Here is a 144,179-nt window from a genome sequence, read left to right as displayed (position 1 = left end):
ATGTGTCCAGAGGAAGGGCGACTAAAACGATCAAGGGTCTGGAGAACAAGCCCTTTGAGAAGCAGCTTAAAGAGGTTGGCATATTTAACCTGCAGAAGAAAATGCTGAGAGGAGACATGATAGCCATATATAAATATGTGAGGGGAATTCATAGGGAGAAGGGAGCAGGCTTGCTTTCTGCTGCCCTGGAGACTAGGAGGCAGAACAATGGCTTCAAACTACAGGAAAGGAGATTCCACCTTAACTTGAGAAAGAACTTCCTGACTGTGAGATATGTACAGCAGTGGAACTCTCTGCCTTGGAGTGTGGTGGAGGCTCCTTCTTTGGAAACTTTTAAGCAGAGGTTGGATGGCCATCTGTCAGGGGTGCTCTGAATGTAATTTTCCTGCTTCTTGGCAGGGGGTTGGGCTGGATGGCACATGAAAACTCTTCCAACTCCATGATTCTATAAGCTTCCCTGGTTTCTATGAGGCACAGATTTAGGAAAAAGACTTAATATCCCAGAATAAAACCAGTTAAATGTGGGAGTCAGAGGGGAATGAAATAGTTGAACATTATGTAGTTGTGAATCAAAGAGCATGTCTAGAGGGAAAAGATAAGTGGGAGTAATGACATAAAATTAAGAAAAGGAAAATTTAAGTTAAACATCATGTAAAGCTTCCTGACAGATCTATACCAATGTGGAACCACCCCTCTGGGGAAGGTGCAGGACTTCATCACATAATGTTTAAAATGAAACTGGACAAAGCATTTCGGAGGAAAAAAAGAGAAAGAGGGGAATTCTAGAGCACTAGTATTTGGGGAGACAGAGAGTCTGAGAACAGTTCTTTTAAAAATAAATTATAACTCCCAGAATCCCCCTAATACATCACAGCTTTACTATCTTCAGCCAGAGAGCATCTGGACTAAGCCTTGCAACTAACTTTTCATGGGTGGTGGTTCCCATACCAGTGTAATCATGAGTGCAGGTTTTCATCTCAATATTAAAGGATATTTCCAAGGTGCTGGACCTATCTTGGAAGATAAGTTTAAGGACTTTCAAATGATCCCTTAAAGCAGTGTTTCTCTACCTGTGGGTCCCCAGAAGTTTTGGCCTTCAGCTCCCAGAAATCCTAACATCTGGTAAACTAGCTGGGGTTTCTGGGAGTTGTAGGCCAAAACACCTGGAGACCCACGGGTTGAGAACCACTGCCTTAAAGTAAAGACTAAAACCTGGATTTGACTGACTATCACCATTTCCACAGGCTGTTAGTGATAGGCAGGACCAGCTGAAGACTTTTGGTGAAGGAGATGATGGCATCCACCTCCATTCCAGACCATTCAATCTCACTTTTGCACTGGCAAGAGGGTAGAGTCCATACACCTCAAGGCATTGGGACTGGCAGAATAAGCCATAGCTCTCCTAAGAAACATAAAACCTCTGGAGAAATACCTCTCCCTCCACTCTCTCCTCACTGGTGTGTTTTTCCTCCTTCATAACTTTTGCTATCGTGACCCTACTGTGATGTTGCTTGGGCACACATGTCCTGATTTTCACCTGTGAAATGCTGGGGAATGTGCATTATGCTATATGACTCTATATTTGCACAAGCATAATGATGAAAACCTTTGTTTCTGCTCTATCACAGGCAGCTAAGAGAAAGCCAAATACAGCAGCCATTCCTAATGTGATGTATCATGTCAACAGTACAAGGATAAGGAATACAGTACAGTACAACGTTATGCTATGAGCAGCAGAACTTTTTGTCAGCGTGCTTTTTGGGGGTCAAGAAGGGAACTACATAAATAATTCAAGACGCCTGTAGGATAACCTGTTTTTCAATTGATCTGTCGAAGAGATTGGCCTGATGGCCATACTGCATAAGGACAGGTAGGACAACCAGCTACTTAATATAACAGGCAATGAATATCCTCAGCCAGAATGAATACACAATTAGGACATTCTGACTAATTTGATATTTCAGGATAGGAAGGTAATGGAAAATTTGCATCTTCTGAAAGAAGTATCAGTATAATTGCCTGGCTAGACATAAAATACATATGAGGCACAGCTCAAGGCTATTTTAAAAGTACAGCAACAATTGTGTGCGTGTGCTTTAACATTTAGGGGATTGTTAAGGCTGCCGACTTTCTAACTGTTCCTCTAGTTTTAGCAGTAGCTTTTTCCATGGTCCTTAGTGTGACATGAAGACCTATACATGCTGATTTGTATAGAGCAAGGCACTCTTAAAATGGAGGAGTGAGTAGCATGGGCCTGACAGCAAGATATTCATTTTATTTATTTATTTGGTAGTTTTGTATACCGGTCTTCTCACCTCCATTCGAGGGACTCGGGCCAGTTTCCAACATCAATATTACAGACCGTCATTAAAACATCATATTTCTAAATCACACTAAAACATTAAAACATTGAAACAATTAAAATAGCAAAAATACAATCATATGATTACAGTGGTCAGTCGTCATCAAAGTCATTATTCATCGTCATCCATCCATATCACAGGATCATGGCTCATTCGTTGAATGCCAATCCCCAAAGCCAGGTTTTCACCTGTTTCCTGAACGTTAAGATCAAAGGGGCAGTTCTGATCTCCGGTGGGAGTTCCAGAGTCGAGGGGCCACCACCGAGAAGGCCCTGTCTCTCGTCCCCACCAGCCGCGCCTGTGAGGCCGGTGGGATTGAGAGCAGGGCCCCTCCAGACAATCTTAGTAATCTTGATGGCTCATAGGGGAGGATATGTTCGAACAGGATGTGCATGGCATCAATGCTTCAATGCCAGTTTTCCTCCCATGTGTAATAAAGTTCTTAGTGAAACAAAGGGTTGATTCCCCGATTCCTGAGATATTTGTGTGAATAGGACCAGCAGCAAAACTAAGACGTTATTTGTACAATCTTTGTATAGTATTTTCACATCTAAATGTTAACCTAGTTTCTTTAAAATTCCCATGATTCACACACAAAACAACATGTCAAATGTGATCTTAAATGCCTCTTGTTCAAATCTATATGGAGCCCCCGGTGGCACAGTGGGTTAAACCGCTGAGCTGCTGAACTTGCTGACTGAAAGGTTGGCGGTTTGAATCCGGAGAGCAGGGTGAGTTACCACTGTCAGCCCCAGCTTCTGCCAACTTAATAGTTTGAAAACATGCAAATGTAAGTAGATCAATAGGTACCCCTCTGACAGGAAGGCAATGCCGTCATGCCGGCCACATGACCTTGGAGGCGCTGGCTCTTCAGCTTAGAAATGGAGATGAGGACCACGCTCTAGAGTCAGACACAACTAGACTTAATGCCAAGGGGAAACCTTCATCTTTTTTAAAAGATAGGTTGTTTGACACACATATTGGTATAGGGTAGAACAGCTAGAAATACACCTTGGCTGCCCTTGGGACCCTCTCACTTGAGGCAGTTGCCTCATGGTGCCTAACGGTAGGGTTGGCTCTGCCTCTTCAATTGAATTAGCATTGTAGATTGGACTGCTAATTAACACTAGAAAGAAATCAGGATTTACAATGTGTTTGTGTTTGTACAGGGAAGGGGGAATCTACTGTGCCTTCTACTTGAGGATGCCATTCTTTTCTGATTTATAATTTTATTCCAAAATGTGCTTTGAGCAGTTTTTTAATGAATACAATGAAAACAATTATGCTGAAGCTTTTCCAATTACAATCCTTCTGATCATTTTGACAGAATTTCTAATAATTTTATACGGTGCCCCTTGTGAATAGAAATCATTTTTATAACCTATTTACAAGCGTTTCCTATCCGTCCTCTTCTCTCTTTTCTAAACCCAAAATTCAGGGGAATTCCGGCACATTTTGCAATTAGTTAAGGATTATATTTCCTTATTTTTTTTATTAATTTTATGTAAAGTGGGATTTATCAGTGGAGCATTCATTGACACTGACTTCAATTTATTCTGATGAAACTGACTGACATCTGTGTGTGCTGTTCATCAGTCATAATTTAAACCATTCTTAATTGCATTAAATGTAAATTAAGACATTCAATTTCAGCCATTATTTTTCATAAAACACTGTGAACTGAATTTTAGTGGGTCATGAGATCTTACGTTCAAGATAAATAGGGTAAATTCAAAACTTACCATTGATGTTCATATTTCACCCTTTGTCGGCTGTATTTCTTTCGTAGCTTATTAGATTGGAACAATTAATTTTAGCTGTGATGGGAACATTGCTGGGTAAGAATGATGTCGCTGATTTTCTTGTGAAAACAAATGGATTTCTCATTCTTAGATTATGTTTATTCCTGAAAAGCATTGCACATTTTAATTATATTTCATTAAAAAAGCATGTATTATTCCAAAAATATGAATAGTCAAGAATATGGCTTGGAAGAAAGAATGCTTTAAAGAGGCTTTTCATGATAAAAAAAACCCTAATCTGTTGATATTATTACTATTACTATTATTATTATTATTATTATTATTATTATTATTTGATGCACAATAAGATTAGTACACAGCAAACAAGATCATTATGCTGGCTTTTGTATTTGATCACACATCAGACACTTCCCAAATGTCTAGGACTGTGTGATATATTTTATTTACCTTATTTATTTACCTTATTTATATCCTGCCTTTCTCTACCCCGAGGGGGATTCAAGATGGCTTACAATTGTACATCCAAGGTGCCTTAAAACATAAATTGGCAAATAATACGTGCAGATCCGAGTAGGGTGGCCTTTTGCAGCTGATAGATGGTAATTTTATCAGCACCAAATGTTATGTACAGGCCAAGGTCTTTAGGCACTGTACTCAGTATGCCGATCACATTTACTGGTTTGTGCCAGAGTTATTGTTATTATTATTATTATTATTATTATTATTATTATTTGAAACACAACAAGATGAGTCCACCGCATATACTCTGCTGGCTGTTGTATTGGATCACACGTCGAACACTGCCCATGTGTCCGACGTGTGATGTATCTGTGATGTATCTGTGATGTATCTGCGAATAATGAGTGCGGATCCCAGTAAGGTGGCCTTCTGCAGCTGGCAGATGGTAATTTTGTCAGCGCCGATTGTGTTTAAGTGCAGGCCAAGGTCTTTAGGCACTGCACCCGGTGTGCTGATCACCACTGGGACCACCTTGACTGTGAGGTCAGGAGTATTATTATTATTATTATTATTATTATTATTATCTGTTTATTCCCTTGGACTAAGCTGGGCTGTATAATTAGCCCTCTATATTTGCTGGAGCTAGGGGTACAGGACCCCTGTGAAGATGAAAAATCACAAATTTAACAATGGATCTAGGGATCTCTGTGTCCTGCAACATGATACTATAGCAGGCATGGGCAAACTTCAGTCTTCTAGGTGTCTTGGACTTCAACTCCCACAATTCCTAACAGCCTCAGGGCCTTTCATTTCCCCTCTCAGCTTCTCAGCTGCTTAAGCCAAGAGGTCTCTGGACATATTCCAGTTGCCAGTATCCTTAAATTTTGGTCTCTAGAACTGGCCACATTATTCCACGTGAAGTCTGAATGAAGCAGAGTAGAGTGGCACTGATACTTCCTTTGATTTGACCACTAAAGTTGTTCTTTTTGGGGTAAGTCTTGCCCTGTTTTGTGTCCTAGCTTTCGCTGGTGGCTCTCATCCCTTTTGTGGGAGCCTCCCAAAATTGGGAGGGTAGATATTTCTTTCTCGGTTTGGGCCCCCGAAAATCAGACCATTATTGGGGGGGGGGGGGCTCCCCACCCACTGGCTCTCCTTGTGAGCACATGCTTCTATTCTTCTTACCTGGCACCTGCTGTTTCTACTGTAGAGTAAGAGGGGCTGGGCTGCAGGCACTGGCAGGTGTATGCACTTTCTGAGCCTGCCTGCAGGCCATGCCATACATGCATTCTCCTTGGAAAGAGTGTGTGTGTGTGTGGCATGGCGTGCAGGCAGCCCTGGAAAGCACACACACACCTGCCAGTGCCTATAGCCCAACGCCTATTACTTTAGAGCAGGGGTCCTCAAACTATGGCCCGTGGGCCGAATACGGCCCTCCAAGGTCATTTACCCAGCCCTCGCTCAGGGTCAATGTAAGTCTGAAATGACTTGAAAACACACAACAACAACAACAATAACAACAATTCTATCTCATCAGCCAAAAGCAAGCCCTCACTTCTCATTGAAATACTAATAAGTTTATATTTGTTAAAATTGTTTCTTCATTTTAATTATTGTATTGTTTTAAGTGTTTTTTGAACTACAAATAAGATATGTGCAGTGTGCATAGGAATTCATTCATGTTTTTTTCAAATTATAATCTGGCCCTCCAACAGTTTGAGGGATTGTGGCCTGGCCCTCTGTTTAAAAGGTTTGAGGACCCCTGCTCTAGAGTAAGAGGCACTCAGCTGCAGGTGCACTCCGGGCCTGCCTGCACACCCCACCACATACGCACTCTCTTTCCAAGGCAAGGAGGCAGGTTTGGCTGCAGATGAAAGCAGGTTTTCATGTCGAGCAGATTTTCCTATAGGGAGAAGAACATGGTAGAAATGGTAGGAATGAATTCCACGAACATGCCTATTGAACACTGCACTTTTGCTGATGCCTATGACAAGTGCTGGTCTTGACCTATAAAATCCTATACGGTTCTGGCCCAGCGTACCTTTCCAAACGTATCTCCTTCTATGTCCCACCTCGGAGTTTAAGATCTTCTGGGGAGGACCTGCTCTCGGCCCCACCTCTGTCACAAACGCGCTTGGTGGGGACAAGGGACAGGGCCTTCTTGGTGGTGGCCCCCCGCCTGTGGAATTCACTCCCCAGTGAAATTAGATTATCAATTAGAATTTGCATTAAATTCTTGGATCTAAAGTAACTCAGATACACATCTGCATGCTAATTTTCTGTCTGGCTTATAGGTTACAAATGCACAACAGTGCTATACCAGACCTTGGAAATGCTTCTATTAGAGAATTCCTTTGGCAGGTTGCCAGCCTCTCTCAAGGGTTCTGGATATTGTAATCCAAAAGAAGTAACAAGTCCTGGTAAAATGGAAAGCAGCTTTTATGCTGAAATTATGGCTCCATCTACACTGCCATATAGTACAGTTAGAAAGTGAATTATATGGTCAGTGTAGACTCATATAATGCCGTTCAATGCAGTTAAGTTACATTATATGAGTCTACAGTGACAATATAATTCACTTTCAAACTGTGGCAGTGTAGATAGGGCCTCTATTGGGCCCCAAAGTGCTGAAAACAGTGCATCTTGGCTCCTCTCCTTCCTATAGTAAATTTTTTATCTGACTATTATATACGACATTTACATTCCCATGTCAGTTGAACTGATGGAGAATGAAGTGTTGCAATAAGTCTGGAGATGGGTAGTGATGCAATCATCCTCCCCGTTTCTTGCTATTAATATATGTCTCTTACTCATTTTTAAAGATAGCCTAAATGAGAGTACTGAATATAAATGGCTTTTGTAAGTCATTCAGCTCAGTGAAGCATGTCATTGTTTGCATCTAGAGTTCCACAAAAGCCCCGGCTAGATGATAGGCACACTATATATTTTTCTCATAGATTAAAAATAAAATAAAATAAAAGTCCGCAAACAATATTCAGTGTATTTAATGAAAATTAGAAGAGAATATTGTCTACAGTGAATTTCCAAAGACAGAACTAGTTGCAAACGTTTTCATGGTATGACCTTACTAGATCATCTTTTGAATGGGATGTGATGCCTATATATGCCAGCAACATATAAATTATTTCTCTGCCTATGCATTAGCAAACGTTTGATTATGATTTATTTTGGGGTTCTCTGAAAGATGAAGGGAGTTCTTTCTAATATTAGCATTACTAATGATTTTAATGAGGCATTAAAATGTTGCAGGATTCTAGGAACATTTTTCTTTTAAAATATTATTTCATTAATAGTTTGCATTAACATTCATTCAGAACCAATGAAGAAACCTGAAAGAATGATCAACAAAGTGTCAGTGCCTTTAATATAGAAGTGGGAGCAGAACTGGTGGTATTGTTACTACTTACTGATATTGGTTGGTATTATTACTACTAATACTACTAGTATCATAGAATTCTATGATTATATGCTGTGTATCAAAATACATTTACAAAAGAAATAGTCAGAAATTCACAAATTCTTATTTTGATAAAAAAATTACCTTCAGAAATGTGTTTGTTATTTGGGGGAAAATATTCAGAAAGCAAACCATGACTTTTGCCACACACAGAGTATTACCTTGTTGTAGCCTCCCATCTTTTCACAGATCCCCAGCCTCTCCCTGGCACTTATTTGGGTTGTTTCCTATTTTAAATAGGAAGTACTATTTTCCTACACCATTGTAGAAGAGCCCTCTGTGGTGCAATGGGTTAAACCCTTTTGCCAGCAGGACTGTTGACAGAAAGGTCATCAGTTTGAAGCCAGGGAGCAGGGTGATCACCCATCTGTCAGCTCCAGCTTTTCATTCAGGGACATGCTTCCCACGTGATGGTAAAACATATGGGCAGCCTCTGGGCAATGTCCTTGCAGATGGCCAATTTTCTCACACTAGAAGCAACTTAGTTTCTCAAGTTGCTCTTGAAAAGAAGAAAAAAACACCATTGTATATAATGGTCCTTATAGCATCCAAGAATTTTGGTATCCACAGGGTTCCTGGAACCAAACCCCTATGGATTATACTTTAACAAAGTTTACAGGTCAGTGGTAGTTAACTGGCTTCCATGTCAATCGCACAGTTCTAGTCCAGCTCTAGGGTCAAGTCCTAATCAATTATACAAATATCTATATAGCTATCCAAATATAGCTATATTCGATTCCGGGGAGCGGCGTGAGCTTCCGCTGTCAGCCCTAGCTTCTGCCAACCTAGCAGTTCAAAAACATGCAAATGTGAGTAGATCAATAGGTACCGCTCCAGCGGGAAGGTAACAGCGCTCCATGCAGTCATGCCGGCCACATGACCTTGGAGGTGTCTACGGACAACGCTGGCTCTTCGGCTTAGAAATGGAGATGAGCACCACACCCCAGAGTCAGACATGACTGGACTTAATGTCAGGGGGCTACCTTTACCTTTTATCCAAATATTTTCACATATAGGTTCAGCTTCTTGCATCATTCTTTTGGAATTCAGACTATAACCTGGAGTATTTTCACCAGCTCATTGACATATAAAATCCATGAACTGCCACTGCCTGCTATAATGGGACCATGAAATCTGTTGCCCAAGGCAAGCCATTTAATGACAGGGCTGATTTTGAGAAGGAATAGTGCAGTGCTGACCTCATGTGTACACAACCACCACAATGTATGGGGGAAATCCAGGTTCATGAGGAATAAGCTCTGCTATATTACCCTCTCACAGAAGTCCATATAATTTTGTAGGGCCTGCCAATCTATATTGTGGAGAGTCAGCCTAATGCATTGCTTTGAGCACCGTACAAAGGCACTGGAGACCAGGGCTGAAATCCTCACTTGGCCATGGAAGCTTACTATGGGAACTTAAGCAAGTCCTACTCTCTAAGTCTCAGAGGGAGCCAAAGGCAACCCTCCCTCTGAAGAAATTTTGCAAAGACTCTGTGACAGACTCCCTTTAGGCTTGCCTGAAGTTTGAAACAACTTGAAGGCATATAACATTGCTGCTGCTGCTATGTTCTATAAAGCTATTTAAGTAGGAGCAAGTAACTCAGTTCTTGTTTGAAGTTTCCAAATGCAGCTGGGAATAGTGTGTGTAAGAAAGGAATTCAGCAGCAACTGAGGGAAGGTAATCTCCTAAGGCCCTTATTTGTGTGGTCATGTGTCTGACATGCCAACCACACTATGTGTGAGGAGAGTGGCCCTTTTGGCCAATGCCTGGCCAGGGAACCACCAGCCAGTCAAGGTGTTTTATACCTGGTCAAAGCTGATCTAACAGCATGCTTCAGGAGCAGACCAGGACCTTTTGCTATATGAGGCAAATCAGGCAATCGCACCCTTCAGACATAACAACACAACACTTTATTTATATTCTGCTCTATCTCTCTGAGGTGACTCACAGTGAATTACAACATACACAGATAGGCAAATATGCAATGTCTTTAATACAGTGGAATAATAATGACACACAAATACACAGAACAAAAGTAAAGGCTTTCCCTTTCATCTTTGGCTTCTGGAGGCAGTGCTCAACTCTGACCATGGTCTTGTTCCATTTCCAAGCCAAGGAGCCTGTTGTCCGTAGACAACTCCTGGTTGTGTTGCCGGCATGGCTACATGGGCGCCTTTATTAACTTCCCGCTGAAGTGATACATATTGATCTACTCACATTTGCATGTTTTTGAACTGCTAGGTTAGGAAGAGCTAGGGCTAACAGCAGGAGCTCACCATGACCCACGGCTTTGAACTTTAGATCAGCATATTCAACAGTTCAACGGCTTAACCCATTGCACCACCGCGGCCCACCACAGTCATCATACCCAATTTCAGTCACATATTTTGATATAAAGCAGGAAATCCTACCAACTGCCTCTCTCTAGTCTTGACCATAAAATATAAATGAAAAATTAATATAATGAACAACTGGATTCTCTTTTATGTTATCCAAAATCTGCATGAGGTAGCAGCTACTTTACTCTGTCTTGTGGTTAGACTGGCCCTGACATGCTTCCTCCATATAGTCGTTAATACCTGCTGAGAAGGTTTTGGGACTTTCCTTCCATTAATAGCTTTTTAGTAATGGTGTCCAAATACTGTTTGGCTACTTCTAATTAAGAAAGCATAGATTGTTTCATTTTTTAAAAAAAGAAGTTTTAAATTATTACTCTGTTTGAAATAGTTTTCTCATCTGTAGCCTTTCCTGAGATCTTTGACATAGAACAAGAAAGAAATGCTCAGATCAGTCAAACAAACAAAAAATAAGGTAGAAATTGATAAAGCAAACGGATAAACATTCTGCCATAAACAAAGGTGGAATGTTGGCTTGGCATTGACCTATGGGTAACCACTCAGCCATGAGACCCACTTGGAGGCCTTGGAGAAGTCGCAACTACTCAACCTCAGGGGAAGGCAATATCAAACCTCTTCTGAACAAATTTTGTCAAGAAAACCCTGTGAAGGGTTGCCTTAGGGTTGCTATTGGTCAGAAATGACTTGAAGGCACGGAACAACAACAACTCAGCAATATTACCAGTTTGTTAATGATGGCTGGCTACAGCTGACTTAGTAAGAGATTATTTAGTGGGGCAACATTTAGAGTGAAGAAGAAGTTTCTCAAGTTTAAAAAAGTCATTTTCCTCATGGCTACTGGTCACTGTATTTCAAAGCACATGTGACTATATCATAAGAGTACCTACATTTGTAGTCATGCTTTGAAAATAGCTCTCTTTCTCAAGCTTCTTTGCCCTACATCAGGAGTGTCAAACTCATTTTCATACACACACACACACACACATCTATACCCCTTTGTATCCATGGATTCTTCATTGATTCAATGGCCCTTTGAAGGCAACCATAGGGCAGATGTGGCTCTCAATGAAAATAAGTTTGACACTCCATCCATACACACACACACACACACACACACACACACACACACACACACACAGTGGTTGGTGCTCTTTAGTTTTAACCCAGTTTAGTTCCCCAAATCTTATTGAATGACAACTACAATCACTTTTGATAATCTGCCATGCGGACTGGGGATTAGGGGAATTGCAGCCCAACAGCACTTGTAATTCTGGGGTTGGGGACAGGTTAAAGAGCGCTTTAAAGTCAGACATCGTGTCCACATGTTCATACTCCACTATTCTCACTATACAGAACAAACTGCAGGATTCCAGATGTCACTGTATCATAACTCCCATCACCTCTAGTCATGATGTCGAATAATGAAGAATATAGGAGTTGTAGCCCAGCATTTGGAAGGTCACATAAAATGACACGGCAAGTCAAATTTGCCCCATGGGCCTAAAGCTTTCTCAAGTCCTGGGGAAAAAAACCCTGAAAATATTTATTTATTTATTTATGATATTTCTATCCCACCTTTCTCGAACCAGAAGGCAGCTTACAACCTGGCAGCAATTTGATGCCTAACAAAATACAATTAACAGAATTAAAAGTACATTTAACAAAACCTTTAAAACATATGGAACCAATGCCTTCATTGTTTGTCTCATTATCCAAAATGGTCGTCTGAGCTGTTCCAATGTTCACTTTCGTCTAATGCCTTTTTTGACTGTTGCATTAGATTCCAAAGGCTTGTTCAAATAGGATGTTTTCACTTTTTTTCTGGAAGGTCAAGAGTGAGGGGGCTGGTCTAATATCCCTGGGTAGGGCGTTCCACAACCGAGAGGCCACCACTGAGATAAGCCTACAACACTTTGTTGTCTCCCCTTCACAGCCAAAAAGTTGCCTGAGCCAACATGGTTTACAGCTGTTAACTTTTTGGATTACAATTGCCAATCCAATCTTCAACTACCAAGTCTCTCAGAATAAATCCTTTGGCCCAGTGCTACTCAAAGGTCTGGCCCATGGTGCCAATCCACAAGCCATTATCCATCATCTTCTGGTGCATTTTTAGGAAAGAAACAACTGGTATAAATGGGTTGCTGTGAGTTTTCTGGGCTGTATAGCCATGTTCTGGAAGCATTCTCTCCTGATGTTTTGCCGACATCTATGGCAGGCATCCTCAGAGGTTGTGAGGTCTGTTGGAAATGAGACAAGTGGCGCTTCTCTATCTGTGGAAAGTCCAGGGTGAGGGAAAGAACTCTTGTCTGCTTGAGGCAAGTGTGAGTGGTATAAATATGGTAGTGGTCCTCAGTACCCCAGAGAGAAACACTGCAGAATCCCCTATCCAGAGTATTCTAGGAGCTGTAATCCAAAAATGACTCTTTCATGTTCTGGTTTTATTGAGACCAGTGGCCAAGTGTCCAGTTATATCCTTGTTGACCTCTGGAAAAAGATGGTATGTGTTTAAATCTCTGTGGAATTTTGTTTAAACCAAATAAAATGATTTGTGGCTTCACAGTGAATATGAAGACATCTTAATATTTCATATCTATTCCTGCAGTCAGTTCCTATCAGTTTATAAAAACATAAAGCATATTCAGATGTTTAAATAACACATACATTTAAAACAACATTACAGCTTATTCCAAAAATAATTTTTTTTTTGTTACAGTCTTCACCCTCTTTCTAAATTTATATTCCATCTTGTGCAAAAAAAAATTGCTGCATTTTGGGGAAAATATCAATTGATATCTATTGTAATTCAGCCCCGCTTAATATGTTTTGGCCATAATTTTATATAAAATGCCAAAACTAACATAAGCTAATAAATATGCTAGCCTTCCTTATTTAGGCTTGTGATGGCATGCAAAATAATCGGATGATTTCTTACAAGGCAAAATTTCTGGTTGGGTTCATTTACCTCCATTCTCCCCAACCCCCTGAGCTGAATATATCATTAAGGAACAAAATTTATTAGCAACTTTAGATGCATCACTGGACACATAAGCACAAACCCTTCCCCAATGAGATCCCCTTCATTTGAACTGTGTTTCACACAGCATCAGGAACATATACCGTTATCCCTCTCCTATTAAATGAAGATATATTATCAGTATTTGTCTTAAGCATTCTGTTTTAACACTCTGCATATATATTCATTAGCACCTGGAATCAGAGGAGGTCGGCACTTTTTACCATTCCCAGTTATTTATTTCCCAGCACCGACATGGGTACAAGAGCTCTGCGTTCCTTCCCCATATGCAATTTCGGTGTCTGTCATTCACATGTAGAAAACTCAGCTCTCTATTTAACACATTGCTGGTGAAAGATAGACATTTACAGGGCCCCTCTGCCCTTGAGCTGTTCCATTAGTGCATGGAAAGCACCTTGCAGCCTGTGACAAGCGCAGCTGATCGGCACTAAATCAAAAATCAGTGCCAGCCAGGGATCTAAGCCACCATGAAGGTCACAGCCATCAACTGCATGCCATCTCAATCCAAACAAAACACATTGGATACAGGGGGATTTTCACCACTCACAATAGGAGGCAAACATGTCATGTTAGAATAATCCCCTATAACGGTGAAAGGGGAAAAACTGACCTCTTTTTAAAACACAAAAGAAGCGGTTTGGAGTATCTAATCAAACTTGGGAGAAGGGTAGTGGTAATTTTTGGGTAATTTTTATACGGCACCTAAAGCTCTGGCTCTCAGTCACAGTAATCCACACATAGGACTAAAGGATTTAGTCTAATGTTATTGCTATTTTTTCCCTAAAATACTATTGAGACATGTTCAAATATGATACAAAAGGTAGCACGCATGTATTCATTTCTTAATGAAGGAATCAGGCCTGTAGCCAGGATTTTGTTTCGGCGGGGGGGGGGGGGGGGGAGTTTGTTTCGGGGGGGGGGGGGCTGAGTCTGAGTGAAAGAGGGTCTACCCTAGCAAACCTTTTGTATCGTTACCCCAATAACCCCATGCATATGGGATATATTGAGTATAGTGATCAGATCATGATATAAATAAACATAGCAGTTTAAATAATGCACCAGTAAGGCCTTCTCGCGGACCACCATCAGAATTTGGGGGGGGGGGGGCTGAAGCCCCCAAGGCCCCCTCACCCTGGCTACATGCCTGGAAGGAATGAAGTTCAGTGCCTGTTTGTTCACCTACATTATTATCTTGATTATTATATTATTTATTTATATTATTTATTTCATTAATTTTTTAACCTGGTGAATTGCTTTAACTTATATGTATTTTTAACCTATTGTATTATATATGTTGTTTTAATATGTTTTTATTGTTTAGCATTGAATTTTTGCTGTTAGCCGTTCTGAATCCCTCCACGGAGGTAGAGGAGAATGGGATATAAAAGTACTAAATAAATAAATAAATTATATGCTGCTTTTCTCCCAGAGCAGAACCTAAGGCAGCTTCTGAAAATCATAAATGTAACACACAATGTAAAAACAATAATACAATGCATCTAAAATTCAATTAAAAATGGCAAAAGTTGAAAGATGTATAATGCAAGCAATTTCTGCTTATACATTAAAATCTTGGAGCCCCTGGTGGCACAATGGGTTAAAGCCTTGTGCTGGCAGGACTGAAGACTGACCAGTCGGAGGTTCGAATCTGGGGAGAGCACGGATGAGCTCCCACTGTCAGCTCCAGCTCCCCATGCGGAGAGCATGGATGAGCTCCCTCTGTCAGCTCCAGCTCCCCATTGCATGAGAGGAGCCTCACACAAAGATGGTAAAACATCAAATCATCCGGGTGTCCCCTGGGCAACGTCCTTGCAGATGGCCAATTCTCTCACACCAGGAGCGACTCGCAGTTTCTCAAGTCGCTCCTGACACAATAAATAAATAAAAAAAAATTAAAAGCTTGCTTGAATAAAAAAATGTTTTCACCTGCCAGACAATTGTTATATGTAGATGAATAGGTGGATAGAGTATGACATACAGTCTATCTCTCCAGCCATTTAGGCAAGAGGATTTAGGTGTAAACTCATTTTCTAACTTTTGGTTTGTACTAGAACACAATGGAGGTATGTCTGCATTTATGGATTATAAGACATCTTTTCTAGAGATAAGGGATTGAACTACATGTCCCATTGGCTTCCATCAGCTCCCTGTTTCTACTTGCACTTCATCTCCAAATGTGTAGGCCTGGATTGCTCGGCAATGTGTAAAAACTATACACAAACAGTTCTGGGTAAAATACATGTATTTTTACCTGAATCAGGCATAAGGACTGGCATTAACATACAGGAGGGTTAAAAGGCACCACCAGATGGAAGGATCTACTACAGGTATATACAAACTTGACCCCTCCAGGTGTTTTGGACTCCAACTCCCACCATTCCTAACAGCCTCAGGCCCCTTCCTTTCCCCCCTCAGTTGCTTAAGCGGCTGAGGGGGGAAAGGAAAGGGCCTGAGGCTGTTAGGAATAGTGGAAGTTGGAGTCCAAAACACCTAGAGGGCCCAAATTTGCCTATGCCTGGTGTAGATTCACATAATGCAGTTCAACCACATTATATGAGTCTACACTAACCATATCATTCACTTTTAAACTGTATTACGTTTGCCAATGCCTGATCTAGTATATTGAATAAGGTGTTGAAAATTATGCATTGTTTTGGCTCTGAACTAGGCAGCAAAATGTCATAAGGCAACCCTGAAATCAAAGACCAGCCTACTTCTTTGTGTGTATCCTATAAAAGGTGGTGGGGGGAAAGGAAAATGTTTGGGGCCCAACATTCTTGAGTGATAATTTCTTTTCCTATGCCATCTGTGACAAGGAGTAGTCCCTCAACAAGAACCAAAGTGCAAATGTTTGACTGGCAAGAAGGCATACAGACAGCCTAGATAATTGGCAAAGAACTCTCTTATCCTTTGAGATCTACCAAAGAACCCCCTGAGTATGCTTTAGAAATACTGTCAAGCGCATTAGTTTGTGTTGAGGCTGTTGAAATAAATACTAGTCCCTGAGCTGGATTCATATCTATACAGAAGCTCCGAGCCAATAATATCTCCCATGTACTTCTGGTGCAATTCTTGTTAGAATGGATATGATTCAGAATTAGCATTGACAATTTCTGTCTTTGGATTTGTTCACTCTCACGCAAAGATGTGACCAAATTCCATCGATGGGCAACCTGAAATTTTTCACGTATTGCTGGACTGCTGCTCCCATGACTCCTCACCATTGGCTATGCTGCCTATGGCCAACAATATATGGCATGACCTGTATCTTCAGGAGGGTTTTGTCCAGTAAAGCTAGGAATACTTTAGTCTTTCCAAAGTTTTATACAAAGTGATCTGATCCCCAACTCCTGGACAAGCACACCTATTAGGTAATGAATATCCTTTCAATAATATTTTGTGATGCAGTTTTCAGATTTTAAAAAAAGGTATTAAGGAATATAATATCATTATAAATGTGTATTTTGAGGAGAAAGACGCATTTAAATTAGGGCTTAGGGATAAATGTGTTTGGTCTGCATTTTCAAGCAACCCAATTTAATTTGCAGTTCCTAAACTAATATACATATAGGAACAAAGTTATCTCTTGGGCATTTCTCCAAATAATGTAATGCAGTTTTTGGCGCAGGCATTACATACAAAGTTTCATATCTTCCTCCATTTCTACTGAAGGTATAATCAAAAGGAATAGGTAAGATGGAGGATAAGTGGATGCCTCTCTCATAACAGTATATAGAACTGCAATTATTATTATTATATTTATTTATATGCTGTTTTTTCTCTCTTAAATAATAAAAGAATACCTTGAGAAGCCAGACTTGGCCATGATAGTCCACAATCTTGTTACATCTTGAATAGACTACTGCAATGTGCTCTACATGGGGCTGCCTTTGATGACTGTTCGGAAGCAGTCCAGCAGGCGGCAACCAGATTGCTAACTGGAGCAGCATGCAGTAAGTATACAATCAACCTGGTACGTCAGCTCCACTGGCTGCCAGTCTGCTACCAGCTTTTGCCTATCAAGCCCTAAACCAGGGGTCCTCAAAATAAGGCCCAGGGGCCAGATACAGCCCTCCAAGGTCATTTACCCAGCCCTCGCTCAGGGTCAACCTAAGTCTGAAACGACTTGAAAGACCACAACAACAACAATCCTACCTCATCAGCCAAAAGCAGGCCCGCACTTCCCATTGAAATACTAATCAGTTTATATTTGTTAAAATTGTTCTTCATTTTAATTAATGTATTGTTTTGAAAGTGTTTTTGCACTACAAATAAGATGTGTGCAGTGTGTATAGAAATTCATTCATATTTTCTTTTCAAATTATAATCCGGCCCTCCAACAGTTTGAAGGACTGTGACCTGGCCCTCTGTTTGAGGACTCCTGCCCTAAACGGTTCTGGTCCAACTTATCTGTCTGAAAGTATCTCCCTTTATGAGCCAGTTAGAGCCTTAAGATCAGCTGGGGAGACCCTTCTCTTAGTCCCACCCCTGCTGCAAGGGCATATTGTGGGGACAAGGGACAGGGCCTTCTCAGTGGTGGCCCCTCAGCTATGGAACTCCCTTGCCAGCGATGTTGGATTGCCCCCCCTCCTAGTTTTCAGGGGAAAAAGTCAAGACCTAGGTATGAAACCAGGCATTTAGGGAGTAGTGCAATACAGAATCAACATAATGTAGCAGCACGACCATTAGGAAGAACTTCCTGACTGTGAAAGTTGTTCAGCAGTGGAACTCTCTGCCTCGGAGTGTGGTGAAGGCTTCTTTTTGGAGGCTTTTAAACAGAGGCTGGATGGCCATCTGTTGGAGGTGCTTTGAATGTGACTTTCCTGCTTCTTGGCAGGGGGTTGGACCGGATGGCCAACGAGGTCTCTTCCAACTATATGATTCTATGATTTTATCTTGTGTACTTAATATTCTGAAAAGATGTACCAAAATTCAGTGGGTGCGATTACAGTTCCTCTCCTCCATTTGTACTACATATACTTGCAGAAAGGGCCCTTCAAAGAAGTGACCTTCTGATTTGGGTTCTTTGACTGTTCAAAGAAATATAGAGACAAGAGGATTAAAAAAAAGTTACTTACATTAGCCTTCCTGCAAAGTGGTACCTAAATTTTGTACTTGACAGATGCAACTGTCTTTTGGGCTGCATAGGTCAACAGCACCCCAAAGGGGACTTAGGGTGGATCACAGAACACATACATGGCAAACATTCAATGCTGTTAAATAGACAGTACAGACAGCAGGTAAAGGTATATGTCAGCATTTTCCCCAACTTCGGTGTCCTGGAGGTTGTGCTCTATTCCGGCCACAGTGAAGTGCTGTCGCTCCATCCTCTTTTAATTACCATCCATCAATATACATGTAATACGATTTTTGTTCTTGGGTTATAAATGTAATTTCCTAATTGGTTGATCAAAAAAACCATGGAAAAAGTTTGTTAAACTGCAATAACTTTGTTTTTGTGAGACATTCTGTAACATATTTTGTTATAGTTTTTCAATGAATATCTCTTCGAGTCTCAACCAATTCAACATAGTTTATGGCAGCCACAAAAATGAAGTTTCTGGAGTATAACAACTACTTTCCAAATAAGTATCACACAATTAAATAGGAAATAACACTTTCAAGCAGGAACAGAATTTGTTTTTCAAATTTTGTTACATTATATAATCTGGTCCGCCATGGTCAGCCCTGATCGGGACTAGTGCTACCAAATTTTAGCCCCAAGCCCTTCATAATTTCATTACCTCTCTTCCTCTAATTTGAGATGGTGGGGTTAGAATGCACAACCCTATAAAAATAGAACCACACACATATAATCTTGTTTGCTAAATGTTCTGGCAGCAAAATATTAGTTTAAATTATCAGCACTTCCATCCCATGCCCTTGTTCCTTCGCTACAATTTGCACTATCCCATTCCCTTGTCTTGTTTACAATCTGGCCATGTCCTATGATAGTTGTCACTATAAGTTTTCGGCATTGTTCTGAGTTTTAAATTGTTGTTTTATATGTTATATATTATATTGTACAGTGTGATTATTTTATGCTCTGTTTTAGGCACTTTGTGCCATATGTAAGCTGTCCCAAGTTCCCTTTGGGGAGATTTTTTAAAAATTGTGTCAGGAGTGACTTGAGAAACTGCAAGTCGCTTCTGGTGTGAGAGAATTGGCCATCTGCAAGAACATTGCCCAGGGGATGCCCAGATATTTTGATGTGCTACCATCCTTGTGGGAGGCTTCTCTCATGTCCCCGCATGAGGAGCTGGAGCTGATATGGAGGCAGGGTACAAGAATAAAGTTGTTGTTGTTGTTATTATTATTATTATTATTATTATTATTATTATTATTATTATTATCAAAATGCATACACACATTTGTAAATATTGCATACACTTCCCCCCATCCCAAAATCCATATGTTATTTAAGAGTGTGTGAAAGGAGAAATCCCATGACATGTTACTTACTCCATTATCAGACTCACAATACTGGCAGCCCATTGTCAAATCTGCTTTAACAGGTTTTTTTTAAAAAGGGAGTCCTACAGCTGAGAACGTGACATCTCCCACACCTTGGTTCATTTCTGATGGCACTTTTAGCTAGCCTAATATGGTAGTTTTTAGTGCATTAAGAGAAAGCAGTAATTTAAAAGTTCCCTTTTTGGATACCCACATACCAAACAATCCAAGTGTTCAGGACTATGTGGACAAACATGGGCAATCCATGGTTCTAAATAGTTCTAAAGTACTTACAAAACTAGGGGGCGCTGGCGCTTTGCTTCTAAAGTGTTGCTAAAGTTCTGGTGGTAAAAATTTCAGAACTCTAACAAAACTTTCAAAATTTCGTTATAAATGGCAGTTCCTAATTGATTCTGTCATAAAAATAACCAAAACCAAAATAATGAAATTTTGAAAGTTTTGTGAGAGTTCTAAAAATTTTGCCACCAGAACTTTAGCAACACTTTAAAAGCAAAGCACCAGCGCCCCCTAGTTTTGTAAGTACTTTAGAACCACTTAGAACCATGGATTGCCCATGCCTAGTGGACACCAACTTTGACATTTCTGACCTGGCAGGTGAATATTTTCATATGTCTATAAACCAAAAGTGCAATCTATTCAAAAACAACAGCACTGAGTTCAATGCCACTAACTCAATAATATTGCCAATCCAGCATGTGAAATTGTAGTGCTATGGCCAACTATATCATTAAATGTTCTTGCATAGATGTTACATAGGTTTTGTGGCTTTAACAGCAGCATAATAGGGTGGGATGTGTCAATTAAAGCTAGGCTTTAAGCATACATCTGGCCTGCCACCTCATATTTGTTTAGATCAGGTATGGGCGAACTTGGGCCCTCCAGGTGTTTTGGATGTCAATTCCCACAATTCCTATCAACATCAGGCCCTTTGCTTCCCCCCCTCAACTGCTTAAGCGGCTGAGGGGGGAAAGGAAGGGGCCTAAGGCTGTTGGGAATTGTGGGAGTTAAAGTCCAAAACACCTGGAGGGCCCAAGTTGGCCCATGCCTGATCTTTGAGGTGGCAGGCCAGATGTATACTTAAAGCCTAGCTTTAATTGACACATCCCACCCTATTATGCTGCTGTTAAAGCCACAAAACCTATTGCAAAACATCTATGCAAGAACATCTAATGATATAGTTGACCATAACACTACAATTTCACATCCTGTATTGGCAATATTATTGTTAAATACAACTTTATCTACGTATGTGATGCATTATAAAGAAAGAAAGGGCAGTTTCCTCCTACTCTGAGGAGCTTTGGAGTCTAGAAACGAACACAAGGCAGCCAAGACTGGAGAAGAATATCCAATTAACCTAAGAATATAAGAGGATTCATGCTTGATCAGACTAAAGGCTTTTATTCATCCATCTCTTTCTTCCCATAAATGCCAACCAGGTGTCTATGGAAGGCCCCTAACGAGGACATGAGTGTTAAAACATCATTCTGCTTATGCGCCCCAGCAACTACTACTCAATCAGGAGCATGCTGCCTCTGATACATGATAGCAATTTAATAGGCTACTTAGCAATAGTGACTGGTAACTTTCATAGTAATTAGGGTGGTAACAACGGCTATTGCTGAGTAGAGGAGAGCAATAACTTAAAGGTCTTTCTATACTGTGTGAAGCCAGTGAGTGGTCAGGTGAGCAACCTGTAGTCCACAAGAACTGGTGGGTGCAAGCCAGGACAATTCCGAAACCTATACAGCGTGAAAAACAGCTGTGCGGTTCAAACAACCCAAGGATCAAAGAGAGAAGGTAGTGTATTGTCAAAGGCTGGAATCACTGGGCTGTTGTAAGTCTTTGGGATGTATGGCCATGTTCCAGAAGCATTCTCTCCTGACGTTTTACCTGCATCTAGACGTTTCACCATAGATGCAGGTGAAGCCCAAAAAAACTTAAAACAACCCAGAGAAGGTAGTCTTGAGTTGCATTCAAAGCTCAGAGGGGAATGCTAAGAGGATCAATCCAGAGCTACATACCAAAGGTCAGAGAACCATAAAGTCATAGATGTTAGACACAGTTGCACATTGGTTTGGGTTCTGTTGTTCAGCAGCAGAATGGCCTTCCCTGAGCTAATTTATAGCCAGCACTTAATCAGCTCAGTTGGCCTCCTTAGCTCTGCATCCTGTATTTAAAATGGAGGAGGGCACTGCCTGATCTTTTCCTCTCTGTGCTTTAATTTATGTCACTCATGACATGTCTCTGCCTCCTCCTTCTCCTCTTCATCTGCAGCTGTTGTCTAGGATGGACCAAGCTCTGCTTCTGCCAGTGTCATGACAGAGCTGCCAGTCTCCCCTGGTTCCAGGAAAGGCCTGTCATCCTGGTTCTCTTTCTCCCCTTCTTCACTTAAGGATCTCTCCATAGGACATCACATGCCCCCAGTCGCAGCTACTGATTTTCATATAAGTGGGGTGATGAAGTCCAGTTTTCGCTCAATCTTTAAAGTAACTGTCCAGGGGCTAAAGGCCTATCCACTAAATAGGTTCAGAACTCTGGATAGATCTGGGTTGCTGTGAGTTTCCAGGCTGTATGACCACGTTCCAGAAGCATTCTTTCCTGACGTTTCACCCACATCTATGGCAGGCATCCTCAGAGGTTGTGAGGTCTGTTGGAAACTAGACAAGTGGGGTTTATATATCTGTGGAGTGTCCAGGGTGTCTGTTTGAGGCAAGTGTGACTGTTGCAACTAGCCACATTGAATGGCCTTGCAGCTTCAAAACCTGGCTGCTTCCTGCCTGGGGAAAACTTTTGTTGGGAGGTGTGAGCTGATCCTGATTATTTCTTGTCAGGAATTCCTGTTTTCTGAGTGCTGTTCTTTAGTTACTGTTCCGATTTTAGAGTTTTTAAAATATTGGTAGCCAGATGTTGTTCATTTTCATGGTTTCCTCCTTTCTGTTGAAATTGTCCACATGCTTGTGGATTTAAATGGCTTCTCTGTGTAGTCTGACATGGTGGTTATTAGAGTGGTCCAGCATTTCTGTGTTCCCAAATAATATGAGGTTGGTTCATCAGGTGCTCTGCTATGGCTGACTTCTCTGGTTGAAGCAGTCTGCAGTGCCTTTCATGTTCCTTGAGTCTTGTTTGATCAATGCTGCATTTGGGGGTCCCTATGTAGACTTGTCCACAGTTGCATGGTATTCCACAGCATGGAGAATTAAAGAGTGTCTAACTGCTTTAATTCTACCGTGTAGATGCACCCCAAGTTTTCAAGCCTGACGTCCGCTCAGCTTGGATTTAAACCATCCATCCTCAAATGCTTTTAAGTGTTGTGCATAAGATCCTCCCAAACAGCTAAAGGTTAGATCTACATTGACATATAATGCAGTTTTAACTGAATTATATAGTCAGTCTAGACCTATGGACTTGAAAATGAATTGTATGGGTCTACACCAGGCATAGGCCAACTTAGGCCCTCCTTTCAGGTGTTTTGGACTTCACCTCCCACCAGGCCCGTAGCCAGGATTTTGATTCGGGGGGGGGGGGCTGAGTTTTTTTTCAGGGGGGGGTTCAGGGGGGCTGAGTTTCGGGGGGGCTGCGTCTGAGTGAAAGAGGGTCTACCCACATTGGATACAGGGGGATTTTCACCATTCACAATAGGAGGCAAACATGTCATGTTAGAATAATCCCCTATAACGGTGAAAGGGGAAAAACTGACCTCTTTTTAAAACACAAAAGAAGTGGTTTGGAGTATCTAATCAAACTTGGGAGAAGGGTAGTGGTAATTTTCGGGTAATTTTTATACGGCACCTAAAGCTCTGGCTCTCAGTCACAGTAAGCCACACATAGGACTAAAGGATTTAGTCTAATGTTATTGCTATTTTTCCCCTCAAAAACTATTGAGGTGTGTTCAAATATGATACAAAAGGTAGCACGCATGTATTCATTTCTTAATGAAGGAATCAGGCCCGTAGCCAGGATTTTGTTTCGGGGGGGGGGGGGGGGGGGGGCTGAGTTTGTTTCGAGGAGGGGGGCTGAGTCTGAGTGAAAGAGGGTCTACCCTAGCAAACCTTTTGTATTGTTACCCCAATACCCCCATGCATATGGGATATATTGAGTATGGTGATCAGATCATGATATGAATAAACATAGCAGTTTAAATAATGCACCAGTAAGGCCTTTTCGCGAACCACCATGAGAATTTCGGGGGGGGGGGGGGTGAAGCCCCTCAAGCCCCCCCCCCCCCCCATATGCCTGCTCAGGCCATTTCCTTTTCCCCTTCAGCTGCTTAATGCTTAAGTGGCTGAAGGAGAAAAGGAAGGGGTCTGAGGCTGTTAGGAATTGTGGGAGTTGAGGTCTAAAATGCCTGGAGGCCCCAAGTTTGCCCATGCCTGGTTTGTCCATGCCTGAGACTGTTAGGAATGGTGGAAGCTGAAGTCCAAAACATCTGGAGAGCCCAAGTTCGCCGATGCCTGGTCTACACTGATCATATAATGCATTATTTGGCAGTGTAGATCCAGTCAAAGTGATAGTACACAAAGCCCAGGTTTCTATCCACAAATTCTAATTTCAGGCAGAAATCTGGGAAGGCAAAGAGCCCAACAATGTCTGTTGTGATGCAGCGCCATCTAGCGGCCAAGCCGTGAACGTTCCGCCTCCAAGTGGCAAGTCCTGGAAAATAGCAAGAGAAGTTTTGCAAGATATTCTCTCTCTGTGGTGCTGAAGCTCTCCCTGTTTCTCCCCTTTCCTTCCTTCCCTTCCTTCCACTGCGAGCCCTGCCTGTGCCTGCCTGCTGTCAAGATTGTGCCGCTTCTCTGTGCTGCAGCTTTCATTAAAGTGAAGCACACCTTTGAGCTGCATTATTCATTTCGAATTAACTTTATTACCAGCTTCATGGCGCCATTAGCCAAGGAGGCTCTCTCGGAAGGGGAGCGCGCGCCCGGGCCTCCCTCCCCCCGCCCCCTTGCCAATTAGCAAACTTTTCCTAGTCATCAGTCATCAGCAGGCGTCAGGCAGGCAGGCAGGCAGGCTGCTCGGTTTAAGTGCGCTCGCTTCTCTTCTCCCCCCCCCCCCCCTTTCCCTCCTTTCCCATTTAATGCATCCCATCTGTTTCTGAAATAAATTGCAATAATCCGTGTTTAATGTTAATCAATGTATTACTAAATATGCAAATTATATTAAAAGACGTGGTTTGCAAAAAAGCTTTCCATTTGTAAATATGGTATCTCAAAAAAGAAGAAGCATATCTAAAAGCCATTTAGCTACAGTAGCCTCACTCTAACACTGTGGCGGATTCATAAAGCGGTTCGCAAGTTGATCTTTCTCCCACAAGGGGATATGTAAAACTGTTGCATATCAGATGTTGTTAACATCTGATGGGCTGGTGCTAACAGTGTACGCGCCTAATTTCCTCCGGCATGTCTTTTATATTTAAATTAATCTTATTCCAGCTCTCCAATTTAGGCATTTATTTATTTATTTGGGTCCTCACTCCAAAACTGGGATGGGCACAAGGAGTTCAGGAAGGCCTCCCACAAAGTCCCCCATGACCTTCTGGAAAACGAACTAGTCAAATGTGGGCTAGGCAAAACTAAGGTCAGGCAGATCTGTAACTGGTTAAGCCAGTGGTTCTCAACCTGTGGGTCCCCAGGTCTTTTGGCCTACAACTTCCAGAAATCCCAGCCAGTTTACCAGCTGTTAGGATTTCTGGGTGTTGAAGGTCAAAACATCTGGGGACCCACAAGTTGAGAACTACTGCTCAAGTCTGAGAGTCTAACCACATAAGTCTGTGGTTGTTCCATTGCCTAAGATTTCAGAGAATAATGACCAAGATCCTGCAGACCCATAGGGGTAATTTCTATTTATTATGGTTCTTTTGCACTTTCAACACATTTCTGACTCAAGGTTATCCTAAAGCAAACCAATCATGAAAAAGATTATTCAGAAGGCATTTGTCATTGGCTTCCTCTGATATTAAAGTTGGATCTACACTGCCATATAATCCAGTTCAAAGCAGATAGTCTGAATTCAGAAACTGGAAAGGAACTTGATGGGAAAGGAAAATGAGGTGGCTTATCCTGGAAAAAGACATAGCTGCCACATTTTGTTGCAGGGCCCATTTGTACAACTGGACTCCAATATACATATATAGCGGTGTTTCTTAACCTGGGGGTTGGGACCTTTGGGGGGGGTTGCAAGGGGGTTTCAGAGGGGTCGCCAAAGGCCATCAGAAAACACATATTTCTGATGGTCTTAGGAAACCCTTTGGCATAGTTGTTTGGGTTCACAGTGCTCTCTGGATATAGGACTGCAGCTCTCCTAAATCACTGTCAATTCATTTGGTCATGGAGGTTCTGTGTCAGAAGTTTGGCCCAATTCTATCGTTGGTGGGATTCAGAATGCTCTTTGATTGTAGGTGAACTATAAATCCCAGCAACTACAATTCCCAGATGTCAAGGTCTATTTCCCCCAAACTCCACCAGTGTTCACATTTGGGGATATAGAGTATTTGTGCCAAATTTGGTCCAGATTCATCGTTGTGTGAGTCCACAGTGCTCTCTGGATGTAGGTGAACTACAACTCCAATACTCGAGGTCAATGCCTACCAAACCCTTCCAGTATTTTTTGTTGGTCATGAGAGTTCTTTGTGCCAAGATTGGTCCAATTCTATCATTGGTGTAGTTCAGAATGCCCTTTGATTGTAGGTGAACTATAAATCCCAGCAACTACAACTTCCTAATGACAAATCAGCCCCAATCCCACCAGTATTCAAATTTGGGCATATAGGGTATTTTTGCCCAGTTTGGTCCGGTGAATGAAAATACATCCTGCATATCAGATATTTACATTACAATTCATAACAGTAGCAAAATTGCAGTTATGAAGTAGCAACGAAAATAATCTTCTGGTTGGGAGTCACCTCAACACGAGGAACTGTATTAAAGGCATTGGGAAGGTTGAGAACCACTGAAATATAGAGAGCTGCCATGCTGGAACTTCCCCTGATTTGCATCGTCTAGTACTACAGACAGAGACTTGGGAGAGTTACTTTTCTGTACTACAACTACAAGAAATCCCCAGCCTGAATGGCCACTATCTATGGCGAAACAGCCCTATATCGCATAATATCAAGGGATAAAAATTCACATTGTCTGAGTGTGGACTCAGATAACTCAGTTCAAAGCAGGTATTGTGGGATTTCCTGCCTTGATATTCTGTGATATAGGGCTTTGTGGAAGGGCCCTTGGATGTCAAGGGAATTCTAGGAATATAAATTGAAACAAGTAGGTTTTCCAAGCATCGATAATGGCAGAAAATTCCCAGGATCATGAGCAAAAGTTTTCCCATACCTGTACTACCTAAGAGCCTATTCTTTAATTGGAAATGATTGATTGGAGGTTTTCTAAACAAAAATCTTTCATTACGCCATGAGCCAAAAAGAAGACTGCAGATAACATCAAAAAGGTTGCCAGTTGAATCTTTAAAAGAACTGTTCTTTTCTATGACAGGATGAAGTGTCCAGTTTTTCCTCTTACAATATCTCATTGGTCAATCCACAATAATCCTCCATAGTTTCCATTATTATATAGCATCAGTTTAATATTCATGTGTAATAAAAACCATCACAGTAATTGAATTCACACTTTCTCCATAAAGTTGGCGGAATGTAACTAATTTGACTATAGTTATAATCTTTAAAAACTGAATGGCACTTTTTAGTGAAGAGTTGCTGCAGGACTTCATTATCTTGTGGACTTTAATATGCTGAAAACAGTTAAGGGACATGATTTTATATCTCATGGATGGGTTCACAGCTATTGCAGTGAGCTGCCTGAGATGTGTACAAATGCAGGTCTTCAAAAATAAACAGGGAAAGGTGTGGCTGGAGTTCCTTTGTTCAGATCCATCAAAATTATGCTTAAATCACAGTCAGAGTCTTCCATTAAGAAAACAAATACAGTGGAAAAAGAAGGTTATAATGCCACCTGTGGGTGCTTACAAATATCACAGCTACTTTCCTTGTTAACCATCTACACCAGTATTTCTCAACCTTCCTAATGCCGCAACCCCTTAATATAGTTCCTCATTGTAAAGAAGCGTTAATCCCACCGCTTGTCAACAAAAATGTAAAGAAGCAGCGCTAATCTCACTAGATGCCACCAAAATTATGTGAGGAAGTATTAATCTTCTTTAATGCCACCAATATTCTGTGAGGAACCTTCTTTTAAATATCAATTAAGCTGCCACCAATATGTTTAGAGACGCTGGATTATGTCTCTGTTTATCTCTAGTTGTGTTGTGAGGTGACTTTGGTAGTGTGGAATGCACCAAGCATAAAACAATGGAGGAGGCAGGTTTGAAAGACAAAGAGAACAAGATTTATTGTTAACAGAACGTAATTGTTGCAGTTTTGAGAATTTGAACTTGGCACAAGGCTTGATGTTACAAAATGGCTGGTTTGAGATACATGCTTCTGATGATACAATTCTACAAATTTCTTCTTTAGTGAAGTGCTTATACTACTTCAGAGTTCCCTATTGTGAATATCCACACGGTTTGCCCTATACTCGGAACAAACCACTGATCACCAGTCTTTCCTTACTGGCAATCCTGAAAACCCCCTCTGTTAGATTCCTTTAACCTAAGCAATCTAACAAGGTAACACCTTCAGCTCTCTTGCTGAAGAAATATTCACAAATTCTAGGAACTACTGAATTCTCACAGCTTCACAACAGAGCCCTAACTGGCTCTCCTCTTCCCCGGGTCTCTTCCACCGGACTAAACTACTTTCCCCAGAGTCCTTTCTTGACTCTGCTATTTCCCAGAGCCCTTAACTGGCTCTGCTCTTCTCCGGGTCTCCTCCACCGGACTGGACCTTAACTGCCACTTTCAAACCTTTTACTCCTTAAGCTCCGCCCACCTCCTCTTCTGCCTTGTCTTGTCACCATGGCAACCTATCCCTCACAGCTAGGCCATGGCAACAAATGTAAACCACAAATACAGTTTTAAACACATTATAAATAACACTTTATAATAAACATTATAAATACGGTTTAAACACATTATAAATAACACTTTATAATAAACACATCTCTACACTCATGTTGTGGTGACCCCCAACCAAAACATTATTTTCATTGCTACTTCACAGATTGAATTATGCTGCTGTTATGAATTGTAATGCAAATATCTGATATGCAGGATGTATTTTAATTCACTGAACCAAATTGGGCACAAATACCCAATACGCCCAAACTTGAATATTGGTGGCTTGGGGAAGGATTGCTTTTGTCATTTGGGAGTTTTAGTTACTGGGATTTATAGTTCACCTACAATCAAAGGGCATTCTGAAGTCCACCAATGATGGAATTGAACCAAACTTCCCATACAGAACACTCATGACCAACAGAAAATACTGGAAGGGTTTGGTGGGCATTGACCTTAAGTTTTGGAGTTGTAGTTCACCTACATCCAGAGAGCACTGCAGACTCAAACAATGATGGATCTGGACCAAACTTGGTATGAATACTCAATATGCCCAAATGTGCACACTGGGGGAGTTTGAAGAAAATAGACCTTGACATTAGGAAATTGTGGTTGCTGGGGTTTATAGTTCACCTACAATCAAATTGCATTCTGAACCCCACCAATGATACAATTGGGCCAAACTTCCCACACAGAACCCCAATGACCAACAGAAACTACTGTGTTTTCTGATGGTTTTTGGCGACCCCTCTGACCCCCCCCCCAGGGGTCCCGACCGCCAGGTTGAGAAACGCTGATCTACACTGAGGAATTAATGCAGTTTACCACCACTGTAACTGCCGTAGCTCAATGCTATGGAATCATGAGAGTTGTAGTTTTAAAAGGTATTGAGGGGTTTTTTTCTGCAAAAGAGTGCTGGCGCCACATCAAACGGCAAACCCCAGAAGTCCATAGCACTGAGCCATGGCAATTAAAGTGGAATTAAACTGATTTAATTATACAGTGTAGATGCACCCCAAACTGTGTATGAATATGGAGACCTTTAATTCGGCCTAGGGAACGTGGAACAACATTAGTAATCCCAAATCGGTCTCCTGATACGGTAAGTAGGTGTAACCAGGATGGCGGTCCCTCAGGATTGAAAGTGGTGCTGTTGAACGCCAGATCTGTCAATGGTAAAACAACTTTCATCCAGGATTTAATCCTGGATGAACGGGCAGATCTGGCGTGCATCACAGAGACCTGGCTGGACGAAGCTGGAGGTGTAAACTTGACCCAGCTTTGTCCACCCGGGTTCTCTGTGCAGCATCAACCGAGATCCGGAGGGCGGGGAGGCGGGGTTGCAGTAGTCTATAGAGATTCCATTTCTCTGACCAGGACCCCCATCCCGCAGTCAACAAATTTTGAATGCGTCCACCTGAGGGTGGGTGACCGGGACAGATTAGGGATTCTGCTAGTGTACCGTCCACCTCGCTGCACTACAGTCTCCCTACCTGAGCTAGCGGGGGTAGTCTCGGACCTGGCATTGGAGTCCCAACGGCTGCTTGTGCTGGGGGACTTCAACGTCCACGCCGAGGCTGCCCTAACGGGAGCGGCTCAGGACTTCATGTCTACCATGGCGACCATGGGTCTGTCCCAACAAGTATCTGGCCCCACCCACAGTGCTGGACATACATTGGACTTGGTTTTCTGCCAGGGATGGGAGGAAGGTGGCGGTGTTGAGGAGTTATCCATCTCTCCGTTGCCATGGACCGACCACCACCTGGTCAGCTTTAGACTTACTGCGCCCCCTAACCTCCGCAGAGGTGGAGGACCTATTAAATTGGTCCGCCCCAGGAGGCTTATGGATCCGGAAGGATTCCTGATGGCTCTTGGGGATTTCCCCGCCACCTCGGTTGGTGATCCTGTTGATGCCCTGGTCGCTCTCTGGAATGGGGAGATGACCAGGGCAATAGACACGATCGCTCCAGAACGTCCCCTCTCAAGTAGCCGAACTAAACCAGCTCCTTGGTTTACTGAGGAGCTGGCGGTGTTGAAGCGAAAGAAGAGGGAACTAGAGAGCATGTGGCGTTCGGATCCGAGCGAGCCAAACCGAACACGGTTTGTGTCCTTTTTAAGGTCATATGCCGCGGCAATAAGAGCCGCAAAGAAAACTTTCTTTGCGGCCACTATTGCGTCTGCAAAGAACCGTCCGGCTGAACTGTTCCGAGTTGTCAGAGGCCTTTTAAAACCCACCATTCAGGATGGGTGCCCTGATGACGCGGCAGCTCGCTGTGAAGCCTTTGCTCGGTTCTTTACAGACAAAGTCGCTTTGATCCGCTCTGGACTGGACACCATATTAACGGCAGTCTCTGAGGATGTAACACGAGCATCTGCTTGCCCGATTTTGATGGATTCATTTCAATTGGTTCAAACCGAGGATGTGGACAAGGTGCTTGGAGGAATGAGAGCTACCACATGCATCCTAGACCCCTGCCCATCCTGGCTTCTAAAGGAGGCCAGAGGGGGATTGGCCGAGTGGGTTAAGGTGGTGGTTAATGCCTCCCTTCGGGAAGGCATTTTTCCAGCCAGCTTAAAGCAAGCTGTGATAAAACCGCTGTTGAAGAAACCATCACTGGACCCCACTCAATTGGTAAACTATCGGCCTGTTTCCAATCTTCCCTTTTTGGGCAAAGTCATGGAACGTGTGGTGGCCTCACAACTCCAGGCATTCTTGGTAGACACGGATTATCTAGACCCGGCACAGTCTGGCTTTAGGCCGGGACATGGTACCGAGACAGCCTTGGTCGCCTTAGTGGATGATCTCCGTCGGGAGCTCGACAGGGGGAGTGTGTCCCTGTTGGTGCTACTCGACCTCTCAGCGGCCTTCGATACCGTCGACCACGGTATCCTTCTGGGACGCCTCGCGGGAATGGGTCTCGGAGGTACTGCTCTGCAGTGGCTCCGGTCATTCCTCGAGGGTCGGTCTCAGAAGGTGTCACTGGGGGACTCCTGTTCTACCCCACAACCTTTGTTTTGTGGGGTTCCTCAGGGTTCAATACTGTCCCCCATGTTGTTTAACATCTACATGAAGCCGCTGGGCGAGATCATCCGGAGTTTCGGGGTGCGGTGTCATCTGTACGCAGATGATGTCCAGCTCTGTCACTCCTTCCCACCCGCTACTAAGGAGGCTGTCGAGGTCCTGAACCGGTGCTTGGCCGCTGTGACGGTCTGGATGGGGGCGAACAAATTGAAATTGAATCCAGACAAGACAGAGGTACTCCTGGTCAGTCGCAGGGCCGAACAGGGTATAGGGTTACAGCCTGTGTTAGACGGGGTCGCACTCCCCCTGAAGACACAGGTTCGCAGTTTGGGTGTGATCCTGGACTCATCGCTGAGCCTGGATCCCCAGGTTTCGGCGGTGACCAGGGGAGCATTCGCACAGTTAAGACTCGTGCGCCAACTGCGACCGTACCTTGGGAAGTCTGACTTGGCCACGGTAGTCCACGCTCTGGTTACATCCCGCCTTGACTACTGCAACGCTCTCTACGTGGGGTTGCCTTTGAAGACGGCCCGGAAGCTCCAATTAGTCCAACGGGCGGCAGCCATGGTATTAACAGGAGCAGGGCGCAGGGAGCATACAACTCCTCTGCTGTACCAGCTCCACTGGCTACCGATTAGCTACCGAGCCCAATTCAAAGTGCTGGCTTTGACCTTTAAAGCCCTAAACGGTTCTGGCCCTACATACCTATCCGAACGTATCTCGGCCTATCAGCCCACCAGGACCCTAAGATCTTCAGGAGAAGCCCTTCTCTCCATCCCGCCTGCTTCACAAGTGCGGCTTGCGGGAACGAGAGATAGGGCCTTTTCTGTGGTGGCCCCCCGGCTTTGGAATGCCCTCCCTACTGAAATAAGATCAGCCACCTCGCTAATGGCATTTCGGAAAAAACTGAAAACTTGGATGTTCGAGCAAGTTTTCAACTAATTCCGATGTGATGATGTTTTGATCATGGACTAGCAATCAAGGATAACGAATTGGATTACGACTTTAACTATGAGATGTTCCGGTCTGTATTGGTGGCCCAATACTATGTATGTATATGTATGTATTTTTATATTTTATTTTATATTTTTAAAGTGAATATTGTATTTTTAAATATGTTGTAAACCGCAATGAGTCGCCGCACAGGCTGAGATATTAGCGGTATACAAGTGTACTAAATAAATAAATAAATAAATAAATAAATAAATATGGAAAGCTTTGAGGTATTACAAATAATCACATCAAAACAAAACAACACTTGGTGTCTTCTAGATTTTACGGACTACAATTCCCATCAGAAACAATGCCTGAGAATTATAGTAGTGATAGTACAAAACCTACAGAAAGCAGCGGTTTGAGGGAAACTGCTTGATGAGAAAGATGGTAAACCTTTTAATGTTTCTAATGTTTCATCGTTGACTGTGCACAGTCGGTGCCAATATGCCATTAGCTAAAAAGCCTGCACTGGAATGAGGCAATGGATAATATATGGTATATTTCTATCATCACCAAAACACTCATTAGGAATACTGTAATTATGAATGAAAAGCTATTAGGGATACTGTGGGAGAGATCAGCTCAATTTTATACTACTGCACGTCTCTTGGCTCCCATTAAGCAATCTACAATTTCTTTCTAGAATACAAAAATCGTGACAAAAAGAAGGGCTCAATTAAGTCACCAAGACGTATCCTAGCAAAAGCTCCTTTCAGCTAATTTGCATTAAGAGCGCTCCCATCAATAGCAATTTTCTTTAAACACAAGGGATGGAACAGACGTTTTGCATGCCAGCTCACCTTTAAGCTGCACTATGGGCTATGGGTGTTTTAAACCCGTCCAATATTGATCATTTCTAAGCAGAGTACTTCTGAGCATTTATTTATTTGCTGTATTTATACTGCACTTTTCACCGACACAGCAGATATACATATTTAAAAGATGTGTTTGGGCAGATGTGTTTTGACTTAATAGCTGCCATTCCCACTTAAGTGCCCTCTGGATGTATTGCACTGCAACTCCCATCATCCTTATTCAGCATGTCAAGCCAGATGGCAGCAGTTGTAGCCTATCTCATCTGAAATGTGCCAGTGTGTGGAAGGCAGACCCAGGCTAAATGTGCATAAATATGTTTACAGTAATGCATAATGCCAGTTCATTGGTTTTCATTCCATTTTACAAATATCAATCAAACAGTAAATGTTGCTAAAGAGGAATAATTATTTTATACAGAACCAGATTGATGAGAGAAAAAATATCCTCCAACTGTTTTTTCTACTATACCACTTTTTCTGTTGCTTTTGAATGTCCTGTTCCTCCTCCTAGGGCCCCTCCACACAGCCTTATATCCCAGAATATCAAGGCAGAAAATTCCACAATATCTGCTTTGAACTGGGTTATCTGAGTCCACACTCAGATAATGTGGGATTTTCTGCCTTGATATTCTGCGATATAGGGCTGTGTGCGATATCGAGCAAGAATTTGGAGGGTCTTGCCTTAGGGTCAGAGGTCTGTCAGACCCACCAAAGAGGATCCATTTACCCTGGCGAGAAAGAAGCATGCAAAATGGAGTTTTCTCTGAGCTTTCCGAAGTAAATCTCACCAAGGTTGAAGAAGATGCCACCAAGTTGTTTATTTCGTTCCAGCTGGAGCGAATGTAAAACTGCAATCATTTGCCAAAGCCTACATAGTTTGCAAAGGGAAATATTACAGTTTTTATAGAAAAATACAAGCTGTCAGATTCAAATGTCTCTCGTCCCCATCAACTATGTTTACGATAGTGGTAGGATCGAGAGCAGAGCCTCTTCTGAAGATCTTAAACTTTGTGATGGTTTGTGGCAGGAGATACGTTCAAACAGGTAGTCTAGGCCAGAACCGTTTAGGGCTTTAAAGGTTAAAACCAGCATTTTGACTTGTGCCCGGAAGCTTATCGGTAGCCAGTGGAGCTGGCATAACAAAGGAGTTGTATGTTCCCTGTAGGTCGCTCCTGTGAGCAACCTGCCTACAGACCATTGAACTAGTTGAAGCTTCCGGGCAGTCTTCAAAGGCAGCCCCATGTACAGTGTGTTGCAGTAGTCTATTTGGGATGTAACAAGAGCATGGACCACCGTGGCCAAGTCAGACTTCTCAAGAAATGGGCGCAGCTGGTGCACAAGTTTTAATTTTGCAAAAGCTCTCCCAGCTACCACCGAGACCTGGGGTTGCAGGCTCAGCGATGAGTTCACTCCCAATCTGCAAACCTGTGTCTTCAGGGGGAGTGTAAACCCATCTAACACAGGCTGTAACCCTATCCCCTGTTCGGCCTTTTGACTGACCAGGAGTACTTCTGTCTTGTCTGGATTTAGTTTCACTGTGTATGAACCCACATGATCTCTTCGATCATCTGGAGAGGCCCTGCTCGCACTCCTGCCTCCATCGCAAGCGCGATTGGTGGGGACGAGCGACAGGGCCTTCTCGGTGGTGGCCCCTCGACTCTTGAACTCACTCCCCAGGGACATCAACGCCAGCAGTCTTTAAGAGGAGCCTGAAAACGTGGTTGTTCCAGTATGCCTTCCCAGAATAAGGAAAACTCTTAGCAATATGTCCTCAAATGCACTTTAATATTGATTTAGGGTGGTCTGCGCGCCCTCATCTTTCTCTGAAAACCCTATTTTAATTTGTCTTACCTTGTTCATTCCCAGCACTTTTTGATTTTAAATTTGAATTATTACATTTAGCCCGGCCATGGGTTTTTAAATGCTGTATGTTGCGATATGTTATTGTTATTGCTTATTGTGTATTTCTGTTTTGAGTTTATTTTAACTGTTTTGTATAGATTATTGTTATTGCTTTTGTTTATTGTATGTGCTGTGGGCTTGGCTTCATGTAAGCCGCACCGAGTCCTTTGGGGAGATGGTAGCGGGATTCAAATAAAGTTTATTATTATTATTATTATTATTATTATTAATAATAATAATAATAATCTCTTCGCCCTCATCCAGACCAACACAGCGGCCAAGCAGTGATTCAGGATCTGCACAGCCTCTTTAGTGACAAATGGGAAGGAGTGATAGAGCTGAATATCATCCGCATACAGATGACATCTGACCCCAAAACACCGGATGATCTCTCCCAGTGGCTTCATGTAAATGTTAAGCAACATGGGGGACAGTACTGATCCCTGCGGTATCCCACAAGTCAATGTTTGTGAGGATGAGCAGGTATCACCCAGCAACACCTGGTGGCGGAGGACCATCGCTTCAATGCTGGTGGTCTTTGCTTCTTCCAGCACGCTGACATTTGTCCGCTTATCTTCCCAAGAGATATGCAGGATTTTCTGGAGGCAACGCTGACGGAATCGTTCCAGGAGTTGCATGTGACGTCTGTAGACAGTCCACATCTCACAGGCATAGAGCAGGGTTGGGAGGCCAATAGCTCTATAAACAAGCACCTTGGTATCCCTACGGATACACTCTCTGCTTCATTCGGAAAAATGCTGCGCTCGCAGAGCTCAGGCGGTGTTGTATTTCAGTGGAGAGGGTTATATGTGGCCTCATATAATTCAGTTCAAAGCAAACAATGTGGTTTATTTATTTGCTTTGATAATCTGGATTATATGGCAGTGTAGAAGGGGCTGACAACCCTCAGGATCCCATAATATTGAGCTATGGCAGTTAAAGTGGTGTGTCGGGTTGCTTTAATTCTACTGCGCAGGCGCAATTCGAGAGAACAACTGTGCGCCACAAAGCAGCAGAAAGAAGATCGCTCGCTCGGTACTCGACTCATCGTGCCTATCTTTCTATTGACAGGGAAAGCAATCGGAAGCATCGGCGATCGATTAAGCCGCGGAGGGAGGCTTTTCCTTTTGGTTTTGTCGCTGTGACCAGCAGGGGCAGCTACGGAAGGGCGGGAGGGACAAACTGCCAGCGTCACGTGACCGAGAAGGCTGAGGGCTAGTGCTTCGCGATGCTGCGTTGGTTGATAGGCGGGGGACGCGAGCCTCAGGGCCTGGCCGAGGTAAATGGTGCTCCCTACGGCAGGCCTGGCTTAAGCGGTTGAGGGGGAAAAGGAAGAGGCCTGAGCCTGTTAGGAATGGGGGGAGTTGAAGTCCAAAACCCCTGGAGGGCCCAAGTTGGGCCAGGCCTGCTATAGAATCATAGGAGTTGTGTTTTTACAAGTCCATTTGGTGTCAAACCTTGCTATAGTATGTAATAAAGACAAGATCAATAGCATATAGTTGTGTAGAGGATTGGCTGTTCCTTATTATAATGGGATTACATATTATAATTGTGAGATCAATAGTATATGGCCATGTAGAGGGGTGGTTGCTCCTTCTTATAATATCTAATAAGGATGGGATGAGTCGTATATGGCTAAGTAGAGGATTGGCTGTTCCTTATTACAGTATTAAATATTATAGTATGGACAAGAGCTTTTTTTTTTTGTCGTGTCAGGAGCGACTTGAGAAGCTGCAAGTCGCTTCTGGTGTGAGAGAATTGGCCGTCTGCAAGGACGTTGCCCAGGGGTCGCTGGATGAATTGATGTTTTTATCATCCTTGTGGGAGGCTTCTCTCATGTCCCCGCATGAGCAGCTGGAGCTGGTAGAGGGAGCTCATCCGCCTCTCCCCAGATTCGAACCCGCGACCTGTCGGTCTTCAGCCCTGCCAGCACAGAGGTTAATTATTATTATTATTATTATTATTATAACTTTATTTGTACCCCGCTAGCATCTCCCAAGGGATTCGATGCGGCTTACAACAGGCCGGAGCCCACACAATACAACAATACAGTACCTAGCAAATAAAACAGTTAAGCAAAAACAATAACAATAGCAGTAGAACAAGACATTATTAAAAACTGAGCCGGCCGGAGTAGGGGTACAGGATTAAAAGTGCTGATGTGTCAGAGGGGTATGGGATTATAATATAAGTGCGGTGTGCGGTATACGGTGATCCTGGTTCTAACTAAAGTGCTTCTGGGATTTGGTACTGGGATTCCTAGTCTGAAAAGGCACATCGGAACAGCCAGGTTTTCAGATTCTTTCTGAAGACTGCCAATGTAGGGGCTTGTCTGAAGTCTTTCGGGAGGGCATAAACCCACTATAAACCCACTGCACCACTGGGGGCTACTGACAAGAGCAATAGTATATGGTCATGAAGAGGGGTGGTAATATGTAAGGAGAACAAGATCAATAATATATGGCCAGCTAGGACAAGCATGGCTTTGATATCGCCTGGCAATGCTTCCTTGTTCTTTGCCCTCCAGGCAACTTCCACCTATGACTGAGCAATGGGAATAGAAAACCTCCAAGGCTCCATCTACACCAGTGTTTCTCAACTGGGCAAGATTCTGGAAAAGATTGTTAAGGAAGTGGTCTGCAAACACTTAGAAACAAATGCAGTCATCGCTAATAGTCAACATGGATTTATCAAAAACAAGTCATGCCAGACTAATCTGATCTCTTTCTTCGATAGAGCTACAAGTTGGGTAGATGCGGGGAATGCCGTGGATGTAGCGTACCTGGATTTCAGTAAGGCCTTCGACAAGGTCCCCCATGACCTTCTGGCAAGGAAACTAGTCCAATGTGGGCTAGGCAAAACTACGGTGAGGTGGATCTGTAATTGGTTAAGTGGACGAACACAGAGAGTGCTCACTAATGCTTCCTCTTCATCTTGGAAAGAAGTGACGAGCGGAGTGCCGCAGGGCTCCGTCCTGGGCCCGGTCCTGTTCAACATCTTTATTAATGACTTAGATGAAGGGCTAGAAGGCATGATCATCAAGTTTGCAGACGATACCAAATTGGGAGGGATAGCCAATAGTCCAGAGAACAGGAGCAGAATTCAAAACGATCTTGACAGATTAGAGAGATGGGCCAAAACTAACAAAATGAAGTTCAACAGTGACAAATGCAAGATACTCCACTTTGGCAGGAAAAATGAAATGCAAAGATACAGAATGGGGGACGCCTGGCTCGAGAGCAGTACGTGTGAAAAAGATCTTGGAGTCCTCGTGGACAACAAGTTAAACATGAGCCAACAATGTGATGTGGCGGCAAAAAAAGCCAATGGGATTTTGGCCTGCATCATTAGAAGCATAGTGTCTAGATCTAAGGAAGTAATGCTACCCCTCTATTCTGCTTTGGTTAGACCACATCTGGAATATTGTGTCCAATTCTGGGCACCACAATTCAAGAGAGATGTTGACAAGCTGGAAAGTGTCCAGAGGAGGGCGACTAAAATGATCAAGGGTCTGGAGAACAAGCCCTATGAGGAGCGGCTTAGGGAACTGGGCATGTTTAGCCTGAAGAAGAGAAGGCTGAGAGGAGATATGATAGCCATGTATAAATATGTGAGAGGAAGCCACAGGGAGGAGGGAGCAAGCTTGTTTTCTGCTTCCTTGGAGACTAGGACACGGAACAATGGCTTCAAACTACAAGAGAGGAGATTCCATCTGAACATTAGGAAGAACTTCCTGACTGTGAGAGCCGTTCAGCAGTGGAACTCTCTGCCCCGGAGTGTGGTGGAGGCTCCTTCTTTGGAAGCTTTTAAGCAGAGGCTGGATGGCCATTTGTCAGGGGTGATTTGAATGCAATATTCCTGCTTCTTGGCAGGGGGTTGGACTGGATGGCCCATGAGGTCTCTTCCAACTCTATGATTCTATGATTCTATGATTCTATGATTCTATGATTCTATGATTCTATGAACTTGGGGGTCGGGACCCCTGGAGGGGTTGTGAAGGGGTGTCAGAGGGGTCGCCAAAGACCATCAGAAAACACAGTATTTTCTGATGGCCATGGGGGTCTCTGTGTGGGAGGTTTGGCCCAATTCTATCATTGTTGGGGTTCAGAACGCTCCTTTTATTATTGTTATTATTATTATTAAATTTTATTTGTACCCCGCTAGCATCTCCCGAAGGACTCAATGCGGCTTACAAAGGCCAAAGCCTCAACAACACAATTGCATAACAATACAATTAAAAGCAAATCAAAAACATTAAAGCAATAACAGTAAAAACAACAAAACAGTACAGCATAACACACAATAAAAACAGGGCCGGGCCAAGTAATGGGTACAGATTAAAAAGTGCTGGATGTGACAGGTGATCTATCGGATTTCAAGGAAGTGCAGTGTGCAGAGAATCTTTGATCCTTGATTGTAGGTGAACTATAAATCCCAGCAAGTACAACTCCCAAATCTCAAGGTCTATTTTCCCAAAACTCCATGAGTGTTCACATTTGTGCATATGGAGTATCCGTGCCAAGTTTGGTCCAGATCCATCATTGTTGAAGTCTAGAGTGCTTTCTGGATGTAGGCGAACTTCAACTCCCAAACTCAAAGTCAATGCCCACCAAACCCTTCCAGTATTTTCTGTTCATCATGGGAGTTTTGTGTGCCAACTTTGGTTCAGTTGTATTGTTGGTGGGGTTCAGAATGCTCTTTGTTTACAGGTTAACTATAAATCCCAGCAACTACAACTCCCAAATGGCAAAGTCAACCCCCCCGCCAACCCCACCAGTACTCAAATTTGGGCATACCGGGTATTTGTGCCAAATTTGCTCCAGTGAAAGAAAATACATCCTGCAGATCATTATTTACATGGTGATTCATAATGTTAGGGTTAAGGGGTCACAGCATTAGAAAGGTTGAGAACCACTGATCTACACTGACCATTTAATGTAGCTCAGTGGTTTATTTATTTATTTAAAACTTTTATATCCCGATCTTCTGTACGTCCATGGAGGGACTCAGACCGGCTAACAGCAGAAATTCAATGCACAAATACAACTAAATACATCTTAAAAACATAAGTTAAAATGGTCGGCGAAACTCTCTTATAGTGCCGAGGCAACTGGGATGTCAGGAGGGGAGAGGCTGAAAGTTTACTACAGTGTTCCCTTACAACTTCGCAGACTCGCTGTTTTGTGGGTTTTTGCATCCTGGCAATGATGGAGTGTGGAAGGGGGTTTCAGCTCCCCCCCCCCCTCGGGAGAGAGGCAGCAATCATAAAAAAATAGAGAGAGGAGATATAAAGCAGTATGTAAATCATGGCCTTGTAGCCTCTTCCTTTTAGCTAGCAAAAAAAGAAGGAGAAATAGGAGGAGGTGTGCGATGCTTTTAAATCTCTCCTCACTTCTGCTTCACCCTCAGAATGTGATACATTTATATAGCATCCCTACTTCATGGATTTTCACTTTTCATGGGTGGTCCTAGAACGTAACCCCCACGATAAGTGAGAGAACATTGTACTACCACTTCAGCTCTAGATTATTAAACATGGTTTTCTGTTGGCAAGCACATGGCAACTACTGGATAGCATATGTTCTGTATCAGAAACTTGAGCTGATGTGGTCTATCCAATCCAATTTTCTGAATCATCACCCCAAATAACTAAACAGAATCTAAAGTTGACTGAAAATTTGTAATCCTTTTGGTACTTACGTTGGAGAGTGGTCCCTGGTCAAAGTGGTCCCTGGTCAAAAAAGGGTGCAGCAGCCAGACAACAAATTCACACAAAATAATGACCATAGTGTGCATAGTGTTCTGGTTTGTGTAATCATCATTTGGGCCTCAAACTGGTTCCATGATTTCCTGTGTAATCATCTGCACCGCAAAACCATCTTTTAAGATACCAGTGAGAAACTGCCAAAAATGATTTGTGTAGATGTGCCCCAAGAGCTGTGTGTAGGTGTACCCAAGAAATGATAGCCCCGCTTGAGTCTTACAGAACCTTCTTCTTTAATAGAGTCAATCTATTTGTAGAGAAGGCTTCCTCTTTTCATCTTGCCTATTTTGACATGGATAAATGAAACCACAAATGCTTGTCCTGCAGATATGAGGATCATGTTGTATTTTAAAGCCACTAGTCTGGACTGTTGCCACCAAAGCACTGTATGAAATAAATGACAAACAATGTATAAGTGATTATAATAAAAACAGCCCCCCCAGAATTACTTTGTGAAGTTTTTCTGATGGCTTAAGTTATAGTTATCCTTTTACTGAAGCGAGTAAGTATTTAAATTAGTTGCTCCTTGGTCTGCTATAAAGAAGATATAAAGACTTAAGACTTTTATACAGAAAGTTTTGTCTCTAATGGTGAAGTTCTGTCTCTAGTGGTGAATTTAACCTAGGCAAACAAGTTGGGTGTCACATGCCAGCAGTGATCAGGGTTCATTTATTATTTACTTATATATCGCTAGATTTCCTGAGGTAATTTCCAGCAAATATAACCAGATGCACTAGTAAAAAAAAACTCATAACAGGGTAAAACACTTTAAAACTTTGTAAAAAAATACATACACCCAAAGTTGAGTGTTAGTTTAGTCTGCATTCATCAGAGATTCTGAATCTATTTTCTCCTAAATCTCAAAAACAGAGACTTCCATTCTGTCCAGCATTTTTCCAAAAGAGATGTTGAAGACCAGGCATTGATTGCATACATAAGGTCTAAAATAATTTTCTTTTGTAAGAGCCACATTACTACTTCTTTAAGGGGAACAGCAACATTTTTTCCACAAGTTGTTTATTGCTGCCAAGATCCAGAGCTTCAAATCTATCCTGCTTTTACTAGCCATGGTGGCCAACAATCCAGAGAATTGCTTCCAAGTAACTTGTCTATATTTTTGAATAATATGAAAGGTATCCAAATAACCTGGAATAGTGATACCTTGGCTGCCTCTAGTATTGCCCCTATATTGACTGTGACTTCTAACTGTGCATATGTTAATGATTTGCCCACAAAATTGTTGCCAGATAGTCCCACTGTTCTTATACTACTACGGCAATATTTCTGTGCAGACTTACTATGAGATATATCCTATTGCAAATACAGGACTTCCTTCCAAGTAAACATAAATAGAATCAGACTAATTGTTTTGAAGTCATTGTTAAAGTCTAATATGTGAGGCTAGAACCTACCTGGTTTTAAAGCTGTTGGTATGTTTAGTAGTTTCTGATCATAACACATCATATATGTAGTGTAATTCTATTAAATATGGGTTTACATTGCAGATAAGGTAATACCAACTGTGATAAGAAATGGAAATGCCTGTTGCAGAGATTGAAGATAAGCAAACTTATAGTTTTATTTTTCTGGATTTCTAGAAATCTGTGCAGCCCATTGGTGAAGAGCAGACACAGAATCCTTATACGGAGCTCCTTGTATTGAAAGGTCATCATGACATAGTGCGATTTTTAGTGGCAATAGATGATTATAGGTAAGACATTACTTTTATAATTTCCCCTCTTATATTGTTGAGATGATTTAAACTGGTGTCTTCAAAGAGAAATATTTTTTTATTCCTATTAGCTTGATAGTTAACTTAGTTGTCAACATACGGTTGTCACAGATTTGCAATTAAATCCTAGCAGTTTAAGCACTAGTGATGGGCAATGTGTGGTTCTCCATTAGCTTACTCACTAGATCTAATGGGAGTTGCAACCTATGTGGAGCACCATTAATTGCCCACTTCTGCATTGAAGTGTGTTATTTGCATATGAGGTGGTTGTTTCTGAAATCACTTTGTATATTTTCTTCCGTGGAGTATTAATTACTGCTTACATTTGGCTGCAAGTAGTTTCCACTCATTGCAAAGCAATAATGTCATCAAGAGTTTTCCTTTAATTTCTGTAAAATGTTTGGAGGTTGATGCTTGGATCCAGGGATTTATTGACAGAACAAGGTGGGCAGAAGATGCTTTTCCTGATGTTCCTGCTTCCATGAGGTGCTAATCATAGAAGAGGGAGCATATGTTCTAGATATAAGCTTGCAGTTATATCTGTGCAAATGCAGGAAATTCCTGTCACAAATTCATCCATAGTCTTTCAGCATGTAAGGCTTGTTGTGGGACTCTCATGCAAAGGGTAATTTCCAGATTTCTTGCATTTACTGATTCATACATATTGTGAAGCCCATGGATAATAATTACATTTTCATTTCTACAATTAGACTTTAAAACACACATCTAAAAAGTTCAAAACAATTTCAAAATGCAGTATTTTACAGTAAGTTTTTTTCAAAAAACATTAGCCAAAGGAAAAGATGAATTCCTTTATAAAGGGGTAAAATACTGTGCATTCCTCTAACAGTTTGCTCTACTTTTTAATATCTAGTATATGTAGTGATTAAGAGCAGTGCTAAACCAGACACCACCACCTTATTTGATTCCTTCAAATAACATTAGCATTGTTACTTGGTTTCTGAAACGGTTTTATTTAGTTTTCATCATTCTTTCATTGCATTTTTGTCAACTGTTGTAAGCCAGGTTTCACGCTTCAGCTCTTTAGATAATATCATCTTATTGAGAATTTTGCAGGAGGATTTTCTTGTTTTCGCGGTGGCTCAGCTAAAACCAGTGAGTGGAAAATTTTCTTAGATTGGTTTCTGAAGATACTAAATAAATCCTGTATCAACCTAACAGACAGCTGCTTTTCACTTCTTTTCTTTTGTGTTTTTGAACATGAGGAGAGGGTCATATTGATTGCAAGATCACTAAAGAAGGCTAAGCCTCAGCAAGAGTCTTCCAAAAAATGGAATGAGATAAAATTGCAAGTAATACTCTAGCATTTGACACATTAAACTAGACTGAATTCATAACACACTTTAAGAATAGCTTTCTCTGTTGCTCGTTTGACCATTTCTTGCTCCTCCGACCATTTCTTGCTCCTCCAGGAAGCAGACAAGGTTATAGAGGATGGTGATCATGACTGGAAAAGAATCAGGTGACCCATGAAACACCAGCTTGGTGAAAAGAATCCATTTGAGGGATTGATAGTTTTGTCATGAGCTCTTCACATGAAATCCTGGGCTTCATATTTCTGATTATTTTAAAGACAATCTAGCTCTTCTCTGTGTTGAGAGATAAATAGCTTTATTTTATAGAATAACTTTTCTTAATAGAATTTAAAAAAACCCAGATTATGGCATGTGAATAGCATTTTTTTTGCGAGTACATGTAAAGTTTTGGATTTCAGTTCAGACATGGTTAACTGGTGTTTCCTATTTGTACTTTGTGCCACTTCATCCATACATATTTTATATGAACACTAAAGATGCTTTAAGTGGCAAACATGTATTTTCTAATTTGATGTGCTCTAGGCTTTGTTGAGTGCAAACTAAGATGCAAATCTGGGTCTGCTTCCATGTGTCATGTGGAAATTAAACTATATGCAATGTGTGCTGCCTCATTCATATATTATAGTAAAATAGTTCTTTACCGTTTTACTAATTTGTACTAGTCATTTACTTGCATCAACACTGTTACATGTAAGGCATAAATTTGTACGGTATAAAACCCAGGAGCACTGCAAGCAGTGAAGGTTGAAAATGTCTTCCTCTGAATTAAATACAATTATGCACATTAATATTATATGAATTCCTACCTCATAGACAACATTGCTTACGTCAGAAATTGCTCCCTTGAGGTGGTAGACGTGCAAATAAATGGAATGCTTTGGAGTAGAAAAGAAAAGTAACCAGACAATTTAAATGAGGGTTAGTGCCTTTTACAGTTATGAGACATTAAAATGACAAGAACTTGTGCCTCTGGTTCATTAGTAGTTGCTTTCTTGAGATGAAATCTGTAAAAAGAAAAAGTGAAGAAAAAAAATCTCCATCCTGTTTAGATGTTTATTGAACTTCTGGTATGGTTTTTGTTGGGTGATTTGTTAGTGACTTAATTTTAAAGCGTGCCTTCCGCAAGCTAATCAGGACTTTTTTCTGCCGGCAGGCATTTGGAGAAGGATAAGGGGCATGTTGCTGGGGAGGTTGGGAGTGGGATTTGGGTATGTGTGTGTTTTAAGATTCATTTTAATTGTTTTATTGTATTTTAACTGTATTTTTAACCTAACACATCCAATTTTGGTTAGTTTTTTTCCCATGTTTGCTTTGTTTCAAATTGATCAAAGTGTGTGACTGTTAGCCGCCTTGAGTCCCCTCGGGGAGGAAGGTGGGATATAAATAAAGTAAGTAAATAAATAATAAATATTAATTAGCATCTTATAGGCTATTTGAATGGATGTATATAATTTTTAATTTGTTGTTTATCAGGTTTGCATCTGCTGGTGATGATGGAATTGTATGCTTGTGGAATGCTCAGGTTGGTTTTTATTCAGCATGACTATTCTTGGGGATATGGTTTACAATCTAAAATACACAAAAGGAAGAGGAATTTGATAGAAGGAAGGACATTTGACAGCATTCCTCACCCATTTTGAATATATTTCTCACAATCCTTTACTATTAGCTAAAATGACTGAACTTTGTGGCAATAAACCCATGACAGTAGTCTGATTTAAGGGATCTCTATAACTTTCTGTTTAACATTATAAATAATTTCTTAATACAGTATTCTAAATAGCTGTAGTTTTCTTTCATAATATTTTCTGTTATTTTCATTGAGCAGGTTTGGTTTGATGTTTTGTTCTGTTTTTCAGACTGGAGAGAAACTGTTTGAGCTACAGGCGCACACACAAAAAATTACAGCCCTTGCAGCTTTTCCTTTGTCAGATACTTGTGAAGAAAAATGTCACATGATTTTGACAGCAGCTGCTGATAGGACCGTTGTAGTATCCTTTAACAGGAACATCATCCTTTATCTTTTTGATAAGAGAAATACTGATGTGAGCTACGCAGACCAGTGGATGGTTGTTGCTGTGGTAAACACAAGGCATGCTATATTAGTGGTTCATTTCTTAAGTTCAGTCTGTCCAATTATCCTTGGGAGAACTGGAGGAGTTTTGGTGTGGACAGATTTTCATTTTACATGTAACAAAGCTATTGTAGATAAGCAAAGATTCTGATCCTAAAAGCTATATGAGCAGAAGAGATCCCAGTGAAACGATGTTGTACATTCACTTCCCCAATGCATGCCCTCAACTGCGTAAGGGAGGGAGATGTGGTATAGATATCTCACCCATTGCTTGTTTGACAGGAATGGAAGTTACTGTAAGTTACTGCACCAGGATTGTGGCGCAGCTGGATGAGTGTCAGCTGCATTAAGATCACTCTGACCAAAAGGTCATGAGTTCGAAGCCAGCCCGGGTTGGAGTGGGTTTCCAACCAATTGTGTAGCCTGTTGTCAACCTTTGCAACCCGAAAGACAGTTGCATCTGTCAAGTAGGAAAATTAGGTACCACCTTGTGTGGGGAGGCTAAATTAACTAATTTATGAGGCCATAAAAAAGACTCCAGCAAAACACTCCAGCAAAAGCATACAGGGAATGCGGAAGTACTTCATCAGCGTCGCAGATGGACGATGAAAGCGACAGCTCCCCTGGCAGCCAGAAAAGTTAAATAGCCTCTGTGTATGTCTGTATACGTTCTATGTCAAAAATTGGCATTGAATGTTTGCCATATATGTGTACACTGTAATCCGCCCTAAGTCCCCTGTGGGGTGAGAAGGGCGGAATATAAATACCGCAAATAAATAAATAAATAAATAAACAATGTCTTGGTCACAGTAATAGATATAGACCCATCATGCAGCTGTGCATCTCCATCTTTAGAGTTCTAACTCTGCATCTAAACATATAAGTCACCAGATCCTTAATGAATAAAAACAGATATGGGATTGTGACAATGGCAGGCAAATTCACAAAGTATCCTGCTTCCATTCTACTGTAAAGGTAAGTGAAAATGGACGTGATGTTGGTTTTAGGTATTACTCTTGGTGGCTAAATTAGTAAATACAGTAATTACTACATAACGTTACCATGTATTGAACTGCTTTTTCTGTCAGTTTGTTGTAAAACGTGATGTTTTGGTGCTTAAACTACCCGGCATGCTTAATTTGTAAAATCATAACATAATTTGCTGTTTAATAAGTTTTTCCTTAATCCCTCCTTATTATACAACATTTTCGCTTACCCAGCGTTCTCCTGGTCCGTTTATGTTGGATAAGCAAAACTCTACTGTACATAGTATGTAATGTTATTTGTGATAAAATAGATTCTTTGAAAAACCTTGAAGTGTTTATATCCGACCTCAACAGGTCCTCAGTGAGATCTTGAAGCATAAAGCACTGCTATTCTTCTTTATCTGTCCTTGCTATCTATATAAATAAAATGTAATGTTCGTAATTCAAAAACCATTGGATGAATTGACACGATTTTGGACACTAAAGCTCTAACAGACCAATGAGTGACCATCACTCATAAACCGCTCCCAAAAAACAGCAGAAAGGACTTAAAACCCCAAAAAAGCATCAATACAGCACATGCGCGAAAGCTCCCAGCATCCCCTAGACCAGGCCCTTTAGGGGAGGGGGATGCTCCAAATGCACTGCTTCCAAGCTGAAAGCTTGTTTCTCCTTGGATTTCTTTGAGAGCATCCCAATCCATACATATTTTCTATTTCCTAATCTTGGACTGCAACTCCAAGCAATCCTCCAGATAGATAAGATATATAGATTAGATAGAGATACATAGTAGGTCGATAGATCAATCAATCAGGAAAACTGCTGGGAGTTACAGTCCAAGAATAGGTAGAGAAGGAAGAAAGGAGAGAAAGAAAAAGGAAGGGGAAGGAAGGAAAGAGGTAGGGAAGGAAGGAAAGAAGGAAAGAAAAAGGAAGGGAGGAAAGAGGGAGGGAAGGATAGAGAGAGAAAAAGAAAGGAGAGAAAGAGGGAGGGAAGGTTGGCCACAGCAACATGTGGCGAATACAACTAGTTATTATAAATATTGAGGGAAAATCACATTAACAGTTGTATTTCTTACAAAGTAAACTTGATTACATTATTGCATGAGAATTCCCCAAAGGAATGTCATACGTCTGGTTGTCTCATTTGGCTTTACAGTGTTTGACAGTTCTTCACAGGCTGGATGTATGGCTGTCAGGAGGGAGCGATCTTTGTGTTTGGAATCGAAAATTAGATCTCTTGTGTAAGACAAGCCATCTTATTGATGCAGGTAAAAAATGGAAATGACTCATTAGAACAGTTAAAATGGGAATGAAATGAATCTATATAATGATACAAAACCAACTTGGCAAAGTCTCTTTAATTCTAAAGATAACATATATTAAAGCTGACCTCTATTTTGAAAATGTCAGTGTCATAATTTTTGAATTAAAAAGACCCAGAGCCTCCTGTGTCCTATGAATTTTAAAGTATGTCAAACTTCAATAACTGTATGTTAACTTAAGTGAGCTGGGTCAGTGTATATAAATCACCAAATGAGTATATATATATCCCTTTAGAAATGAGATTAAACTCTTTCAGGTGTACTGTGTATTAAGGTGATCAGTGTTAAATATGAGATTCTAACATTTCATCTTAGAAACATATTAAAGAATTGAAGTGATGTAGTGAAATATATTGAATAAATATAGTGCTCTTAACATTTTTAACCAAATGAGTTTCAACTTTGCTCTGAGTTTTCTGGGCTATATGGCCATGTCCCAGAAGCATTTTCTCATGACGTTTTGCCCACATCTATGGCAGACATCCTCAGAGGTTGTGAGGTATATTGGAAACTAGGCAAGGGAGGTTTATATATTCTTGGAAGATCCAGGGGTGGGAGAAAGAACGCATGTCTGTTGGAGACAAATGTGAATGTTCTAATTATTCGCCTTGATTAGCATTTAATGGCCTTGCAGCTTCAAGGCCTGGCTGATTCCTGCCTGGGGGAATCCTTTGTTGGGAGGTGTTAGCTGGCCCTGATTGTTTCTTGTCTGTTGTTCTTTATTTACTGTTCTGATTTTAGAGGGTTTTTTTTTAAATACTGGTAGCCAGATGTTGTTCATTTTCATAGTTTCCTCCTTTCTGTTGAAATTGTTCACATGCTTGTGGATTTCAGTGGCTTCTCTGTGTAGTCTGACATGGTGGCTGTTAGAGTGGTCCAGCATTTCTGTGTTCTCAGATAATACGCTGTGTCCAGGTTGGTTCATCAGGTGCTCTGCTATGATTGACTTCTTTGGTTGAAGTAGTCGGCAGTGCCTTTCATGTTCCTTGATTCGTGTTTTAGCAGGGCTGCATTTGTTAGTCCCTATGCATGATATACGGTAGACTCCTGCAGAGGTGAGAGGATCTCTCTTGTCCTTTGCTGAACATAGCGTTTGTTGAATTTTCTTAGTGCGTCTGTAGATAGATTGTAGGTTGTGTCAGGAGAGAATGCTTCCCGAACATGGCCATACAGCTCGGAAAACTCACAGCAACCCAGTGATTTCGGCCATGAAAGCCTCCGAGTTTCAAAGTGTTCGTTGAATTTATTAAGATGGTTAAAGAAAGTTCTGTACTTCAAAATCTAGTTTTGTTAGTTCAGAGGAAAGAACAAATATTTTTTCTGGACTGCTGTCCCAAAAACCAGAACAAGGGCTGCATTGAATTAGTCCATCTTCCAGTTTATGAAAACTGTTACCAGCAGAAGGAGAGGATTGAAATCCTTCCACAGAAGATACTGGGTGGGGTAACAAGGGGAGAAGTAGAAAATCCAATTGGTACAAGCAAAAGTCAATTCACATGATACTACTTCACATAAATATTTTGTAGCCTAAAATAAAAAAACAACAACTTTGTACAGCTTAGTTTTCTGCTTAATACGTTTAATATTTTTCTTAGGAAGAACCGAGATCCTGGATATAGCATCCCATATATGGGATATAATTAGGCCTCTTGAAACCTGGTCAGATAGTGTTCTATAACTGAATAGAAATAATGTATATTGTGTGGTAACCATTTGCTTGTAATAAATTGTTTCATTATATTTTTTTGTTTTCTGCATGAAAGATATTACTTCTATGATTGAATTACCAAAGAACTGTGTGGCAGCAGCTGTTGGCAAAGAATTGAGTAAGTCTTATTTGGTATAGATTTGATTTATATTCTGCCTTTCACACACAACTGGAACTACTGGAACAAATACAAAAAGTTATTCTGTTAAATCACATGCAAATACATTGTGATGTCAAAGCACAATTGCATTAAAAACGTATCTTCACTAGGATTACCAGAGAGAAAGCTGGGGAAGGCTCCTGTGCCTTTAATGATTTTGTAGAAAAGGGAATTTCAGCAAGTATGGTTTGTTAGTAGTGAAATAAGCGACATTTACAGAAAATCTCTGTTTTAAAGATATACCAGAATATGTTTCATGCTCCATTGTTACATGCGGTATTATTCTTATTGATGTAAACAGTTTTAGAAATATTTTATATTTTAAAATGTTGTCCATTTTTCTTTTCTAAGTAATTTTTAGACTGAAAACTTCCAGAGATGGAACTGAATGGGATGTCTTTGAAGTGAAACGCCTTATTGACCATCAGGACAGTATTGTGTCATTAGTCAGTGTTAGTGGTAAGACTGCTGTCAGTTTTATTATTACTAAATAGAGGATATAGCACACATGCTATTTAAATTGTAGCAGTAAGTGAGAGACTTGTACCTTGGTCCATATATCAAATGGACAATGTATTGGGAATCTCACATCAGAATAACGTATTTTATGTGTAGCCAAGACCCAAAAATAACATGTAAAACAGCTTTGTATTTAAGCAAAACAATATGTTTGAGAACCATATATGTGGGGCTGGTCGGGGTAAATTGTAGGGGTGATAAGGAAATAGGATGTATATACTTAGTTTTATCAGTTTTATCATATTTTATATTTATTTACTGTATTGTTATAAGTGTCTTATTTTAACTTACTACATAGAGTGCAATCAAGTCTTAACAAGTCTTGTTTGGTTGGTATTGTGATATGGCCTAAGAGCTAATCAATTAAATTAGTACTACTACTAAATAGTGGTGTATTTGCTTCCACAGTTTCTCCCCTTTTACCCCAATTGAGTGTAGTAGTTGGTTTTTTGTTTTTTGTTTTTTTGTATTTTAATATCTATCAATTTGTATTAAAATGTTTTGGCAACTTCTCAGATTGAATGGACTTGCATTTAAAATGTCTTAGGGTAAAACTATTTGCCTGTAATAAATATACTGAAGTGAAAACTCTTTCAGCATCAAATAAGCTGAGATTTATGGGACCACAAAATGTTTTTGATACCTAGAAGTGATGTTTGCCACTGGTTCCCATGTGGGAGAGCTGATCGTATGGGATTCAATGGATTGGACCATGCAAGCTTATGAATGCAATTGGGATACATCTCTTCATGCGGACCCACAACAAGAAATAAAATTATCACACAGCCAAAGTGAAGTGTCAGTTCAACATTTAGCTTCTGATGAGGAGGTAAAAACTTTCATAATGTATTTCACTATATTTCCCCTATGTTTCTAGTCAGTAAACACTTCTTTAATATGTACTTGGGTTTTCATCTCTAAGTTTTATTTTCACATTCCCATATTCCGTATATGGGAATGTAAATTAATCAGACCTGAGTAAAGGGCTAACTCCAAAACTTACATTTGACTTGTTGATTACAGTAAACCATGCAAGAAACTTCTTTCTGTGAAGAGCCTGTTCTGGAGCATCTGATAGATAACGTTCTGATTATGGCAAATGTTTATTTATTTATTTACCACATTTATATCCTGTCCTTCTCACCCTGAAGGGAACAAAGGTATAATTCGATGCCTTGAGTACATATAAAAATAAAACATCATATACTTTAAAATCACATAATTAAAACATATCAACTTAAAATAATTAATGGAGGGATATGCAGGAAAGATGTAAAGAAGGAAGGAAGGAGAAAAGGAAATAAAAAGTGAAAGAAGGAAGGAAACAGGGAGGGAAGAAAGGAGACAAAGGAAGAAGTAGAGAAAGGGGGAGGAAAGGAAGGAAAGAGAGAAGGAAGGATGAAACCAAAGAGCGAAAGAAGGAATGAAAGAAAGAGGTAGAGAAGGAAAAAAGGAGAGAAAGGGGAAGGGGAAGGAAAAGGAGGGGAGGAATAGGTAGGTACCTCTCTTTTGTAATAGGCCAGAAATCTACCTCTACTTCGAAAATTCTTACTATTGGCCACATCAACGCGTGGCACAGCTAGTAAGTAATAAATATGTTTACATGCAGTCAGCCATAGATGTGTGATAGGATGGAGCTGACCAGCTCAGCCACAAGAGGCCTAGCAGAAGGTTTTCAGAGATCTTTAGATGTCTTGAAGTGAGGTTGAGGTCGAGATCAAAATAATTTCCTGTACAAATTGTTACAAATTGTAGCATCCATATGAATTTAAGCATAATGTCCAATTTTTGTGTGTAATTTTATTGGTAATTACAGTTTAATCGGCTGTTTACTGTTTATCTTCCCAGTCATTTGACATAAGACTGAAAAGTAACAGTGTCACAGTTCTACTGAAAATCCATTATACCATGTAGTATGTCTGTTTTCTTATGAGGTTCCATTGCATTTTCTTTCCAGTGTGTCTTTGCTGCTGTTGGAAAGGGCATATACGTGTATAACCTTCAGATGAAGCGTGTGATTGCCTTTCAGAAGACTGCTCATGACTCCACCGTTCTACACATTACAACAGTTCCAAACAGGTGAAAGTTGCACTAGATGGTTTGTACACCTAAAATCTGAGCATCAGAAAGATGAATAGGGCCACAATTGATTTTTATCCCCTTTCCCCCTCAGCCTTACAATACATTGCAGCCTACAGTGTCCCTACCATGTTTAGCTCTTCTGGCCGTAAGAAAATAATAGTCTTTATGCTGGATTGCCATCTTTGAAATAGCTTTCTTTCAAAAAGTGTTGATGAGGAAGTAACAAAAAAAAAACCCATTATACTTAGTGAAGCACACCAATTAAAATCAATAGGACTTAGATATAGTCCAATTGATTATGTAAGTAAGTGTAAGAGTAAAGTGGGTATATTTGAAGTCTAGATTCAACCCATATTAATTATGACTAAATCTAATGTCATCCTATTATGTTAAAATAACCACTTTCTTCTTTATTTGACAATAAATTGTTCATAATCCAAATTATTCAAATACAAATATGTAAGGGATTTGACTTTCTAAATGTGTATTCGCCATATTGCTGGTGTAAGATTTATGTGCAGGTAATACCTCTGTAGAAAGCTTAAATTGACATATTTTTTTAAAATTATGGTTTAATTTTTTCTATTCACTTTGGAGCTTGACATAAAAACATATTGGGGTATTCTTATGTTTTCATATTGTTTGAACTTTGTGGTATTGGCATCTCATGCCCATCTATTTTTGATTAAAACCCATGGATTACATGTGTTGATTGCTTTATGTAGCCTTTTCGATTCTGGCCTGTATCTTTTAATACTAGACATCAAGGTCAAAGTCTCATATCATGACAATCAACATTGCAGGACTCAGATCATTTTCTGATTCTGTGGAGTTGTATATCTGAACATAAAATACTATTTTATTGCCCTTTCTTTGCATTTGTTGGATTAGAAAATCAGAATAACAGAATTTAAAACGAGTAAAACCAAGTACTCTTTAAGAATCTTTCAAAGTTTAGATCTTATCCTTTTATATCAGTGGTTCTCAACCTGTGGGTCTCCAGATGTTTTGGCCTACAACTCCCAGAAATCCCAGCCAGTTTACCAGAATGTTTATCGGAATGTTTTTTCTTCTTCTATGTAATTTTGATGATATTGATTGTCAGTTATGTTTTTGGTTTATTTTATTGTAATGTTGTCCGGGCTTGGCCCCATGTAAGCCGCTCCAAGTCCCCATCGGGGAGATGGTGGCGGGGTATAAATAAAGTTTATTATTATTATTATTATTATTATTATTATTATTATTATCTGGGGACCCACAGGTTAAGAACCACGGTTTTATAAGGAAGATCAAACCTTGTGTGGTCATGCATGGGAGGGGATTGGACTGGATGGCCCTTGTGGGGTCTTCCAACGCTATTAATGTCTAGGGAAAGCCTTCTTGAGGCATCTGGGTTTAACATGCCAGTTTAAATAGACCTGGAGCTCCAGGAGATGTCCAATCCCAAGTACATTTAGCATCAGCCTTTATGCTAAACCTTTGGAATGCCTTGGTTTTATGTAAATAAACGTCTAGAGAATATTCCAATTGTGGATAAGTAATACTAGATCTAATTTTAACAGGCAGTTAATCTCCTGTTCAGAAGATGGCAGTGTTCGCATATGGGAATTACGAGAGAAACAGCACCTCACAGCTGAGCCGGTTCCTTCAGGTGTGTATACATGAAGGGAAGATCAGCTGCATAAAAAGTTAGGAAGGCATCATTGGAGAGGTCTGTAGATAATACTTTCTGCATTTCAACACATAAAAATAGCCATATTTTATGCATTGTTTGTATGAAAGCAAAGGAGGCCTGTTTTAATGTACTTCTAGCTATTTTGTTTAGAATTGAGTGACAAAATAATTAAACATGTAGTTAGCAACACAGCCTCCTCCAGGCCCAATAATCTGATTTTCACAATGTTGTTTTTAATATATAATCTTAGATTATCCTGTATATTGAGTTGCTTTGATAAAAAGTTATCATTTTGCATGGAAGTCTCCAGTCAGTTTGGCTGTCAGCTTACTGTGGATGTTTGGATGGGAGCAGAAATAGATGCAAACAGACACACAATTTTTAAAAAATGCTGTAATCATCTTACAAAATTGGTTTAATTTGATTGGATGTCCAGTTTTTGTGTGTGTCAGGAGCGACTTGAGAAACTCCAAGTCGCTTCTGGTGTGAAAGAATTGGCCGTCTGCAAGGAAGTTTCCCAGGGGACGCCTGGATGTTTTACCATCTTGTGGGAGGCTTCTCTTATGTTCCCACATGAGAAGCTGGAGCTGACAGACAGGAGCTCATTCCACTCCCCCAGATTCAAACCTGTGACCTTTTGGTCAGCAGTCCTGCCGGCACAAGGGTTTTAACCCATTGTGCCACCGGGGGCTCCCAATTCATGGAGAATGTCTGTGAGGGCCAAAGTGAAGATTGAGTAGAAGACTTGAGGATGTGAGTTTCATACATCATTCTTCTTAATTTTTAACTGTATTAATTTATTACTTTTCCAGGTTTTTTCAGTATCTGGGGATTTGGAAGGACAAACAAGCAAACCAGTCACGTAGCTAAGAAGGCACCCGAGAGCACCACTGTTTTCTCCTTGGATCTTATTGGGGATTTGATTGGCCATTCTTCAGCTGTTCAGGTCTGTTAGAATAGTCAATAGCTAGATTCCTGTACAACTGATGCAGGAAAAATGTGTCATGAATACATGCACTATTACATACTTAATCATTTCTGTATGTACTCAGTAACTGCTTGGAAGTTGCAGCAAAAAAGCTGTTAGATAGTAAATAACCACATATATAATGGTTGATTTCAATTGCTTCACTCCAGATGTTTCTCTTGTAAATTATTCTTGTGTTTCCTCAAATGTACCATCTAGGGCACTGTTTCTCAACCTTCCTAATGTCACGACCCCTTAATACAGTTCTTCATGTTGTGATGACCCCCAACCATAAAATTATTTTTGTTGCTATTTCACAACTGTAATTTTGCTACTGTTATGAATCATTATATAAATATCTGATATGCAGGATGTATTTGATACAAATACGTGATATGCCCAAATTTGAATACTGGTGGGGTTGGGGGGGAATATTTGATTTTGTTATTTGGGAGTTGTAGTTGCTGGGATTTATAGTTAACCTACAATCAAAGAGCATTCTGACCTCCACCAATGAGGGAATTGAACCAAACTTGGCACACAGAACTCCAATGACCAACAGAAAATACTGGAAGGTTTTGGTGGGCATTGACCCTGAGATTTGGAGTTGTAGTTCACCTACATCCAGAGAGGAATGTGGACTCAAACAATGATGGATCTGGACTAAACTTGGTACAGATACTCAATATGCTCACATATGAACACTAGTGGAGTGTGGCGCAAAGAGGCATTTGGGAGCTGTAGTTGCTGGGATTTATAGTTCACCTACAATCAGAGTGCCCCTTGAATCCCACCAATGATAGAATTGGACCAAACTTCCCACATAGAACCCCCATGATCAACAGAAAATACTGCAGGGATTTGGGAGGAATTGACAGTGAATTAGGAGAGATGTAGTTCACATACTTCCGGAGAGCACTGTGGACCTCTTCCATATGGACCTCTTCTGCAGTCCCGAGATTTTTTTTGCCCCTGTTCAAAACCTGGGACCATCAGAAATGTGTGTTTCTGATGGTCTTTAGTGACCCCTCTGACACCCTCTTGCGACCCCCTCAGGGGTCCCAACCCCCAGGTTGAGAAACGCTGATCTAGGGTGAGAGAGCTACATTATGTGAGGGTTTTTTTGCATGTAGAAAAAGTGACCAATTTGAATGTCTTAGGTTGACATAATGGGTTTCCTTGCAGATGTTCCTGTACTTCACCGAACATGGTCTGGCAACCTGCTCTGCTGATAACTTCATCATCTTGTGGAAAGATGGAGAACGGGAATCAAGAGTGCGCAGCTTAATGTTATTTCATAAATTGGAACAAACTGAAGATTTGCAGCTTAGGAGTTAAAACTCCTTAAATGTGAATAACCGTGTGGAAGTAGGGCTGAAATGTGCTATTTATTTGTAAAAAGTTGTGTTTAATTTTGTTCATCTTTTTTTACAATAAATCCCTGCCATTAATTATATATCTTGTTATCATTTAATTTGTTATTATTCTAAAGAAGCCAGATAGTTTTGTGCATTTGAGATATTGGCAGAGGATAAAACACTCTGTGTGTGTGTGTCGAAGTATGAATGTCTGTCTGTATGTCTGTCTATATGTTTTGTGCCACAAAGGCTGTTGCTAGGTAAAGTGGCCCTCTGTGATTTCACTGGGAAAGAAAGGTGATATGCGTATGAGGGGAAAGGAAGAAAAAAGGAAAGAGCCATGTTGCCATGGAGACATTGTGAGGGAGACAGGGAAGGGAAGGAGGGAGGAAGGGAGAAACAAAAAGGAGGGAAGGAATGAAAAGAAAGGAAACTGGGAAATATATGAGAGGAGGGAAAGGAAGGAAAGAGAAAGAAAGGAAGGAAGGGAGCAGGGCAGTGGCAGCCTCTCCGACATCAGGGTATATGCAGTAGTAAATAAAGAGTTGGATGCAGCCTTTATTTCACAGGCAGGAGTAACTTCTGAGTGACGTTTTTCAGCCCCCATCAACAGAAGAAAAGGCAAAAGCTATCTTGGCCCGCTCACTTCAACCGTATCACCATCTAAAAATGCTACTAAAAATCCCTGGTGTGGGAGTGAAAGATGGTTGATAGTTTTTCCCATTTCCATTCGGAGGATTCTTCGACTGAAGTAGGAAGTCTCTACAGGTAGAAGGAGATCTCCCCTTCTGTTCGCATATGTTTTATTTTGGACACAACCCATGATAAATAAAACTAAAGAGTTAAAACTATGTGAATAAAAATTAAATTAAAATTTAATCAGATATAGGCCTTGATGGTAGTACATATCAGAAATTAAGAATATCGCAGTGAACCACTATAATTGAAACAGCACAGTGTGGCATTATAATACAAAGCAATGTAAATTGTTAAAATTTAACAAAAATATAGCTTATATACATTTCTCTGCATGGAAATTATGAGTGTTTTACATTATTTTACATAACTTGATACAAAACATTGAAAAAAAAATGTTGGCACGTTATGTAAGCTACAATCATTGTCATTTTTTCCCAGAAGTTTACTTCACCTGGTTAACCAACCTGGACTACAAAACTTAAAAGTCTTGTCCTTTTTAATGGGCAGTGTAATACTTGATGCAAAATTATATACATCTCACCATTTGAAGAGCCTCTTCTAATGTACAGTGTTAAATATCAGTCAAATGATTAGAAAGTCTTTGTGAGTAACAAACGATAATTGATGATTGTCTAATCTAATGAGTTTATATAAGGAATGTGCTGGTCCAAAGCTCGACTCATACTTCTCAAGGAAGAGAATAGAATTTGTGAGAAATAACTCCTGTGAGAGCCCTATTGCAGTGAATGGCAGTTGCATCAAGGCACAACACTCATTCAGTTTGTGGTTTGTACAGGACCGTCTCCAAGTGTGATTACAGAGAGCATGAAGACATTTGTGCTTTGGCAGCTGAAACAAAAATGTCATTATGTCCAGTAGAACTCGCTGCGTTCAATTTCTTTACCACAGTTGTAATGGGCTTTATTAGGACTGCATTAGTTATTCTGCTTTTATTTGGATCTTGCAAGAATATTGATAGAAAATTTTCACAGTGGTTTTTCTTTTAATATAGCAGAACTCTGGGTTTAGAAAATACATGGCCTTGTTTTCATAATGTTATGGTCAGTGTCTTAAGACTACTTAACAATGGTGATAGTCCAGGTTATCAAGGCACAGGGGGAATCCTATCCTCTGTTGTGGGAAATGTGAGCATCTATCTCCCATCTAGAAAAGTTAAGAGGCCTCTGCACAGCTGTAGATTCAGATATCTTTCTGAATATGGCTAGTTTGTGTGTGTGTTTGTGTGTAATATATACACTTAAAAATAAAAGTAGGGTTCCTTCATCGTATGGCTCACATATAAAACATCAAATGCAGACTGTTCCTTAGACCTGCTGCAGCTATCTCCATTTTAAATGTTTAAGTGGACAGCTTTAACTGCATAACAATACAGAGGAGGACGCTAGTGCTGCTGCTGTGGCAAACAAAGACTAATACCCAACACAGTTTCTGTGATTCTGGAAGCATCTTCCATGAATGCAAGTGACAGGAAACAATCCTCCCTCATAGAACACCCCATAAACCCTTCAAAAGCTGCTCCACAGAGGTGAGGAGCTCCATCCAGAACAGCTTTTTAATTCCAAAGAGGGATGCAGAGGGTCAATTATGGCACTACGGTGAACATCATATTTGATTTAAGCAAGATTGTTTTGAGGGCCAGGAAGGTGCTAGTCCTTCACAATATGGCTCACTGTCAGCTGTTTGAAGGCAGAAGAAAGTATCAGTTTACTTTCCAGTGTTCCTTTCAGATAAACGCTGGTTGAACAAGCAAAACAGATCTAAGGAATCTTTGTGCATGGAAACCAGAGTTTCCCCAATTTGTGACAAAGGCTAGCTGTGTATGTGCACAGAGACTGTCCGCTTTGACACTGAAGCCCATTGAAGAAATTGGGGAAACTCATGGACATGTTTGGGTCACGGCAACTGTGCCTCTCTGAAATTGAACAATGTTTGAACACATCTAATGGTTGAAGGAATAAACAGCTGACAGTATTCTCTGACAGGACTGAAGCTAGATTTAAGTGAACAATTGCTCTTTAAACAGTCATTTTTCCCCACTAAAGCACAGCTGAATTTGCTGGTTTTCTCATGTTCCTTGTTCTGTTCTCTTTAAAGTTCTTGCATCATATAAAGGATAGTTGCTGTAAACGAGGCTTTCCTAAAATAACAAGTTTTATCAAATAGTTGGTTGCTATTCCAAAGAAGCTAGTTTTCCTTAGCATGACACCCTCATACGGGATTCATATGTATAATCAGTTTTGACCTGCAAACAAAAATGTACTCATTTTGTCAATTTGACAAATTACAGCATTTTTTTTACAAAACTACTTTTAAAAGGATCTATTGTGCCACAAAAGAGGATAGCTTTATAAAGCATTTATTGGTCTCTAGATTATCACCTGTATAAAAACATTTTTTTGTAGAACTTGGAACCGTCCCGAAGTTGAGAAATAACTTTCCTTTCCTCGCTGGCTTGTTTGTTTACTTCTTTGTGAAGGAAAGTCTACTCCTTTTGGGTCCATATTGGTAAATGGTTCACAGTGTGAGTGGAATGCTATGATGTTCCATATCGTTCTTTCAGCTTCCATTATTATTCTCTGAAGGAAGCCGGAGGCTCCGACACTTTAACTCATCTAACGTTTTCCAGTGTTTGTAGTTATTTGCCAAGTGTTGCATCAGGACAGGTATATGTGCAAATGCTGAGACAGACAGAAAGAAATGTGATTGTTAATCTTATTTTAAAAATGTCAATTTCACAACATATTTCTCAGAGTGAATAGTTTTTATCCACCTTTGTGGTTGAGAAAATCACATTTATACAATGAATTGTATCTATGTATAAGAAGCACTAGGAGAAGCAGCAGCAGGACGCAATGATTTGAAATTGGCTTGAATGTGAGAAGTCAAGTGGGACTTGCAAGAAAATGTTACAGCACAGAACAATCCTGTTTCAGGCAGGCTTGTAGCCATGTTTCTTTCCAGAACACTCCATTTCAGAATGATTTGTGCATTTTATCCCACAGCCACAATGGTGTGTAATTTTTTTAGAGACTGTACAGAGAGTCATACAGTATTTACTTGTATATTATTAGATGCATTATCTAATAGATATAAGCTTGAATTAATGAATTTTAAATTAATGCATCTTTAACTAATTCAAACTCACAATCCCTTAGTTACATCTAGCATAGACTACTGCAATGCACTCTATGTGGGGCTGCCTTTGAAGACGGCTTGGAAACTGCAATTAGTGCAAAGGTCGGCTGCCAGATTACTAAGTGGGGCTGCTTATAGGGAGCATACCATGCCACTATTAAAGCAACTCCACTGGCTGCCGACAAGTTTCCAGTCCCAACTTAAAGTACAGGTCTCAACCCACAAAGCCTAAACAGTGTCCGACCTATCTTCAAGACCACATCTCCCCATATGAATCGGTGCAGGCTCTAAAATCTACCATAGAGGCCCTCCTCTCAGTCCCACCTCCGTCTCAAGCGTGGTTGGTGGGGACGAGGGAGAGGGCCTTCTCGGTGGTGGCTTCTCAGCTCTGGAATGCCCTCCCCAAATAAATTCGACTAGCCCTCACAATCTAATGTTTTCGAAAAAATGTGAAAACATGGCTCTTCGAGCAGACCTTCAAAGAAATGATTAAACAATAGGCAATTCTTTACGCCTGCACATTAGGTAACTGATACTGATTCGGCTGTATTTTTATCCGCATCTATCACTGTGTTTTATTGAGTATTTTTATTTAACTAGAAGGGTTTTATGCTTGCAAGCAAGCAGCTTTCCTTGCTGGAACTGCTCTTCCAGAAGACTACTGATCTTAGCATTCTTTTTCCGCTCATCATACTTCTTCTGTTCTAATATATTTGTTTTGTGTAAATTGACATTGGGATATGTATTTTATTGTATTCTGTGTATTCTGTTGCACTGCTACGTGCTTTTGTAAGCAACCCCAAGTCCCTCTTGGGAGATGGTGGCAGGATATAAATAAAGATGGTTGTTATTATTATTATTATTATTATTATTATTACATGACAGTACAGGGGATCTGTAAAGATACACGGCATCAGCCACTGCAAGTGACAAGAATCAGTTCTGTTGATTATGATATCGATTGTTCTTTCCTATACCATTCTGCAAACAATCTCCAGTGTGAAGAGGAACTATGCCAGGGCATCAGTTTCTGATTATTGTTCCAGAAATTGCTTGCAGGAGGTAGTGGAAACATCAGCAGTGTCCTAACTGATGGGACAGTAAGTCAGGATTGGCAGCAGTGGGATAGTAGATGTTTACTTGGTTATACTTTTTAAAAAATTGGACTAAAAGAAACTTTATGGAATTTGGAGAACTGCAACAGCTAATGGGCCATCAAGGCCCCGTCTATATTGATGATTTAATGCAGTTTCAAGCCAGTATTGAAGAAAGTGGTTTTGCTGTGCTGATAATTATTTAAGAAATTGTAGAACCAATTTGAGGCACGATAGTGATTATACAAACCACAGAGAACCGATGTGACTCTCTTTTGTGAGAGTTTGTTGTCCGGCCAGCACAGACAAGCCACATTAAATTGTCAGTGTAGATGGGGCCTAAGTTCCAGTATACACCCTGTGTAGTCTGCATCACAATTTGCAAAGATAAATTCCTCAAACAACCCTTGGCTCATTCCATTCACTGTTGAACATGAAGAGAACAAAGGGCAGCTTTTTCCCTAGTGAACGACTTATTCTTTTTCCTCAGTGTTCAATAATATCTGGAATGAGCCTGAGTTGCTGGGGAGAATGGGGATGTCATCGGAAGAGATATTGGCTATCTTCTGCAAGGTTTGCAAAGGAATATATACAAGCATAAGCTCTAGTTACACTTGCATATGTCAACCAAAACTAGCCACTATTATGGACTTTTCCTAAAGCTCTGACTCAGCCTGAATCCTCCAAATGTAGTTGGAGAGAAACTAAAGACTGAGAGTTGCTTCCAAAATATCTGTTGGATACCAAATTGGAAAACACCATCTCCAAAAGTTGCAGACCTGCATTCATCATCAAAACTACATTACTGGCATGAACAAGAGGATCCTGCTTGAGTCACCATGTTCTCACTAGCATGATTTGTTAGCTATACACAACAAAAAGATATTCTTTAATATACAATTCCTGATGAGATGGATTTAAATATATATGTTCTTCTCTCTTTCTGAATAAAACAGAAGTAGGTCTGCAACAGAGGAAATGAAAAGTAGAATTTCTTACCATCCCAAGCATCAAACATGTCCATTATGAAATACTCAATGAAGGATATTTGAGACTTGGGGATACTACAGGTGTTTCGATCAAATACTGGCATAACTACTGGTAGTCCTTGTCGCTTCTCTTCATCAGTCTGTAAAAACAACAAAGAATTTTATTTAAACTTTATGTTAAATGTAATTTCTCCATTAGCCATGATGATTATACAGAATCTATGCCTCTCAATACCAGATACTAGGAAAAAACTGGTCTGACAAAGGCATCTCTCTAACCACTATGAGAAATAACACATTGGTTTAAATGTTTGGTTTTTTCTTTTCTTTTTGGAAATGCTATGGCTATCATTCTAAACATCCCCTACCTAGTTTGCTAGGAGGTTCTGGTAATTCTAATTCAAAATAATAACTTTTCAGCTCTGGGCCACTAATTGTATGTCAAAGACTGGATTGTTTGGAAAGCAGTAGGAACAAATAGAATGCAGAACAAAGAACCCTTGGTAAGTTTAGGGTAGGTCTCAGACTCACAACATGATTCTCACTGGCATTAGTATACCTCATCAAGGTACCCTGGCCTTCCTAATTTTAAAATTATACTGCAAGCAAATCCCATAATACTATATTAATTTGCTACTGATAGCACATATGCTTTCCAGTAATCTTTGAGGTCATGATAAAAGCAGTGTTGTAATGTTTGCCTTTTATTTTAATTTGATTACTTGGTATTTATTGATTATGGGGTGGATTTATAACAGATGCCTTTTCCCAGTTCGACCTCACAATTCCAACCCTTGGAATCCTGCCACTCTTCTTTCCCACCCAATCCCTTTTGGGATTGGGTTCCTGGGACTTAGGATAGTCCCCTGAAATGTGAGACTATGGCTGTGTTTCTGTGGGATTCTTTATGGTAAGTGTGGCCTGGCTCCTTATCAGGACAGAGACAGCCAGGGGTACCTTTTTGAAAAAAAAAAATGTCATTGAGCCCTTGACATCCACTAAAGTTTGGTTCCAGGATCTCCAGCGAATCCATGAATGCTCAGATCCCATTATTCAGTGGTTCTCAACCTGTGGGTCCCCAGATATTTTGGCCTTCAACTCCCAGAAATCCTAACAGCTGGTAAACTGGCTGACATTTCTGGGAGTTGTAGGCCAAAACACCTAGGGACCTATAGGTTGAGAACCACTGCATTATATCCAAAGGCATAGTAAGAGGGTATCCCTTATATAACATGACAAAATTAAATTTTACTCTTTGGATTTTTTGATATTAAAAAATATTTTCAAGTTGAGGGTGGTTGGATCCATGGACACAGAGTTCATGTCATGGAAAGCTGACTACAATAACACATTAACTTCGGAATATTCTATTTTTTCAAGGCTTCCCAGACCAGAGTCGGATCTTCTTTTTATCTTTCCTGTGAAATCCAAAACCCTTCTCTAAGGCAAATCAAAGCTCTGTCTCTAAAGCCAAGCATCCTAATTTGCTCTTCTAGAGAGGCCCTTTGTGATTTTGTTATAGTCTTTTTACCCACAGACCCCCTACACAGGCTGCCCTCCAGCAGGTCTGCCCAGTGCATCCTTCACAATATTGAAGTCAGTGAGAATTTAGCAAATTATGAACACAAATCTCACTAATTTCAATTGACCTGCTAATCTAGATCCAATCCGTTGCATTGGGATTTTTGAAAACTTTTTTTTCAAACAGCATGAGAAGATTTTATAATAAATCCATACCTGTGCAAAATATTCTTCAGAAATTCTCCCTGCCCATTCAATGCACAATTCTAGAGGACGACATGGATTTGCAACATCTGCACATTTAATCATCATACGTTTGATCAATGTCTGGTTATCTGGAAAGTTCTTGAGGCTGGTGGTACATTCACAGTCACTGCCCTCATTCTGGAAAATAGGTAATGGATTATTGTGAACTCAACATAGCTTCTCATATCAATTATAAAGGCATCATGATATTTTGATGGTGGGGGGAGCCCACTTCTTCACTTCTGACAAATAATGCCATGCCTTGAAGCCTCCAAGTAGAGAAAAATTAAGTTTCTAAGGGAGAGGATTCTCTGGAATTGTTGTTGTGGGTGGAGCAAAACAGGTGCGCATCTGGTGGCTCTACATATTGCCTGACCCTGATTTAAGATTTTTTTTCTCTTTCTTAATTTTGCTAACATTTCCAAGGCAGTATATGTATCAAGACAAAGCTACAGAATGTGAAGACATTTAAAAATATAAACATTTCAACTATATGAATAAACAAGGGCAGTTCTTTGCCAAGATCATGGGAGTCATAATGTTTTGCATGAAAGATCCTGGTTGTGAGCATTTAAAATTAAAAATAAATTTAAAAAAATACTGTCCAGAGCAAAACATGCCAGAGATATCAACTCACTAATCAAACTGCATTCTGGAACTTACATTGGCGTTGGTTTCTTCTGAGGCCATAGGCTTAGTGATGCTGTTCACAAATTTGTTTACATGCTCAAAATGTTTGGTCATTTCTGTTGCCAAAACCATGTCAATAATTGCCTGGCGAAGAGTTCGATAATGATTTCTGAAAAGAGGAGAAACAATTCTGAGAATCCCTTTTGGTTATTCTACCATGATGACAGTCCATAACATTTTCAGGGCTGCTCTATGATGGCAAAAGCATACACAACACACAAAGAAACCTAGGTGCATCTATAATGTAGATGCACCTAGGTCTCTTTTTTGAGACAGCTTAGATTAGTAGTTGTCAGCCTGTGGGTCTTGAGATGCTTTGGCCTTCAACTCCCAGAAATCCTAACAGCTGGTAAACTGGCTAGGATTTCTGGAAGTTGTAGGCCAAAATACCTGGGGACCCACAGGCTGAGAACCATTGGCTTAGATCAATGGTAGCTGAGGGGAATTTGGACTTTCTGGTAGTGGGGTTTCTGATAGGCCCAGGTTGGTTTTTAATAGGATTATTTCTTGTATTTGACTAAAATTTTTTTTATTATTAACTATTATTTATTTATTTATTTGCAGTATTTATATTCTGCCCTTCTAACCCTGCAGGGGACTCAGGGTGGATCACAATACACATATACATGGCAAGCATTCAATGCCATAGACACACAACATATATAGACAGACACATAGAGGCTATTTAACTTTCCAGCTTCATAAGGGTATGCTTGAATTCCAGCCACCTGGGGAGCTGTCGCTTCACCATCCACTTGTGACACTGATAGAGTACTTACTCATTCTTTGCTCACTGCTGGAGATTTTTATGGCATCGTAAATTAGTTAAATTAGCCTCCCCACATCAGCAGTACCTAAATTTTCTATTTGACAGATGCAACTGTCCTTCGGGCTGCAAAGATTTGCAGCAAGCTAGACAAATGGTTGGGAACCTACTCCAATCTGGGCTGGCTTCAAACTCATGACCTTTCGGTCAGTGGTGATTTTAATGCAGCTGACTCCCAACCAGCTGCACCACAATCTGGTCCTCTCTTCTTGGAAATAACAATGTCCGAATTCAGGCATTTCCCTACTTCTTAACTATGTAGTAGTGAATGCTTGTAATCACATATAAGTGACTTGCCTATTTCATAATATATCTCAATGTCTTTGAACAATTGTATGAACTAACATTCAGAAAATTTCAGATAAAGATAACAGTTTTGGAGAAAGCAGACTTCATACAAGTAATCATCCAGATGCTCTCCATATTCTCAAAACAAAGCAGCTAACCTGTTGAGATTCTTAAAAATGTTGCACTTGCTGTCTTTTACTGTCAGCTGGAACGCCAGAGCGGTATGATGGCTCTCCAATACAGCTGAGTCATTGTATAAAACAGCCAGCTCACTGCCTGCATTGCACAGAAAAGAGTTGGTCCGTCCCGGATGATCCACATCATGAACCGTTGCAGCGATTAAAGCAGCCACTTCATCTAAAATATCAAGGCTTCCCTGCAAGAAAGAATTTAAACTCATTCACCTATATTTACAAAAATAAAATGTGGCAATCATCAGCATCTAAGGTTATTGTGGATTTTTCAGGCTGTATGGCCATGTTCTAGAAGCATTCTCTCCTGATGTTTCACCTGCATCTGTGGCAAGCATGGGGTTTGTTGGAAACTAGGAAAATTTGGTTTATATATCTATGGAAGGTCCAGGGTGGAAGGAAGAACTCTTGTCTGTTGGAGCTAGGTGTGAATGTTTCAATTGGCCACCTTGTTGGTTCAAGTTTCAAGGAACATGAAAGGCACTGCAGACTACTTCAGCCAGAGAAGTCAACCATAGCAGAGCACCTAATGAACCAACCTGGACACAGCATATTACTTGAGAACACTGAAATGCTGGACCACTCTAACAACTACCACGTCAGGCTACACAGAGAAGCCATTGAAGTCCACAAGCATGTGGACAATTTCAACAGAAAGGAAGAAAACATGAACATGAACAAAATCTGACTACCAGTACTAAAAAAAATCTAAAATTATAACAGTAAATAAAGAACAAAACTCAAACACAGGGGAACTCCAGACAAGAACCAATCAGGAGTACCTCACAACAAAAGGTTTTCCCAGGCAGCAAAAAGCCACACCTAAAAACTGTCAGGCCATCAAATGCTAATCAAGATGGCCAATTGAAACCCAAAAAGAACAGTACCTTAACTCTCTCTTTCCCTAGAAAGAATGCAGTAGCATGTAAGACATCAGCTGCATGACTGGAGTTGTGGTAGGAATTGGAGGAGTGGTAGTTGGCTTCGATCACTTGGAACCAGGCTCTTAGGGTCGCTTCTGAACAGTTTAAAAATTCACAAACACCAAAGCGGGCAAAGGTTTTCAAACCCAGATAAACCAACGGCCTGGAACAGAATCAGAGAAGAAATCAGAAACCTGTGCAAGAAAACTCTTCACTATCCATCTTCCTGTATTTCATCAGAAATAGCCTCAATTCATTAGACAAATGACACCATTGGCATTGCATACTATGCCTTTTAAATAGCAGAGAAACACATTCCTTCAACATTTTGATACTTTTTTTCCTTGTGTCAGGAGTGAACTTGAGAAACTGCAAGTTGCTTCTGGTGTGAGAGAATTGGCCATCTGCAAAGATGTTGCCCAGGGGACGCCCGGATGTTTTGATGTTTTACCATCCTTGTGCAGGCTTCTCTCATGTCCCCGCATGATTTTGATACTAAGGTAGTATAATTGGTTCTCTCCTACAGAATCGTGGGATTTGTAGTTTGGTGAGATATTTAGGATTCCTTGCTAAAGTCCTCTACTCCATTCCCTTGAACTGTACTAGATGGAAGGTATTCTAAGAACATCACAAAACTACCAAGATTTCCTAGGATGGAGCCAGGGCAGTTAAAGTGGTATCAAACTTCGATATGTGTTGAATGTCACTACCCTGAGTAGGTAATTATAATTTATAACTTTAAATTTCATCTTATTAGTATAAGATGAAATTTAAAGTTCTTGTACATTGCTTCATTTCAGGAGAAGGACACTACCTGATCCATGGAAGATAGGGAATTTCAAGGAAGGGAAAGCAATGGGGCCCAAAGGGTGCAGGACAAATGGGTGGATCCAAACAATGGAGCATTGTCTTCTTTGTTCTGAAGCAACATTTAATGCTGGCATTCACTTTATACGTTAAATAAGAAGCAAGGAGAGAGGAAGTGCAAGTTACTCAAGGCTGTCTGTGTCAACAGCCATACCTATTGCCAGGGACCGTTTGTTAGATAGGCACCATTCATGTCTCAGCTTGCTCAGCAACTGCTTTCCATTCATCTGAGATATACGTACAAAAAAAAAGCTTGCCTTTTGTTTGTAACAGCCTCCAATTCAAAAATATTGAAGTCCCAGCTCTCTTCATTCTCCAGTAAGCGTGCAATACAGGGCGGGACATCATTGATGGTAGCTGGCACTGAAAGGTGACCATGGCTCTGGTTTGTATCTGTTTGAATGATAAAGAGACAAATTGTGGCCCTTATGTCAGCTCTGAAGACTCATCAATAGGCAATTGCTAGGATTCTGTTAGTGCCTTGTGGGAACATAGGGGCCAAGTATAATGGCGCAGGGCACTTTTTCTGTGCAAGGGGCATTTCCTGAGCAGCTTTCAAGCAGCAGGGCAGCCTTGTCTCCTAATGAAGTTTGAACTGCATTATATGGTCAGTGTAGAACCACCTTCACTGTTATTTATTATTTATTTATTTCGGACATTTATATTCCGCCCTTCTCACCCCCGAAGGGGTACTCAGCGCAGCTTACAACCGGCAGAGTCATTAGATGCCACACAAACAATAGCAATAAAATCACAATTAAAACATTAACTAAACAATAAATTAAAAACATTCATTTAAAAGTTAACAAATCCAAAACCAATTCCAAAACCACATCCAAAGTCATATTCTGAGGTCTATCTGTTGTCAATCGGGAAATAGTATGCATTATTATTGGTCAGCCTGCTGCTCGAATGCTTGGTCCCACAACCATGATTTAAGCTTTTTTTCCCTAAAGGACAGGAGAGAAGGTGCCGACCAGATTTCATTGGGGCATGTGTTCCACAGATGGGGGGGGGGGGGGGCACCACAGAGAAGGCCCTGCCTCTCATCCCTGCCAGTTTCCATTGTGAGGATGGGGGGATTGAGCGCAGGGCCTCCCCTGATGATCTTAAGCTCCGAGGTGGATCATAGAGGGAGATATGTTCAGACAGGTAAGCTAGGTCAGAACCATATAGGGCTTTATAGGCCAAAGACAGCACTGTGAATTATGCCTGGCAGCAGACTGGCAGCCAGTGGAACTGATGTAACGGGGAGTGGTATGCTCCCTGTACACCACTCCGGTGAGCAATCTGGCTGTCGCCCGTTGGACCAATTGAAGCTTCCAAACAGTCTTCAAAGGCAACCCCACGTAGACCTCATTGCAGTAATCTATTCAGGAAGTAACAAGAGAATGGACCACCATGGCCAAGTCAGACATTCCAAGATACAGGCTCAGCTGGCAAACAAGTTTCAATTATACGAAAGATCCCCTGGCCACTGGCAAAACCTAGGGTTCCAAGCTCAGTGATGAATCCAGGAGAACTCCCAAGCTGTGAACCTGTGTCCTGAATTACCCTATGCCCTGTTCAGCCTTTTGACTGACCAGGAGGACCTCTGTCTTGTCTGGATTCAATTTCATTTTGTTAGCCGTCATCCATTCCAACACAGCTGCCAAGCACCAGTTCAAGGTCTGGACAGCCTCCTTAGTGACAGGTGGGAAGGAGTAACAGAGTTAGACACTATCCATGTACAGATGGCATCATTCTCCGAAACTCAGGATGATCTCTCCCAGTGGCTTCATGTAGATGTTAAACAACATGGGGGACAGTACTGAACCCTGCTTTCTGTCACTGACTGCACCTATATTGCAGAATCAATGCAGTTTGACACCACCTCAAATGCCATGTCTCAATGTTAAGAAATCATGGGAGTTATAGTTTTACAAAGTCTTTATCCTTTTCTGCCAAAGAGTGCAGGTGCCTCACCAAATTACAAACACCAGGACTCCTTAGCACTGAAATGATGTCAAAATACATTAATTTTACAGTGTAGGTACACCCATTATCTCTGCCACTGCAGCACCACTTCTATTGTTGCATCCTCTTATGTCAATGTAGTTATGCCAACTAACAGAATGTTGGCCATTAAGTCTTAATTCTGAATGTGCTCAAAACAACATCTGGAAACCTAATCATTTCAAGCCTTGCTTCAAACATGCAACTGATCCAATCATTTTGAGTACATATAAAGGAGTACAGTACACTTTGGTGGCTCATCTCCCTACAGTTTTATGCTCAAGCTCATATTTCCTTGCTGAAGTCTGGAGAGGAAATCGTTCATTCGATGTTAATAAATGAAGCCATTGGTACCAGTCCCATGGATATGGGGGTGGGGGGTCATACTGAATGTGTATGTGTATACACACACATGCATGACCCATCTTGTATTTTCCTTCAATGGTGTTTTCTGTCTCGGGAGGTCTCTAGTCAGGGGCAACAAGTTGTAAAGCAGGGATGTGCAAGAAGATGCAGCAAGCCAATACATCAGATCCTAGTAAGCACAGCCCTGTGGATGAACATCAACATGGAGATACATAGCTCACCCTTACTAGCTTGGTACTTTTGTACCAAGCTAGTAAGGGACTCAGGGTGGATACCAAACATAAAAGGCAAACATTAAGTGCATGAACATAATAACAATAATACACCCATAGTAACGAAAATTAAAACCCAACATATAAAAGCAAATTATACTTAACAACTAAAATTAAATGAAAAACACAAACACAATCAAAACATGAAATAAAACATCAAAGAGAATTGTCAATAAGATTGATTGTTGCTCAAGATGTGTTTTGAGCTGGTTGGACGAACAGGGCACAGATCTGGATGGCAGCTATTGACCAGAGGTATAATGGTAGTATTACCATATATTCCTCTTCCTCCTTGTAAGCCAGTGAGCAAAAGTACATCTTCAGTTGTTTCTTGAAGGCAGGGAGGGAGGGGCCATCTTTAGATCCTTAGGAAAGGAGTTCCAGAGGTGAAAACTCCCATTAATTCAATGGCTCTACTCTATTTGGGAGTAAGAATTGGATCAAGGCCACAGAACATGCATTGGAATAATTCTTTGTAGCCCTAATTTTGAGCAAGTTTAAATTGTTCTGCAACCTTAATAACAAATGAAATAAACATACAATACAACTTCAACAGGTGAACTTACTTTTAGAAAATACGTATTCATTTCCTGACAGCCTTCTCAAGCCATCCTGAAAGGACAAGAAACACAAGTTGTAGGATGTGGCATTTCCTAACTCAAGGATAAACATTGAAAAGTTCACTCTTAAATGATATTGCAGTTAAAGAAGTAAAAGGGAATGTTAGTGATAAGATATTACTAAGTTTATTCACTCTGTAATACAAACAATATGTTTCAAATAATCTCAGAAGCATATACTTTATATTAAACTGTGAGATAGCTTATTTATGTAAATAGTAGTTGTTATGCAGTACTGCAGTTATGATATGCAACCTAGAGAAAGTGTCCTGGAAAACGTCACCCTCCTTACACTGCGATTTGCAGCCCTCCTTCATTCATTGTGGATGTTGACTATTGTGGGCACTGAGCCAAGAGATAGCCCTTACTTATGCATGCTCACTAAGTATACATTATGCAAATAGAACTAAATAGCCAATGTAGAATAACAGCACATATTTATTGGGGGTACAAAAACACAAAATCAAATATATACAGAATCAAAAGAGTAAATGTACTACAATTAACAATATATTGTAGAGAAGACAATTATGCTGGGGAAAATGGAAGGAAAAAGGAAGAGGGGCCGACCAAGGGCAAGATGGATGGATGGGATCCTTGAAGTGACTGGATTGACTCTGAAGGAGCTGTGGGAGGCGACGGCTGACAGGGAGCTCTGGCATGGGCTGGTCCATGAGGTCACAAAGAGTCGGAAACGACTGAATTAATGAACAACAACAACAACAAAACACAATTCAAACAATAAAATGCAGTAACTGAAGATCATAAAATGGGATGCCACTAATATACGTCATGTTATGCCTTCTTACTCACAGTCATAAGCCCTCCAACAAGATCACTAGTGTGAGGATCTTCATCTTTGGTACCGAGTTGAGGGGAATAAAGTTCTGTTGTCCGTAAGATTTCCAAAACTCTATCCAAGGCCTCTGCTACAGTTACAGGGCTGTTTTCTTGAGCTGAATTGATAATATTAATAACCTGAATGGTTACAAACACAAAGGAAAGTCAGATATAGCAAGAACATTGTTACTTTTAATCCATCACAGATATTTTTTCATGTGAAAGGTGGCATTAAAAAGTATTAGGTATTAAGAAATGCAAATATCTTATTTGCAGAGCAAAAACATGAAAGAACAATATAATATTTGAAATTAAGAACATTTTCAGTCAATATAAACTTACCAGTATTTCAGTGGGAAGTGTGGATCTGCTTTTGGCTGATGAGATAGTCAAGTTAATTAGGACTGTTGTTGTTGTATGCCTTCAAGTAGTTTCAGACTTAGGGCAACTCTAAGTCTAAAGTTTAGGGTGGGGTCTGGGTAAATGTTTAGTTTAGTGATGTCTGCTCTAGAGCAGTGGTTCTCAACCTGTGTGACCCCAGATGTTTTGGCCTTCAACTCCCAGAAATCCTAACAGCTGGCAAACTGGCTGGGATTTCTGGGAGTTGTAGGCTAAAACACCTGGGTACCCACAGGTTGAGAACCACTGATCTAGAGGGTTTTCCTTCCCTAAGGAACACATTTGTGGGGTGTCAGCAAATTGAGTGCTTCTGCTGGTGGAAGCAGTTGTATCAGCAGAAATACAATGGTGGATACTGGAAAGATTTTAACTAGAACTTACGTATCACTATAATTTTTTAACCATTCCATATTATAATTGCAGCAAAACAGCTACAAGGCAAAATCAAATATGTTAACTTTCAAACCAACTGAGATAAATTAAAATTGGTCTCTTTAAAACAGTTCTCATCAGCTAATCAATGGAAGGGTTGGTTACTAATGGCTTAAGTCTGCAGATAATAGCCTCATTTTTTTAAGTCTAACTAGAAAAGATCCACTGAATCGGCTGCTGGGTTAGTCAACACATAGATAATTGCATTGATCCAAGGGGCCTAACGATTAGATAAATGCTATATATCTCTAACTACTCTAAATGAGCAGTTGGATGTAGGTCCTAGTATGAAGCTGCTGTTTAAAAAAAGACCACTGTCTGTTTTACATGAGTTGACAGATACTTTTTGGCTACACAATTGTCTGCTAAATGTAGTTCCATGTTTAGACGGAATTAAGGACTTTTGAATAAATAATTCTTACTAGCAAGGTACAAGTCAAAATCAGAGTGGCTTAACCTGTTTAATCTGATATTCATCATTTTGATAAGAATATTATATATGGGATAACATGAAATGTCCCATCTTTGGCATCTGGAGACCATTGGGAGGGGAGATGCTGTTGCTCCATCTTCCATGCCGAGGAGCTTTGTTGTCCTTAGACACTCTCCTGGATGAATCGCCAGCATGTTTGTATAGGTGCCTTTTATTACCTCCCCTCCAAAGTGGTACCTATTTATCTACTCATATTGCTGTTTCTGAACTCTAGGTGAGCAGAAGCTGAGCTGGTGTTTGGGAGCTCACCCCAACCCATGCTTGAACTGTTGACCTTTCAATTGGCAAGATTTTCTGCAGCTGGCGGTTTAACCTGATACACTAAAATCTGTCCCATTCTAGTCAAGGGCTGTTGATATATACAAAATTACACCAGAACACTTTGGACTATTACCTTCGTGATTGGGGCTTCTATTGTCATAGAGTGGATTCTTGCCATTGATGAATACCGCCGATTCTGTAAACTTGGGGCTGCCAATAAAGAGAAACATTTTGGCTTGTTAAACAAAGGCAAACAAAACCCTACCATTTCGACTTTAAAGATAGATGAAATGCCTTTCACTCAACTCAACAGTATAAACATTGCTCCTATTGCTCATTTTAACACAGATCCCAGAGTTTCTGAAATTGCGCCACTCACTTAAAACTTCAACAGTATAAGTGACAGCTGGGCTACTATTGGTTTTCTTACCATCACTGCTTCGTGAGGTTATTGATTTGACATCACCAGATTCTTTCCTCCTATTCTTGCATCTGAAGGAGTGAGATTCTATAAATATTACAGGAAGGTGTTTTAAAAGTGGTCAGTATACAATTTCATAATCACATTCATTGTAACTGGGCAATAAGGACAGCTTTGAGTGGTGCACATGTGCATTAGAAAGTTAAAAAAATCAGCATTTTAATCTTATAGGTACTGTTATAGGCACCCCTTTACATCTTAAAATTACCCCCTGCCCATCCCATAAAATCCAAAAAAGAAAACCTTGATTTTGACATTTTATATAAGAGACACCATTTTACTACAGCATTGTATATAATGGCATTTGAAGCAAAGCCCAGCGAATATTTATTTATTTACAGTATTTATACTCTGCCCTTTTCGCCCCAAAGGGGACTCAGAGCGGCTCAGAACATACATATGGCAAACATTCAATGCCGATTATACAATTTACAAGGACAGACAACACAAACAGATGTAGAGACAGTTTTCCCCATCTTATTTCCGGCATCTTGAAGACTGTGCTCAACTCTGGCCATGGAGGGAGGGGGTGCTGTCACTTGATCTTCCATGCTAAGGAGCTTTCCTCCAATCAATGTCCTTCAAACGGTGCCTTTTTATACCTCCCCATTAAAAGCGGTACCTATTTTATCTACTCGCATTTCTGCTTTCGACCTGCTAGGTGGACAGGTGAGCTGAGGCTAACGTCGGGTGCTCACCCCATCCGGGCTCGAATTTCTGACTTTCCGATTGGCAGGATTTTTCTGTAGCACAGTGGTTTTGCCGGCTGTGCCAAGCCCAGCCCAAAGAATACCAAAGATTTGTTTTTATTGATACAATACTAGGCTTATGAAAAAAAATATTTTGTGATTATATCTAACTACAGGAAATTTTAAAGAAAAGTAATCTATGTCTGATGAAACACAGCACAGCAATTTTATAGGAGTTGCTTTGGTGTCACCCCCCCTTGATGGTGGGTACTGTATGTATGCATGCATGTGTGCCTTTGACTGATATCAGACCTCTTGTCCAAACTGGACTCAAAGTACTATAGTTTCCATGCTATTGGACTTGATCCTCAGCATCGGGCTTGCCAAAAAGCCACTTTTCTCTTTTAATCCACTCAAATGTGGCAAAAAATCATAATAATAACTGAAATGAAAAGTAATGATAGAGTCTTGATATGTTCTATAGACCTTCAAGAAAGTCTTCTCAATGCCAGCATCTTATAGCTTGCCATAGTTTAGCATTTTCAAGCTTTCAGACAGGAGCCGCGATGGCACAATGGGTTAAATCCTTGTGTCAGCTGAACTGCTGACCTGAAGGTTGGCAGTTTGAATCCATGATATAGGGTGAGCTCCCATCTGTTAGCTCCAGCTTCCCATGCAGGGACATGAGAGAAGCCTCCCGCAGGATGGTAAAACATCCAGGCTCCCCTTGGGCAACATCCTTGCAGGCAGCCAATTCTCTCACACCAGAAGTGACTTGCATAATCAGACTCGGCATAATGAGAAAACCACTGCTATCTATGTAAGCTTCTTAGCCAGCTCCACTTGGGTTTCCTGTTATATCAACCACACCTTTCAGAGATTTGGACTTGTTCTGCATGATTAAATGATGTAGTAAAATAATTTTCTAACCTGAGCGAAACTGGTCTCCTGCACACTTTTCATCATGTTGAGCCCTGTAAGTCTGTGATTATATCACAAAAAGAGAATGAAAACAGGCATATAAACTTCCTAATATTGCAGCAGGTAAAAAAAGGAGACTGAATTGTATTGGTGGCTCTACAGTAGATCAACAAGGTTTGTTTTTTTTTCCAATTCAGCAATAGCAATGAAGTTCCCCATCCCAGTTCCTGAAGTAGGACACTGGAATCAAATTGCTGGGTAAAGTAGGAAGCAGCAGGTAAAGAAAAAAAGACTACATTCCAGATCGACAGACTCCGGGCCCTTCCACACAGCTATATAACCCAGAATATCAAGGCAGAAAATCCCACAATATCTGCTTTGAACTGTGTTATCTGAGGGCCCTTCCACACAGCCCTATATCGCAAAATATCAAGACAGCAAATCCCACATTATCTGAGTGTGGACTCAGATAACCCATATATCCCAGGGCCCTTCCACATAGCCCTGTATCCCAGGAGAGTAGGGGAGGGGGAGGGGGAGGGGGAGGGGGAGGGCCGGGAAAAGGGAGGTAAATTGCTTCCCCCCTCCTGCTCTCCTGGCATGTCATTTCTACATGCTGGGAGAGCCGGCTTTTGGCTACTGTTACATTTTTGTTCAGGCTTGAGCTATGCAAGTGCTTGCAGAGAAAAAGAGAGAAGCAGAGAGAGACAAAGTTTGGAGTGTGCTCTCACTTCATGAGCTGCTGAAAGAGTTTATCCACACGGACAAAAAAAGACCATTTTTAAATTTCTCATAAAAGGACATTACGTAAGTTGATGCAACTGATCACATTATACATACCTTGTTCTGAACTATGGAGAGTAAACTACTTGCTCTTTACTGTTCATCTATGTGGCATATTTTCTTACTCTAGCATGGCAGTGTGTGGGTTGATCAAATGTGAACTACACATGGTTTATTTTACATTGCACCACCAACATGCCTTAACCTTGCCAAATATAGGCAAAGTTTTCAGAGGTAAAATAGCAATGGGTTGTTGTAGCTTTTCCGGGCTATATGGCCATGTTCTAGAGGCATTCTCTCCTGACATTTCATCTGCATCTATGGCAAGCATCCTCAGAGGTAGTGAGGTCCTCACTACCTCTGAGGATGCTTGCCATAGATACAGGCGAAATGTCAGGAGAGAATGCCTCTAGAACATGGCCATATAGCCCGAAAAAACCTACAACAACCCAGTGATTCCGGCCATGAAAGGCTTCGTCAATACATTAAAATAACAATGCCACAAACTGGGTTAAAATCCATTTTTGAAATGCACACCTGCCACCTTAAATTGATCCATTAAGTTACTTCTTGCCAGTTTAATTTTTCAAGAGGGTTTGGTTTAGAATAATTAAAGCATAATGCAACACTCAAATAATGTGATATTGTTAATTCCAGGGCAACGAACAGGTTATATTTCAAGGAGAAGAGCCTACCTGCTTGTTGCTATCGTTGGTACTGCACAGTTTCTTGATTGACACAAAATGTCGAATTTTCCTACCGATATAAAATAATAATCTGTGTTACTTCATACTATAATTATATAACTATTTGTAGTTAAATTAGTTTCTTCCCAGTCATTACTAAAGCAAAAAAATCAAGACTTCAGAGAGCACTGTGAACATAAACAACAATGGATCTGCACAATATTTGGCACGCATACCAGATATGCCAAAATTTCAATACAGGTGGGTTTTTTGGGGGGGGGGGGGGGAATTGGCCTTGACATTTGTTAGTTGTAGGTACTGTGATTTATAGCTCACCTGCAATCAAAGGGCACTCTGAATCTCACCAATGATGGACCTGGACCTAACTTGGCACACAGAACCCCCATGACCAACTGAACATACTGGAGGGATTTGACGGGACTAACCCACCATGTTGAGAGTTGTAATTCATCCTGCTGCCAGAGAACACCCTAATGATGCATCTAGAGCAAACTTGCCCAACATGAAAAACTTTAAGTATTGTTGGAGTTCAGGGGGTTAACCTGGCATGATGTGAGTTGTAGTAAACCCACAAACTTGTGCATTTTGTAAAATTAAAAAATGACTTCTTCTAATAACCGGGTAAAGTGCATTCCTTAGGTTAGCACACTTACCCTCCTTGGCCAGTGACGGGTGTTATTTTCACATGTTGCTGAATATTATCTCCTGATTTTCTTCGTGCATAATATACTCCTTGCCACTCCTGAACAAGTAAAGTGAAAGCAATATTCAGGAACCTCCTTTTAAAAAAATAAACAATGCATTTTGTGACAACAGAGATATTTAATGTGAGAGATCCAAGGGTAGGGTACATTTCATTGTTGGAAATGAAACATTTAATCATTCATATTTCTGAATTGTGAAATTAACACTATATCAAGATTGTGTAGTGGAAGAGAGACCTGAGTGGTCAATTTCACAATTCAAACAGCATTACATGGCAGTGTCAATGGGATTCAAGTCTACCTTTGGAGGTAGCAAAGGACTTGCAAGCATTGATACCAACTGAAGAGTTAGCACAACCTACTGGTTTAGATGGTTCAATGCAGACAAAAATGAGGAATTACATATTGCTCATGAGAAAGGCATTCTTGCAGGGAGGTCATGCACTGCTATGAGTATAATAAAGGGCAGGCATGTAGCCAGGGGGGGGGGGGGGGGGGGCTCGGGGGGCTTCAGCCCCCCCCGAAATTTTCATGATGGTTCGCGAAAAGGCCTTATTGGTGCATTATTTAAACTGTTATGTTTATTCATATCATGATCTGATCACCATACTCAATATATCCCATATGCATGGGGGTATTGGGGTAATGATACAAAAGGTTTGCAAGGCTAGACCCTCTTTCACTCAGACTCAGCCCCCTCCCCCGAAACTCAGCCCCCCCCCGAACCCCCCCCCCCCTGAAAAAAAATTCAGCCCCCCCCGAAACGAAATCCTGGCTACGGGCCTGATAAAGGGAGACCCAGCCTATCATTCTTCCAATGTAGAAGTTCTGGAGCTGCGGTGGCACAATGGGTTAAACCCTTTTGCCGGCTGAACTGCTGACTTGAAAGTCAGTGGTTTAATCCACGAGACGGAGTGAGCTACCATCTGTCAGCTCCAGCTTCCCATGTGGGGATATGAGAGAAGCCTCCCACAGGATGGTAAAACATCCAGGTGTCCCCTGGGCAACTCCCATGCAGATGGCCAATTCTTTCACACCAGAAGTGACTTGCAGTTTCTCAAGTTGCTTCTGACATGAAAAAAAGTTCATAAGTTAAAGATTAGAAAGCTGGTTTTAGAGCAAGGATGCTAAAATTGTGGTCCTTTATAGGTTGTTGCACTACAGATCCTAAAACTTTGTGACCTCTATTCTCCAACAATTAAAAGGAGCTCTGTTCTTTATTTGTAATTTATAAAACTGTATGTAAAGGGACTCTTTTGAACCCTAATGGAAATAAAGCAGAATGGTTTAAGACTACAGGCGCATTCTAGCTTGCCACCTACTTTTCCTCTTTTGATGCATGTGTTGATCGTGTCCAGCAGGTCTGCACGGTTTTTGTCACTTTTTGGAAGCTCAGTTAGCTCCTTCCCTATCAGTTCTCCCTTTTGGTAGCCCATCATCCGCTCAAAGGCTGGGTTAACATACTGCAAGGCAATGAAGACACGTGACCAACAATGATAAACTTTCACTTTGAAATGCATTTTCTCCCTGTGAATTCTGTAGCCAGTAGACACATTTCATAACAGAAGGGTTCATTGACTGAAAATTAAAAAGAACTGCAAGAACCTATCAAAAATCTTCATACATAGACTGCAAAAAGCAAATGGGGATTTATTTCCATGAATAAACAGGTATGGATGAATAGATATTAACTGATAGTGATAAACTGATACATAGATTTTATAAGAAAAAAATTATATTCATACCTGAATTACATGATCTTCACTAGTTATTTCTATGGCTTCGTGACAGTGTTCTAGTGCTGTGAAAACTGAATTACAAGCCCTGCAATAAACAAATGGTGATTCGATATTAACTTCTGTAAATAATTGTAGAGGAGTGACATCAGTGCATGAGTCTCACTCACATTTTGGAAAAGGTGTATCTCCATAACCATTTGGAAAATGGAATTAATAACCTTTTGGAAAACCACTGGTCACTGGAAAGGCATGACCTTGTTAGAAGTCACAACCTTTTTGAGAAAATGGCATTTACCAGCATTCATGCAAGGCAATTAGGTCTCTCAGCTGTTAAACTGCTGTACCTAGGTATGTCTTCAAACTGCTATGGAAAAAGATATGCCAATACACTATATATTCCTTTAGCTTCCCCACCCCCCAAAACCAATCTCTCCATTAAATTATATTTGCATTTAAATCATGCTCTCAAGGGACAAAATAAACAGTCTTCTTTAAAAGTAACAGAATTGGTTTACTCACAAAGCTTCATGTATACAGTATACAGACACTTTGCTTATGAATTCAGTTACAATAAGATTTTAAGTAGTTCCTCTGCATTGGTAACATCTTCTTTAGAAACCATAGTCCATAGTCCAAAACAACACTCTGTTTTGAGAGTCTAATATGTCTCTAAGCATACTGTTCCTGCATTGAAGTCTAAGCTGAACTCTCTCTGCAATCTAAAGGCACACAGATGGCTTCTACTCTCTCTAAGAGTCTAATGGCGTCTACAAACGGAAATGGAGTCAGAGTCCTGAAGACGCCCAATTCTGATCACATGGTATGCAGCCCCTCCCACAACAAAGAGATCAGGCAAAATTGCAAACCAATACACATATAAATACAGTAAGCAATTATATACATAACAAATAACTAGTGGAGGTTTGAGGAGGTAGCTATTACCAGCACACACACACACAAACACAAAACATGAAAACATTGCTATAAAACACCTTTCTTCTAAGATGTTGATTTAATACATGTCTGTATATAACTCTGAAACACACACACCCCTCCCCGCCCATAACATCTGCCTACATTTGAGGAAGACAAGTCAGAAAAACATGTAGTCCAATCAATTTGGAAAAGGACACCAGATTATGGAAAGTTATTGTATATGTTTCCTTAATTAAGATGATCATGGTTGTTTTTCTCATGGAGGATTAAGAAGAGTTTGAAATAGATGCATTCAATTTGTGTGTTTCCATTTAAATTGAAGTTTTTTGTTGGACAGAAATAATACATTTATGAATATGTATGTGAGAGGCATTTGTAAGATGTATTCACAATGGGAAACTAGACAAACATTGGGCATTTGCATGCATTATGCTCTTGGTTCTCTCCTAGAAATGTCCCTTTTGGCTATTTTAAGTTTTCTCTCATTGGGAAAAGTTCCACATCCACATATAAGTTTACTTGATAGAAAACCGCTTAGGAGAAGGGTTAGCAAATAAGGAACCGGTTAAATGATCTAAATCTGTCAGTCTCGTGTCCTCGAGTCCCCTATTCTTGCTAAAATGGCAAGTCTCGGGCTGGATCCACCTGTTATGATCTAGTCATCGACCGTAATAATAACAATAAAGTTTACTTACAGGCTGAAAATATGCCTTGGCCTGTTCAATACAAAAGGCTTTATTGTGGTGAGGAGCACATGTTCTGACCAGGAAAGCCAATGTTGTATCCATACTGCAGAATGATAACACTCTGACGCCACACTAACTGCATGGCTCAACGGTATTGAATTCTAGGATTTGCAGTTTTGTGAGATATTTACCCTTCTCTGTCAAATAGTTCTGGTGCCAAAACAAGCTACAAATCCCATGGTTCCATAAGATTGAGCCATGGCAGTTAAAGCAGTTTCAAACTGTTATAATTTTGCAGTATGGATGGTCTGCTAGACTCCAACATAAGAAAATCCATAGGTAGTATGAATGGGGCACTGTAGTGGAGGCAAAACCCTGAGAGAAGAAACATCTGTGCCCCAGAGGGAAGTCCTTTCATAACCCTGCCTCCGAGAAGACAGTTAATTATTGCTCATGTTCTCCAAATTGTGGAATTAGACATATGTGGGCAATAACAGAGCTACAACTTCAGGTTTAACCTTTAATAGCACTTCCATCAAGGAGATGAATTTTCTTTACTTACCGTAGTTTGAACTGCGATCGTACTTCACCGAGTTCTATCTGAACCAGTTCATTATAGCAGGCAACAATACTGCTGTTCTCCAAAAATCTCTGGGTGTTTGTGGAGGAAATAACAAAATAATAGAGAGTTAATTTGTTTTAATGAATAAAACAATTAAATTAGCATACTAAAGGATAACGAGTTAAGGAGTCCTTCCACTCTATAGTGATTCTGCTTTATATGGAAGTATGTGCTTTCACTATTTATCCATTTTCCAGAAATAAAGCCAACAATAAATAATTACAATGTACAATCTAAAGATGGCAAAGAGATGTTCAGTGCCATCCTGCCCAAACAAGTTGATTTTAACAATTTTTGCACTGATTGCAGGACCACAAATATGTGAGAGATAAGAAAGGAAACAAGTGTTGGCACTGGTAGTTGGGTGAATCATGCTAATGGAAGATGTAGGCATAGCTCAGAGATGATTCACAGGTCCAAACGGAAGGGCCCAGATGTGAGGATTTCATTGCTTGATTCATACATTCATTCACATTTTTTTTTGTCTTCCTCCCCGGAAAGCTCAAGACAACCAACAGCTTACTGTCCTATATTTTCTGTACCGCCACCACAATGACTCCAAGCAGTAAGCACAATGAGTCAATAGTCAAAGGTAGGAGATTCTGAAGGAAAGCAGAGCAAGGTCTCCGATATCCTTTTGAGCCCTTTGGGTATTTCTTTCTCTCGATGTACAGAATTATATTTTCCCAACTGTTTTGGATCCCCCAAACAAAGTCCTGTCCTGAAGAATGCCATCCCACTGCTGGCATGGAAGTGAGCTTCATGAGCTAGCCTGGTTAGCTTAGGTATACAGACTGAGAAGGTAGAACCATCTTGTTCTTCTCTTCAGGCAACAGAATCTATTTGCAGTCTCCTAAACTATGGATTGCTGGTAGAAGGATATATGTATGATCAATTTCGGAGTGATTGCATTGTAGTGTGGCATGACATTGCCAGCTTCAATAAGAAACCAGCTGTAACAATCATGATTACACAACACCTTGTTTAACTTGCCATAATTAATTTAAACTACAGTTAGTCCATCCAATGTGAGAAATCATAGTTATGCAACACCTTCCATAGCTGAACTGCTTTAGCTGTGTGAGGGAAATTGATCTAATTTTGTGGATTAATCCTATACAATCTCGTAATCACTACACTATTCAAAAACTGGTACAATTTGAGCATGATAGCATTTTATGCATGCCACACTAGGTTATCTCAATGTGAAAGAGTTGCAGCAAATATTGGGCCCATGTTTGCTCCTCCTTACACAGCTAATGCACTTCAAAACTATGGAAGGTGTTGCATAACTGTGATTTGTCACATTGGATAAACCAACTGTAGTTAAACAAGGTGTTCTGTAATCATAATTGTTGATGCTGTTTTGTTTAAACTAGCCATAGTTTATATTAACTACAGATCCAGATTGAGCTGGCAACAATAAAAGCTGTGTTTAACATTCAAAACACAAAGAAATTAAAGCTTGCACATTCTTCTTCTTGATAAGGAAGTACATGTGTCTAAGACAGATGGCATCACATTTCTTCTCATGCATTTCCCTTACATATAGTTTATGTAGTCTGGTGAACAAATGTAGCTAATTCAAACTTTGATCTAGTGCAGGAGAGTGGTTGGGAGTAATTTTCCCTCCTCCATCCCCACTGATTGCACCCATACTCTACAGCAGTATATGAGCCAAATTTTTAACTGGGATATGAGATATTGGGGGGACTCTTGAAAGAGGATTGGCATATTGTTGCAGGTGCACATTTCGTGCTGTCTGGGGTTTTGGTCTATTTTTTCAAGGTAAAATTCCCCCCAAATCCCCCCACTGGGAGTTTAAAGGAACTAAAGCAACATAATTCTATCCTGGGATTTGTAGTTTGGTGAGACACCAGCACATTTTGTCAGAGAAGGCTAAAGACATTGTAAAACTACAGCTCTCATGATTCCACAGCATTGAACCATAGCAGTTAAAGTAATACCAACTGTATTAATCTTACAATGTAGATGCATCCTTGGAGAAAATAGAAGATGCTTTGGATATCACAGAAGTGGGTATCATGACTTAATACTGCATACAAAGGCCTGCACTCCCAGATTCTAATCTGGTACAACTGTGAGGAGGAGGCAGTTATGCATCCTAACCATGAATTTAGTTATGCTATTCTGAACTAATTAGAGCTTTTCATTATGCTCAAAACTAGGAAGAGCCTATATTATGATTAATGAAGGTGCAAGAATGCTAAAGCACAGCTTGATCCTAACTTGCGGGAATGCTGGATGACAGACAATTTGGGAAAATGGCTGATAAAGGAGATCTGTGAAACAGAAAAAAATAGATAAGCTGGCTATTGTGATTAAGGAGAAATCTCTGACTGACTTTAAGAAAGGTTGGGAAATTTTTACCTCTTGCTTTAATGATGTTGTACCCCACTTTGAACCACAGGGAAAGACTATTATTATTATTATTATTATTATTATTATTATTACCTTTTGGCAACAACAATGGGAGCATTTATGAACTTGAGATTCATGAATTAGTTTTCTTTTAAGTAACATTGTGATTACATTATTAATTAGAGGGAAGAGACTAATAAGGGATTATTATTATTATTTTTTGTCGTGTCAGGAGAGACTTGAGAAATTGCAAGTCACTTCTGGTGTGAGAGAATTGGCCGTCTGCAAGGATGTTGCCCAGGGGATGCCCGGATGTTTTGATGTTTTATCATCCTTGTGGGAGGCTTCTCTCATGTCCCCACTTGAGGAGCTGGAGCTGGCATAGGGAGCTCATCCGCCTCTCCCCGGATTCGAACCTGCGACCTGTCGGTCTTCAGTCCTGCCGGCACAGGGGTTTAACCCTGTGGAAGGTTTGTAGGATTTTTTAAAGTAATTGTTTAGTTGTCATTTATTTGCAGTGTATAATATGTAGCTGTGTAGTTTTGGTAATCTAAAATGTATGTTCATTTATTTTATTTTGTGTTTTTCTTGAATATTTTAAAATCATAATTTTAAGGTCCTCTTCTAGCCATTGCTGTCCACTCTGTATCACCAAGCATAAAAGCCCAGGCAGTTTTATATGTTAGGATACTAGATCCCTCTTTTCCAAAAGAAATCACATAAATCTTGACATCTGTCACAGGAACTTACATCCAGGCTTATAGAAATGTATCTGCCATTCTCTTTTCTTTTCCTGAAATTTCAGTCTGCAGCTGTCACCCACAATTTTGCTGCTTACTATCTTATTTACATAGAAGTCAGAGAATATTTGTAGTTGGCATGTGATCCAAATAGGTAGCTCAACAGTTCATGATGTTCAAAGAATACATGAGAGAAAACAGTGACTGAAGACTGATAAATAAGTGGCTCATTACGACATGCAAAAATTAATAACATAGGCAACCAATAAATATGAGAAGACAATGGATGAAGACTGATACATGAGTTGTTTATCATGTAAAGAATGTTGTAATAACATTTACATACCCTATTAAAACCTGCATGGAGAAGGGGAAGGACAGAGGGTTCTTCTTGGCCAGCGGGACTACAGAAATGCAGAATATGTCATCACTTAAGAGACCTGAAATATTCTGATACATCAGTAAAGTAAAAGTACTCATACACAGAGAGGGGAAATGAGGTATTTCACTTTTACCTTTCCATACACCACCCGCCTCCCCCAACACTTCAAATTATTTTCTTCCCATAAATCAGTGGTTCCCAACCTATTGTCCATGGATCACAGTCATCCGCAAGAATGAAAATATGGTCCGCAGCCTCAGCGTTACTACACCATTGCCTCAAAATCACATGACAATGAGAGCAACTGGTCTCATGAAATCCTCTTATAGTGCCAAGGCAACAGGGATGTCAGGAGGGGAGAGGTTGACTTCCCATGAAAAATTACTACTACCACATCAGCTCAAGGTTATTACATATGGTTTTCTGTGGGTGAGAAGATGGCGAATACTGCATGGTATATGTTCTGTATCAGAAACTAGAGCTGATGTGGTCTATCCAGTGCAATTTTCTGAATCAGCACCCCAAATATCCAAACCAAATCTAAAATTGACCAAAAACAGATTTGTAACCCTTTTGGAGAGTGGTCCCTGGTCAAAATTGTCCCTGGTCAAAAAAAGGTTGGAAACCACTGCCATAAATGAGCAGAAACTCTGCAGGTTGGTAAATGATTATAAAACAAATAGAGTTCTCTCCCATCACTACCAATTAATTCAATAAGATAAACTTGGGAAGGGGGGGGGGACTTTCACACATAACATGCCCCCAAAATTTATTTACCCTTTAGTAGCTGATAGTAGCTATGGTGATTATTTGACAAAATTTATATGGAAGAATAAATGATATAATACTGATTTAATCAGAGTTACAAGCTCTGCCTCAAATCACGATTTTCCATCAGGTGTTCAAATTGCCATCCCTGCCAAGTAATTCACTGTTTACATTTTCAAAGCACAGAATTCCAAACCTCATTTCAAGGTTCTCTTGTAATTTTGTAACACAGTACTTCTTTATTAACAGACTCTTAAATCCCGTTATGTTTGCATTTGGCGGGGGGGGGGGGGGGGGTGGTGGTAAAAAAACACAAATCCAGAATTATAAGTTGCTAAGGGTATATGCATTTTTGGGAACACTCTATACATACACACTTTAATTTTTTTCCTTCCATTCTAAATTCAAATCTTTTTACAAATGTCTGTAAAATGTTCATCTTTCCTTTCAAAAACAAAATTCTCACCCATCCCTACACATCCATATTCCATTAATAAATAATAAAGCATCAAAAAAGTATTTGGCAGTAGTTCATTCAATTTTCCAATGAATATCTGTTTTCCAGATGTACTCCATGGTTTTTCTTTTTTGTATTGCCAACTGAGCCACACAAGATTCAAACATCTCAACTGCATGGTGTACACAGGATAAAGACATCTCAATTGGACGGTGTATACTCTTCATAAGCTTCTCTGTACTTCTTCCTGAATATAATATTCTTGCAAACCCTTTTTCAATTACATGCTAACTAGGGAAGATAGAAATTCCAGCACAGCAAATATGAAGGGCAGTACTTTGTGGAAAGTCATCCGATTTGCTTAGACTTTTGGACAAGGGTGAAATTTCAATAATACAATGTTTAACTATGTTAAGAAGAGAAATAATCTTGTCTGCCATTCTCTGTGGGTGTGTTCTGATGATGAGATTTTCCTGTGAGACTTCTGTTTCATCTCTCTATGGCAAGCCTTCAATTTTTGTGGAGGTTAGGGGTGCAGTTCTCACATAAAAGTGGAAAACCACAAATTTAAAAACCCACTATATTTTTAACCAAAGAGCATATCAGCCTGGGAATCTGTAAGTGCTCCATTGCAACTCGATAGTCAACTTCCAATTTACCCTGGAAGACCTAGAGCAGTGTTTCTCAACCTTTCTAATGCTGCAACCCTTTAATACAGTTATCTATATTGTGATGACCCCCAACCATAAAATTATTTTCGTTGCTACTTCATAACTATAATTTTGCTACTGTTGTGAATCATAATGTAAATATTTACATGAATGAATGTATTTTACAGTGAATGAATGTATTTTCATTCACTGGACCAAATTTGGCACAAATACCCAATACGCCTAAATTTGAATACTGGTGGGGTTGGGGAGGATTGATTTTGTCATTTGGGAGTTATAGTTGCTGGGATTTACAGTTCACTTACAATCAAAGAGCATTCTGAACTCCACCAATGATGAAATGGAACCAAACCTGGCACAGAGAACTCCCACGAACAACAGAAAATACCGGGAGGGTTTGGCGGGCATTGACCTTGAGTTTTGGAGTTGTAGTTCACCTACATCCAGAGAGTACCATGGACTCAAACAATGATGGATCGGGACCAAACTTGGCACACATCTTCAATATGCACAAATGTGAACACTGGTGGAGTTTGGGGAAAATAGGCCTTAACATTTGGGAGTTGTAGTTGCTGAGATTTATAGTTCACCTACAATCAAAGAGCATTTTAAATCCCACCAACAATAGAATTGGGCCAAACTTCCATACAGAACCACCAAAACCTACAGAAAATACTGTGCTTTCTGATGGTCTTTGGTGACCCCTCTGACACCTACTCACGACCCCCCCCCCCCGGGGAGACCTGACCCCCAGGTTGAGAAACACTGAGCTAGAGGTTCCCAGGGAGCAAATTAGTCAAATATATGAATAATCAAACCAGGAAGATTTAAACCTGCAAAAGTGGGTGGTTGACTGTACTTTGAAAAAGTCAATTGAAAGCTCTAAAACAATTTCTGGAAAAAATTATCTGAGACCACATATAATATTTTGCATTATAATGAAATATTTTTCCACAACATGTATGAAAGGTAGTTCAATGAACATTGTAAAACCAGTATTAACAAGATACACTCTCAAAAATACTTACATTTGTGGAACAACACCTAGTATTACAGTATGTTCTGCAGGCTTTGTAGCACGTATTGCCCTGGAATTAGGAAATGCCATATAATATCCAATTAAAGAATTTTAAGTAATATATCATCCAAAAGGAAATACACATTTTTCTCATATATAAGTACTCGTGCTCAACAGGGTTGCTAGTTAGGCTACATCAATAATTATTTCTGAAAAGACAAGGCACTTCTTAAAGTAAAACATTGTCTGGTTTCTTCAGTTATCAGTACCGCAGTAGAAACAAAAAAATCCAGCGATGCTAACATGTGTGGGAATATATACATACATGCATGTATATCAATGTACCATAATTCGATCCTAGCCTACAGAGTGAATTATGGAAAACTGCACCTGATAGAATTTGAAACTTTCAGAAACTGAGATTCAGAAACAATCAGTTTCTCTCATGATAATTATCTGAAGGGCATACATTTCTGGAATGCATGTGGAAAATATGGGAATGAAGGACTTCTGGCCTATGAATGCCACCACATGCTCCACAGTCATGCTGGAGGACAGCAAAAATGACAAGAACTGATATATTCTGTTGGACAAGAAACTGCAGATACTGGTCCCATGGATACAGGGATCGTATTGTATATGAAACTGACCATGATCCCATATCGCAGTCTACATCACATAACTTAGGTACTTAGCAAGGAACCCTCCTAGAGAATTGTAAAACTACATACCAATTGATAAACATACAGTAGACCAAAATGCCCCAATGCACACTGGGCTCTATCAATACACATTGACACACTTTGCCTAATGTCCCGATGAGGCCGTGATGCACAATGTTCGCTCCAAATTAATTCTGGTCACTGGTTTTTAAACTGGTTCTACAGATAGTTTTTTTAAGGATCTTGATTCCTCCAGCATACAACCAGCTACAATATGCATCCACTTGTCTCCACACTTGTATAACAAGATGGTTGCTACACTAAATGTGCATTCAGTTCCCTATAGCATTTCCATTCTTAGGAACTAAAGCAAAGTATTGATTTGGCTTGTAGAGTACTGTTTCCCAGATTTCAAGCCTTCCTTTACACATATTATTCCCGCCGTCACAGTTCTTCAGTCAAAGGCCATCAGACTGAATAAAGTGTTTCTTTATACAAAAATGTCCTCCATATAAACCCATTACTTTTTCTTGAGATCTAGCTTTTGGTTATTCTGTTTGGAAGAATATGCAATTATGTGACAGCTCCTTCCCTGCCTACAATCTAAAATACTACAAGCACAGATATATTGCTACCATTGTAGAAGCAACTGGACGTGATAACACTACATTAAAAATTCAGCTTACCAAAGCTCATATGGAGCAAAAGATAATTACCTACAGATGGCTTCTGCATCAAAGTATCTGGAGTTTCTATGATCTATGACTATTATTTCATGATGTTTATCAAGAAAGCATTCAAGTGCTGATTCCGGTGTCCGAGCAATGTTACACCTGTATCCAGCTCTGTCGCAAGCCCACCAGAATCCATCACTCTGTTTGTCTTCTTTTGCAAAGATCAGTAATACCTATGCAATACAAAATACAATCTCAGATATTTTGGCCCAGTCCTTTGTCAAAATGGAGAACATAGTCCAGCAATGAGGAAACTTTGGCCCTACAGTGTTTTGGACTTCAACCTCTACCATTCCTACCAGCCAGTAAGATGGCTGGGATTTCTGGGATTTGAAGTCCAAAACACCTGAAGGACCAAAGTTTGCCCAGGCCTGCCATAGTCAAATATCAGTAGAAGACTTACAAGGTAGCAATTAAGCAATTCTAGCTTTAAAATCTATACATTATTAACACAGTCAGAATCATCTGGGCCATAGTGTTTCCATTATTGATGTATGGTTGTGAAAGCTGGACAGTAAAGAAAACTAAGGGAAAAATCAGCTCATTTGTAATGTGATAGCAGTTCTGTAGATACCACAAACTACTGGGACTTTCACTGAGAATCAAAATGACAAAATTGATGCAATCCTACTTTGCACGCATGAAGATGACTCACTGGAAAAGACAATAGTGCTTTGTAAAGTTCAAGGAAGAAGAAAAAGAGGGAGTCTGTATTACAGATAGGTAAAACCTCAACCAAAGAACCCACAACTCTGTGCTTGTATGACTTCAGCAGGGCTGTTACTAACATAGTTAACAGCAGGTTCTTTTGGTGGGCCCATATTTATTTTTGTTATTATTGCGTGCTTTCAAGCCGGGTTTTTTTTTTTCAGTTCTGGCAATCCCAAATTTGGGGAAAGCTTTGTACCAGAGAGTAAGCAATCAACTACCAGAGAATTGATGGAATACAAACCATCAGGCATATTCCATTTTCAACGGCCATTTGTCTGCTGGGACACAAATACCTCTGCTTCTTCCTCTTTTCCTTTGATCTTCCTACGAGGGGCATTCCTTAAAGATTTCCCCTGACCCACTTCTATTTATCACAGGACACTGAAATTGCACATGTGTAATTATATAAGTCTCTATAGGTTATGTGTCAATTTACAACTCAGAGCTGACAACGGTCTTGATTTTACAGGTGCTGAAGTGGTTGAGGTTTGATAATGGACCCAGTGGAATACCGAGCAGTCATCAAGTTCCTTTACTTGAAAGGCTGCACACCAAAGAAGACATTCGATGAGATGAAAGAGGTTTATGGGGATGATTCCCCATCATATGATGTAGTCAAGAACTGGCATCGTCAATTCAAATGCGGTCAGACTTTGGTGCAAACAACTCAAATTCCAGGGCGACCTCAGTCTTCTATTTATGAACACACAATCCAGCAAGTGGAAGTCACCATTTTGGAAAATCATCCCGTAACCATTCACTACATAGCCGAAAATGTCAAGATTAATGTGGGATCTGTGGAAAACATCATCCAAGACCAAGACCCCGGCTGCTCCAGAAGCAAGAAGAAGTAAAATGCTCTCAGGCTGTATTGACAATGTGCCATGGAAACAAGGAGGACATTTTCAACAGACTGATCACACAGGATAAAAGCTGGGCCCATCACTATGATCCTGAGACTACAGTCCAGTCAATGCAATTGAAGCATCATGACTCACCGCCTCCAAAGAACGCACGTGCCCAACTCTCAGCAGGCAAGGTCATGCTCACAGTATTTTGGGACCAGCACCAGGATTGATGGATTTCCTAGCAAGGGTTCCATGATCACTGGGGCATACTAGGTTTTACTACTGCAGAAATTGCGGAAGGCCATCAAAACCAAGAGACACGGCATGCTCACCAAAGGTGTCCGCCTTCTGCAAGACAATGCACTAATTCATAACTCACATGTTGCCTAAATGGAAGCATGCTCCTATGGCTTTGAAATTCTACCACATCCCCCTTATTCACCCGATCTCACACCATCGAACTTCCATCTCTTTCCAACAATGAAGTTATTTTTGAAGGGCTCTGATATCTGAAGTCACAACGTGGCTTTTGGAGTAACCTGTCAACTTCTACAAGTGAGGTGCTTACAGTTGCTTAAAAAGATGGGAGAAGTGTATGTTCCTAGGTGGCACCTATGGAGAGAAGGACTAATAACTGTGCCAAGTTTCATTGCTACTAGTCCACAGGAAGTGGGTCAGGGGAAATCTTTAATGAACGCCCCTCGTACATAAGCAACTTTTACATTATATAGCCAAGTGGAGAGGCCATGCTATGTTTGACAACTTAACACAATTAATCATATCAGCCTATCATTAACTAACAGAAAGTAAAAAAGAAAGCTTTTGAAAAATGTCAGCTTCAGTTTCCATATTGTTTGCCAAGAATCACTAAAGCTACCCTCCTGTAAAGTAAATGTCAAAGGTTGTGAAGTCCTATTTTTTTCAAATGAATAGATTGTCTTGTTCATTTCCTTGGTCCACCCAGTATAGATTAAGAAAAGACTGATCCTAATTTTTTTAATGTGTTATGCCCATAACCATGGTGTTGCCATGTGAAAATAAACACATCTCATCCATGGGCTTGGCAAGGTGACCCTGATTTCATTTTATCTGAACTGCTGATTTCCCAACAATAAGTGATACGATGATTAATACTACCATTGTAGCACTATGTATGTCAGCATATGACTAATTCAGTCGGGAAATTACATGCTTGCAGATGCCTATAAGCAGCAGCCCCATGCAGATTGAGGAATCTGAAGGTAGAAATTTTAAAAAGTAACTTTTACAAGCTCTATACAGCACTTGAGAGAGAGCTATGCAGAAGTCTATTAAACATACTTTGTTGTAAATGGACTTGCACAGACTAGTTTTCTTGGAAATTGTTCAGAATTTCTGGAACTATGCTTATTAGTTAGAACCATACATTCTGTAGCATGATATCAGTGTTATGATTTTGTGGGGGATGGGGGACACCCCTGATAGTATCAGATGATGTGGTCTGCAGCTTCCACATCACCCTAATTACGCCACTGGTCCCAGATCTTCCTGACTGAAGCCCCTGCTACACTGCCATATTATTTATTTATTTATTTATTTATTTATTTGGTTATTTACAGTATTTATTCCACCCTTCTCACCCCACAGGAGACTCAGCGCGGATTACAATGCACATATACATGGCAAACATCCAATGCTATTAGACATACAACATGTATAGACAGACACAGAGGCAATTTAACATTGCAGCCTTCCAGCTTCATGAGGGTATGCTTGATTGTGGCCACAGGGGGAGCTGCTGCTTCACCGTCCACTTGTGACACTTAGTCCTTGATGGAGTACTCCCTTATTCTTATGCATGCTGATGGAAGGTTGTATGGTGTTGTAAATTAGTTAAATTAGCCTCCCCGCATAAAGCGGTACCTAAATTTCCTACTTGACAGATGCAACTGCCTTTCAGGCTGCATAGGTCAACAGCAAGCTAGACTATTAATGGTTGGGAGCTCCCTCTGACCTGGGCTGGCTTCGAACTCATGACCTCTCGGTCAGTGATTTAATGCAGATGGCTACTAACTAGGTGCGCCACAGCTTGGTCCACATAATCCACATTATCTACTTTGAACTGAATTATATGAGTTTACATGGCGATATTATCCAGTTCAAAGCAGATAATACGGATTTTATATGGCAATGTAGAAGGGGCCAGACCTATTTTTAAATAGCACAAAACACATGGGCAGTGGTACTAACTTTGTATTGCTCTTAAAGTCACAGGTCTAAAATGTTGGAGCCTAGTAATGTAAAGATATGATGAGAGGTATGAGATACTCTAGGGTACCACTACTGAATTTATTTTTAAGTTACACTGTTTCCATTGAATTGTTATAGTAAGTGCACTGAATTTTCCTACTTCAATAGCTGGTGGCAGTATAATCTCTTTGTAGACAGAATGCCTGATGAAAAAAACTAAAAACTAGAAATGGCACAATGTAAACGTTGTGCAAACTCTAACAACAATATTATTGAAATATGGCTTTAGTGGTTTTATATGTTTCTAGAATTTCCTAAATATTTTGAAACACAGGCTCACGTTGCAAACCATCTAATACTAACTACCAGCATCACAAGAATACTCACATTTATAAATGTTCAGCTCTTGTCTTTTTCCCTATATATATTAAAAATATATACTTCTGGAGCCAAGAACTGCAAAACCAAAGTTGACTTCTAACATCAAACATAGCAATTGCTGCTAAAGCAAAACCAAAGTCTTACCTGAATGGGATCTTGTGTCAGTCTCATGGGCCCAATTTCTGTCTCAGTAGCTGAAGCCTGCTAAATGAAAGCAGCATGTAAGATTTATTGTCAGCTCACGTTAACAGCATTTTGCCGAAGAGCTTAAGTAAGGCAATAAAAACATAACTTACTTCAACAAATAAATCATGAGATATGCTTTACTCTGGGTCTCGATTATACTTGACATTGCCAAGGATGCATGGATTATCTATTTCGTAAAGCACAGGAATAACTTTTGGGCTTCCACTGCACTGAAGTGTAAGTATTACATACCTAGATACCTAGATATGTAATGTCTGGAGCCCCCAGTGGCACAGTGGGTTAAACTGCTGAGCTGCTGAACTTGCTGACCAAAAGGTCGCCAGTTCAAATCTGGGGAGTGGGGTGAGCTGTCGCTGTTAGCTCCAGCTTCTGCCAACCTAGCAATTCGAAAACATGCACATGTGAGTACATCAATAGGTACCGCTCCGGTGGGAAGGTAACAGAGACTCTTCGGCTTAGAAATGGAGATGAGCACCAACCCCCAGAGTCAGAAACGACTAGACTTAATGTCAGGGGAAAACATTTAGCGTTAATCTAGATGCCTACTATAGTTTCGACATGTGGTAGATGAATGTACATTCATTACTTCAAGGATCACAGCAAACACCATAAACCACCCCTCCACCCGCCTCCCAATGATAGCTAACTTAAGGATACAACTTGCCTCTAAAACATGTATGGGCAAACCAGCTGTTTTGGACTGCAACTCTCACAATTCATAACAGTTAGGAATTGTGGGAGTTGAAGTTCAAAACACATGGAGGGCCAAAGTTTGCCCATGCCTGCTCTAAAAGATACTTCATCCTTACATTTAGTACTGAATATCATAACATACTCAAAAATTGCTTCTTCATCAAGAACCTGATTTACCACTGTATAGTTTCAATATGAATTTGAATGTCAGAAAACGCACTCAGGCAAACTCATACAGCAGGGGTCCCCAAACTACGGCCCGCGGGCCACATCCAGCCCGCCAAGGGCACTTATCTGGCCCGCGGAGGAGGAGCGCCCCCCCACAGTGCCCCTCCCTTGGCTGGCTCACGCTATCCGTCAGGCCCGATGGGCAGCGTGAGCCAGCCAAGGGCAGCTGCTCTGCATGGCCTACTCGCCCGTAAAGCACCTCGCGAGGTGCTTTATGCACGAGTAGGCCGCGCGGTGCTGCTCCTCCCTTGGCAGGCTCATGCTGCCCATTGGGGAGGCTGCCCCGGCGCTCCATGCAGTCATGCCGGCCACATGACCTTGGAGGTGTCTATGGACAACGCCGGCTCTTTGACTTAGAAATGCAGATGAGGACCACATCCCAGAGTCAGACACGACTGGACTTCATGTCAGAGGAAAACCTTTAACTAGGAAAGTTGTGGAAGATCCAGGGTGGGAGAAAGAACTCTTGTCTGTTGGAGGTAGGTATGAATGTTTCAATTGGCCATCTTGATTACCATTTCATAGTCTGACAGTTTTTAGGGAGAGGTGATTAGCTGGCCCTGATTGTTTCTTGTCTGGAGTTCCCCTGTGTTTGAGTGTTGTTCTTTATTTACAGTTATAATTTTAGAGGTTTTTTTTTAAAATACTGGTAGCCAGATTTTGTTCAGACTAGAAATAGGAAGATTTCCCATTCTCTGCTCCTGGAATTACTGCCTAAAGAGGGCTAGAAAGAACCCCCTCTAAGGGCCCTTCCACACAGCAAAATAAGATATGTGGCAATGTGCATAGGAATTTTTTTGTTGATTTTTTTTTAAAAAAACTATAGTCTGGCCCTCCAACGGTCTGAGGGACAGTGAACTGGCCCCCGGTTTAAAAAGTTTGAGGGCCCCTGTCATACAGGATGCATGAATGCTCAACATATCACCACATAGCCCAGGGGTCCACAAGTAAAGGTCCATGGTCCAGATGTGGCCCTCCATGGTCATTTGTGCAGCTCTCACTCTAAACTTTAGACCAATGACCTCATCCGACCCTAATTTTCCCCCACTTTCTTACCATCTTCATACACTGACAAAACAGAATCCCACAGAGGAAATCAGTCTTGCCAGCATGCAAAGACAATCAGAGGACTTCGTTTTTAGGTGTTGGATGTTCCCCGACTTCTGACTGAAGACAGCACCACAGAAAATCCAGAAGACAGGGAAACATCATGGAATGGCTGGCCATCCCAGAAAACAAATCTTGCTGGGTACTGAGGTCCTGCTCTCAGTCCCACCTCCTTCACACGTGTGACTGGTGGGGATGTGAGACAGGGCCTTCTCAGTGGTGGCCCCTCATCTGTGGAACTCTGTCCCTAATGAAATTAGATCAGCACCATTCCTCTTGGGCTTCAGAAAGAAAGTAAAGACATGGATGCGGGACCAAGTGTTTGGGCACTAAGCAGTGAAAGACAAGAATGGGATTATTTGCAATTGACATCTGGAAAGGCCTCGGACTATGGTTTCTGGATTATAAGATTTTAATGTTTGTATTAATAGGTTTGAATTCCATTTTTAAATATCTAAATGTTGTTTACATGTTTCTGTTTAATTTGTTTCTGTATTGTTCTTTTATTTTTATTTTTATGTTTTGCACAACAAATAAGAAATGTGCAGTATGCATAGGAATTCATTCATTTTTTCCAACTATCGTCCAGCCCCCCAACAGACTGAGGGACTGAGAACTGGCCCTCTGCTTAAAAAGTTTGAGGACCCCTGTCATAGCCTAATTCTTGATTAATGATCTGTCTCAAGCCTGCTTACTGAGTATTCACTGTAATATTTATATCCTCTTCAGTTGAGCTCTCTCAAGTCAATTACAAGTGTAAGTACAATGCAGATTATTTCCATGGAACTTAAGTGCACTTGATCAACACTGTCAACAATGCGTAGAAAAGTATTTACCATAACTACACTTTGCTAGAATGGCACTTCAAAGAGTCGTGACTGCACTATACATAGCAATGTGACAGACATAACTCTCCTAAATTTATGTGGACTTTTGTTCAGCCTTTTCAAATTAATATTATTTTGAGATTACCTGCAGCAGCTTTTCCTTAAAGGCAGACTTTACTTATTGTTAAAAGATAAAAATACAAAGGCTTAACCTAAGGACTCAGGACAAATATGCCATAATGTACACTCAATAACAAAACAACCAAATGCCAATGTCAGATATGTGGGTTTTTTAACTGAAATATAATGGTTTATATACAAAGGAGAAATAATTTTAACCTCAACCTTTTGAAGAAGAGCCTCTACATGCCTGGCATTTGAGGTAAATGTGACATTAAAAGCTACCAACAGGACATTATTTTTAAACAGAAAACTATGTTAGGATTCTGACCCATAACATTTTTCAGATTGGGTCACACAGCTGCTTCTTCACCAAAATTAAAGGAACCAGGTTAAGCATGTTCAAAACACATGACTAAAGTCATACCATTTGGCTCTTTTTGGGGAAAACTGATCCTATAAATGGCATTTGCTGGAGCAGAAGAGGGGGGAAAATAGCAGTGACAATTAATGGAAGTGAGAAAAACTGTTGCCGTATATAAGGGTTTCTCAAACTTCACCCACTCAAAACCCAAGAAAGTCTGATGTCAGTTTAAATAATGTACCTGTAAGGCCTTCTCGTGGACCACCCTGAGAATTTCGGGGGGGGGGTGAAGCCCCTCAAGCCACCACCCCCCCCCCCCTCCAGCTACAGGCCTGATCCTGCATATCAGATATTTACATTATGATTTATAACAGTAGTGAAATTACAGTGATGAAGTAGCAATGAAAATAATTTTACAGTTGGGGGTCACCATAACATGAGGAACTATATTAAGGGGTTGCGGCATTAGGAAGGTTGAGAACCACAACTTTAGGTGATAATGAAGCACCCATGCTGAGACTGGAAGGTATAGCTGAAAGATATACTGTTTTACAATATTCAACATCAAAATAATATTTTGAAGTGGAGAACTATAGCTGAGTATCTTCAGAATAAAAACGATATTGAAAGCCATAAGAATGAGTAAAATCACTCAAAATTTAAAGAGAAAACAACTAAGGCTCAGTTCGGAATCCTGTTGAGCCCCAACTAAAAGGGGAAAAGAAGAAGCCTCCGCTAGCTAGCACATTAAGTGAACAGAATAGATAAAATATTAACCAACTGAGGACTGAATAAAACCTAAGCCATGAAGAAAATCCAACAGAACAGCATGATCAACGGTGTGTCAAAGGCTGCAGAGAGATCAAGAAGAATAAAGACTGAATACAAGGCTTTTAACTTGGCATGCAGGAGATCATCTCCTAGCATGCAAAATGCAACATCTAGATTGGAAAAAGACCCATTACAAAAATAGAAGAAAATCAAGACGATGGACAGTTAGCTCTCCACATTCATGGGTTGTGAGTTTTCCACCGTCCTGCCAAAGCCCAAGGCCAGTTCAAGCAGAAAAGAGTCTGAAAGAGCATCTGGGGCAATGGGTAGAGACTTGAAGTGGAAACAAGTAAAGAAAGAGGATACGGCAGTGTCTAATACAGGAGGGAAGGGAAAGATTACCCCTCCCCAATTGCCCCAGCCGTCTACGTGGACTGCTTCTCCCCACTGCAACCAGCACCTTCACAGGCATCCCAGTTAAAGGGAGAGAGAGGGAGGAAAGATGCATATAGAAAAAGCAGGGAGGGTGAGCAAACCCATGGAGACTATTTCTCCCCTCTGATCCACTTTCTATCTCCAAAAGAGTCCAGCAGATATGCACTGATTTTACACATTTGTATGGGTTTTCTGCTCCAACCCATGAAAATGTGGGGGCCCATCTGTGCATAAGCAATCACCATGTTTGAAACCATTTCATAGAATCATAGAGTTGGAAAAGTCATCATGAGCCATGCAGTCCAACCCCCTGACAAGAAGCAGAAAAATCACATTCAGAGAATTCCTGACAGATGGCCATCCAGCTTCTGTTTAAAAATCTCCAAGGAAGGAGCCTTCACCACTGCAACAGTAAAGCATGGCAATAATTAAGAAAAAAGGATCAAATGAAGGCTTTTTAAGAACTGCAGAAACGAACTCGTGGATTAATAATAGGGGGAGAAGGGAAAATGGCAGTGATTGCAATTAGGAAGCAAAAAGGAACAGTTTAAAGAGAGCAGGTAGAAGGATTCAAACACCAACATTTTGGATAGTCCATCAGCCAGGATGGAAGAAACTAGAAAAAGCAGAAGCAACAGACATTTGATAAGTTAGTAATGAAGGAGGTTCAGAAGTTGCAAGATCTGAATGGAATACATAGTTTCAATTGTAGTAGTAAAGGAAATAACAAAATCATTGGTAAAGAATGAAAGGGTGGGGTGTGGGGGCTTTAAAGGAGAATTAAAGACAGAAAAGTTGGGCCTATCTATCTATATGTAGTAACAAAAGTGAATGTATGTATGTATGTATGTATATATTTTTGGGTATGTATGTGGGCGATCATATATTTTTTTGCCCAGGGCTCCGACTTCCACAGACCACTGTGGCCCCACTGTGACCCCCATAAATGATGGACCTGGACCTAACTTGGGCAACCCCCCCCCCATAGCACATTTTACGTCCTGGAGAGGGTTGGGAGAGGAGGGACCACAGATGATGGAATCTGCAGTCCCTTCACCTGCTTTGATAGACCACTGCAACCTCGAAGAATGACAGACCTGGACCAAACTTGGGACACAGACTCCCCCGCCCCCAATAATGCATGCTATGTCTTAGTGAGGTTTGGGAGAGGATGGACCATGGATGATGGGATTTGTAGTACTTTCCTCCAGAGACCATTGTGACCCTCACCACTGACTGCCCCCCCCCCCCCATTGCACAGTTTAGGTCCTGGTGAAGTTTGGCCCAGGGATTATGAGATTTGCAGTACTTTCACCCACACCCAGAGACTAAAACTAACCCATCAGACATAGATCTGCATGTATTTCTAATGGATCCATTCATAACATCCATAAACAAACAATGCCTTTTTCAAATAACCCAGGCATCGCCACATACCCAAGCTATAAACCACAGCTACATGAAAGAGCCAAACACATCCTATAACCTTAAAAGCAACTAAAACACAATTATCCTCCAACAGGAGTGAATTTGTTCATATCTTTGTTTATTTATTGTATTATGTGTTATTTCTCATCATACTACAACCAAAATGGGACATGGATATTCCTTTGTTTACTCAATCAGAGATAATGTATATATCGCAGCAAATTACTTCCAAGATTTGATTGCTGCAACAAAGATTAAAACAGCACTTTCCTGACTTTCCCTCAGTATGAAGCCAGCACTACCACACATATGGCTCTACATTTTTTAAAAAATGGGAGAGAGGGCAACAGACCACTTTCCCACCATTTTAAGGACAATCTGCTTCAGAGATGATGGTCATGATAATGGCAATGATTGGATTTGTGCGTGACATCCTACAGTCTCCTACCCAGCCACCTCTTACACCGAAGGAGAATACATTTCTGCACATTATAAAACCTGTCCTTAAAATACAAAGGGATCTAGGCAGACTAAATTGCTAGCAATTTAAGGCGACTCCTCAAAATAGCAGGCTAATATCCATCAGAGTGCTTTAATGGAATGAATGAGGCTCTTTTCTATGCCTGGCATGAAATGACAGAAGAAAGAACACAGCATCCCATTAAGAGCTATTGTATGAGAACATAAAACTTACTAGAAATGCATTATCATAATAATGCCTTAAGGTGAAAAAATCACGAGGAAGACAGATTTATTCTAGTTTAGGAACTGTTTTAAAAATCTGATTCCAGACATGATCTGTCCATTACTTTGACTGAAATAGTAGACTCTTCTCCAGAAGAAGTGGGAAATCACTTACTCCTCATTTATATGGCAATGCTAAATGCAGACAAATCACATATACCACTGCCCATAAATCAATCTGAACTTCAGTAAAACCTAACAATGAAACCAAGTGCAAAACACAGCAAATAGAAAAGCAGCAAAGTTATCCTTTTGTTTTTATTATGCTCGAGACCTCTTGATTCAGATTGATTGTGGGGATACGCCCATCAAAAATATACATAAGGCCCTTTAATGTTCCATTCCTTTTAATTGTTACCTTGACTTGTACTGTACTGTACTTGTGTAGGTTGAGCATCCCTTATATGGAATTCCAAAATAGTTCACTTAGGTGGTTGAGATGGAGCTTTCTGATAATTTAATGCACACATTTTTTGTGTGTATAAAATCATTAAGTTTAAATAAATCTCACATTTAAACTTGGGTCCTATCTCCAAAATATCTTATTATGTATATAGTAAAGGTTTCCCCTGGCATTAAATCCAGTCATGTCCAACTCTGAGGGTTGGTGTTCATCTCCATTTCTAAGCCGAAGAGCCGCCGTTGTCCATAGACACCTCTAAGATCACGTGGCCCGCATAACTGCATGGAGTGATGTTACCTTCCTGCCAGAGCGGTACCTATTGATCTACTCACATTTGCATGTTTTCGAACTGCTAGGTTGGCAGAAGCTGGGGCTAACAGTGGGGGCTCCCTCCGCTTACCAGATTCGGACTGCCGACCTTTAGGTCAGCAAGTTCGGCAGCTCAGTGGTTTAATTCACTGCGCCACCAGGGCGGCCAAGGTATGAGAATTTAAACACAGAAAGCCTCCCGTGTTCTTGTTGCTCCCACGTACGACACTTTCACCACAGTTTGGGGACGGAGCCCCACTGGAAGTAGCTCTATGTCATTTGGTGGCATTCAGTGAGCTCTGTGGTGAAACTGTCATACGATGGGTAAATTTGCTCCTGTGCTGAAGTCTCAAGAGATCTATGGAGAGAACATATTGATAAAATCTGCAAATAATCAAATTGAAAAAGTTAAACCTGTAAATGTGGAGGGACAATATACAGGCACTTTAAAAAGTGATGCCATATGGTGCTAATTCTAACTGTGCCCACAAGGAATGAACTGCAATGGCTTACATAGGAACCAGATTTTGTTTTAAAGATTTAGGAAGAACCCAAAGCTTTACATTATTTGAAAAGTTGATCATATAGGGATGTCTATTAAAAAGTAATTAAAAACTAATCTCTTCTGAAATAACAGCTAGTTGTTCAGTTTTACCTTGCAGTCATAAGTTAATTTTAAGTCAATTTTAACTTGTTTCAGAAAATATCCCGTAGATGCTTTGAAAAAAAATCTATTTTATGTTGATGATAAATCTCTTGTAATTGCTCTCCGAAGGAAAGAAAACATGACCTCAGAAAAACCTGCTTCCCAGAACTTGCAGCGTGTACGTAATACATTTAAATATTTTAGACGGGCTCAGGACATTTTTATTAACACCATTACAGTCTTTTTCAGATCACTCTCAATGTGATGCTATAAAGAACAGTCACTGCCTAAGTAATGGATTTCAGGCTGAAAAAATGGCACACAAGGTGCCGTGGAAAATAGCTGGAATAAAACATCATTAGAACCATAATAATGAATTCCAGGTAAATGAATCCTCAGAAAGCAGCAGCTCTGATGACAGAGAGAGAGAAAAAGAAGTGAAAGTATTTAGTTGCAAGTGAGCTTAACATAAAACCTCTTCTTGACAGTTTTATATCAAGCTTGAATTATTTCTCAGACAAAGCAGCAACTGTTGTCACACCTTACAGGACTCCAGGTGTTGAATACCATTACCCAAATGGCACTGACCTTGTGTTTACAAGTATTTCAATGTGAATTTGGCTGCTCACATAAATGCTCAAGACCCAGTGATCATACTTCCATTTCTGGTATATTTGTTTACAGCAATGGTTCTCAATCTGTGGGTCCCCAAGTGTTCTAGCCTACAACTCCCAGAAATCCCAGCCAGTTTACCAGTCTTCTCCCAGTTTTGCTGGGGTGGGAATAAGCAATCTGTAGCTTTCCCTCACGATGGCATCTGTGGCAGATAGGAGCTGTAGCCCCACAATATCTGGGGGTCACAAGTTGCCTACGCCTACACAGTGTCACAGTATAAATCTGGCAACTGGATGAAGCACCCATAACTCATGTGTAGCATGACCACGCCAGCATACATTATAATGAGCTTGCAAGCACAAAAGAATGTTTTTCTCTTTTCCTTGGCTTTGATGAAATCTAGCCTTCGTAGACTGTCAATTAAATATTTATTTATCTTTTCTCTCTCTGTTAATTTTCAAATTGCTTTATCAAAGTTGAGTGCTGTGTGCTATTTGTTTTTAAAGACCTTAATCAGACGTGCCGCACTGAGCCAGTTTTCCCAGAAGCTAGGAAATAGTTTTCAAATAATTCAAATGTCAAATTGCATGCAACTGGCAAATTAGAATGGCTTGTTCTACTATACACACACACATACCCGCACACACAGAAGCATATCAAACGTAAACGTTAAGATCATAGTACAAAAAAGGGTATTATATTCCCATCAATTTGAAATATTTTACCATGTTCTAGATTGTACCATGGAAATAAAGTGTTTAACATTCACTAGATTGTACCCTAGGAACAGATAGTGTCTTGTAGAAGTGTTCACGTGCACATATTGTGTTAACCCTTGGAACTGAAATGGATTTAACTGGCATTGTTACCACTTCACATACCTGAGGAATTCAACATGGAGAAGATAAAAAATATTTTGACTGTGGCACAAAAATGTAGTAAACAAAAACAAACTGACACTTTATTGCATAAACAGCCACTTTATTGACTGCTATGCACCATAAATGCCTATACAATCAGCCCTGGTTATCACTTTGATGAGAGACCAGCAACAAAAATCAGCTTCTTTGGGCTATATTCATTTATTTATTTACAGCATTTATATTCCTCCCTTCTCACCCCAAAGGGGACTCAGGGCGAATCACAGAACATATATGCAGCAAACATTCAACAGATAGAGATATTTTCCCCAACTTTGGCATCCTGGAGGTTGTGCTCAATTCCAGCCACTGGGGGATGTTGTTGTTCCATCCTTTATGATGCAGAGTCCTTGATCACACACTTCCTCTATTCTTCGATCACTAGCATTTTCTGGTACTCCCTTTTTATGGTGCAATAAAATACCTCCTTGCTTAAGCGGTGTCTAATTTCTCTACTCACAACTCACACCTGTTTTCGAACTGCTTAGGTGGACAGTGAACTGGGCTGAATGTCAGGTGCTCACCCCAACCCGGGCTTTGAACTACCGACCTTTCAATTGATGTGATCTTATTGCTGATGGTGATTAACCAGCTGTGCTAAAGCCTGGCCCAAGGAATTAACTGGCAAAACCACCTCTGAGGATCACTCACCTAAGAAAAATCTGTGAAATCCATGGGGCCACTGTAATTCAATAGGCAACTTGAATGCTCTTCAATGAATTTGGCAGGTGGAGCAACCAGGTGTATATCATTCATGATTGTGTGGTACTGGAAATGCACATAGAATAAATGGTTTCAATTCAATTACTTGTGTAAAATTTGGAGAGAGTGGATTACACCACATGTGTCATAGTAAAGGGGGTATATGCATATGCAACCAACATGTGCCTGTTTGTTTAACTTTTGTTAACTTTTGTTAACATATAATACCTCCACAATGTTAAACACAGTTGGACTGCCACATTCACAGGTTCGACATCCATGGACTCAAGCAATTCTTTTTTAATTTCCAAAAGCAAATCTTGATTTTTCCATATGCACACCATTGTGCTGATATGTAGACATATCCCACTATAGACTGTTGTCATTTCACAAATCCTTGGGTTCTCTCTGACACTTGTTAGAATTGCTCATCATTTTATTTATTTATTTATTTATTTATTTATTTTATATAAAATCATTTTATATAAGGGGTGCCATTATACTACACTACTGCATATAGTGGAACTTGAGCATCCACTGATTTTAGTATCCACAGGGGTCTACGAACCAAACCCCAGTGCATACTGAGGACCCACTGTACCTTGTATACTATATCAAGTACTAATTATACCAATTATTAGTACTTAGGGAGCTGTGGTGACACTGACCTGAGGATTGGCTGAACTGCTGATCTAAAGGTCGGCAGTTTGATCTGCAAAACGGGATGAGCTCCTGTTTATTAGCTCTAGTTCCTGCCAACCGAGAAGTTCAAAAACATGTAATTTGTGAGTAGATAAATAGGTACCGTTTTGGTGGGGAAAGGCAGATGCTCCAAGCAATCTTGCTAGCCACACAATCAGGAGATGACAACGCAGGCTCGTTGGCTTAAAAATGGAGGAAAGCACCTCTCACAGCAAGAGATGAGTACCGCTTCCAGAAGCCGGAAATGAAATGGAGAAGCCTCTACCTTTGTTTGTATTTGTGTGTTTTTGTATATAATTGTAAAGGCATTGAATGTTTGCCTATGTATGTAAAATGCTGTAATCCACTCTGAGTCCCCTAGAGCAAAAGGGCGGAATATAAATAAAGGTTATTATTATTACTATTATTTCCATTACAGTTCCAAGCTACAACATAACAAAATACAGTAAAGTCAAAGAGCACGCCTGACTACTTTTGCAAGGGGGCTGCACCTTATACATTTTTACAGCTGGGAGTAAGCCCTACTGAAAAGAGTGGGGTTCACCTTTGCATATGCTGAAGTTTAAAGTCTTACACTTTAATTTGTGTGACTCAATTACTGCTATTTTCCTTGTCTGTGGATCACTCTGTGTGTAATACAATAAATTACAAAAAACAAAAATAAATGATTAATATCTTATGCATGGTGTGAGCAATTGATATAATGGCTAGACACTTAAAATGACAAGAGTATCAGGAAAACAAATGCAGAAACCTATTGGGAGTAGCTGATGGATATTTGATTACTGGGGAAAAGGCGGTGAATCCACTATCTGTTTTATGGTTGCCTCTCCTGCAACTGCTCTGCATTGCAAGGAATTCTCCCAGGGCTGAATCTCCATCAGGAATAGGATCCAGAAGGAATAGGATACATAATAAATGCATGTACATGTTTCCCCTAAAGTCCATAGAACTGTATTAATTTTTTACTATATTTTTACCCCACTCTATTTCCTCCCGAAGGGGACTCACAGTAGCTTCCAGATTATAACAATAATTTGAGGCCATAACAAACATAAACATACAAATACAATATACCATACATCATGTTTTAAAATCAATAAAAAAAATCAAAAACATAACATATCAGTACATTAAAATAAACTGTTAAAACAACACAAGATCCAAAGTCATAATCCAGGAGCTGTTCCAATCATGTTCCAATCACTTCAAAGCTGCCTATTGTACTGTACTACTCTCCAAAAGCTTGGTTCCACAGCCAGGTCTTTTGTTTCTTTCTAAATATCCGGTAGGAGGAAGCCAATCTAATTTTACTGGGGAGTTCCACAACCGAGGGTCAACCACTAAAAAGGCTCTGTCTCTCGTCCCCACCAGCCACACCTGTGAAAGAGGTGGGACCATGACCAGGGCCTCCCCAGCAAATCATTCATAGAGGAAGATACATTCTTGCCCAGGTAAGCTCGGACAGAACCATTTGGGCTTTATAGGCTAAAGTCAGCACTTTGAATTGTATATTATAATAATGAATCAATTCAACAATGTGCAGAACGAATTTAAATATTTATAATACAACGCATTAGCAATGGTACAGCTATGCCTTTTCCTGCTTTCTTCTCACCATTTTAGTATAATTTAGTATAATTTTGTGAAACTGCTGCCATCTTTTTTTTCTTAAAGCTCAAATTACTGGAAATTAGCATATAGGAAACACTGCTTTAACACCAAGCACAAAGTAGCTGCACGCAATAACATCCTGCAGAAACTTACTGGCAGCACATGGGGTGCAGACCCAAAATTAATAAGAACATCAGCCCTGGCCTTGTCTTACTCAACTGCAGAATATGCCCACCCTGTTACGTACAAGTCTGCCCATGCAAAGCAGGTAAACATAGCATTGAATGAAGAATAATCACAGGATGTCTTAAACCTATACCTGTTGATAAACTCTACAATCTAGCTGGCATGTCCCCCCCCCCCCCCCCCGAGTGCAACAGGAAGTTGCTGCTAAATGTGAGAGAAATAAGGTTGAACACTGTGAAAGCCACCCACTACATGACTACCAGCCTCCTCCCAGTAGACTCAAATCGAGGAAAAGCTTTATAAGAACTATCACTCTTCTTGGCATCCCCCCTGCCCAAGCAACAGAAAGGGTATCCCTCTGGGCAGCTAAACCAGGAAATTCCAACTGGATGTCCCCCACGAGGGTATTCATCCAGGGGAAAACCAAGAATGGGCAACTTGGAAGTCCCTGAATAGACTCAGAAGCGGAATGGGAAGATCAAAAGACAACCTGGCAAAATGGCATTACCTAAAAGAATCCCACACCTTGTGTGACTGTGGAGCAGAAGAGACAACACTGAATCTGTATGCTTGTCTACTATGCCCTGCCTCATGGACAGAGGAAGAATTGTTGGAGGCTACAGACAATGCCATTGCTGTTGCCCGTTTTTGGTCAAAATATATTTAGCTGCCTGTGCTCCTTCTATTTTTTTATCAGTTTTATACTAATTTATGCAATGCTTTTGATATGAAATAAATAAATAAAAACTGGAAACAACACTATTTTGTTTTAAAAGCTGATTCTAATAGTATACATGTAACCAAAAGCTTGCAGAGGTAATAAAAAATAGAATTATACAACTCAAAAGCTAGAAAACCAAATCATTAAAATGTCTGCTCCAAGACATGTTTGGTTCGTGTCCACCTTTCTCCCAAAACTGAATCTTAGGATGGCTCATAACAAAGAGATGTACTGATGGATCCATTCAACAGTACTCTCTGGCTCTTCTTCTTCCCTATATGTGAGACTCTCTGACCTTGAGAGATACAATCTAGAGGACTGGTTATGTCTTAGTACATTTCCCAGCAATGGTATTATATAGCAGAGCACTAGATGTCATGCAGTTTTGCGTACTTTGATTCAGCTAATAGGCTTCACTGCTTCCAGGCAGTTGCCAGAGCAGCGGCAGCATCTCAAGGACACAGGAGCACAAAAATGGCAGAGACAAGAGAAGTGTTTTGTTCCTTTGTATGTCATCAGTCTACGTTTTGTGTCCTGTTTTTTCCAGAGTACTTCTTAACAAAGAACTCCCACTTGTGCACAGAAATGCCATACATCATTCCTGCTGCTTTACAAGCATGAAACCAACTTCATACCTTTCCGAGTTTTGGAGGGACTAGCTCTCTTTCCAACAGTAGCCCACTGCAAGTTTTTTTAAAACCCATGTATGTATGCGTGTGTGAAGGGGAAAGGAGAACAGAAAAAGGAACAAACTTTAAAGAATGATCAATCCAATTTGCAATGCTATTGGAAATAGGGTTGATTTAACAGAAAACGGCAGGAGATGGTCCTCTTAGGGCCCTTCCACACAGACCTATATCCTAAAATATCAAGGCAGAAAACCCCACAATATCTCCTTTGAACTGTGTTATCTGAGTCCAAATATCTGCCTTGACATTCTGGAATATAGGGCTGTGTGGAAGGGGCCTGAGTATAGACTCAGATAACCCAGTTCAGAACAGATATTGTGGAATTTTCTGCCTTGATTTTCTGGGGTATAGGGCTGTGTGGAAGGGCCCCCAGGTACCATTGGTTGCACTTCCAGAAGTCTCACAGACTTCTGAAAGATATAAGAGGTAACAACATTTTGGTTGGAAGTTACTTGGGAGAGATATTACTTGGGCGATTTACAGGCTCCTGACCACTAACTATCCATTGGAGTGTGCCCTGGTGCCAGTAATCTGGTCTGAACATAGAGAGGAGGTATCATTGTATAAAGAAGTATTCAGTACTTCCTAGGAAAGTGTCTAAAAAGGCACCCTTGCTTGTTTAAAGGGAGGTACACAAGAATATGTCACCAACGGAATTGTGGCTACTGTGTCACAAATGAAGTGTAACCACAGCAAGGTGTATGTATCCCGAGTATAAAATTGAAGAAAGAGAAAAGACAATGTGTACAAAAAGGAGAAGACATTACCTCTTGAGCCATTAGCTTTCTTTGTCTGATACTGTTCGGAAAAATATATTCAGAAACTTAGTATGAAGAAATTGTTCTTCTGGATGTATGGAAATATGATTGTATCACATACACAAACTGGTCAAGTTGTATCTTGCAAAACTAAAGTTGTATGCATATGGGAATGATTTTTAAGCCTAGGACATATTGTTTACTTCACTTTATAGCTGTTCAAAAACACAAAAAATGCACATGCCTCTTCTGTCCTCCCAGTCTACCCCACTTAAGGCACCAAGCAGTTTCTGTCAGAGATGCCAGACCTTGAGGAAGTCATTTAAGCTTGAATATCTCTATATTTTAGGATCACAACTTGCAGAATGCTGCCATCAACACAGTCATTATTCTGGGACTTGATATTTAAAAAGTTATTTTTCTATGTCCTAGATTTGAAATTAATGGTGGGAGAAGCAAACAAATGATATAGTGCAACTAAAAGCAAAGAAGAACAGGAAAAAATATCAAGGAATTATAGATCATACAGTAGAGTTTGCAAAAATACCCACATAGAAGGAAAGCCTTCTCGGGTATTATTTTCCAATTTATAGCAGTTCTCACATACTCATACATTGAAAATGACATTGGAGCCAAATAGTAGCTGGGAGCCTCCCAGCACTCTAACCACTAATTTTTCATTGGGCAGCATTTGATGCTGGTGAGCTGTGTTGTGCCTCTGCCACCAGCAATAACTACATGAAACTCAGAGGTTAGGCAGAAGTCAACTGGTATATATGCTCAGACATTGTTTAGCAGAATCTTTCCAAGTGTGCTCAAGAGATCATGCTCGATGTAAAACCCTCTTCTGTTTTGAAAAGGATTCTTTATCCCCAATTTATATACAAACATACTTTGCTTAACACAGTATCTGACAGGATATCCCCTTTTTATGAAGGCCTCCTGTGCATTCCCGGGCACCTGTTTTCTCTTCATACTCTATCTAGCTAACATTTTTTAGCAGCAGGAACACTTGGAGAACAGTGAAAGAGGTTACGGTATATCAGGGTATGTGCAGTAAATAATGCAATAAAAAAAAATACTTGACCTGGGAAAGGATGGGATTCTCCTTAGGCTGAGGTGTGTGCCAGACCAGAAAGCCAAGATAAACAGTAGCAGTTTCCGAAATCTTTCATGGAGTAAGCGTGAACAGAGCAACAGAGTTATGAAGCATTACCTATATTGTGTTTTGCAGTTCTCTGCATCCCTGGGAGCAGAGTCAGTGGTAGAGAAATGTAGTGGAATGCCTGGAAGATAATTTTAACTGGGCTTTCCTAGACTTTCAAGGAAGAAGTTGGAACCCCCGGTGGTGCAATGGGTTAAACCTTGTGCTGGCAGGACTGCTGACTGAAAGGTCGGTGGTTCGAATCCGGGGAGCAGGATGAGCTCCCGTCTGTCAGCTCCAGCTTCCCATGCAGGGACATGAGAGAAGTCTCCCACAGGATGGTAAAACATCCAGGTGTCCCCTGGGCAATATCCCTGCAGACAGCCAATTCTCTCACACCAGAAGCAACTTGCAGTTTCTCAAATTGCTCCTGACACACCCAAAAAAAGTAAGCAGTTGATTGCTTGTCTTGAGAGCTGAGTGTGCATGTGCGTATACATGTGTGAGTGTATCTGAGTGCATGTATACATGCACACATACACAAACACAAATAATGCAAACACACACATAAACAATATACATGTCAATTTTTAAAAAGAGAGACATATTTACAAGCAGGAAGTATCTTCAACTGGGTATGAAGTTGTTATGTTGTAACTGTTATTTATTATTATTATTATTTACTTAAAACCTTTATATCCCAATCTTCTCACCTCTGTAGAGGGACTCAGACCGGCTTACAACAAGGATTCAATGCTACTAATACAAATTAAAACATCATACAACAATACAAGATTAAAATGCATATAAATAAAATACATATATATCAAATTGCCAAGGTAAAACCATGTTCAACTCAGTCCACATATGTGGTCACTCACTTTGGTCTGTAATCAGTCTCAGCCATTATTCTGGGAATGCTTCGTTAGGTACCTTCAAGTCAACTCCAATGTATGGTAACTCTATCCTAGGGTGTTCCTAGCAAGATTTATTCAGAAGAGCTTTGCCTTCCTATAAAGCTGAGATAGTATAACTTGCCCAAGGTCACCCAGTGGGTTTCCATGGCTAAGCAGGGATTTGAACTTGTGTCTCCTAGAATCCCTGTTCAGAACCCCTAAGTTATACTGGCTTCTATCTTCAGGCTCTTAAAGCGGAGCATAAGTAAACACAACAACAACAACAACAACAACAACAACAACAACAAGTAAAATGTTTTACATAATTGCCTGTATAGTAGGGGGTTGAGCTGGATAGCCCTTGTAGTCACTTACAACTATACGATTCTATGACAATACTGTATTAATTTCTAGTGAATGAGAAAGTTAATTTATTTTCCCCCTCCTTCAGCTAATGGAAAACTATAGTTTAAAATCCTCAACAATATCGTGAAAACATTGAATGTCTCCTAGCTCTGCAGGTGGAATACAGTTGCTTTTCCATATCCATGGCTTCTACATCCCCAAATATAACCGTCCGTGGTTTGAAAATATTCACACACCTTGATTTTGTCATCTGGTATAAAGGAAACCATTCTACTGTGTCATTGTATATAAAGGGATTTGTCCATCCATGGATTTCAGTATATGTAGGCAGTGATGGTCTTAACTAAACCGCAGGGGATACCACAGACTCACTACATTCACAAGAATAATGAAATGCATAAGAGGTTTTTGTTTTTAACTAACAAACTATCTGAATCCAGTGGTTTTCCTACCACAGAAGTCAATGCTTTGGCATAAAATGTCTAGAGTTTCAGTGCATTAAGTTCTTCCTGTCTTACCCTAGGTTATAATATAGCAAATGTCCAGGCTCTTCTCAATTCAGAAATAATGTAATATAAATGGCTTAAATACAGTAGACAGAGGCTCATTTGTCTTCCTCCTACTTGGGATGATTTTATTTCTAAGGAAATTGTATGAGCAGTAGCTAGAGATGTTCAAAATGAATATAATTGACAATACTTAACTAAGAGCCCTATTAATGGCAATCCGATGCAAAGCCTTTTACATTATGCGCAAAATACACGGGATAACTTTTTTAAAAAGCATGTCTAACATTAGAATTTTATGAATATATTTTTTCTGTGGAATTGGCTAATAAAACTGCTTTCACTTTTGAAGACCTATGTTTTCATTTGTCCTGACTGTAGAAAGATGAGGTTTAAGATCCAAGAGCCATGGCTTTTTTTAGTCTGGCATCTCCTTCATCTTCCTTTAATCTCTGACCTGAGCTGCAATCATCATAGGAACTGAGGGGGAAATGCATTCTGCAGCAATAATAATATCTTCTTGTAACCTGTTGTAATGTGAAATCCTTTGGAGTTCCTTGGTGTCTGCTGTGCAATTGGGATCCTTTACTTTTACTCTTGGGAAGACAAAAAGGCTCCAACTAGATATAGGTCAATGCAATGGCCTGCATTTTTGAGACTCTCCTTGGAGACTTGACTATGGAAAATGTAATTATAAGTGCCCCCACTTCAAAATATATCATTCTATCACAGCTTACAATTAAACTATATCTGAATAACAACACCAAATCACCATAATTTACCTATATCAGCAGTGGCTAAAACTCTATTGTTGAAGACTTTCATGGTCAGAATCACTGGGTTGCTGTGAGTTTTCCGGGCAGTATGGCCATGTTCCAGAAGCATTTTCTCCAACATTTTGCTCACATCTATGGCAGGCATCCTCAGAGGTTGTGAGGTGAGGATGCCTGCCATAGATGTGGATGAAACATCAAGAGAAAATGCTTCTGGAACATGACCATACAGCCCGGAAAACTCAAAGCCTTTGACAACACATTGAACATATATACAACCTCTTTATCTGCTAGTATCTACAGCTTGCACCTCTATACTGACATTTACTTTATGATCAATACATGCCTCACTCTATTCCTATGGGCTTGTTTGCTTAGTATTGTCTTTCCACTATATAAAATTAATTCATGTTTCATAAACACCTTATATACATAGCCTAGAAATAATTTTACACAAAATTTTGTGCATGAAACAAAGTTTGTTAACACTGTTTGATCAGAAAGCAAAAGCGTTGCTATCTCATCCACACATGTAGACAATTTTGGCACATTTTGGATTCCCGGATAAGGCATACTCAACCCTGGAAATTGTTTTATCTCCAGAACATATGTGTGACCAAAACTGGGCTAAGCATTGAATTACATAGAATGGATGATTTGAACTCTGATTTACCATACTGTATATATTCGAGTATAAGCTGACCCGAATATAAGCCGAGGCACTTAATTTTACCACAAAAAACTGGGAAAACATATTGACTCGAGTATAAGTCAAGGGTGGAAAATGCAGCAGCTATGGTAAATTTGAAAATAAAAATAGATACCAATAAAGTTATATTAATTGAGGCATCCATCAGTAGGTTAAATGTTTAAGAATATTTACATAAAACTGTAATTTTAGATAAGACTGTTCAACTCTGATTAAACCATTATTCTAATCTTCCTCAATGTAAATGTGCTTACATATCCTTCCAATAATAATAGAGTATAATAATAATAATAATAAAGTAAAATAATACATGTAATAATAACAGTAATAATAGAGTAAAATACTACATGTAATAATAATAATAGAGTAAAATAATAAATGTAATAATCACAATAATAATAAAGTTAAATTGTAAATATAATAATAATAATAATAATAATAATAATAATAATAAATTGAATAAAACAATAAATTGAATAATAATAATAGTAATAATTACAACAACAGAGTAAGATAATAAATAACTTTGACTTGAGTATAAGCTGAGGGGGGCTTTTTCAGCCTAAAAAAGGGCTGAAAAACTAGGCTTATACTTGACTATATACAGTACTTTTCCCAAGTCAAATATTATAGTCTGGCCACGTATATTTTTGATCCTGCCAAATCACAGTGATTCATGTTCTGGCAAATATCAGGGTTACAGTTCCTGACTGGGTTAAACCCTTGGACCAGCAGGACTGCTGATCGAAAGTTTGGTGGTTCGAATCTGGGGAACGTGGTGAGCTTCTGTATGTCAGCTCCAACTTCCCGTGCGAGGACATGAGAGAAGCCTCCCACAGGATGGTAAAATATCCAGGTGTCTCCTGGGCAACGTCTTTGCAGACAGCCAATTCTCTCACACCAGAAGTGACTTGCAGTTTCTCAAGTCACTCCTGACCTGAAAAAAAAAGTTCCTGACTACCTAGAGCCCAACCTGTTGCCTGTTGCCATAGCCAAGCCAATTTCAGTTAACAGGAAACTAATGCTTTTTCGGGAACCATGCCAGCTCTGTCTGTTTATCCAGAAAATTGGAAATCTGAGAGAAGTAGCACATACTTGAATTAGTTCATGCTTCAGGGATGCAAATTTGCACTAAGCCATCCCTGGAAAGTTTGTGTTTGATAACAACTTTGGAACAGTCTGATGGTGTCTTCCAATAGTTTAAGAGTGAAGAAGCTGATAAAGCCTCTCCGTCACATACCACTTTGACCCTGAACTTCAGCATTGTTGCCACTCGCCAAGGTACGTGAGTGCAGTGGCCGATGAGCCTGTACCAGAGCTCAGCCAGAATGGGAGGGACCTGAAACAAGAATGAGTCACCAGATGCCATGGCAACTGTTCCTGTTCGGCTGCATCCCATGTGCATCTGCTGCTGCTGCAGCCCCAGCATCTCTGGTCAGAGCTTGCTTTTCAGCTGCATCTTCTCTCCTTCCCTCCCTCCCTCCCTCCTTCTCTGTCCCTTCTTCTGTTGATCAGAGAAGGCCAGTCCAAAGGGGACCATGCAGGAGGCACAAAACACTCAGCATTCAATTGGCACCGCTCCCTTCCCCTGAGTCCCTTCTGTGCCTCTTGTTGCTCATCTCCTGGGAAACAGATGAAAAAGCTGGGCCTAAGTGGCCAAAGGCATCTTTCCAGGCAGCCCTCTCAATGCACCCCCCTCACTTACTTACCCACACAAAGCACACAACACAGAGGCCAACCTCTCCCTTTGAAGGCTCAAGAGGGAACAGGGCATTACATTTCCCTGAACAGCTATCCCTCTCAGTAGACCTTCTTATATGGAAGCATTTCTCAAACCAGTGGTCGGGATTCTTGGGGGGGGGCGTGAGGGGGGCATCAGAGGGTTCACCAAAAACCATCAGAAAACACAGTATTTTCTGTTGGTCATGGGGATTCTGTGTGGGAAGTTTGACCCAATTCTATCATTGCTGGGGTTCAGAATGCGCTTTGAATGTAGGTGAACTATAAATCCCAGAAACTACAACTCCCGAATGTCAAGGTCTATTTCCCCCAAATTCCACCAGTATTCACATCTGGGCATATTGATTATGCGAAAGCCATTCAGCAGTGGAACTCTCTGCCCCAGAGTGTGGTGGAGGCTACTTCGTTGGAAGCTTTTAAACAGAGACTGGATGGCCATCTGTCGGAGGTGCTATGAATGCAATTTTCCTGCTTCTTAGCAGGGGGTTGGACTGGATGGCCCATGAGGTCTCTTCCAACTATATGATTTTATGATTCGTGCCAAGTTTGGTCCTGATCCATCACTGGTTGAGTCCATAGTGCTCTCTGGATGTAGGTGAACTACAACTCCAAAACTCAAGGTCAATGCCCACCAAACCCTTCAAGTATTTTCTCTTGGTCATAGAAGTTCTGTGTGCAAAGATTGCTTCAATTCCATTGTTGATGGAGTTCAGAATGCTCTTTGACTGTAGGTTAACTATAAATCGCAGCAACAACAATTCCCAAATTGCAAAATCAACCCCTCCCAACCCCACTAGTATTCAAATTTGGGCATATCAGGTATTTGTACTAAATTTGGTCCAGTGATTGAAAATACATCTCACATATCAGATATTTACATTATGGTTCATAACAGTAGCAACATTACACTTATGAACAAGCAACAAAAATGTTTTAGTTGGGGGTCACCATAACATAAGGAACTGTATTAGGCATTAGGAAGGTTGAGACCCACTGTTATATGGGGTGGGAGGGCAGGAACTCAACTGGTAATCCTACAGTCCTCCTTTTCTATGACCACTTAACCCCACAGGAATCTCTCTCTCTCTCTCTCATCCAAGTAGAAGAGCCAGGAGAGACACCCAGTCCAACCCCATTCTGCCCTGTAGGAAATACAACCAAAGCACTCCTAACAGTTGGCCCTCTAGCCCAGGCATGAGCCAACTTGAGCCCTCCAGGTGTTCTGGACTTCAACTCCCACAATTCCTAACAGCCTCAGGCCCTTTCCTTTTCCCCCTCAGCCTCTTAAGCGGCTGGGGAAGAAAAGGAAGGGGCCTGAAGAAGGTTAGAAATGGGGCCTGAGGCTGTTAGGAATTGTGGGAGTTGAAGTCCAAAACACCTGGAGGGACGGCCCAAGTTAGCCCATGCCTGAGCTAGCCTCTGTTTACAAAGCTCCATGCTCAGAGGCAGCATATTTGACTGCCCAGCAGATCTTATAATTCCCTGTAAAGTTATTCCTTATGTTTAGGTGGCACCTTTTTTTTTCTTATGGAAGGTCCTGGAGCAGATTCAAACAAGCTTCCCTCTCCTCAATGTGACATCCCTTCCCTCTCAGCCTCTCCTGAGGGTGAGCTGACAGGAGGCAGGAAGCCAAAGTTGCCCTGTCCAGGGAAGAGGCCTCAATGTCTCTCTTCCAAGAGGGAGGAGACCTTGAGACCTTCCACACAGCTTGCTATCCCAGAATATCAAGGCACAAAAATCCCACAATATGGCCTTTGAACTGGTTTGTGGGATTTTTGTGCCTAGATATGCTGGGATATAGGGCTGTGTGGAAGGGCCCATGGTTATCTGAGTCCACACTCAGATAATGTGGGATTTTCTGCCTTGATATTCTGGGATAAATGGCTGTGCGGAAGGGCTCTCAGATAATCCAGTTCAAAGCAGATACTGGGTCCTTCCACACAGCCCTCTATCCCAGAATATCAAGGCAGAAAATTCCACAATATCTGCTTTGAACTGGATTATCAGATATTATGGGATTTTTGTGCCTTGATATTCTGGGATATAGGGCTGTGTGGAGGAGTCCTCCGATAACCCAATTCAAAGCAGATAATTGCAGGTGAAACGTCAGGAGAGAATGCTTCTAGAATATGGCCATATAGTCCGAAAAACCTACAACAACACATATTGTGGATTTTCAGCCTTGATATTCTGGGATAGCGAGCTGTGTGGAAGGGCCCTCAGATAACTCAGTTCAAAGTAGATAGTGGGCCCTTCCACACAACCCTATATCCCTGAATATCAAGGCAGAAAATCCCACAGTATCTGCTTTGAACTGGGTTGAGTCCACAGTCAGATATTGTGGGATTTCCTATCTAGATATTCTGCAATATAAGACTGTGTGGAAGGGCCCTTACTTTCCCTTGCGGTCCTTCCACACTTAGGGCCCAGAATAACCCAGGCTGAAGAAAATCCCACATTTTCTTATTTGAACTGGAATATATGGTAGTGTGGACTCAGATAACCCAGTTCAAAGCAGATATTGTGGGATTTTCTGCCTAGATATTCCGGGGTATACAGCTGTGTGGAAGGGCCCGCAGATAACCCAATTCAAAGCAGACAGATGTAGGGGAAATGTCAGGAGAGAATGCTTATAGAACATGGCCATATAGCCCAGAAAACCTGCAACAACCCAGATATTGTGGGATTTTCTGCCTTGATACTCTGGGAAATAGGACTGTGTGTATGGGCCCCTTGATATGGGTCTTGCTGGGCGGGGGAGAAGGGGGTTGGGTTGTTGTAGGTTTTCCGGGCTATATGGCCATGTTCTAGAGGCATTTTCTCCTGACGTTTCGCCTGCATCTATGGCAAGCATCCTCAGAGGTAGTGAGAAGGGGGTTGTTTGCCCCGAGCAGCCCCTTGAAGCAAAAGGACGTGGGGCGCTGGAGTGGAAGGCGTTGATCCACCCAGGGAGGCAGGACCAAGCTGCCTCCATGATCCCTCCTTGGGACGGCGCTCCCCTTTGGGAGGTTACCTTGAGGCTGGTCTGGCTGGTCTGGGTCTCCACCTCGACGCCGCAGCACCGGCGGGCCCTTCCTCCTCCTCCTCCGCCTCCTCCTCCTCCTCGGCGCTGTGGGGGGGCTGCTGCCACGGCCGGGCGGCTCTGGTAGGCGAGCACCGACGAAGGGACGATGGACTCGGCCGCGTCGGTCTTGACGAAGAGGCCGTGCACGGCGGAGGACGAGGAAGGAGCGGCGGCGGCGGCGGCGGTCTGGTGCGGGGAAGTGGACTCGTCCGAGTCCCGGCAGTAGATCACGCCGCTCTGCGAGACGTGGATGCTGGGGGCGCAGCCCATCCCTCCCTCTGCCGCTGCCCCGGAGACACTGCCGCCAAGGCCGCCCTCCTCCCGAGAAGGAGGAGGAGGAGGAGGAGGAGAAGGCGGAGAAGGCGGCGGCGGGGGCTCAGGCTCAGGCGCTGCCCGCTCCCGAGCATCCTCCCGCACCGGGCGCCGAGGGTGTCCGCTCCCGGGGGCACCCCCGCGCCTCTCTCCGCCTCCCCCCGCCTCCGCCCGCCGCCATCGCCTCCCGCCGCCGGGAGAGGAGCCGCCCGGGAGCCCCACGGAGCGACATCGGGGCAGGGCTTCGCGGGGAGAGAGGGAGGGGGAGGGGCGGGAGGAGGAGGGAGGAGGCAGCCCCTGACTCCATCCCTGCCTCCCTTGGGCACCTGGGCTCCAGCCACAGGTGAGCCAGCCCTGCCTGCAGAAGAAGAAGAGCATCACAAAGCAAGGGCACCTCCACCTTGAGCCACCGACTCATAGAGTTCTTGCAAGAGTCATCCATCCAAGCCAGGCAGGGGCCAACTTGGGCCCTCCCTCCAGGTGTGTTGGACTAACTCCCACCATTCCTAACAGCCTCAGGCCCCTTCCTTAAGCGGCTGAGGGGGGAAAGGGAAGAGCCTGAGGCTGTTAGGAATGGTAGGAGTTGAAGTCCAAAACACCTGGAGGGAGGGCCCAAGTTGGCCCATGACTGGACTAGAGGGCCAACTGTTAGGAGTGCTTTGGTTGTATTTTCCCACAAGACGGAATAGGGCTGGTTTTCATGACCCTCTTCCACTTGGATGCCACACACACAATGGAGGCCCCCACATAAGGACCACCAAACGCAGCATTGCCCAAACACGAATCTGTTATATTTCTAAGTATTCAAATGGGGAGGAAATAGTGCAATGCAAAGATCAGTAAGACAACCCCCTCCCCCTTTTAACCCCTTCTTAAACAACCTAGCTAAAGGAAATTGGGGAGGAATCCCCCAGTCTATCTAGGCTAACTACTCATTGAGAGCTGGAGACTTGTGCAGTCAGGGATGAAACCCAACAGAATCAAGGAACATGAAAGGCACTGCCGACTACTTCAACCAGAGAAGTCAGCCATAGCAGAGCACCGGATGAACCAACCTGGACACAGCATATTATTTGAGAACACAGAAATGCTAGACCACTCTCACAACCACCATGTCAGACTACACAGAGAAGCCATTGAAATCCACAAGCATGTGGGCAATTTCAACACAAAGGAGGAAACCATGAAAATGAATGAAATCTGGCTACCATTATTTAAAAAAGTGGCTGAGGGGAAAAAGAAAGAGGCCTGAGGCTGTTAGGAATGGTGGGAGTTGGAGTCCAAAACACCTGGAGGGAGGGCCCAAGTTGGCCCATGCCTGGTATAACCCCACTTTGGCATTCAGTGATATATCTTCATCCCTTATCTACATTCTTAATAGCTGCTCTTTCAAGACTTCATTTTCTGAATTTTGGATTCCTGTCTCCAGTTTGATTAATGATTGAGCCAAAGTATAGAAAATCCAGACTATCAATCTGGAATGTATTTTTTCCTACTGCCTTACCAAGCATTATTGCGTTTTCTAGTGAGTCATGTCTTCTCATGACGTGTTCAAATTAGTCATCTTGGCTTCTAGGTAGTGTTTAGGCTTGATTTACTCTATTTATTTTGGGGTTTTTTAAGCAATCCATAGTATTTGTCAAATATGTCTCCAGTACCACATTTTAAATGAGTGGATTTATTATTTAGCTTTCTTCACTGTCCAGCTGTCATAACCATACATAGAAAGTCATGGTCAATATTAGCTTCAGCATTCAATGATATCCATATCTTTACAATTTAGGATCTTATCTAATTCCTTCACAGTTACCCTTCCAAATCTCTTTCTGATTTGTTGACTGCACTTTCCTTCCGATTAAGGTGATGCATCTCCATCTATATAAATAAAAATGTTTGCGGGATTAACATAACTCAAAACCCACTGGGTGAATTGACACCAAATTTAGACACAATACACCTATCAGGTCAATGAGCGTCCATCACTCATAAAACATTGCAGGGGATGGCTAGTATATTCATAAATACATACATCACTAGCAGTGTAAGCCAAGTTAGAGTATAGCCATTGAATCAATTGTTGAATAGTGATTCAACACATAGTTAAATTCACTTAACTCAATGGGTCTCTGTTAGTGAAGACTAACAATAGGATTTATGGTTTGAAGAAGAAACAAATTTAACAATCCCCCTAACTCCAAGTTGTATTTCAGGTAGGTAGTAGAGATATAGGTACACACATTCCGGTTGTATAGAAGTCTTATGAATCGGCCAGTCAATAATAATAAAGAGTTTAATAATGTGTTGTCAAAGGCTATCATGGATGGAATCACTGAGTTGCTGTGAGTTCTCCAGGCTATATGAGCATGTTCCATTACCTCCTGACGTTTTGCCCACATCTGTGGCAGGCATCCTCAGAGGTTGTAAGGTCTTTTGGACACTAGGCAAGTGGGGTTTATACATCTGTGGAATGCCCAGGGTGAGAAAAATAACTCTTATCTGCTTGAGGCAAGTGTGAATGTTGCAACTGGCTCCTTTGATTAGCATTGAATAGCCTTGCAACTTCAAAGCCTGGCTGCTTCCTACCCGGGGAATCCTTTGTTTGGAGGCATTAGCTGGCCCTGATTGTTTCCTGCCTGGAATTCCCATTTTCTGCCAGAAAACACCTCCCAACAAAGGATTCCCCCTGGCAGGAAGCAGCCAGGCTCTGAAGTTGAAAGGCCATTAAATGCTAATCAAGATGGCCAATTGCAACGAAAAGAGTCCTTTCTCCCACCCTGGACATTCCACAGATATATAAAACTCACTTGCCTAGTTTCCAACAGAGCCTTCAACCTCTGAGGATGCCTGCCATAGATGTGGGCGAAACGTCAGGAGAGAGTGCTTTTGGAACACAGTCCTACAAGCCCAAAAACTCACAGCAACACACTTCTAATCATCTTTATTGTTTTGTTTTAAAGTAGTACCTGGTTATAATCTAGGATTTGACAGAGGGTATTAAAATATTGCAGAATAAAAATCTGATTCAAATTCTGCTCAAATGCTTGTGTGTAAGAAATACAACTTTATTAACTACAAATCCCAACTAGAAATCTGTCTCCCCTTCAAATTCGTAACAAAATTATTTGCATAGTGCTGTTTATATGTTGGAAAGAAAACCCATAATCCCTTATGGCCAACCATGTTGTCTGTGTTGGTGGAAGGCTGACAAGAGATAAGGACAAAAGTTGGGGAGGGCTATTTAGCACATCCCCAAAATGCTGGTAAACCATAATTTACCTGTGTTTTTAAATGTAGAGACAGTGGGGTATAAGAACGGGAATGTGAGTTGGCTGGCAAAGAGGGTTTCTCAGGATGCAAGGAATGCCTTCTCTGTTGTATCTGTTTGCTTCCACATCTTGCAAATAAACAAAGTAGGGCAAATATTTCAAATATACCACAGATATGATTTATTCTTTCAGCCAAAGGAAACAACTTGGGGAGATTTAAGGACAACACCCCGCCCCCCCAGTTTATCTAAGGGTTTTTGTATATGAATCTGAACACAAACAGAGGGAGAGAGCCATGAACTGAAGGATTTACATGGGCAAAAGCCCAACATTGTGCAGTAAACAAAGTCCGCAGCTAGAGAAGCATGAAAACAGCCCCTTTGTTGTTTTTAAGAGGTTCTATTGATTGGTGGTTTTGTAGCCTGAAGCTGAAACTGTAACATGGGGATGTAATGGGGAGATAAAATGACAGAAGCAAAGTAACAACAGCAGCAGGAGCAGCAGCAGTTGTTGTTGTTCATTCATTCAGTCGTTTCTGACTCTTCGTGACCTCATGGACCAGCCCACGCCAGAGCTCCCTGTTGGACGTCACCTCCCCCAGCTCCTTCAGAGTAAAGCCAGTCACTTCAAGGATGCCATCCATCCATCTTGCCCTTGGTCGGCCCTCTTCCTTTTTCCTTCCTTTTCCCCCAGCATCATTGTCTTCTCAAAGCTTTCTTGTCTCCTCATGATGTGGCCAAAGTACTTCAACTTTGCCTCTACTATCCTTCCCTCCAATGAGCAGTCGGGCTTTATTTCCTGAAATATGGACTGGTTGGATCTTCTTGCTGTCCAAGGCACTCTCAGCACTTTCTTCCAACACCACAGTTCAAAAGCATCTATCTTCCTTTGCTCAGCCTTCCCTATGTTCCAGCTCTCACATCCGTAGGTGACTACAGGGAATACCATGGCTTTGACTAGGCGGATCTTTGTTGCCAGTGTGATGTCTCTACTCTTCACTATTTTATCGAGATTGGACATTGCTCTCCTCCCAAGAAGTAAGCGTCTCCTGATTTCCTGGCTGCAGTCTGCATCTGCAGTAATCTTTGCACTTGGAAATACAAAGTCTGTCACTGCCTCCACGTTTTCTCCCTCTATTTTCCAGTTGTCAATCATTCTTGTTGCCATAATCTTGGTTTTTTTACGTTTAGCTGCAACCCAGCTTTTGCGCTTTCTTCTTTCTCCTTGATTAGAAGGCTCCTCAGCTCCTCCTCGCTTTCAGCCATCAAAGTGGTGTCATCTGAATATATCTAAGGTTGTTAATGTTTCTTCCAGCAATTTTCACCCCAGCCTTGCATTCGTCAAGCCTTGCACATCGCATGATGTGTTCTGCATACAAGTTGAATAGGTCCAGTGAGAGTATGCAGCCCTGCCGCACGCCTTTCCCAATCTGGAACCAGTCTGTTGTTCCATGGTCAGTTCTTACTGTTGCTACTTGGTCCTTGTACAGATTCCTCAGGAGACAGACAAGGTGATTTGGTATGCCCATACCACCAAGAACTTGCCACAATTTATTATGATCCACATAGTCAAAGGCTTTAGAATAGTCAATAAAACAGAAATAGATGTTTTTCTGAAACTCCCTGTCTTTCTCCATTATCCAGCGGATATTGGCAATCTGGTCTCTCGTTCCTCTGCCTTTTCTAAACCCAGCTTGAACATCTGGCAACTCTCGCTCCATGTATTGCTGGAGTCTTCCTTGCAGGATCTGTGAGCATTACCTTACTGGCATGAGAAATAAGGGCCACTGTACGGAAGCTTGAGCAGTCTTTAGCATTTCCCTTTTTTGGTATGGGGATATAAGCTGATTTTTTCCAGTCCGAATTAGTTGATTTGTTGATGGCTTGGTATGAGTAGAAAGACCTTGTCATTGTGAAAACTGACATTTCACCAATTCTTCTGTCTATTGTTATCCTCTCAGAGTACATCTACACTGTTGAATTAATGCATTGTGGCACCACTTTAATGACCATGGCCCAATGTTATGGAATCATGGGTTTTGTAGTTTGATGAGGCACCAGTACTCTTAGGCAGAGGTCTTGTAAAACCATAAGTCGTATGATTTATTTATTTTATTTATTTACGACAATTTATATGCCACCCTTCTTACCCTGAAGGGGACTCAGAGTGGCTTACAAGTTATATGTAAATACAATATATTACATTATTAGCATAGCACAATATTAGCATTATATATCTCTATATTGTACTATACCACTATACTGCAATATTATTAGTAATATTACATGTAATATGAAATACAGAATTATTATATTGTATTATTATATGTGTATACAATATAAGATATTGTATACACATATAATAATACAATATAATAATTCTGTATTTCATATTACATGTAATATTATCAATATTATATGTGTATACAATATATGATATTATTAGCACAGGGTTGTCCTCCCAACCCTGCTATATATCTGCGAAATGTGGACTATCTACAGACATCACCACATTTCGCAGATATATATCTACAGACATCACATGCAAATCCTGGAACAATTCCATCAGCGCTGCCTCCGGAAAATCCTGCAAATCTCTTGGAAAGACAGGTGGACAAATGTTAGCGTGCTGGAAGAAGCAAAGACCACCAGCATTGAAGCAATGCTCCTACACCATCAACTCCGCAGGACTGGCCACGTTGTTCAAATGCCTGACCACCATTTCCCAAAGCAGTTGCTCTACTCCGAACTCAAGAATGGAAAATAGAATGTTGAAGAACTGGGAAGCTCTGGCCCTTGAGCACTTCAGCTGGAGGTCAGCTGTGACCAGCAGTGCTGTAGAATTTGAAGAGGCACAAATGGAGGGCGAAAGAGAGAAAAGTGCCAAGAGGAAGGCGCATTAAGCCAACCCCGACCAGGACCGCCTTCCGCCTGAAAACCGATGCCCTCAATCTGGGAGAACAGCAGGTCAAGAATAGGGCTCCACAGTCACCTACAGACCCACCGCCAGTACACTGACCTTGGGGGACAATCTTACTCGGACAACAAGGGATCGCCTCAGTAAGTAAAATAAGTATTATTAGCACAGTACAATAATATACCACTATACTGTAATATTATTAGTAATATTACATGTAAAATACATAATTATTAGAAGTATTACATGTAATATAAAATATATAATTCTTATATTGTATTATTATATTGTATTGTATTATAATATTACTATCAATATTATATGTGTATAGAATATATCATACCATTAGCATAGCACAATATGATTCCATAGCATTGAGCCATGGTTATTAAAGTGGAATTAAACTGCATCAATTCTGTAATGTAACTACATCCTCAGTACCCCATATTACTTTAGAACAGTTATGGGCAAATTTCGGCCCTCTGGGTGTTTTGGAATTGTTGGAGTTGAAGTCCAAAATACCTGAAGGTGTTTGGCCATACTTGCTTTAGAAGGTCTGACAAATCTTGGAAAAAGCAGGGTGTCTGGAATGAGTAGAAAGATTCAGTGGATATTGAGTGGCCTTGTGAAAACTATTTTCCTCAAGCCAATACTGTGTGCAGATAAAGTTATTACCACAAAGTATTGTTGAAGGCTTTCACAGCAAGAATCACTGGGGTGTTGTGTGGTTTCTGGGGCTGTATGGCCATGTTCTAGCAGCATTTTCTCCTGATGTTTTGCCTGCATCTGTGACTGGCATCTTCAGGATCCTCTGAAGATGACAGCTACAGATGCAGGTGAAACGTCAGAAGAAAATGCTGCTAGAACATGGCCATACAGCCCCGGAAACCACACAACACCCCATCCATCATTACTACAAACATTAATTCTAAAAACAATAATCAGTATCACTATAGTTGTATCAAACCCACACAGACACACTCTGAGGGCTTTGGTGAATTACCTCAACATCTGGATACTGCTGGACAGTTTTTTTGTGACAGCTGCTAAATCCTAACTGCTTCAACTTACAGAAAACTATATGTTTGAGCATTTCTTATACAGAAAGAACACAATGCAACCTGACTTTTTGAGCAGTTCAGAAATTATAACACCTGAAAACTACTGATTCCATTCCTTATTTGTCCCTTCAATGGAATTACATGGCAAAAGGCAAACCACCAAGATTACAATTATTACCATCAGAATTCTGGTCCTGGAGATGCTGGGTTGACTTCTCCTTCCAGATCTAGCCAATCATTGATCCCTTTGGCTTCTTTCCTTGCTCAAGAAGCCTCAACAGCAGTTCTGTGCCGTTTATTCTATACCTTCCTTCATGGTAAGTTGGTCCTTGTGACTTCTCCGATTCCTTTTAAATAGGATTGTTGTGACGTGGTACCACAAGCAAAATTACATGACTGGAGGAAATGCTTGGGCTTAAATCAAAAGGGTTCTTGTTTTTGTCTCTGAAGGGGATTGATGGTCAAGTTGGTTTGAACAATGGATCCCATCTGAAACTTCATCTCAGATGACAGAGGAGAAACTAATTACATGTTTCCAGCTTTAGAGCTTGCTATCTCTAGCCCTCCTCCTCCCAACCTTGAAATGCCTCCTCCAGTTACTGAAGGACTGGTTCTCACCGTTCCTCCTCTTTCTGCCAGAGCTTCCATGCGATGATTACCGTTTCCTAGATATTCAGCTCCCCACAACAACCGTTTTAATAAGCAATAATGCAGGCCAGTTCCTCATTACTGCTGCTTTTATTGTTAACTGCTCCCAAGTCAACTTTGATTGTGACAACTGTATGAATCGGAGATCTCTAAGTTCCGCTCTCATCTATCACCCTGCTCAGGCCTTGCAGGCTCAAGTTGAGGCTTCCTTGATTGAGTCTATCCATTTGAAATGGAGTTTTCCTCTTTTCCTGATACCTTCTACATTACTGAGCATTACTTTCTTTTTTTTAGTGATTCATGTCTTCTAACATGGTCTGCAAGAAAAAGCAAAAATGACAGATTTGTCCATGCAACCCTTGGGGACATAGTTTTTTGAAGTCTGGATTAGAATGTCTTTAGCCACGACTAACGGTTCTAATTTTTTCCAGTCAAGTTCCTTTTCTTAAAGTGTATCTGCACTACACCATTACATCAGTTCCATTCTACATTAACTGTCATGTCTCCATTCTAAGATATCTTGAGCCTTTATTTCTGACTTTAGTTTTTCCATCTGTATGTGCTGTGTGTTTGAAATCTGTGTGTGCGTGTCAGGAGAGATGTAGTGATTGGTGTTTTTACCCTCTCTTGAAACCTTAGAAGAGATGGGCTCAGGCCCAGTTCTTTACTATTAAGAAATGCAGTTAGTTCTTATTATTGTAAATAAACCTTTTTGTAATCCTTTAAGATTGGACTCTGCATGTTTGCCTTCTAAGCACTAAATTATTTTGCAGCCACATCCAACGACACTTCATGCTCTGCTTGCTGTGAGCTGATTGCTCAACTTTAAGTATCCTGATTGTATTTTGGATGCTCTGCTTTATTTTTGGGTAGTTTTCCATAAGACCCTCTTCGCAGAGAATCTTAAATACTTTGCCAAATTCCATGATTCCTTTAGATAGATTCATGACAAAGTGATAAGTCTGTAGTTTAGACACAGTTTTTAATGTAGATGTAGGTCCATACTTTGATCCTTAAGTTGGAGGGCCAAATATGATATTTCAGGTGCTAGAAGTCACTTCCAGACATTTTGAGAGCTATCTGTGTGGCAGAATTCTTAATTGAGGAGGAGAGGTATTATTCACTGTTTTAACAGCTGCACAACAGGAAAAAAAACAACAATTTTCCTTCCATGCTTAGAATAGTTGTGCCTATTGAATCGGGCCAGTGCAGGTGAATGGCAATTTTATTTTGTTTGCTATGTGATACAACCTTAACCAAGTTCATACACTTCTTCATAAATAGGATGGATAGACCATGACATTAAACAAAAATTGATTGTGGCAGAAAGAAGCAGTGACAGATTTGTACATCCCTAGTTGTGCACATTTAAAACTGAGCAGGGAAAACAATCTGTTCTGGGTGATATTGTTAGGGGAAGTGGCTTCAATGCCAATGGGATGGAGAGGTTTTCTTCTGAGCTGTAAAAGAACTATCCAAAGTTCTGAACCTATGGACAGCTGCTTTGAAGTTCTGAATAAAACCTTAAGTGGATTCACAAACACACTGACTTTGGAAGCACCCAGCAATCAATTCCTATCATACTTAACAAGTAAATGGAGCTGAGGGATGACATGATTAGCTAACATGGAAGGTTCCCAGATAGATTGATCCATCAAAGGGCCAGAAGAGGTGATCTCCCAAGTACAAACAACCCAAACATTGAATTATTCAAGAAACCATTATTACGATTTTTCCTGATGGATTGAAAATCATTTGTCTACTAAGAGAGAATTTGGGCAAGCCTGGCAAGAGCCAGCCTATTATTATTATTATTATTATTATTATTATTATTATTATTATTATTATTTCCTGCATTTATAACCTGCCCTCCTCACCCCCGAAGGGGGACTCAGGATGGCCTCACTGTAAGCTTCCACATAAAAATTCAACAAATACAATTAAAACATTAAAACAGTTAATTAAAAACAGTTAATTAAAAAGCAAGTAATTAAACGCGGCAATTAAAATCCAAAGCTGGGTCCGGGTCAATTCAGAGTCCAGAGACTGCTGTGCAGTGTGATTATGTGGGAAAAGCATACAAAATATGGGCTCGTCTGCAAAGAGACAGAAAGGAACCAAACAGGAAAACATAATAGAGTTAGGCCAGGCAGATACAATGAAAAGCTGAAGAGTGTTTTGGGAGCTGAGAATGAGGAATATGTTCAGGGATTTCTTGTTTAATTCATTTTGTTGTATGACGTGGTGGGTTCCATTCAGCCCATGGCCTTGAGTTTGACATGTATAATCTAGAGCAGTGGTTGAAGACCAGAAGAGTTGAAGACCAGATGTTTTGGTCTTCAACTCCCAGAAATCCTAACAGCTGGTAAACTGGCTGGGATTTCTGGGAGTTGTAGGCCAAAATACCTGGGGATCCATAAGTTGAGAACAACTGATCTAAAGCAAAACGTAAATATCTTTACTGCTGCCTAGTATTTCCAGTAATAGGAACTCATCATTATGACCAACTCTGGCAGTGGCTATTTGTAACATGTCCTTTGCTATCTTTGTGCCACAGAGCATCAAGTCAATTTGAAAACACATCAAAACCAGATGCAATACGAAAATGATATAAAATATATTAGTTATCAGTGAAATCTTATGGGACTTAAATGACAGCTGAGGAGCTTTTGGAAATGCTGGGAAATCTCCTCTGACCATGGAGAGAGGTCTCTCCTGTCCCAGATGCATTTCCACTTGCAAAAGCCTTCCTTGCTATGCTCAGTGAAAGTGGGCCATGCAAGCCAGGGAATTCTGGAAGTCATAGCTACACACAAACATGACTTTTCCAAGATATGGATGATAAAGCTTTTGTTGGAAATAGCAATCTTCTACAAGTCTCCATTAGGAGCCCCCAGTGGCACAGTGGGTTAAAGTGCTGAGCTGCTGAACTTGCTGACTGAAAGGTCACAGGTTCAAATCCGGGGAGTGGGGTGAGCTCCCCCTGTTACCCTGTTAGCCCCAGCTTCTGCCAACCTAGAAGTTCGAAAACATGCAAATGTGTCAGGATGTGGCCTTCGAGTTAAGTCAACATTAGCTGAACTGAATTCTCCTTCCTCGAAGCCTTCTTCCTGACATCGAAGTGAATTATGATTTGATAAGGGGCCATCTGGCCGAAGGGAATGCTTTGTTCCTGGGAGAAAGGAATGTAGCCACAACTTGAGATAAGAGGGGGAGGAAGGAGGGGGAAACAGGAGGGACATATTGCTAGCTGTTTGGCGGGAAGATCTTCAGATCTATCTTCCTTTTCATCCTGTAGAGACTGAATAATAAACCCGTGTTCAAGAAGTTACTCTTGTGAGCGTGGTTTTGTTCTGAGATCTGCTGGGAGCTGACAAAATGTGAGTAGATCAATAGGTACCACTCCTGCGGGGAGGTAACAGCACTCCATGCAGTCATGCTGGCCACATGATCTTGGAGGTGTCTACAGACAACGCCGGCTCTTCGGTTTGGAAATGGAGATGAGCACCAACCCCCAGAGTCGGACATGACTGGACTTAATGTCAGGGGAAAATTTTTACGTTTACCTACAAGTCTCCACAAGTAATTTGTTTATATATAATTCAGATTGCTTCCTGTATTGTATATGTATGTATTGGTATGCAATTTCCCTTAACTCTATGTTGTAGGAGAGGCTGCGGACCATGTGATCAGATCTGGGACTGTTCAGATCTCAAACAGTATGCTTTACAGAAGTCAGTAGAAACAGAATGCTTTAGAGACTCTATTAAACTCTCAGACAAGAGAGATGCTTTAGACTATGGGCTGTTGATTCTAAGAAAGATGCCCCATGTTATTTGAAATTACTTCAAATCCTATCTGCAACTGGATTGATATGCAATGTACCTGTCTGCTGGACTGAAAAGAACACTTCTGAAACTCTACTATATGTTTTTTTGTGCATATTTTTGTCCCTAACAGTTCAAAGAGATATCTAGGCATATCAGTATAACAGCCAAGAAACCTAATTGCCTTGCACGAATACAAGTGGATATTTACCACTAAGGAGAAGGTTGACTCAAGTGAGTTTTTAACTCTTCTGAGGAAAATTATACTTTACAAAAGGTTATGATTTCTGACAAGGTTATGAATATCCATTTTCCAAAAGCTTTCTGATGCTTCAGTGCTGCTTTACTGGGGAATGAAAGTATAGCTTTGGAGGGATAGGAAGCTGAGCATAAGAATTAGAAAAAAGAATGAAAGCAGGTGATAAATGTTTAGGATGTTTAGAGCATAGTGGGCAACGTATGGAACTCAGATGTTGTTGTATTGTATTGTAACTTCCGTCAGCCTTCATGTGTGTCCATGCTTATTGGGGCTGATAGTTGCAGTCTAACAACTTCTGTTCAGTTCTTGGAGTACAGTCTACTGATGAGATTATTGTCAGAATTTTCTTTTCTTTTTGCATCAGACTGGAACTTATTGGTATGTTTACCCCATATCCAAAAGTTGCTTTAGTAATGAATGGTGTTTGCTCACTAGATTCATTGATTCCATAAGTACTTTTGTAAGCAGAACGGAAGCTTGACCCATGCAGAGGGTTGTCATTTTAACATATTCCCTTTTCTGACTATTTGCGTCATGCCTAAAAACATACGTAAGCCTGTGAAAAGTGTCTATGGCACTGATGGCTCATTGCTCAGATATTAATCACTTGTTGTTAAAGTATAACATTTGGATCCTGCTGTTGTAGCCATGCATGAAAAAAAATGGTACCCGGTTCAAGGGAGGGCAGCAGCCATCAATAAAAGCTGTATGCGTAAGTCATTAATATTTATAAAGCCCAGATTCACCCCACAGAGAGGCGAATGAATGCTAAGTAAACAAGAAGGAATTGCTGTCAACACACCTGTAACTGAAATGTACATAAGTAAGGTAAGAATAATTTAATAAATTATTACACAACAACAAAGAAAAACCAACAGATCAAAACAGAACACATCTTTCCATGTCTATAACTCTGATAGACTGATACACAGCTCAGTCTCTGTATGTAATTTGGGGAAATTGCTTCAAAAGATCACCTTTAATATCCTTGTGATCTTATTATTCCCCGTGGCCTTCAATTTATTTGGGCATTTTTAATCTATACATTGCAGGCATATTTGAGGACTGTATGAGGATCCTTTTGTAGCTCTTTGCGGTATATTATGTTGTATTGTCGAAGGCTTTCATGGCCAGAATCACTGGGTTGTTGTAGGTTTTTTCGGGCTATATGGCCATGTTCTAGAAGCATTCTCTTCTGACGTTTCACCTGCATCTATGGCAGGCATACTCACAGGTTGTGAGGTCTGTTGGAAACTAAGAAATTTGGGCTTATATATCTGTGGAGTCTTGTGTATTGGAGCTAGATGTGAATGTTTCAATTGACCACTTTGATTATCATTTGATGGCCTGGCAGTTTTTTGGTGTGGCTTGTTAGTGCCTGGGGGAATCTTTTGTTGAGAGGTGATTAGCTGTCCCTGATTGTTTCCTTTCTAGAGTTCCCTGTGTTTGAGTGTTGTTTTACTGTTATAATTTTTTAATACTGGTAGCCAGATTTAGTTCATTTTCATGGTTTTTTCCTTTTTGTTGAAACTGCCCACATGCTTATGGATTTCAGTGGCTTTTCTGTGTAATCTGAAATGGTGGTTATTGGAGTGGTCCAGTATTTCTGTGTTCTCATATATTATGCTGTGCCCAGGTTGGTTCATCAGGTGCTCTGCTATGGCTGACTTCTCTGGTTGAAATAGTCTGCAGTGTCTTTCATTTTCCTTGATGCGTGTTTGGGCAATGCTGTGTTTGGTGGCCCTATGTAGGCTTGTCCATAGCTGCATGGTATACGGTAGACTCCTGCAGAAGTGAGAAGATCCCTTTTGTCTTTTGCTGAACGTAGCATTTGTTGGGTTTTCTTAGTAGGTCTGTAGATAGTTTGTATGTTGTGTTTCCTCACCAGCTTCCCTATGCGGTCTGTGGTTCCCTTGATCCATGGCAAGAACACTTTTCCTCTGGGTGTTGACTCTTGTGATTTGTTCTCAATCTTGCAACTCTTCTGATGTCTGAGGTGGAGTATCCATTGGCCTGTAAAGCCCAGTTTAGGTGGTTCAGTTCATCTTGGAGGATGAACTCTAAGGATGCCTGCCATAGATGCAGGTGAAATGTCAGGAGAGAATGCTTCTAGAACATGGCCATACAGACCAAAAAACCTAGAACAACCCATATATTATGGTTGCTGAAAAAGTGGGGATGTTGGCAAGCCAGCCAGTGTTCCCTTCATGGATTTTGGCAGATGGAAAGAGTATTTTACACTATGAAAGAGTTACAGTTGACTACAAATTATATAATGCAATTATAATGTATCATGCAGCCATTTTAACATTAAATATGATTTAAAGATACTTAGGACTAACATTTCATTTAAATTGCTCACCTTTCAAAGCTGTCACTGTATGTATCATTTGACATTTTCTCTCTTCTGTATCTTTAGTATTTTCAGCTGTGCATGCTTCATGCTCTGCCTTTCTCTCACAATCCTTATACTTAAATTCCAATGGCAAATTATTGGCTTCCCTGTTAGGACAATGGTGAATCTCATTAATACTATGGATAGCTCCCAAACAGAGCTGTCTAAGTTCTTGTGGGTTTTTTCGGGCTATAGAGCCATGTTCTAGAGGCATTTCTCCTGACGTTTAGAGCTGTCTAAAGTGCTGAAACTATTTTCAGCACCTTGGGAAACTCGTTTACAGTCCTGTTTAAAACCTGAAATAGATTCACATTGACTTGGGTCTATCAGTTGCCACTGTAGGTGGAAAACTAATGAGGATTTGGGAATGTGTTTTCTGCACTACTTTATATGTTAAACAAAGGTTCCTGAGGTCAGCTACATCCTCAAAGATCACCTGGAACTGGAACCTGGGGGAAGATGTTTCTAAAAGTGTGTCTACACCTGGTATGGTGGTTTGAGCTTTGGATGATGACTTTGGAGACCAGGATTCAGCCATAAAACTGACTGGGTGACCTTGGGCAAGTCACACTCACTCAAAGGGAGGTAATGGCAAATCTCCTCTGAATAAATTTTGGGAAGAAAAGGTTCACCTTAGGGTCACCATAGCTCAGAAATGATATGAAGGCACGCACAACAACAACAACAACAACAACAACAACTTATACAATGCACAACAACAGATTGACCCCAGGGTTACTGTAAGTTTTTTGGGCTTTATGGTCTTGTTCCAGAAGCATTATCTCCTGACGTTTCACCTGCATCTATGGCAGGCATCCTCAGATGAAACGTCAGGAGAGAATGCTTCTGGAACATGGCCATACAGCCCAAAAAACTTACAGCAACCCAGTGATTTCATCCCTGAAAGCCTTCAACAACAGATTGACCCCACTTTAATTGTCATGGCTCCAACTTGTGAAAGCATGAAATTTATGGCTTTTGAGTACTTAAAGAGTTCTCTAGTTTACCTAAACTGTTGAGCTCTCTAGTACGGAATTTAAAGCTGTTCTCCAAACTACACATCCCTCAAATCTTTGGGGTACAGCCATGACAATTACAGTGTGTTCAAATTGCTCTAATTGTGCAATATAGATGCCTCCTAAGACTTAATATCTTTGACTGAACATACAAGGAATGTTACTGGAAACCTCTATCATGTCATCACAAAAGCTCTTGAAACTACCTCCAGGAAGGAGGAGATCAACAAAGCTTCTGAAGCCAGAAAAAAATCAAGTGGAAGCTGATAAGAAACAATACTTGGCTATGAAGCAACGCAGGCCGTTAGTCAGAAGGCTCTGTAAACTAAACATGAGGTCATTTGAGGAGTGCCAGTTACTGACAGAATGGCTTGGCAGCAGATTTAAATGGAAATGGGTCAACAAGCAACAGCCATGTGTGACTCCCGTAAAAAACAAAACAAGAGCCAAGTCAAGTACCACTAGTTCCAGGGTTTGCAAATAGTAGCCTCTCTCTGTCCCATTACAGGCAGTCTCCAACTTACAAAAATCAGACTTCAAAATAAGAACAGGGGTGAGACAATAGGAAGTGAGAGAAATCTACCACTTGGAAGAGAAATTCACTCCTGAAAGAGTTATCACGGGGAAAATGTGTCTCCACTGAAGCTTTCTCACCAATTCCTGTTTGCACAACAAGCTATTTTTTTCAGAATCCAATTATCACAGGAGAGGAAGTGAGCTAAAATCTTCTGAACGGGACACAGACAACAAAACAAACATCACAGGGGTCTTAACCCTTCTCTATGCTATCCAAAGATAGATAGAGAGATAGAGAGATAGATGTGTGTGTAAATTGGAACAGGTACAGGCTGTCTATATAAGCTATTTCTGAGACTGAGGAGGTTCAAAAGGAGTTTTTGAAATGGCATGGAGGTTTGCTTCCTGAAGATGCAGGAAAAATATACACACATAAACACAGAGAGACTTTCACAAGATTTTGTCAAAGTCTTCTGGATCCTAACCCAAGCAGCTTAAAGTTAAGGCAAAGAAAAATTAACCTTTGCATTTACATGCTTGGGAATTAATTTGGAATTAAAATCTTTTGTATTACTATGTTGTTGTTTTCTTTGTTGTTCCTGACATTCATATCACCTGCTTCTCTTGTAGCCTTAACAGTTTTCAAAGGGTAGACATAAAGAGGAGAGTGAAGTAAAGGAGAAGCCTAAGCGCAGTGTGGGGCAGTCATTATTTACAAAATAAAGAGTTTTGGTTCAAGAGCAAGGAAGCACCTTTTACCTCCTGGATAGGAAACGCTGCCTAAGAATTAATCAGACACTAGCACTTACTCAATCAGGTTCTCCTAAGATTGCAGCATTGGTGCCCTCTAGTGGTAGAAATGTCACAATGAAAGCAATCCAGCCACAATATTGATCACAATCTGAAGCTGTGCTGTTCTGTGATACAAGTTAAACCTGAATTTGTCATCACCATACACACAGATTTTGCATTTCTACTACTAGTTACACACACATACAGCATCCATTCCTTGGTATGTCTCTTCTTCTCTTATCTTAGGCGATCCCTTGTTGTCTGAGTAGGATTGTTTTCCAAGATCGGTGTACTGGTGGTGGGTTCATAGGTGACTGTGGAGCCCTATCCTTGACCTGCATGTTCTCCCTCAGTGAGAGCATTGGCTTCCAGGTGGAAGGCGGTCCCGGTGGGGGTTGGCTTGATGCGCCTTCCTCTTGGCACATTTCTCTCTTTCACCCTCCCTTTGTGCCTCTTCAAATTCTACAGCACTGCTGGTCACAGCTGACCTCCAGTTGGAGTGCTCAAGGGCCAGGGCTTCCCAGTTCTCAGTGTCTATGAAAGAGTTTTTAAGGTTGGCTTTGAGTCCGTCTTTAAATTTCTTTTCCTGTCCTCCAACATTCCGTTTTCCTTTCTTGAGTTTGGAATAGAGCAACTGCTTTGGGAGATGGTGGTCACGCATCTGGACAACATGGCCAGTCCAGCGGAGTTGATGGCGGAGGATCATCGCTTCAGTGCTGGTGGTCTTTGCTTCTTCCAGCACACTGACATTTGTCCGCTTGTCTACCCAAGAGATTTGCAGGATTTTTTGGAGGCAGCACTGATGGAATCATTCCAGGAGTTGCATGTGACATCTGTAGACTGTCCACATTTCGCAGGCATATAGCAGGGTTAGGAGGACAATAGCTTTATAGACAAGCACCTTGTGTCAGAAGTGATGTGAGAACATACTGCAAGTCGCTTCTGGTGTGCAAGAATTGGCCATCTACAGAGACATTGCTCAGGGAATGCATGGGTGTGTTACCATCCTGCTAGGAGCCTTCTCTCATGTCCCCATAAGCTAGAGCTGACAGACAGGAGCTCACCCCGTCTCGCTGATTCGAACCCACAACCTTCAGGTCAGCAACCCAAACCTCAGGTCAGCACAAAAGTTTAACCCAGTGGTTCTCAATCTGTGGTGTTTTGCCCTACAATTCCCAGAAATCCCAGCTAGTTTACCAGCTATTAGGATTTCTGGGAGTTGAAGGCCAAAACATCTGGGGACCCACAGGTTGAGAATCACTGGTTTAACCTATTGTGCCGCTCTAATTTTTGTAATGAATATTTTGTAAACAAAGCTACATTTAGCCACAATTTCCCTATGTAACACAACTTTTGGGACACCTTGTATTACGACCTATGTGTGATTTAGACACTTAAAAATTGAGGAGCCCTTTTTTGCTGTTTAGGCTGCCTGAATTTAATTTGTCAACGCAAGTCTAGGCAATGCTAGTATACATGCTTACCATTCTTGCTGTTTTCTCCAGGATGATGTGGAGCAGTGCTCAGTGGGAGGGAAAGTGAAAATCAAGAGCATGGAGAGACATGAAATTGGAAAGGAATTGGAAAACATGATCAGAGCAGCTAAATTAGAAAAAGGATCGTCATTTTAAAAAATTCAATTTCATAGCAAGCTGTCTTTAGTTTCGCAGAACGCACTCAAGTGCGGTGGAAAATAGGGAGTCTGAATCAATCTGGACGCAAGTACTACACAGTATGGAAGTTGCTGAAGTTGGACTAATGTATTTAATTACTAAATGCTGAGGAATCAGTGTGAATCCTTCAACTCTTTGGCTGCCTCAAGGATGGAAGCAAAATTCCAAAACCGCAGGAAGAGTCTGGGGGGGAAAGGGGGGATTCATTTGCACATCCTGCCCATGATATCAATGAAGAAGCGGAGAATGGGCTCCACAATAGATTATCAATGAAGTAATCTACAAAAACTGGAACTCTTCGCTTGTTGATACAGTTTGTTACAGGGAAGGAAGAAATGCAGTGAAACCCTTCCATAAACAATGTATCTTATGCTGGATGTGAAACTATTTATTTATTTATTTGCTATATTTGTATACTGCCCTTCTCAGCCCTCAGGTGACTCAGGGCGGTTTACAGAGGCAACGATTCGATGCCCAAGAACATCATAAAACATTTAAAACATTAATACATAGTATAAAATTAAAAAATTAATTAAAAACATTATCCATCTCGTCATCCAGTCGTTCCTGTGTCTTTTACATTGCATTTTCAAATGCTTGCTTGAACAGCCAGGTCTTGGCTCTTTTCCGGAATGTTAAGAGGGAGGGGGGCGATCTAATGTCCCTAGGAAGGGCGTTCTATAGTCGAGGGGCCACCACTGAGAAGGCCCTGTCTCTCATCCCCGCCAAACGTATTTGTGACGTAGGAGGGCTCGAGAGAAGGGCCTCCCCGGACGATCTTAAGGTCTTAGCATTTTATTCCAGAAAAAAGGAGCCCCCAATGGTGCAGTGGGTTAAACCCCTGTGCCGGCTGGACTGAAGACCGACAGGTTGCAGGTTCGAATCCGGGGAGAGCGCGGATGAGCTCCCTCTACCAGCTCCAGCTCCTCATGTGGGGACATGAGAGAAGCTTCCTACAAGGATGATAAAACATCAAAACATCCAGGCGTCCCAAGGGCAACGTCCTTGCAGACGGCCAATTCTCTCACATCAGAAGCGACTTGCAGTTTCTCAAGTTGCTCCTGACAGGACAAAAAATTCCAGAAAAACACACACTAGGGTCCCATCTACATTGACATATAATCCAATTTCAGAATGCAGATGAACTGCATTGAACTGGGTTAGATGTGGACTCAGGATGGATCGACACTGCCCTTTATCCCAGGATCTGATTCCAGATTATCTGTTTTGAACCGGATTGTATGAGGCCCATAATACACTACCACACAAAATCCAGGTTATGTGCTTTGAACTGGATTATGTGGCAGGGTGGACATGTAATCCAGTTCAAATCAGATGAATGTGGATTATCTGCTTTGATCAGATCCTGAGATATAGGTTAGTGTAGATCCAGCCTCATATAATCCAGTTCAGTGCAGTTCAATTTGCATTATGTGAGGCTGGATCTACACTACCACCTAATCCAATTCAAAGCAGGTAATCTGGATTTTATATGGCAGTATAGATCCATCTGAGTTTACACTGAACATATAATGCAGTTCAAATTGCATTGTATGGTCAGTATAGACTCATATAATGTAGTATAGCTTCACTGAACAGCATTATATGAGTCTATACCAGGCATGGGGCAACTTGGGCCTTTCGGATGTTTTGGACTTCAACTCCCACCATTCCTAACAGCCTCAGGCCCCTTCCTTTAAGTAGCTGAGGTGGGGAAAGGAAGGGGCCGGAGGCTGTTAGGAATGGTGGTGATATCGAGCTGCTTTTAGCAGGGTCTCCTTGAGAGAGAGAAACCCGAGGACTGCGCCTAAAGGGCTCTGGGTCCCTTGGTGAGGCCAGCGAGAGCCAATCCAAAGAGTAAAAATATTATAAATAATAATGCCTCATCCAAGTGGAAGAAGTTTCTTTTCAGCAACCGAGGTTTATTGTGATTCAGCTGTAATCAGATGCATTGCAGGAATCATTCCACTGCAAGCATGGTTTTACTGAGTTTTACAGGCATTTTTATAGTGTACAGACAAAGGAAACATTTTCAAAAATCCCGCCCGCCCTCTGCTGGCCGGCTTTGCTCTGATTGGCTGGCCGCGGAACAGCTGGGAGGAGGCTTGGCGGCCCGCCTCGGCTCTCAGCCAATCAGAACGTTCCTGCGCCTCGGGAGGGCCAATGGGCGCCCTCTGCTCGCTTCTGAGTTTGGACCAATCAGGAGCGAGGAGGGCGGGACGGCCGCAGACAAAGGGGAAAGATGATGGGATTTGGATTTCCTGCTTGCTGGAATGCAGGCTTTGTCTTGGGCGGGAAAAGGGAGATATTTGGTAAACAAAGAGCTTTCCTGTCCTTGATGGGTCTGGCGAGTGATTTGAATGAGCTAGATCGATATCGGACCACCCGGAGGGTCAACAATATCTGGGTGAATTAATCAGTCTCTTCTTCCTAAGTTTCTGTTGACCCTTCCCTGGCTTACTGTCTGCTCTGAAAGTATGCAAGGAGAAGGGATCAATCACGGGCCCATGCAAATGTAAATATGAACCATTTTTAGGAGGACAAAGGGTTTCCTCCCTGTTGCAGTAATCCTTAGGTCACATTCCTTTTGGGGCAAGGGTCAAAGATGGGAAGTAGGGAAGGGGAACCAAAGTACATTTCATTCCATTACATACATTTCATATATCTCATACATTTCATAAGGCAATCCCATCCCCATCCCCAGCAATGGTTTATTACAATATTGGATCTTTATTATAACGCAAACTGGAGATCTCATAGTCCTTTGGCAAAGGTGCGTGGAAACGGAGGCTGCTTGCATTTCAAGGCAAGCACCAGAAGGAAGTTCGTGGCCAAAAACAGTTCAGAGAGTCAATAAGAAAAGGCAGAAGTCCAGTGATGGGCGCTGGGTTGATCAACAACAGAATCCATCGCTCAGCCCTTGGGGAACTATAAATACTTGGGGGGGGGGAAGATTAATATAAGCACCAAAAGCGTCATGGAGGAGGGAGAGGCTTCCGTTAACCGAGGAGCCCCCATAGAAGTCGTGGTGGGGAAGGGGAGATACGGGAAAAGGAGACCTTTAATTCGGCCTAGGGAACGTGGAACAACTTTAGTAATCCCAAATCGGTCTCCTGATACGGTAAGTAGGTGTAACCAGGATGGCGGTCCCTCGAGATTGAAAGTGGTGCTGTTGAACGCCAGATCTGTCAACGGCAAAACAACTGTCATCCAGGATTTAATCTTGGATGAGCGGGCAGATCTGGCGTGCATCACGGAGACCTGGCTGGACGAAGCTGGAGGTGTAAATCTGACCCAGCTTTGTCCACCCGGGTTCTCTGTGCAGCATCAACCGAGATCCGGAGGGCGGGGAGGCGGGGTTGCAGTAGTCTATAGAGATTCTATTCCTCTGACCAGGACCCCCATCCCGCAGTCAACAAATTTTGAATGCGTCCACCTGAGGGTGGGTGACCGGGACAGATTAGGGATTCTGTTAGTGTACCGTCCACCTCGCTGCACTACAGTCTCCCTACCTGAGCTAGCGGGGGTAGTCTCGGACCTGGCGTTGGAGTCCCAGCGGCTGCTTGTGCTGGGGGACTTCAATGTCCATGCTGAGGCTGCCCTAACGGGAGCGGCTCAGGACTTCATGTCTACCATGGCGACCATGGGTCTGTCCCAACAAGTAACTGGCCCCACCCACAGTGCTGGACATACATTGGACTTGGTTTTCTGCCAGGGATGGGAGGAAGGTGGCGGTGTTGAGGAGTTATCCATCTCTCCGTTGCCATGGACCGACCACTTCCTGGTCAGCTTTAGACTCACTGCGCCCCCTAACCTCCGCAGAGGTGGAGGACCTATTAAATTGGTCCGCCCCAGGAGGCTTATGGACCCGGAAGGATTCCTGACGGCTCTTGGGGATTTTCCCGCCACCACGGTTGGTGATCCTGTTGATGCCCTGGTCGCTCTCTGGAATGGGGAGATGACCAGGGCAATAGACACGATCGCTCCAGAACGTCCCCTCTCAAGTAGCCGATCTAAACAGGCCCCTTGGTTTACTGAGGAGCTGGCGGTGTTGAAGCGAAAGAAGAGGGAACTAGAGAGCGTGTGGCGTTCGGATCCGAGCGAGTCAAACCGAACACGGTTTGTGGCCTTTTTAAGGTCATATGCCGCGGCAATAAGAGCCGCTAAGAAAACTTTCTTCGCGGCCACTATTGCGTCTGCAAAGAACCGTCCGGCTGAACTGTTCCGAGTTGTCAGAGGCCTTTTAAAACCCACCACTCAGGATGGGTGCCCTGATGACTCGGCTGCTCGCTGTGAAGCTTTTGCTCGGTTCTTTACAGACAAAGTCGCTTCGATCCGCTCTGGACTGGACGCCGCATTAACAGCAGTCTCTGAGGATGTAACACGAGCATCTGCTTGTCCGATTTTGATGGATTCATTTCAATTGGTTCAAACTGAGGATGTGGACAAGGTGCTTGGAGGAATGAGAGCTACCACATGCATCCTAGACCCCTGCCCATCCTGGCTTCTAAAGGAGGCCAGAGGGGGATTGGCCGAGTGGGTTAAGGTGGTGGTTAATGCCTCCCTTCGGGAAGGCATTTTTCCAGCCAGCTTAAAGCAAGCTGTGATAAAACCGCTGTTGAAGAAGCCATCACTGGACCCCACTCAATTGGTAAACTATCGGCCTGTTTCCAATCTTCCCTTTTTGGGCAAAGTCATGGAACGTGTGGTGGCCTCACAACTCCAGGCATTCTTGGTAGACACGGATTATCTAGATCCGGCACAGTCTGGCTTTAGGCCGGGACATGGTACCGAGACAGCCTTGGTCGCCTTAGTGGATGATCTCCGTCGGGAGCTCGACAGGGGGAGTGTGTCCCTGTTGGTGCTACTCGACCTCTCAGCGGCCTTCGATACCGTCGACCACGGTATCCTTCTGGGACGCCTCGCGGGAATGGGTCTCGGAGGTACTGCTCTGCAGTGGCTCCGGTCATTCCTCGAGGGTCGGTCTCAGAAGGTGTCACTGGGGGACTCCTGCTCTACCCCACAACCTTTGTCTTGTGGGGTTCCTCAGGGTTCAATACTGTCCCCCATGTTGTTTAACATCTACATGAAGCCGCTGGGCGAGATCATCCGGAGTTTCGGGGTGCGGTGTCATCTGTACGCAGATGATGTCCAACTCTGTCACTCCTTTCCACCTGCTACTAAGGAGGCTGTCGAAGTCCTGAACCGGTGCTTAGCCGCTGTGACGGTCTGGATGGGGGCGAACAAATTGAAATTGAATCCAGACAAGACAGAGGTGCTCCTGGTCAGTCGCAAGGCCGAACAGGGTATAGGGTTACAGCCTGTGTTAGACGGGGTCGCACTCCCCCTGAAGACACAGGTTCGCAGTTTGGGTGTGATCCTGGACTCATCGCTGAGCCTGGAGCCCCAGGTTTCGGCGGTGACCAGGGGAGCATTCGCACAGTTAAGACTCGTGCGCCAACTGCGACCGTATCTTGAGAAGCCTGACTTGGCCACGGTAGTCCACGCTCTGGTTACATCCCGTCTTGACTACTGCAACGCTCTCTACATGGGGTTGCCTTTGAAGACGGCCCGGAAGCTCCAACTAGTCCAACGGGCGGCAGCCATGGTATTAACAGGAGCTGGGCGCAGGGAGCACACAACTCCTCTGCTGTACCAGCTTCACTGGCTACCGATTAGCTACCGAGCCCAATTCAAAGTGCTGGTTTTGACCTTTAAAGCCCTAAACGGTTCTGGCCCTACATACCTATCCGAATGTATCTCGGCCTATCAGCCCACCAGGACCCTTAGATCTTCAGGAGAAGCCCTTCTCTCTATCCCACCTGCTTCACAGGTGCGGCTCGTGGGAACGAGAGATAGGGCCTTTTCTGCGGTGGCCCCCCGGCTTTGGAATGCCCTCCCTACTGAACTAAGATCAGCCACCTCGCTAATGGCATTTAGGAAAAAACTAAAAACCTGGATGTTTGAGCAAGTCTTCAATTGACCTTCATCGTGATGTTTTATCTGACCATGGATTAGCAATCAAGACAACGAATTGGATGATGATTTTAACTATGAGATGTCCCGATCTGTATTGGTGGCCCAATACTGCGTATGTTTTTTGTATGTATTCTCAAAATTTTAGTTTTCTATGCTTAGTGAATTGTATATTTTAACATTGTATATTTTAACATGTCGTAAACCGCGATGAGTCGCCGCACGGGCTGAGATATCGCGGTATACAAGCATACCAATAAATAAATAAATAAATAAATAAATAAGATGCTCGGCATCAGTGGGAGTTGAAGTCCAAAACATCCGAAGGGCCCAAGTTGGCCCATAATATTGGTGTTTATTTGAGCCTTTGGTTTCAGTGATTTTATCCCCAAACACTCAT

At 41.2% G+C, this 144,179-nt stretch overlaps 2 protein-coding genes across 3 annotated transcripts; one reads left to right on the top strand and one right to left on the bottom strand.

Annotated features, from left to right (window-relative positions):
• The first annotated feature begins 36,716 nt into the window (after positions 1–36,716).
• On the top strand, positions 36,717–57,414 carry WDR41 (WD repeat domain 41). Its single transcript, XM_060761627.2, has 13 exons — positions 36,717–36,909; positions 42,993–43,105; positions 45,937–45,985; positions 46,323–46,454; positions 47,450–47,512; positions 48,682–48,793; positions 50,611–50,673; positions 51,067–51,174; positions 51,882–52,063; positions 53,192–53,313; positions 54,879–54,967; positions 55,804–55,937; positions 57,144–57,414. The coding sequence occupies exons 1-13, from the start codon at positions 36,859–36,861 to the stop codon at positions 57,294–57,296; spliced, it is 1,371 nt and encodes a 456-aa protein (XP_060617610.2). The 5' UTR covers positions 36,717–36,858; the 3' UTR covers positions 57,297–57,414.
• A 759-nt stretch (positions 57,415–58,173) lies between these two features.
• Positions 58,174–119,662, bottom strand: PDE8B (phosphodiesterase 8B). 2 transcript variants are annotated; one of them, XM_060761625.2, is made up of 22 exons: positions 119,072–119,662; positions 94,880–94,939; positions 90,549–90,739; positions 89,181–89,240; positions 86,221–86,278; positions 82,693–82,781; positions 80,515–80,593; positions 80,092–80,232; positions 78,719–78,807; positions 78,054–78,114; positions 76,585–76,636; positions 74,915–74,992; positions 74,618–74,694; positions 72,873–73,037; positions 72,006–72,051; positions 69,064–69,199; positions 67,904–68,102; positions 66,984–67,201; positions 65,685–65,820; positions 64,992–65,159; positions 63,265–63,394; positions 58,174–60,714 (listed from the first exon to the last, which is right to left on the bottom strand). In XM_060761625.2, the coding sequence occupies exons 1-22, from the start codon at positions 119,390–119,392 to the stop codon at positions 60,593–60,595; spliced, it is 2,676 nt and encodes an 891-aa protein (XP_060617608.2). In that variant the 5' UTR covers positions 119,393–119,662; the 3' UTR covers positions 58,174–60,592. The 2 variants fall into 2 exon arrangements, with proteins under 2 accessions (XP_060617608.2, XP_060617609.2); XM_060761626.2 differs by having other exon boundaries at positions 94,880–94,936.
• Positions 119,663–144,179: the final 24,517 nt, after the last annotated feature.

Source organism: Anolis sagrei, chromosome 2 (assembly GCF_037176765.1).
Source record: "Anolis sagrei isolate rAnoSag1 chromosome 2, rAnoSag1.mat, whole genome shotgun sequence".
Taxonomy (NCBI): domain Eukaryota; kingdom Metazoa; phylum Chordata; class Lepidosauria; order Squamata; family Dactyloidae; genus Anolis; species Anolis sagrei.
The sequence above is the reverse complement of the archived record's forward strand: the minus strand, read 5'-3'. Positions and strand labels throughout refer to the sequence as shown.

Bases quoted from the DNA above. Each gene is read 5' to 3' on its own strand.
- WDR41 (XM_060761627.2), top strand. From the start codon at position 36,859: ATGCTGCGTTGGTTGATAGGCGGGGGACGCGAGCCTCAGGGCCTGGCC. The intron at 43,106-45,936 runs GTAAGACATTAC...GTTGTTTATCAG, and splicing joins GTGGCAATAGATGATTATAG to GTTTGCATCTGCTGGTGATG. The intron at 52,064-53,191 runs GTAAAAACTTTC...TTTTCTTTCCAG, and splicing joins ATTTAGCTTCTGATGAGGAG to TGTGTCTTTGCTGCTGTTGG.
- PDE8B (XM_060761625.2), bottom strand. From the start codon at position 119,392: ATGGGCTGCGCCCCCAGCATCCACGTCTCGCAGAGCGGCGTGATCTAC. The intron at 89,241-90,548 runs GTAATTATCTTT...TCCTAATTCCAG, and splicing joins GATGCAGAAGCCATCTGTAG to GGCAATACGTGCTACAAAGC. The intron at 78,115-78,718 runs GTAAGTGTGCTA...TTATATCGGTAG, and splicing joins CCCGTCACTGGCCAAGGAGG to GAAAATTCGACATTTTGTGT.